Raw genomic sequence first — 109,193 nt, 5'->3', positions numbered from 1 at the left:
CGCTCCCTCGTGTCCTGCACCAGGACGCTCCCTCGTGTCCTGCACCAGGACGCTCCCTCGTGTCCTGCACCAGGACGCTCCCTCGTGTCCTGCACCAGGACGCTCCCTCGTGTCCTGCACCAGGACGCTCCCTCGTGTCCTGCACCAGGACGCTCCCTCGTGTCCTGCACCAGGACGCTCCCTCGTGTCCTGCACCAGTACGCTCCCTCGTGTCCTGCACCAGTACGCTCCCTCGTGTCCTGCACCAGTACGCTCCCTCGTGTTCTGCACCAGTACGCTCCCTCGTATTCTGCACCAGTACGCTCCCTCGTATTCTACACCAGTACACTCCCTCGTATTCTACACCAGTATATTCCCTTGTATTCTACACCAGTACACTCCCTTGTATTCTACACCAGTATATTCCCTTGTATTCTACACCAGTACACTCCCTTGTATTCTACACCAGTACATTCCCTTGTATTCTACACCAGTACACTCCCTTGTATTCTACACCAGTACATTCCCTTGTATTCTACACCAGTACACTCCCTTGTATTCTACACCAGTACACTCCCTTGTATTCTACACCAGTACACTCCCTTGTATTCTACACCAGTATATTCCCTTGTATTCTACACCAGTACACTCCCTTGTATTCTACACCAGTACATTCCCTTGTATTCTACACCAGTACACTCCCTTGTATTCTACACCAGTATATTCCCTTGTATTCTACACCAGTACACTCCCTTGTATTCTACACCAGTACACTCCCTTGTATTCTACACCAGTACACTCCCTTGTATTCTACACCAGTATATTCCCTTGTATTCTACACCAGTACGCTCCCTTGTGTTCTACACCAGTATATTCCCTTGTATTCTACACCAGTATATTCCCTTGTATTCTACACCAGTACACTCCCTTGTATTCTACACCAGTATATTCCCTTGTATTCTACACCAGTACACTCCCTTGTATTCTACACCAGTATATTCCCTTGTATTCTACACCAGTACATTCCCTTGTATTCTACACCAGTACACTCCCTTGTATTCTACACCAGTATATTCCCTTGTATTCTACACCAGTACACTCCCTTGTATTCTACACCAGTATATTCCCTTGTATTCTACACCAGTACACTCCCTTGTATTCTACACCAGTATATTCCCTTGTATTCTACACCAGTACACTCCCTCGTATTCTACACCAGTATATTCCCTTGTATTCTACACCAGTACACTCCCTCGTGTTCTACACCAGTATATTCCCTTGTATTCTACACCAGTACGCTCCCTCGTGTTCTACACCAGTATATTCCCTTGTGTTCTACACCAGTACACTCCCTCGTGTTCTACACCAGTATATTCCCTTGTGTTCTACACCAGTACACTCCCTTGTATTCTACACCAGTATATTCCCTTGTATTCTACACCAGTACGCTCCCTCGTGTTCTACACCAGTATATTCCCTTGTGTTCTACACCAGTACACTCCCTTGTATTCTACACCAGTATATTCCCTTGTATTCTACACCAGTACACTCCCTTGTGTTCTACACCAGTATATTCCCTTGTATTCTACACCAGTACACTCCCTTGTATTCTACACCAGTATATTCCCTTGTATTCTACACCAGTACACTCCCTTGTATTCTACACCAGTATATTCCCTTGTATTCTATATATCCCACGTGAACCAAGAGCCAAGCACTGTAACAATTACTAACAAATGGTCATCACAGCAGCAATTACATTTTTGCCTTTGAATCAGCCCGGTTAATTAAAACCACCTCTGAGTGTCCAAAGGAACCCGTCTGCTACCAAAAGGTAAGGAGTCCGGTGGCTCAGTGATTAAGCACTCGGCTGCTAACTGTAAGGTTGACAGTCTGAATCGACCCAGCAGCTCTGGGAGAGAAAGACCTGGCGATCCTCTTCCGTACAGCCTAAGAAACCGTGTGGGGCAGTCTACTCTGTCCCAGGGGGTTGCTATGAGTCTGAATTGACTCCGCGGCACCCAACAAGAACATACTGGGCATGTTAACAAACAAACAAACTAGAACAGTGCCCCTAGCCCACTATCCAGGCCTAACTCGGGTTATCTGAATAGCTTACGATCAACTTAAACCTGTTTATTCAGTTAAAAAGATCTTGTTGATGGTTTAATGTGGACACAGGTGGTGAGAAGGGTTCACTGAGGAGAGTAACAAGAGGAAGAAACGTTTCTATTGCGTTTGGCTTTGGAAAGCTCCTTTTAATACAGCTAATATTTTGACCCAATGAGCAACATCATGCTAAACACAAAAGACTGAACTTGTCAAGGATTTCATTTTACACCAACCCATGATAAATGCCCATGGAAGCAGCAATCGAGAAATCAAAAGACAGACTGCATTGGGCAAATCTGCTGCAAAACACTTCTTTAAAGTATTGAAAAGCAAAGACGTCACCTTGAAGACTAGGGTACGCCTGGCCCAAGCCATAGTGTTTTCAATCACCTCATAGCATTCGAAAGCTGGACAATGAATAAGGAAGACCAAAGAAGAATTGACACCTTTGAATTGTGGTGCTGGTGAAAATATTGAATATACCACAGACTACCAGGAGAATGAACAAATCTGTCTTGGAGGAAGTACAACCATCCTCCTTAGAAGCAACAATGGACATGCTGTCAGGAGGGATCAGTCCCTGGAGAATATCATGCTTGATAAAGTAGAGGGTCATCGAAAAGAGAAGAAGACCCTCAACGACACGGACTGACACAATGGGCTGCAACAATGGGCTCAAGCATAGCAACAACTGTGAGGATGGCACAGGATGGGACAGCGTTCTGTTCTGTTGTGCACGGGGTCGCTGTGAGTCGCAATCGGCTCCAAGGCACCTAACAACAACAACACTTTCACCTGCGGGCACTACACTTTGAACTGATGCATATTCATTTGACAGAAATTTTTTTCCTATTTGAATTGCTTGCTACAATTTTTTTTTTAAAAAAAAAGCAATATATATTCACTGGAAAAGATTAGAAAACACAAAAAATCGAAAGAGAAAATAAAAAGCATCCTTAATTCCGCGACTCAAGGATAACCACTTTTAACACCACGGCTTACACACTTCAAATGTGGGCAGTTTCAGAAGGCAACATCACCCTCATCAACGCTACTTACGCTCTCTGACGTCTGTGATCAGAGCAGCACGCGGGGCCCTCTGGTCTCTGTGATTCTTCAAACACCGGATTCTCATTTGCAATCTGGGGAAGGCTAAACCCTTAATTAGGAACAGCAGGTGCTGAGGTCCTTGCGGCAATCACTCGGTGTTCAGTGCGTTACTTAAGTCACTCTTATCAGCAGGAGCAGAGCTGAGGATCAACGACAGCTGCGTGGCTGATGCTCAGAGGGCAATCACTGGCCCCCCATTTCCCCTGGAGTCAGGGGATTTAAACAGCTCTAGCTGGAGAAACTGAACAAGCTGCGCCCCCCACCCCATGCAAATAAAAGGTCCGTGTGGGGCTTCAGACTTTCTTATGGGTGAAACCAAACCAAATCCGTGTCTTCCAGTCGAAGCCAACTCACAGCGACCCTGCAGGACAGGGCAGAACCGCCCCAGAGGGTTTTGTCATCTATGGAAGCAGACTGCCAGGTCCTGCTCTCCGGAGTGGCTGGTGGGTTCCAACAGCCCACCTTCCTGTTAACAGCGAGTGCTTAACCGCTGCACCACCAGGGCTAGGAAACCACAATTACGTACATACGCCTAGATAATAAGATATTTTATTCCAAATTCCACTTTGTGCAGCTTTGCCTAATCCTGCACAATGATTTTTTTTCCTTTTTGTTTTAATAAGTTCCTTCATTTTTAAAAGAAAGAAGAAAACCTGTTAAACTGGTCCACTTCAGAATAGCGTTACGTTTCAGAAAGGTGTTCCTGGTTCAGAGTTGAGTTTTAGCCGCAGAACATTCTAGGGGGTAACGCTAATACTTCAGCGCACAAAAGGTTTCCCTATTGTCTATGGAGATTAATGGAATTCTCAATTAAAAAAAAAAGCCACCACCAGCTTGCGTTCCTCTCTGGAAAGGTGAGGTTCTGTTTGCGGTTTCTTCCTGGTGGGGTCACCTGCGTTCTCCTCTAAGCCCCGAGGGTGACGGGTCTGGCCAGGCGGGTGCCCTCTGTGTTCAGCCCTTCCCAGCGGCCGGGGGCTCTGGGTGGAGGGTCTGGGGGCGGGTGACGAGCGCCATTGGTGTGGCTGGGCCCCCGCACATAAACGGGGGTGTCAGCTTGAGGAAGGCGGGGCCGGGACACTTGGGGACGCCATGCTAGGAACCGAAAAAGCCAAGTGTTGCAGAGAGGAAAGCAGAAGATAGGCTTTTCTGTATTAAAACTGAAACAGTCGTCGTTCACCTTCCGTCGGGTCAACAGCCCCGAACACCTACTACACCTTATTCCTGGAAAAACACAAACGGTCTATTCAAACAAACAAACGAACAAAAGTTTGAAAACCGGCAGGCATCAGGAGCTGGAGCGTTTTCTTTGTAAACCCCTCAGCCCACTCTCTCGGGCCTCCTCTCCAAGGGCCGTCCAGCCCGTTTCCAGCCTCCGGCGGGGGAAGGGCCCTGGGTGGGGCCCCAAAGCCGGGGCGTCCCGGCGGCACCCACAGGCCGGCGGGCGGGTCTCCCCCTCCAGGCCCGGTCCCTCCCGGCCGCCCCCTGGTACCTGGGCGGACGTCGACGTCGGGCCGGGGTCCTGGCCGCGGAGCGAGGCCGCCATGGTCCGCGCGCCCGTGCGCAATGGCCGCACCTGCGCGCCTGCAGCCTTAAAGCGGCCCCGCCGGCTGGGGACCCCAGCGGGGCGCAGACGGACTCTGCGCCTTCCGGGGGGCGCCCTGCCCGCCCCAACCTACGCCACCCCGCCCCGCGCCACGCCAGGCCACCCCGCGCCACGCCACGCCACCCCGCGCCACGCCACGCCACCCCGCGCCACGCCAGGCCACCCCGCGCCACCCCACCCCCGCCCCGCGCCACGCCAGGCCACCCCGCGCCACGCCACCCCGCCCCCGCCCCACCCTACGCGACCCCACCCCACCCCACGCCACCCCGCGGACGCCACCCCGCCCCCGCCCCACCCTACGCCACCCCACCCCACGCCACGCCACCCCGCGCCACCGCACCCCACGCCACGCCACCCCACGCCACCCCACCCCGCGCCACGCCAGGCCACCCCGCGCCACCCCACCCCACGCCACGCCACCCCACGCCACGCCACGCCAGGCCACCCCGCGCCACCCCACCCCACCCCACGCCACCCCACGCCACCCCACCCCCACCCCACGCCACCCCACGCCACCCCACCCCACCCCACGCCACCCCACGCCACCCCACCCCGCCCCCGCCCCACCCTACGCCACCCCACCCCCACCCCACGCCACCCCACGCCACCCCACCCCCACCCCACGCCACCCCACGCCACCCCACCCCACGCCACGCCAGGCCACCCCGCGCCACCCCACCCCAGCCCACCCCACCGCACGCCACAACCCTCCTCCGGGGCTGCAGGGCCAGGCCGGGTCCCACCTCCCACCGGCTGCCGCGGCCCTCTGCAAACCCTAGGGCTCCGTGCAGCAGTCTTACAAGTTTGGGTATTAGGAATTGGCCAACACTGGTGGGTTTTTCTCTTCTCTAGACAACCAGACAGTTAGGGGAGAGGGACTCAAGTGCCGCCACGCGGTGTTTTCTTCTCAAGCCACTAAGAAAATTACATTTTTACTGGCACTTCATTTTGTCCCCACTTGACAAATAGTGGAAACACTGGTGGATTGGTGGTTAAGTGCTACGACTGCTAACCAAAAGCTTGGCAGTTGAGATCCACCAGGTGCTCCTTGGAAAGTCTGTGGGGCAGTTCTACTCTGCTCTGTAGGGTCGCTGTGAGTCGGAATGGACTAGACCGCAAGGGGTTTGGTTTCAGTGACAAATAGTGCCCGTATTTCCCCAACTGGGAAAAGCGAGGCAATAGGAAGTGGTCCGGTGGCTGCGACCTTTGTTAGCCATTTAACAGCGATCAAGTGCCAGGCCTGCAAAGGAACCGTCCGCCTGTCGTGTTGGCTACACAGTGTGACTTTTCCATTGCTGGGAGTGTGGGGAGGAGCCCGGTGTTGAGACCTGTAAGGCCTCAGCTGCTAACCCAGAGGTTGGTGGTCGTCACGCACCCAGCGGCCCTGCAGAAGAAAGACCGTGATCTCCTCAGTAGATTACAGTCTGGGAAACCCTACGGGGCAGCTGTGCTCTGTCACGTGGGGTCGCTGAGTTGGAACCGACTCCTCGGTGCACAACCACAAGAGCAGGGTGGCAGTGGGGAGTGGTAGCTAAGTTTGTCACTTTGGGTTTACCTGGACCCTTGCTCTCACTTGAACATAGAATGCAGAAGCACTCTAGTTGAGCCAACGCTCAGGTGGTCTCTGGGAAAGACCCCCGTTTCCTGAGCAGGTCGGTACCGTCCTGTGTCGTGGTTGCTAGGTGCTGTCCAGTCGATTTCGACTCCGAGCGACCCTGTGTACAACTGAAGGAAACGTTGCCTGGTCCTGCCCATTCCAGTGGCGTCAGGGGGTGGGTGGTGGGGGGGTGCGGACTATTCCCAGCGAAGCTGTCACAGGGGATGGTACCAACATGACTGTCTCTGAAATTTTTGTGCAGATCAGCGGCAATTTATTATGTTTGTAAAAAATCCCTGAGTTAGCTGTAACGACAACACTTCTAAGCCCAGCTTACATGTATCAATATACCTATGAGGCTAAAACTCTGTGCCGATTTACTTTTCGAACCTTTTAATGTGCTCTGGTCAGAGCTGGCATTACTCAGTTACAGTGATGTTTCAGGTCATACGGTTTTTCTGCACGCACTACACGCACGTGCTGGTGTTTTCCTTGCCGCTGGCTTTATAGTTGCTGATTTTGTCAAATTTTCTGGTGTTTTAGCTACCATATTGTGGTAATTAGTATTTGTGAACCCGTATCAATAACTTTTTTTGAGAATAAAGTAGTAATTACAGGAAAAGGAGTGATATGCAGGGGTTATGACGTACAAGTAACATGAGTACATAAAAGATTACTAAGGGTTCTGTATGGCCTGGTACTGGAGAAGGTCCATGGGGAGGGTGACGCCATGAGTTACCACACTGGTAACACCAGCCAGTGACACCACTGCGCCATCCTCACAGTCGTTGCTGTTTGAGCCCGTTGTTGCAGCCACTGTGTCAATCCCTCTTGTTGAGGGTCTCCCTCTTTTTCCATGGCCCTCTGCTTTACCGAGCATGATGTCCTCCAGGGACTGGTCCCTCCTGGTCACATGGCCACAGTACGGGAGACGATGTCTCACCATCTTGCCTTCTGTTCCAGGGGCCTGAATTACACCATGACAGCATGCAGAAGTACTGCTGGGTTTGCTGTGATTGTGGTGGGAGAAAAAGTGCAAATAAATTTCCAAAGGGATCATTCTCCATTATTTTATTCAGAAAATGTACACATTTTAATAAATTTGCATTTCAGCTTTTTATTGTTTCTCTAATTAGTCAGGAAGGGAGATTATCTAGATATGTGTCTGTAAGGTAGTTAGTTTGTGTACTAATACAGGACAAAGGTCAAGCTGTGCCCAGACACTGGGGTGGATGTGAACTGAGCAGCTCTGACCGCTTCCCTCTCTGTGGGGACCAGGAGTGCTGCTTTGTCCCAGAGGTCTAGATTAGCAAGTCTGATGCTGATAATGACAGAGGCGTTGTTGAAACTCACACAGACTCAGTGCTGTTAAACGTAAGCAGACAATACCCCTAAGATTATGTGAGCAGAAATAATCACTCCTGTGTTGAGAGGAAGGAAAGAAACAAAAGATACCTTCTATATCTAGAATCCAAGATTTCAAGCTTCATAAGAATCAACTTAGGTATTTTAATAGTTCCCAATACCCTACAAGAAAGAGGAAAGCTTACTTTGTAAATAAGTAGGCCATAAATGAGTAGGCCCATCAAGTCGATTCAACCCACAAGGACCCTATGTGACAGAGTTGAACTGCCCCATAGGGTTTTCTAGGCTGTCATCTTTATGGGAGCAGATCGCCAGGTCTTTCTCCCATGGAGGCACTGGGTGGGTTTGAACTGCCAACCTTTCAGTTAGCAGCCAAGCGCTTAACCACTTTGCCTCCAGAGCTCCTTAAACAAGACAGCGTTTACTAATCAATCGGAAATTCTTAGCTGGCTGCGATTTTCGCTGTGCAGGGGCCACTCGTCAGGAGACACTTCTGGTTATCACCAGTGGGAGATGCATTTGGTGGGTACAGGCTGGGGATGCCGCTGAATATTCTGCAATGCTGAACACCTTGGGTGCCCCCTGACTCCCCCAGAAACCGAGGTGCTTGGCATGACCAAGATGGCTAACCCAAGATCTAAAATAACTCCATTTTGAATTAAACTGCAACTTGGCCTAAAAATCTCTGCTTCTGCTACTCTAGAAAGACAATTTGGCTTTGTAAAAGTTTAACTGCTTGTAACACAGAAAGAGCAAGGGTTGAGGACTGAGATTATAGTTTGAGTAAGGTTGATCCAGGAAGAGTGGCTTGGTCAACACGATCCAGGATGTCAGGAAACAGAGTTGATGTTCGGAAGGGTTATAGTTTAGGACCCCCTTGGGGTCCCCCCTCGTCCTGCGAGCACGTAGCCCTTTGTCTACTCCACCTGATAGAAACCTCTCTTCTTGCAGTCAGGAACACTACTGTACCCTGCCTGGGGTGCGCTGGTGTGTCCCCATTTGTGAGCCTTACTCTTCAATAAAACTTACTGCTTTCACGTCTAACAGAGTGTAAGACTGGTGCTTTGCTACGCCGGCTGTCTTTGATAAGGCAGAAGACAAAGATGAGCGTGGCATAGATTAGAGAGTGCGCAAGCAGGAACAACGGAACATAGAGAAAGCCTAAAGACAGTCTAGGAATGTCGGGCATCAAAGGGTTGAAGAGGCCGTCTGCTTCTACACCGAAGCCAAACCCACTGCCGTCAAGTCAGTTCTGACTCAGTGACCCTGTAGGACAGAGTAAACCCGGCCCATAGCGTTTCCAAGGCTGAAATCTTTGAGGATAAAGACCTCAACATCTTTCTCCCACAGAACAAATGGTGGGTTCGAACCACCAACCATCCGGTTAGCACCCAAGTGCCTTAACTGCTTGACCACAAGGGTTCCCTCATCTATTTCTAGCCTCCAAAAAAATCGAGTTAAGACTGAGTAGTGTTTGAGCAACAAGGGATCACAAAGACTCAGTATTGTGGCAGAGATCAGATTAGGGGTGTTAACTTCATACCCTGATTCATTATTTCAAATAGTGGCAAAGGAGCTGCTGTTAAGTGGAGAGGTACAAACAAACAAAGCAGGCTCTGGAATTATTATTATTATTTTATGAAGGTACCTACTAGTTTTGATGAAATTGGGTTATTTCAAACTCCAGACCGAAAAGCCTTTGTTTGAACTATAAACCCACCTTTGGGCACCCAAGTTGGTTCAACTAGAAAATAAACTATACTTCCCAAAGAAGGCCATAATCCCAAATGACCACTTCACCTGTGAGCAAGGAGACCTACAAGGAAGAAACCCCTAGAGAGTGGAGCGAAAGGCCACTAACAAAAAAGACTGGGAACTTTCCTCCCAGAAAGCGGAATCTGAGCCACCTGGAGGAACTTACCCCCTTCCCAAGGAGGAGGGCCTTCACCATTGTTGTTCTCCACGGATCAGCGGCAGGAGTGGCTCCAAGGGGCACAGGTCAGATTCCGAAAAAAGAGGCAAAGAAAGCCAGATTGATCAGATGTAGCTCTATCAGGAAACTTAGATACAGTGGCCAGCACAGCTCTCTCACGTGTCAACATCACCCAGATACTTCCCGAGTCCTGTGCGGGTAGGACCCGACAACCACATTGCCCAATGGGATTCCATAAATGCTGTGGGCAGTGATGCCATGTACTCTCCCTTTGCTGAGTGGGAATTACTGCAGCTACCCTGTCGCATGGTTGTATGGGCCAGGATTTAAGGCACTTGTATCAAGGCTTAAGAGAGCAGTGTCTCAGAAAAACATTGATGGAAAAGCGAGGAGACTGCTTAGCCAGAAAAAAGAAAATCATTCTAGTTATGTTCAGCAGACTGGAAAATGCAGTGCAATAGAATTAATTTAAAAACATCCACTGATATTCTAGAACCTGGCTCTGTGATGCAGGCAGGCCAGGGGCCATCACTATAAATGAATAGCTCAATTTATCTCTATGTAGTTTCAAGGCAAGATATCATTATCTACTGAAAAACTACCCAAATACCTGAAAGGCTTACTAAAAAATATTGTTCGATACTACGTTTGTAAGCACAGGCTAACTGCTTCAAAGAGTAAACCCCAAATCTCAGCAGGTTAACTAACATGTACAAGCACCCACGTGAAAGGAATAGCTATGCTATACGCAGTAACCCAGGGACCCAAGTTGTTCCATCTTCCAGCTTTGCCATCGCCTCGGGCCTTGGGAGTCTGTTTCTACACCGTGAACACTCACCCATCTAACAAGACAAGAAAAGAGCACTGCGAGGACCACCTGGGAGGGTATCCTGGGCCAGCCCTAAAAATATAACATGTTACTTCTGCCCGCATTATACTGGCCTGAAGTCAGTCACAGGGCCACACCTAGGTGTACACAGTGTTTCAAACCTATATATCACTAAATAAGTAGCACACACACTAACCCAAACCCAAACCCATTGCCATTGAGTTGATGGTGACCCTAAAGGACAGAGTAGAAATGCCCCATAGGTTTTCAAGGCTGTAAATCTTTATGAAAGCGGACTGCCACATCTTTCTACCACACAGCGGCTAGTGGATTCGAACCCAAGACCTTTCGGTTACCAGCCGAGAGCTTGAACCACTGCACCACCAGGGCTCCTTAGTATACACACTATGTAAGGTAAAATGTTTCATACATGAGAAATATAATCTAGTTCTGTGTCCAATAGAAAATGAAACAGTGTGGTGAGCACACAGCAGTCCCTGCCACAGTCCATCAGTTTCATCAGCTAATAGCCTCTGGCTCCTTTCTTCCCGGAATCCACTCATCCCATCATCAAAAAAGACAACACGAAGCCACATACCACCACTGCACCCATATCGAATTTTAGTAATTAAGACAAGACAAATATATTTAGGTGACAACATAAAGAAGATGTCACATATTCAAAGAAAAGTGTGATTTTTAGATTGAAAATGGTTTTCTTTGGTTTTTGTTTTGTTTTTGTTTTTTGTTGTTGTTGCTTTAAGCGAATGGATCCTTAACTTCTGGCCTTGGTGGAGCACCAGGGGAGATTTGCCTTCTTGATGTGAACGAACAGAAAACTGGACAAAAATACATGAAACAATTGTTTCCAGACACTGAGCAACATGCATCATATGTCTGTGATTCCTGAGAAAGGACACAAATTAAGTGAGCTCTACCATCACCGCTAGGACCCCAGGTGGTGCAACAACTAAACCCTCTGCTACCAACCAAAAGTTGACAGTCCAAACCCAGCCAGTGGCTCCGTAGGAGAAAGAGCTGGTGATCCGCTCCTGTAAAGATTACAGCCCGGGAAACCCTGCGGGGCAGTTCTTCTCTGTCATGTGGAGCCACAGTGAGTTGGAATCGACTTGACAGCACCCAACACCACCACTACCATCACCCCAGATTTCAGCTGGTAGTGCGTTCTGGAGACACCTTCCAGACCTCAGAGAAGGGAGAGGGGCTGTGAATCCAGTATGGCCATTTGATCAAGCTGAGGAGACAGACACCGGGGTTCGGGGAGGCTGAGGTGGCTGAGAAAGGAGCTACACGGAAACAGAACTCCAGAAATCTCCGTAGGGATTCCCTAGAGTTTTTGCTGAATGTCAAGACACACCAGCTTAGGGTAACACTCTACAAGGTCAGGTGGGTGCCCTGGGAACACTGACCAATGGGTCCCACAGTCACATGCCGCCGGTCAGCACGCCAGGGCAGAGTGTCCTCAATGACCGCTTACAGGGTTCAGTAGAGACCCCACAGCAGCCACACCTTAGTATTGGGGCTGAACCATGTCCAGAGTAAAGGTTACTGTAGACTGGCCCTGACAAAGCCTTGTAAAGGTGAAGCTGAGCCACAAGTAACTGCCTTTAAGAACAAACAATAAAATCCAGACCCAACAATGTAAAACCTCCAAACTCCAGCTTCTAACACTGATATGAGAAGCAGCATAAAATGTGATCCAAAACCAGAAGAAAAAATAGTCACTAAAAACAGACAGAGATGTGAAGGAATTAGCCAATGAGGATGTTAAAACAGCCGTTATGAATATGTTTCAATATTTAAAGGAATAAACACAATGAGAAGAGATATGGAAGATATAAAAAAGGAAGAATCAAGTGGACCTTCTAGAGATGAAAACTACAGTATTTGAAATGAAAAATTCACTAGATGAGATTAACAACAGATTATATACTGCAGAAGATCAGTGAATGTGAGGACTTATTAATAACTACAGCCAAAATAAATCAAAGAAGTAAAAGGCTCTAAAAAAATGAACAGAGAATCAGTAACTCATGGAAAAATATCAAGTTGTCTGTCTCAGTTTGTAATTAAAGTCACAGAAGGAGAGAGTAAGGGACAGAAAAAGATTTGGGAGAAAAAAGGCCCAAAATTTTCCAAATATAGTGAAAACTCACACCCACAGAAGCTCAGGGAAAACAGAGCAGAATAAACATAAATAAAACCATGCTGAGGCTCATTATAATCAATTCCTGAAAGCCAATTATGGGAAGAAAATCTTAAAAGTAGCCAGTAACAAAAGCCACACGATGTAAAAGGAACAAAGAAAAGAAAATCACAGAGTTCTCATCAGAAAATATGCAAGCTGTTACAGATTGAACTGTGTCCCCCAAAATATATGTTGCAAATTCTCCTATACCCAAACGGCTATAATCTCATTTGGGAATAGGGTTTTCTTCGTTATGTTAATGAGGCACCATTAGTGTAGGGTCTTGAGTCAATCTCTCTGGAGATATAAAAGGAGCAGAATAAGCAAGCAGAGATGGAGGAAGACAGAGGCCAGGCCACATGAAGATCTCCAAGGAGACAAAGACTAGAAGCTGAAAAGAGAGAAGTCCTTCCTTCCTCCAGAGCTGACAGAGAAAGAGAGCCTTCCCCCTGGAGCCGGTTCCCTGAATTTGGACTTTTAGCCTCCCAAGCTGTGAGAGAATAAGTTTCTGTTTGTTAAAGCCATCCACTTGTGGTATTTCTGTCATAGCAGCACCAGATGACTAAGACACAAGTCAGAAGACAGTGGAGTTGAATCTTCAATGTGCTGGAAGAATAAAATTGTCAACCTAGGGTGTTCCCTTGTAGTCCAAAAGCATTCCTTCTCTCTCTCCTTCCAAATGATGGGCCATCAAATCATACATGCCAGCAAAAATCACCCAGAAATGATGGTGAAATAAAGGCTTTTTCAGACAAACACAAGAGAAAATTCACGCCAGCAAACCTGAACTTCCAGAAATGTTAGAGGAAGTCCCTCCAGTGGGAGGAGAATATGCCAAAGAAAGTTTGGCTTTACACAAAGGAATAACTAGTGCCAGGAATGGTAAATATGTGCGTAAATATAAACTTTAAATGCATGGATTTCATTAGACTAGTGGAGTCAGAGCTGATCAAAAAGTGAGGGCAGTACCTCAGGGTGGAACAGAGCCAGGAAGACACGGAAAGACCAGCACTGCATGATCTCAGGGAAATGAAACAAGCAATTATACAGAAACCATAAGTAATCAGTGGTTTCCAGGGGAGAAGGAAGGAAAACAAGGAGTTTTTGCTTTGGGTGCACTGAAGACATGTTAATTGGTGGCAGGGTAATTTGAAAAAAAAAGCAAAAATGGCTGTAGAACTTGACGAATGTGATCAATGCCACCGAAGTGTACCTGTAGAAACCGGTGAACTAGCGTATGTGTTATGTGTGTGCCTCAATAATAAAAATTAAATAGTTTATCTTACTGAAATAAGTAGCTGTAACATAGACACAGAAAAGGCTACTAAAAAGAAAATTGTGTTATTGTTGAGCTTATGTTGCAACAGTAATCCTTAATCCAAAATAAAAAATTCTCGTCTGGTAGAATATGAACATCATTTAGTACTAAAATTGATATAAGTAACTCTGAGTGATGAAAAACTAGAAATAAAGTCTGAAACAAAAACCATATCTCTCCATAAATTAAAAATTATGCAGTTCCAGATAAAGTCAAAAGGTGCTTTATAAACATCTCCTCAAAATTATCAAGCAACAGATAGATGGACTTAAAGAAGCCAAAGGAAGCTATTTGGAATTAGCTTCTAACTATCCCCTCATTATTCTTCTGGCTCGGAGAGCTTCTGGAAGTTTCTTAGCTGGAAAATCCCACTCAAAAATATGCTCTTAACAATGGCACTACCAACACATTTTATTTTTTAAGATCACATTTTCTGAGAAGATCAAATAATACTTAATTTAAATTTACCTGAAAATTCATATTACATTTTTAATGTATTCTTAAAATTTGTTTTGGATAACGTCTTTATTGAGATATAATGCATGTAATATACAATTGACTGACTAAAAGTGTACAGTTCAATGGGTTTTAGAACACTCACGAAACTCTACAACCAGACGGTCTGCAGCTATTACCAATCAATTTGAGAATATTTTCATCACTCCAAGAGGAAACCCTGTACCAGTCAGCAGTCCCTCCTCATTCCCCTCCAGCCCTAGCAGTGACAAACCTACTTCCCGTCTCTATGGATTTGCCTATTCTGGACATTTGATATAAACGGAGTCATACAATACGTGGTCTTTTGGGCCTTCTTTCACTTAGCATAATGTTCTCAAAGTTTACACATGTGGGAGCATGTATCAGTACTTCATTTCTTTTTCGTGGCTGGGTAATATTCCAGTGTATGTATATACCACATTTCAGTTCTCCATTTATCAGTTGGTGGACATGTGCCTTGTTTTCACCTTTAGGCTATTCTGAAAAACGCTAGTATAAACATTCGTGCACAAGCTTTTGTGTGGGCATGTTTTCATTTCTCTTGGGTACATACCCAGGAGTGGAACTGCTGCTCCATACGGTAACTCTGTGTTTATTTAACCGTTTGAAGAGCTGCCAGGCTATTTCCCAAAGTGACTGCACCATCTTCACACGCCCACCAGCAGTGCGTGAGGGTTCCAGTTTCTCTAAGTCCTGTGAACACTTGTTATTATCGACTTTTTATTACAGCAGCATTTTTATAAATAGGTACACTTGATATTTTGTAATACATTTAGACATTTTAAATTTTGAAATATATTAAATATTGTTTTACTGATTTTTGTTTTATGAATTCCAAATTTTTCAAAAAATAAATACTGATATCAATATGTATCTCAGCATTAAACAAAATAAAGACCCAAAGTGGTCATTTTTCCTCTGGTTACTGCAGTAATAATTGCATTTTCTTATAATACCTTACATGACAGATTACCCTCAGAGTTTAGAATAAGGAGAATTTTCTCTGTCCTTGTGTATTTCCTTCTTCAAAAAAAAAAAAAAACAGAACCCTGTAACTCATTCCTTCTTTGCACTGGCCACTGGAAAGCTCTAAGCTGGTGCTTTCTTACTTGGGAATTCTTGTAAGATTGTTTAGCTTTACATTTCTTACTTGACTGTTCACCTTTTACCTTGTGGGTGTTGTTGTTATACCTCTCTATTTGTTAAAAGCTAACTCACATCCCTTTCAGAGGCAAGGGGGATATTAAGAAGTAAATAAACATATATGGAGTAAGGGTCCTTCACATGCACAGCAATCCCAAGGCAATAGTTAGGGTAAACATTCCCAACTCTATAAATGAGGAAATGGTGGCAATGAAAAGTGATTTGCCCCAAGTCACAAGCTTGTAAGTGGCAAACTGATATTAGCACACAGATCTTAGAGCACTCCACTGTAGTTCTGCATACCGTTCTGGTAACATCCTATCACTCTGCTTGAGACAGCACTTTTCTGACATCAGGGGAGCTTATCCCAAAGTAGCTCCTGAGGATCCCTCACTCCAGTATGACAAGGGTCCGAGCGATCAGAGCTTCAGCTAGTACACCACCCCAGTGACAGGGTGAGTTCAAACCTCATCAGTTAATGATCAGAGCTTCAGCTAGGACGGGGTGACTTCACACCTCGTCAGTTAGTGATCAGAGCTTCAGCTAGTACACCACCCCACTGATGGGATGACTTCAAACTTTGTCAGTTAGTGGCCTGAGCTTCAGCTAGTACACCAACCCAGTGACGGGTTGATTTCAGACTTTGTCAGTTCAATACCCACAACAGCTTAGCTCCGTCTGAGAGAAACAAACATGTTTTATTTTTCAGTAATTCTGTGATTAACATTATTACTAATTTACATATTATTACTAATATGTAAATGATCAGTTTTCTGCTCATGCTAAGAAAGATGGTACAGAACATAAAAAAAATTAATATTTGATTATGTGGGTCATGGTACCTGATGTCTACCCATAGTCGATTGAATTGAGGGAAAATACTTTTAAATAGTTCCAATGTAGAATACTTTAGAGGAGTTACTTTATTTATTTTGAATTAATTTTTATTGTGCTTTAAGTGAAAGTTTATAAATCAGGTCAGTCTCTCATATAAAAATTTACATATACCTTGCTATACACTCCTGATTGCTCTCTCCCTAATGAGATAGCACAGTCTTTCCCTCCACTCTCTCTCCTCATGTCCATTTGGGCAGCTCCTGGCCCCCTCTGTCCTCTCATCTCCCCTCCAGACAGGAGATGCCAACACAGTCTCATGTGTCTACTTGATTGAAGGAAGCTCATTCTTCACCGGTATGTTCTATCCCATAGTCCAATCCAAACCCTGTCTGAAGAGTTGGCTTTGGGAATGGTTCCTGCCTTGGGCTAACAGAAGGTCTGGGGACCATGGCCTCCGGGGTCCTTCTATCCCCAGTCTGACCATTAAGTCTGGTCTTTTGACGAGAATTTGGGGTCTGCATCCCACTGCTCTCCTGCTCCCTCGGGGGCTCTCTGTTGTGTTCCCTGTCAGGGCAGTCATCGGTTGTGGCTGGGCACCATCTAGCTCTTCTGGTCTCAGGCTGATGTAGTCTCTGGTTTATGTGGTCCTTTCTGTCTCTTAGGCTCATAATTACCTTGTGTCTTTGGTGTTCTTCATTCTTCCTTGCTCCAGGTAGGTTGAGACCAACTGATGGATCTTAAATGGCTGCTTGCTAGCATTTAAGACCCCAGACACCACTCTCCAAAGTGGGATGCAGAATGTTTTCTTAATAGATTTTATTATGCTAATTGGCTTAGATGTTCCTTGAAACCATGGTCCACAAACCCCTGCCCCTGCTACTCTGGCCTATGAAGTGTTCAGTTTATTCAGGAAACTTCTTTGCTTTTGGTTTAGTCCAGTTGTGTTGACCACTCCTATATTGTGTGTTGTCTCTCCCCTCACATAAAATAAAACTTATCTACTATCTAATTAGTGAAAACCCCTTTCCCTCCCTCCCTCGCTCGCTCCCTCTTCTTGTAACCATCAAAGAATATTTTCTTCTTTGTTTAAACTATTTCTCCAGTTCTTATAATAGTGGTCTTATACAGTATTTGTCCTCTTGCAACTGACTAATTTTACTCAGCATAATGTCTTCCAGATTTCAGTGAGTTACTTTATATTTCTCTGCATTACATTTTAAAGTCACATGAAAGAACTGCTAATTTGGCTCTATGAAATTTATGCATTCTTCCTTAAAGAAAGTGATCATCTACACAAGTAGTTGCAGAAATACATTTCGTATTCATTACTGGTTGTACTGAACAGAGTTCAAGTTTTAGTACCAGATGTATACTGAGAACACTACTGGCTGGAAACCATACTTAACTGAGGGTGATTTATGGAAACTGAAACTCCAAGAGTAACTCCACTTTTCAAGCTGGGCGAATAATTACATATATGTTTCAGATCTACATGATATTTTTAAAAACAGTCGAAACATGATTAGGAGAATTCAATAAATTCTACAAATACCTTAGAGGAACCCTTCTTCTAGACCCATCCTACCACCACTTGTAAGTATTTTGAACACTCGCAAAGCTTGGGCTGAAGAACTAGGCCATCAGTATGAGTTCAAAAACAGGACAAAATGCCTTAAACCATCATAAGCTAAATGGCAGGATCCTATAATTGAGTAACTCTTGAATTTCTAGAATGATAAGACACCTCAGAAGCTGAATAGTTTGCCTCGGCATCTTACAAGCATGGAGTGAGGTAAGGGCACCTGGCCAGGATCTCAGAGGCTCACGGCAGAGTGGACAGTACCTGAGATGATTCCCGATTCAAAGCTGTTCGGCTATACTATGATATTTCAAGTCTAAATGTTTAAAATGCTTTTGATTTGCAGCTTTGTTTAAACTTGAATTTAAGAACCAAACATAGTAGAGCCTAAATTAGCAAAATAATTTGATGGCCTCATATTTTTAGCTAATGGCCAACTAGAAACCAGATATAAAGCAGTGCGACTATCAGAGCAGATCATGGGTAGGTGTGGGTATACATATATGGGTGTATTATCAAAGGCAAACGAGCTGAGGTCAACCTTCAGCTTTCTTAGTATTTCTTAACAGTCACAAACACTGCTAGGTATCTTAGAGTTGTGAGAAAATTGCTTTCATGCAAAGAAAGGAATGAACTTCTGGAAGAGAAGCTAAAGTGAGGTTTGGGAGCTCTTATCTATTTCATTCCCTGAAAAAAGTGTGTTGAACATTCACTTTGCAAACTGAGTATCAGAGGTGAAAAAAGAAGAATTACAAGTCCGCACAGTTGTGGAATCACGGGTTGAGTTTTGGAAGGTAGCTGGTTCTTGTCATCTTCTTCACTGGTCCCTTCTTGGCACTCATTGTCTTCTGATTAACTGAATAAGATTTCCCCCTGGAATGTAATAAGTGTGAATCACGATTTTTCAGTCACCATTTTGTATGACAAAAGTGAATATCACCCATTTCTTCCAGCCCACAGTCCTTTGCTGGGAAACCTTCCCCTGCAGAGTTTCTGCTTTCAGGCCAATTGTGGGCACCAACATGTGATATCTTACCACAGCTGGAGAGCAACCAGCTCAAGGACAGCCAACTCGAAGGCTGGGAAGCCACCCATGAGGTGGCCAAATGTGCAGGGCTTTGTCTAAAGAAGGATGAGACATTGTTGGGTATCTTCTCACCCTTGGGAATTTGAATTAAAGCTAAGAGAAACATATACACACACATACATATATATAGTAAAACCTGTGAAAGCCAGAAGCTGTGTAAGGTAGGAACCCATCAGAGAAGGTAACCTCAAATATTTTCCACTAAAACTAGCAATAGAAGAGTGGTAAGATTGCACCCTGTCAAAGGCAGAATACTTGCAATACCCGGAAAAATAAGGTAGTCTGTCAAGTTCCAGCTGTCACAGGTTTCACTGTATGTATATGTGTGTGTGTGTATTCACACACATATATTCATACACAGAGAGAGAGAGAATGGCAATGATGAAGTAGAGCAGGAACAGTAAAGCAAAGTAAGGATTCACGAGTAAGCCAAAGATATAAATCACCTAAAATTGTAAGAAAATAGAAACCATGATAGAGAAGAAATATAGAAAGTGAAGATGGCAGTAAAGAGAAGACAAGAGAGCAGAGATGGAACAAGTGGATCCTTATGCTACAAATAAGAACAGCATGCCAGCTGTAGCAGGGACTGTCCTAAGTGCTTTACATCCACTAACTTGTGTAAACCTCACACTGTCCCTGTGCTGTAGCTGCTATTATTCGCCCTACTGTACAGATCAAAGAAAAAAAAGTTAGTAGTGATGGATCTGGAGTGTGAATCCAGGCAGGCTGGGTCCAAAGTCTTTATTTGTAATCACTGTTTTATGTAGCAGACCACTAGGTGAAGATCCATGGACCCCTAGTGCTGGGTCCTTCCAGCTGCCTTGAATTCTAATCTCTCAGGACAAGTTATGCTGGAATTCCTGTTCTCGGATTTCCATTGGACCCCTTTTCCTTTTTTGGCCCTCTGTATCTTTATGAAGCCGACCTCCCCACACTCTTATTTGACCCAGGAAGAGTCGCTTCAACGTCCTGCAATGTGACTTAGAAAATGTTTTAGTTAGGGAGTGACATCAGCAAAAACAGTTGAGTAAACCAAACCAAACCAAACCAAACCCACTGCCGTGGAATCAGTTCTGACCCATAGCAACCACATAGAGGACATTCAAAAATTCTTTCCTCAATATAAGCAATGAGATCTCTGAAACTTTACCAAATACCTGCAGCAATCTGGGGAGCATTTATTCAAGAAAAATAGCTGAAATTCAGGGCAGTGAGCTTTGTCACATGTTTAACTCATCCTATTTCTATCTTTCCTCTCTCCAGCTCCACAAATCTCCAAAGCCAAGAGCCCACAATCTTGGTGAAAACTGGCAGCCTGTCAGCCACCAGAGAAGGCAGAAAGGCTCCTTCAAAGTCTCATTCCCACAGCAATATCTTCATTTGAACAGTCTGGTGGTTACTACCTGTAAGTCATTTCTTTTGCTGTGTTGTTGAGTTATTTTCTTAGTGGCTTCTCTGGGGGGTTACAGTTAACATCTTAAACAGTCCAGATTAACACCAACTGAATTTCAATAGTATGTTGTCTTAGGCTGGGTTCTCTACAGAAGCAAAACCAGTAAAGCCTATAAATATATAGAGAGATTTATATCAAAGAAATGGCTCACATGATTGTAGAGGCTAGAATGTCCCAAGTCCATGGATTAAGATGAGGCTTCTCCCAATTCATGCAGCCACAGGGGCTGCCGAACCCAAGATTGACAGGTCGGAGAGCAGGGCTCCACTCGCAGGCTGTCAAGATCAACTAATCCCAAAATCGGCAGATAAGCTGACAGCTCAAGTGCCAAGAACCAGAGGTCACACGAACAGGAGCCAGCCGCAGGATCCAGTGTGAGCAAAAAGCCAGCACATCTGCTTATATTTGGATGCAGGCCACACCCCCAAGGAAACTCCCTTTCAACTGATTGGCTACTCAAGACGATCCCATCATGGGAATAATCACATATAAACACTGAGAATCATGGCCCAGCCAAGCTGACACACAATCTTAACCATCACATGTATCAACAGTTTAACAATAATAGTTGGAGACTTCAATATGCCACTTTCAGTAATGGGTAGAACAACTAGACAGACTACAGCAAGGGAATAGAAGACTTAAACAACACTACAAGCCAACTAGACCCACAGACATCTGCAGAACACTCCACCCAACAAAAGCAAAATTCACATTCTTCTCACATGTGCATGGAACATTCTCCAGGATAACCAGATGCTAGGCCATAAAACAAGGATACAAATCACATGAAGTATATTCTTTGATCACAATGGATTAAAATTACAAATCGGTGATAGAGAAATTTGGGATATTCACAAATATTTGGAAATGAAACAAACACAATCCTAAATAACCCATCATTCAAAGAAGCAATCAAAGGGGAAATTAGAAAATACTTTGAGATGAATGAAAATGCAACATACCAAAACTCATAGGATACAGCTAAACCAGTGCTTAGCGGGAAATTCATAGGTGTAAATGCCTAATTTAAAAGGAAAAATCTCAAATCAATAGCCCACTTGTCTACTTTAAAATATAGAAAAAGAACAAAAGAGCAAACTAAACCCAAAGCAAGCAGAAGGAAATAATAAAGATTAGAGCAGAAATCATTGAAAGGCCAGCATAAACAGAAAAACAATAGACAAAAGGCACAAGCCCAAAATTTAGTTCTTTGAAATGATCAAATTACTGACAAACCTTTAGATAGACTGACCAAGAAAAAAAAGAAAGAAGACCCAAACTAACAAACACAGGGATATTACTTACAGAAATAAAAAGAATTATAGATGAATGCTATGAGCAATTAAATTTCTAGAAAGACAAAAACTACTGAATTTGACTCAAGTAGAAATAAGTAATCTGAACAGACCCATAACAAGTAAAAAGATGAATTAGTAATCAAAAAACTTTTCACAAAGAAAAGCCAGGACCACATGACTTCACTAGTCAATTCCACCAAACATTTAAAAAAGTATTAACACCATTCCTTCAAAAACTCTTCATCAAAAAAAAAAAAAGTTTTTAAAAGAAGGATAGAACACTTTGCAATTCATTCTATGAGGCCAGTAGTACACTTACATCAAAACAAGACAAAAATATAACAAGAGAATAAACCTACAAACCAATATCCTTTATGAATATAAAGAAAAAAAAATATAGAAGCAAAAATTCTCAACAGCATATTAAAAGGATTACACACCACGACCAAGTGGTATTTATCCCAGAATTACAAGATTGGTTCAATGCATGAAAATTAATCAATATAATACACCATATTAATTTGTCCTTTAGGACAAAAACCAGATAACCATCTCAATAAATGAAGAAAAAGCATTTGACAAACTCTAACACCGTTTCATGATAAAAACATTCGACAAACTAGGAATAGAAGGAAACTTTCTCATCCTGATAAAAGGCATTTATGAAAAGTCCACAACCAACATTACACCTAACACTGCAAATTAATACCAGGAATAAGACAAGGATGTTCACTGTTACCAGTTATGTTCAACAGTTTACTGGGGGGTTTAGCCAGGTCTATTAGACAAGAAAAGGGGGTCATATGAATACAGATTGGAAAAGAAACATAAACCTTTGCAGACGATATAATCTAGTATGAAGAAAACCTAAGCAATCCACAAAAATAAACTACTAGTGTTCATAAATAAGTCCCTCAAGGTAGCAGGGTACAAGAGCAATACGCATAAATCAATTACATTTCTATACACTAACACTGAACAGCCAAAAAATGACATTACCATAATTCCATTTAAAATAGCATGAGAAAAAAGAACATACTACAAAAAAAATTCAACCAAAAAGGGCAAGACTTGTACATTGAAAACTTCAAAATATTGCTGAAAGAAATTAAGGGCCTAAATAAGTGGAAAAACATCCTGTGGTCCTGAATTAAAAGACTTAATATTGTTACAACAGTAATATTTCTCAAATTCATGTACAGATTCAACAAAATCCCAGCTGCCTCTTTTCAGAAATTGACCAGCTGATCATAAAATTCATATGGAAATGCAGGGACCCAGAATAGCCAACAAAAACAATTTTGTAAAAAAAGGAATATAGTCAGCAAACTCATATTGCCTGATTTCAGACCTTACTACAAACCTATAGTAATCGAGACAGCATGGTGCTGGCCTAAGGATAAATACAAAGATTAATGGAATAGAATTGAAAGTCCAAAAATAGATGTATATATTTAGGAGCAATGGGTTTTTGACAAAGATGCCAAGACAATTCAATGGGGGTAAGAAAAGTCTTTTCTAGTTATTCTGGGATAACTACAAAACCACATGCGAAAGACTGAAATTAGACCCCTACCCTCACATCATATACAAAAATTCACTCTGAATGGATCAAAGACCTAAACGTAAAAGCTAAAACTATATGACCCCCAGAGGAAACAATGGGTTTAAAACCGTGAACTTGGATTAGGCAATGGTTTCTTAGTTGTGATACCTAAAGTAAAAGCAACCATAGAAAATAGATCAATTGGATTTCAAGAGTATTAAAAAATTATATGCTTCAAAGTACACTGTAAGGAAAGACAACCCACAGAATGGGAGAAAATATCTGCAATAATATAACTGATGAAAGGTTTGTATCCAGAATACATAAAGAACTCTTACAACTCAACAATAAAAGACAAATAATCTAATTAAAAATGTGAAAGGAATTTGAAGAGACATTTCTCCAAATAACATATACAAATGGTGACAATAAGCACATGAAAAGAATTTTAACACCATTAATCACTAGAGAAATGCAAATCAAAACCACAATGAGATACCACTTCATGATCACTGTTGTTGTTGTTAGGTGCTATCAAGTCAGTTCCGACTCATAGCGACCTTATGTACAGCAGAATGAAACACTGCCTGGTCCCGTGACACTATCGCAATTTTGATGCCTGAGCCCACTGTTGCAGCCACTGTGTCAATCCATCTCGTTGAGGGTCTTCCTCTTTTTTGCTGGTTCTCTACTTTACCAAGCATGATATCCTTCTCCAGGTACTGGTCCCTCCTGATAATGTGTCCAAAATATGTGAGACAAAGTCTTGCCATCTTGCTTCTAAGGAGCACTCTGGCTGTACTTCTTCCAAGACAGATTTGTTCATTCTTCTGGCAGCCCATGGTATAATTCAATATTCTTCACCAACACCATAATTTAAAGGTGTCGATTCTTCTTCAGCCTTCCCTATTTATTGTCCAGCTTCCACAGGCATATGAGGCCATTGAGAAAACCATGGCTTAGATCAGGTGTGCCTTATTCCTCAAAGTGACATGTTTGCTTTTTAACGGTTTATAGAGGTCTTTTGCAGCAGATTTGCCCAACGCAGTACCTTGTCTGATTCCTTGGCTGCTGCTTCCATGGGTGTTGATTGTGAAACCAAGTAAAATGAAATCCTTGACAACTCAGTATTTCCTCCATTTATCATGATGTTACTTACTGGTCCAGTTGTGAGGATTTTTGTTTTCTTACGATGAGATGCAATCTATACTGAAGGCTGTGGTCTTTGATCTTCATCAGTAAGTGCTTCAAGTTCTCTTCACTTTCAGGAAGCAAGGTTGTGTCATCTGCATAACACAGGTTGTTAATAAATCTTCCTCCAATCCTGATGTCCCATTCTTCATATAGTCCAGCTTCACAGATTACTTGCTCAGCATACAGACTGAATAATTAGGTGAAAGGATGCAACTCTGATGCACACATTTCCTGATTTTAAACCATGCAGCATCTCCTTGTTCTGTTAAATGACTGCCTCTTGGTCTATGTATAGATTCCTCATGAGCACAATTAAGTGTTCTGGAATTCCCATTCTTTGCAATGTTATCCATAATTTGTTATGATCCACACAGTCGAATGCATAGTTAATAAAACACAGGTAAACATCCTTCTGGTATTCTTTGCTTTCAGCCAGAATCCATCTGATATCAGCAACGATATCCCTGGTTCCACATCCTCCCCTGAATAACCATCCTGGCAGGGGTAACTGACCCTCATCATCAGGACGACATATGGCTGCTGCTAAGTGATGGGGCACGGATGAACAGGTTTCACACCTAGGTGATCTACTTGGGTGCCTTTAGTACCACCTTTCCTAACTTTAAGGAGTCCTGGTAATGCAGTGATTAATGCTCTCTGAAAGGTCTCTCGTTCAAACTCACCAGGTACTCTGCCGAAGGTGTGGCAGTCTGCTTGCTTAAAGATCTCAGCTTTGGAAACCCTATGGGACAGTTCTACTCTGTCCTATAGGGTCCCTATGAGTTGGAACCAACTTGATGTCAATGGTTTTTTTTTTTTTTTGTAACCTGCCTCTTAAAGTTTCCCCCAGGAAAAGAGGCCCACCAGGGTCCTGAAGGAGCTGCTCCCAGAACTCATATGAAACCAGTAACGAAGTAGCACAGGGTGGACTGGGTGTTGCGCCACCTGGCTCTCCCTTCAGGACAGATTTCGTTCCCCGTCTGCTGGACCATGTGTCTGCTGATGGCTCTCAGGAGTCAGAATCCTTTGAGAATTTCCTCAGCTGAAGACAGCCACCTGCCCAGATAACACTCTTCTCCCAGGACAGCCCAACTCATGGTCGATGAGGGGCTATAAAAGCCCAGCCCTTCATCCCAACTCAGGAAAAGTCTGACGGGCCAGCCCAGCTTCAAAGCTCCGTGTGGGTCAACTGAAGCCTTGTTGCAACTACAGGCAATCCAAATTCTCCCTCTACCCAAACTTGCTTCCTTCCTTGCTCCCATGGGTGTTGATCCTAAAATAAAAACCAAACTTGTTGCTGTTGAGTCAATTTCGACTCATAGAGACCCTACAGGACAGAGCAGAACTGCCACATATGGTTTCCAAGGCACTAATCTTTACAGAAGTGGACTGTCACATGTCTCTCCTGTGGAGCGGCTTGTGGGTTTGAACTGCCAACCTTTCAGTTAGCAGCTGAGTGCTTAACCACCATGCCACCAGGCCTCCTTCATAGGGCTATAACCTAGTGACATTTGTCTGTATGTGTCTGTGTCTGTGTGTGTGCTTGCACACATATGGTTGATATATGATTAGGATGATGTTTTACTTTTATTTTCCAAAATATTTCCCCCTTGGAAGCAGGGAGTGGCAGGGCCAAGGTGCAGAGTAGTCAGATGCTTCCAGTGATCCCTCTTACAACAAAAACCCAAAGAAACAAGTGAAACAATTATATTTATGACAACCTGGGAGCTCTAAACATCAAAGTTAGAAAAAAGACTGAGTGGCAGGGGGAGGGAGAGATGGTTCAGAAGCGGAGTGGTGTTGCCGGACCTGAATCGCCGGGAACTCTCAGGCACCATTCCCAGAAGCGACTGCGGCGGGTTGGCAGTAGTGTTTGGCCACAGTTTCCTCAGGGAGAAACAGCCAGCCACACAGCCTACTCAGAGAAGAATGGCGCTCTCGGCAAATGCTAAGTACTAACGTATATTTCACTGTGCCCCCCACTCCAAGCCAGCTTTAGTGGCTGTTGATTTCCCTGGGCCTGAGATAGGTCCTGCTGAGCATTTTGAGCCATTCTCTTCTCTTGGAGAAGGAATAAATTCACAATTGGGGGAAAAGATAATCCACCAGCTCTACTAGCCTGGGGAGCTCAGGACAGGAGCAGCTCCTGTCCAGGCATAAACTGTCCATGGACTTTGAATACCTTGCCCCCCTGCATGGGCTTGTGTGGGCCTATTTCAGGAGAATAGGCCCTTGTTGGCAGAAAGCAACTGTTTCAGCTGTGTGGTGGAGAGGTGGGTGTTTGATGTTTGACACAGCTTTGCCTATTAAACAGGGTCCTCACCTACCCACAGCAGGGGCCTAAGGACTGGTAGCTCCACTCAGGTCACCCAGCCACCTGCAACAGGGGTCCAAGGATAACTGGTACTTCCCAGTCCTTAAAACCAAGAGCATTGGGTGCCCATGGTCTGTCTGTAGAACCCACCCACCTGTGCACTCTAGGGAACAGGGACGTGCTTTCCTCATAGACACTCGGGGGACAGTTGTCAGTTCCCTGCCTTGTTCAGAGCATGACCCCCCTCCTGCAACTAGATACCAGTACCTACACCAATCACCCCACCCCCTAAGACTGTAGGACAAAGCCTATACCACACACTTGATGACCAACTACCTGGACACCTGAGCTGAATCCATACAAGAAAAGTGAATGGACTCCTAGGCTCTTATACCTGATAACAGCTCTAGCCATCTGGTGACAGGATGTTAAGAGCTTCAAAGGTGAAAATAATCAAGCTAGCTCACTCGAGCAACCTATTTGTGCATATCAAAACAAAACAAAGAAGCTATGATATAGTAACCAAACATAAAATAAACTAATACAATAACTTATAGATTGCTCGGAGACAGCAGTCAATATCAAATCACAGAAAGAAACAGACCATGATCACGTCAACAAGCTCTCAGGACAAAAAATCAAGGCATCTTTTGGATGAAGGTGCCTTCCTGGGATTATTAGACGCAGAATTCAAAAGACTCGTAGACAGTACTCTTCCAGACATCAGGAACAAGATAAGGAACGAGATCAGGCAATACCGGAACAAGCCAAGGAACGCGTAGATAAAGCAGTTGAAGAAATTAAAAAGGTTATTCAAGAACATAATGAAAAATTTAATAAGCTGCAAGAATCCATAGAGAGGCAGCAATCAGAAATTCAGAAGATATATAATAAAATTACAGAATTAGACAACTCAATAGACAGTCAGAGGAGCAGAACTGAGCAAGCGGAAGGCAGAATTGGTGAGATTGAAGATAAACACTTGGCACCAATATATTTGAAGAAAAACCACATAACAGAATTAAAAAAAATGAAGAAACCTTAAGAATCATGTGGGACTCTATTAAGAGAAATAACCTACGAGTGATTGGGGTACCAGAACAGGGAGGGATAATAGAAAATACAGAAAGAATTGTTGAGGATTTGTTGGCAGAAAACTTCCCTGATATCGTGAAAGATGAGAAGATATCTATCCAAGATGCTCATCGAACTCTACGTAAGGTAGATCTTAAAGTCACCAAGACATATTATAATCAAACTTGCCAAAACCAAAGATAAAGAGAGAATTTTAAGAGCAGCTAGGAATAAACAAAAAGTCACCTACAAAGGATAGTCAATAAGAATAAGCTCAGACTACTTGGCAGAAACCAAGAAACCATGCAGGCGAGAAGGCAATGGGATGGCTTATACAAAAAATTGCCAGCCAAGAATCAAATATCCACCAAAACTGTCTCTCAAATATGAATGTGAAATTAGGACATTTCCAGATCAACAGAAGTTTAGGGAATTCGTAAAATACAAACCAAAACTACAAGAAATACTAACAGGAGTTCTCTGGTTAGAAAATCAATAATATCAGATACCAACCCAAGACTAGAGCACGGGACAGAGCAATCAGATGTCAACCCAGACAGGGAAATCACAAAAATAAATCCAGATAAAAAAACACTCAAAACAAAATAATTCCCCCTTAACTATTTAAGCAAATTTGAATATGAGAGGTGGTATCTTTTTTAAAAAATCTGAACAGGAAACAAACGTAATAATAATAATAAAAAAATTATTTAGGGTGGTTGTGCAGAAAAGAAATGCAGCAGGCCTGAGTCTGCTCTCCTTAAAAAGGACAACTTGCAGGGTTGGCCCCTGGCTGGCGTCTGGGAACCTGACTGGTCAACGGTTCCCTGCATAGATACAGAACTTCCTCTCAGTGAAAGAGAGGGTCACTGTGCCTACACTTTCACACAAACAGTACAGTTTTTGCCAAATGCCTGCTTTCCATCTTGTTGTTGTCGTTAGGTACCTTCTAGTAGCTTCCAACTCATAGAGGCCCTATCTACGTACAACAGAATGAAACACTGCCCATTCCTGTGCCATCCTCACAATCCTTGTTGTTTGAGCCCATTGTTGCATCCACTGTGTCAGTCCATCTTGTTAAGGGTCTTCCTCTTTTTCGTTGACTCTCTACTTTACCAAGCATGATGTCCTTCTCTGGGGACTGGTCCCTCCTCATAACATACCCAAAGTATGTGACAGATGCGTGGGGGCTTTCCATCTGGGAGTATGGAATTCTAGGAAATGCTAGGAGAGGGTGCCTAAGTGACCAGCCCCCAATAAAAACTTTGCGTGCTGATTCTCCAATGTGCTTCCCTAATAGATGACACATCACGTGTTCTCTCATGTGTTGTCACAACTTATCGTACATCGGGTGTGACTCTCGGAAGCTCATAGCTGGTTTCCTCTGGTTTTCACTCCAGGTGACTTGTCCCTTTGCTGATTCTGCTCTGTGCACTTCCGCTGTGATAAGTCTGAGCCACGAGGACAACTAATACTTAGTCCTGTGGGCCATTCTAGGACCACTGAGCACACAGTGGCTGTAGGGACGCCTGACACGCTGGCACAATGGTCCTTAGACAGAGGGCTTTTCCAACATTACTTTAATGTTTTAGTTATATTTCCAATAATGAAAAAGTACTAAGGTAATTAATTATAATTGAAAGCATTCGTGACTGTTTAGGGAAGAACACACTTTTTTTTTTCATTTTATTATTATTATTACACATTATTGTTTTTTCGGTGAAGGTTTAGACAGCCGTTTACATTTCCATCCAACAATTTCTACGCAAGTTGTTCAGTGACACTGGTCACATTCTTCACAATGTGTGAATATTCTTTTTTTTTTTGGTGCCTTGGGGACATGTGCCTAGTTTTTTTTTTTTTTTTTAATTGTGCTTTAGGTGAAAGTTTACAGCTCTAGTTAATTTCTCATACAATAATTTATGCACATTGTTATGTGACATTAGTTGCAATCCCTATAATATGACAGCACACACCCACTTTCCATCCCAGGTTTTCCATGTCCATACAATCAGTTTCTGTCATTTCCTGTCTTCTCGTCCCGCCTCCGGACAGGAGCTGCCCATTTGGTCTCGTGTATCTGTTTGACCTAAGAAGCACACTCTTGTGCGTGAACATTTTTATTATTTGTTCTGATTGTTCGATTTCCATTAATCTAGTTTCCCTATCCCCATACATTCTCATCTTTGTTTTAAAGTAATTGTTGACTGTTTGGTCTCATATAGGTGATTTTTAAAAGGAGCACCATACTTACAGGTGATACTCTTTATTTTTTGAGCCAACTTGTTATTTAGCTACAAGGTGAGCTCAGGAATTAGTTTTGGTTCAAGGTTTGAAGAGTATCTCAACACAATAGTCTAAGGGAGCCCTCCAGCCTCAACCAGCCCAGTAAGTCTGTTTTTATTTGTTTGTTTTTTCAGGAAATTGGAGTTCTGTTCCTCAGGAAAGAATACACTTTTATTCCTCCAGTTAAATAGCCAAACGTTGCTACTTCATAAACCCCCACCAGAGAAACTTGCCATATTGCATGCACGGTGAGCGCCACTTGCCTCGGCCTGAATTTGAAAAGGAATCTCACAGTTAACGCGTGTCTTGGTGAAACTTTTTATAGCGTTAAGTTATACCCAAGTGTACTCATGCTGCGTAGCCTATGGAGGTAAGGTTTCATAAGACAAGGATGGCCTGAGTGTTTGTCTTAGTCACCTAGTGCTGCTATAACAGAAGTACCACAAATGGATGGCTTTAACAAAGAGAAATTCATTTTCTCACAGTCTAGTAGGCTAGAAGTCTAAATTCAGGGCTTCAGATCCAGGGGAAGCCTTTCTCTCTCTGTCGGCTCTGGAGGAAGGTCCTTGTGATGCATCAGTCTTTCTTCGGTCTGGGAGCATCTCAGTGCAGGAGCCTCGGGTCCAAAGGGCGCGCTCTGCTCCTGACACTGCCTTCTTGGTCGTATGAGGTCCTCCTGTCTCCCTGCTCGGTCCCCTCTTTTATATCTCAAAAGAGATTGACTTAAGACACAACCTAATTGTGTAGATTGAGTCCTGCCTCATTAACATAACTGTCTCTAATCCTGCCTCATTAACATCACAGAGGTAGGTAGGATTTACAACACGCAGGAAAATCACATCAGATGACAAAATGTGGACAATCACTCAACACAGGGAATCACAGCCTGGCCTAGCTAAGCTGACAGACACTTTTGGGGAACACAATTCAATCCATGACGGCGTTCTGTACTTAGTCCAGGGCCAGGAAAAATTATGTGCGGAAACGACCTCATAAACCCATGAACTATTTCTCTGACTTTTTTTTTTGTCCATCCTAAGTTGTTTTGTTTACACAGGAAAACATGGTTTCAACTGTACTGTCATCTACATTTATTTCAGTGACGCTGAAACAAGCATATTTCATGACTAAAAATGTTAAGGCCGACAGTTTAATTGTACTTATATAGCCGTTGATGTTGTGGTTTAACTCCTCCTTGGACAGAATTGTTTTAGCTTCCAAAATAAGACCTTACCGTGTCTGAGGACCAGGAACATTTCTGGGCTCTAGGAAAACGTGTATGAACGGTGTGAGTGGCGAGCACAGTTTCCTCACACCATCTTAGCATCGGGTATTTCATACTGTGCTACAGAGTCTAGTTCAAGTGTCCCCGCGAAACAAATGCCTGCCTTCTCAGCGCCTTGCCTGCAAACAGAATTCCTGAGAAAGGGAAGACACAGCTGGACTCACGTTTTCATTAGATTCTCTTTCATTCTAGGCAGTTGGTCCATCTGCTGCCTTTTAGAAACTTGATGTGAGCCAGCTACCTGAAAAACAACAATTTGAGTTTATGCTCTTAAGTTATGATTGATTTCAGGGATAGAGGAATGGTCACTTCTCAACGAACTCCCACAACCAGCTCTTTTAGCAGCATGAATATGAGAAGTGGAGGATAACAGGAAATTCTGGTCCTTTCTGGAAAGCTCTATCTCAGCCCCACAATCGCTGCCGTTTTATAAATAACCACAAGGTGACTGTGAAGACAAACTGTCCATGGGATACAGATCATAAAAGTTTGTTGTTACAGTTCGAATCCACCAGCTGCTCCTTAGAAACTCTATGGGGCAGTTCTACTCTGTCCTATAGGGTCGCTGAGTCAGATTTGATTTGACAACGGCAAAGATCTTGTTGTTCTCGGTGGCTGTTGAATCGGCTCTGACTCATGGCGACCCCGTATGTGTCGGAGCAGAGCTGCTCCACAGGGTTTTCAAGGCTGTGACCTTTCAGAAGCCTCTGGGTGGGTTTGAACCACTACCTTTACTCTAGTAGTTGGTGCTTAGCCACTCGCCCCAATATAAATAACACACGCACCCTGCCGTGAGGGTAGATAAGACAACGGAAACGGTAGGTATGTTGAGGAATACATGCAAAGATGAGACAGTATGTTTATATTTGTCTATTTTAAGATTCCTCCAGGACATAAAGGTAGAGGCTTCTTGTAGGTGGCGTGAATATAATCTAGAACTCAGGAAACAGTGAGGCTGTTGACCTTAGAGATGGCAACTGGAACCATGAGGAAATGAGATCACGAAGAGCACACAGAGATGCAGACAGCCCATGGTGTCACCTGGGGATGGGACAAAGGAATCCACTGGAGCTAGACAGAGCTGTCATTTAAACAACAGAAAAATCCGGGAGAAAAGTGTCATGGGAGTCAAGTGGGGGCGGGATTTTCAAAAAGGGGATCAGAGCCAGCAGCCTAAATTGTCTCAGAGACAGCAAACACAGAAAACTTGAAAAGGAGTCGTACTTGACTAGTAAAGGGTAAAAGGAGCCCTGGTGGTGCAGTGGTTAAGTGCTCAGCTGCTAACTGAAATGTTGGCAGTTCAAACCCACCAGCCGCTCCACAGCAGAAAACCTAGTGATCTGCTTTCACAAAGATTATGGCTGAGCAAACCCTATGGGGCAGTCCTTCTCTGTCACATGGGGTCACCATGAGTCAGAATCGGCTTGACGGCACCCAATGACAACAACCTTAACACACTGCACCATTTCCAGAAATAAAAAGTTAGTAGTGACTACTGTGGTGTGGAAACCCTGGTGGCATAGTGGTTAAGTGTTACAGTTGCTAACCAAAAGGTCAGCAGTTCGAAACCACCAGGCGCTCCTTGGAAACTCTATGGAGCAGTTCTACCCTGTCCTATAGGGTCATTATGAGTTGGAATAGACTCAACGGCAACAGGTGGTAGGTGGCAGTGTGGTGCAGTGGTTAAAAGCTCAGCTGCTAACCAAGGGGCCGGCAATTCAAATCCACCAGCCACTCTTTGGAAATTCTATGGGGCAGTTCTACTCTGTCCTATATGGTAGCTATGAGTCAGAATCAACTGGGAACTGACTGGACCGCAATGGGTTTCTTTCTTTCTTTATTTATTTTGGAGTGGGGCCTTCTAGGAGCCCTGGTGGCACAGTGATTAAGCTCTCTGCTGCTAACTGAAAGGTCAGCAGTTCAAACCCACAGTTGCTCTTCAGGGGAAAATGTGGCAGTCTTGGAAACCCTATGAGGCAGTTCTACCCTGTTCTATAGGGTTGCTAGGAGTGAGAATTGACTTGACAACAATAGGCTGAGTAAGGGGTAACTGTGCCAGGGCACAGTGGTAGTGTCAGAAGCAAGACGAAAAGGCTGATGAGTGGGAGGGAAGGCAGTGAGCACATCCAGGCTTTCACCGAGCTGGCAAAGAGAAGGAAAGGTGTGAGAACAACACAAAAAGCAAACGCACTTTTTTTTCTTTCTCTGCAGGTCCTGCCTTCAAACGCAAATCTCCTGTTTTCTTTTTTTTGTGGGTGGTTCTGCACATCTTTTCAAATGCAAATCTGGGTGGGGCTCAGATTTCTTCCTACGACTCTAGACACAGGGCTACTGCATTCAAACAGCCTGTGTTTCCCTCCAAATCCTAGTTACCCTTTTAGCATATCCAGTAAACTACTGGCTGAAGGGGGAGTTACACTTAACCACCGTGCCACCAGGGCTCCCTGTTATGAGAACCAAAAAAAAAAAAAAAAAACAAAAACCAAACCCGTTCCCATAGACTCATAGCGACCCTATAGGACAGAGTAGGATTGCCCCATAGGGTTTCCAAGGAGCGGCTAGTGGATTCAGACTGCCAACTTTTTGGTTAGCACCCATATCTCTTAGCCACTACGCCACCAGGGTTTCCAACAGTCTGGGTCAAAGAAAAGTTTTGTTTTGTTTTAGGGGAAAAGACAAGCATGCTGTAAAAGATAAGCCACAGTCAGCAAGACATGAAAAATATAAGGGGAAACCATTACTGCATTTTACGCAAATAATGGGCACCTTCTACGTTTGTTTGCCAGACTCACCCTCCCCCTGCCCCGTGAGGTATTTTCAAAAGTGCTGCTATGCCAATTTTTTTTTACATGTTGCCGTAAAAAAAAAAAAAAAAAAAATTAAGTCCTAGGGGCAGCAGGAGCCCTTGTGGCACAATGGTTAAGTGCTCAGCAGTAACTGAAAGGTCAGCAGTAACTGAAAGGTCAGCAGTTTGAACCCACCAGCTGCTCCACAGAAGAAAGACATGGCAATGCTTTCTTAAAGATGACAGCCCTGGAAACCCTATGGGGCAGTTCTACTCTGTCCTATAGGCCACAATGAGTCAGAATCAATTTGGCGGCAACAGGTTTTGGAGGGTGGCAGACAGCTTTGGAGAGAAGTTTGGGATCCTTTTTAATTAAGACAGAAAGATAGGGAGTTGGGGAAGGATGAGGGTGAGCTTTGATGTAAGAAGGACACCTGATGAACACCCTCTTCTTTGTGAAGCGAGATGTCAGATCATTTAAGAGTGACAGGTCTAGGTGCCTTGGAACAGAGGGGGATTCATTAGTTCATTTACCCATTCATTCAGCAAATGTCACCAATCATGTACTACGTGCCACCAACGCATTAAACACTGGAGGACAAAGACGCACAGTGACGGTTCTTACAATCAACTGGGGGAAACAGCAAAGTAAACAGACGTTTAAGATTAAGCGCCTCGACAGAGGTCTGCTCACGTGCTTTGGAAGCACACGGGAGCTGAAACCAATTCAGGCTACAGGGACTCGGCATGGAAGATGAGCCAGTTAAGACCCAGGAAAAGGAAATTCTGGGCGGAGGGGGCAGCAAGGACCTGCAGGTCAAAGGCCACATGGGCTCTGCAGGATTGAGGTGCTGTCTGGTCAGGCTGCAGTCCAGGGCGTTAGCAGGATGAGGCTGGGCCAGCATCACTGATGGCCTTGCAGACCACACCAAGGAGCTTTGCTGTGATCCCATGGGGCAGAGTCCAGGAAGGTATTTACACAGGGAAAAATACCCTAGAATCTGCATTTCACACAGGAACACTCAGACAAGAGAGAATAAAACTAGATACGGTGGGGACAAGACGTTAATAGCTATGCTGTGGGGATCACACCTCAAGCAGTAGATTCAAATCTGGGGTGCTCCGTGTCAGGTGAACAATAACAAGTTAGTTGTCCAGAAAGGGCAACGGAACGAGGAATGGCTAACGTAACTTAAGATTTCAGGTCGGGGTGGGGGTGAAAGCCATGGAAAGACTGACAGCTGTTTTTTGATCCTTGGAAAGATGTCATGTAGAAGAAGGGGTGTAGACTTGGTCGACTTGTTCTTTATTCTCCAAAGGATGGGACTAAAGCCAATGGGAACAGCTTTCAAGGACAGACAGCATGGATGAGCACAGCCGCTTTAACTACTGGGACGATTCAAACTGGCTGACAGTGAAACAGAACAGCCTCAGTGCCTTGCTGTAAACCAAGAGGGTCATAGTTAATGTCTCTCGGACCCATTGCTAAAGGGCCACCTCTAGGGGAAGAGAAGCTAAAACCTCAGTTAATGAAGTGCTGTCACAAGCTCCAGCCTATCTTTTTGCCCAGCTTTTAAGCTGTGTACCTGTCTATTCCTAAAAATAAGAGCCTGGTGGCACAGTGGTTAAGCACTTGGCTCCTAACTGAAAGGTCAGTGGTTCGAACCCACCAGCTGCGCCACAGGAGAAAGATGTGGCAGTCTGCTTCTGTAAAGATTACAGCCTTGGAAATCCTATGGGGCGGCTCTACTCTGTCCTACAGGGTCACTATGAGTCGGAATTGACTGGATGTCGACAGGTTTGGTTTTGGTTTCTATATTCCTGAGAAGCAACGCCCCTGCTGTAGACACACTGTGTGAAGAAGACTCTTGAGACAGGAAACACAGTTTCAGTCAAGACAGTGATTGACAGTGAAGCAAAGCCACTGAGACAGCAGCAGAAGTATAAACAGCAGACTCAGCGAAGAGCTCCAGTTACCCACCAAAGAATAAGTGACTCATGCGTGCAGCAGGAAAGGCCTGCAGGCCAACCATTAGCCTCCCAGTGGCTGTACAATTCGCACTAGAGTGGAGATCCTTATTAACATTAGTGCTGGGGGGTGGGGGGCAGGATTAGCACCTTCCTGGGCAGCGTTAACCCATTTATGAAGAGCAGAACACACAGGGCCCACCTACATTTTCTGCCTCTCTGGTTTCCTGTAAGGTACTGAACCACGGACAGGGCTTGCTGCTAGCAGGCGGGGACCTGTACAACTGTTAGAAACAGAAGAAATGGGTGCATGCCACAAATGACTGTTTTTACAGGGTGTTGTGTGAGGTGGTCCTGAATCGATTATTTTTTTTAGATTCAGATTTCAAAATATGGATTTTGAAAAACTTTTATGTGGGATATGTGTGTCCCTCTGGACTCTGGGGGTAGAATTTTTGAGATGAGGCTAGAAAAAAATCTGTATTACCTACCAAAAATCCAGACACGCACAATGATTTATCATGCATTCTATTAATAAAAAAACAAAAAAATTCAAGAGAAAAATTAATTCACTCATGAATTAAAATAGATTTTCATTGTATGTTCAATAATTCCTTATAATTAGGGTAGGAACTAAAACTCTTAAACCAAACTCACTGCCGTCGAGATGACTCTGACTCACAGTGAATGCCGTCGGGATGACTCTGACTCACAGTGACCCTAAAGGACAAAGTAAAACTGCCCCACAAGGTTTCCAAGGCTGTAATCTTAATGGAAGCAGACAGCCACATCTTTCTCGTGGGAAGCGGCTGGTGGGTTTGGACTACCAACCTCTGAGTTAGCAGCCGAGTGCTTAACCACTGCGCCACCAGGGCTCATATTCCCTTCTTACAGGTGAGAAAAGAAATTAAGGTGCAGAGATGTCGCAGGGCGGTAAGCACAGAGCTGGAATCCAAATCCCAGTGTGCGAAGACTCCAGAGTCTGTGGTCCACTCCTCCCACTGCAACCTCATCAAGGAGGCAGCATTTTGCAAACCTTGGAGGAGCTGGATCACGTGTAAGAAGACGACATTCCAGGTGACAAGGGGCCTGAGGGCACCTGTACTGCCAGAGGAAACCATGCTTCCAAGCAGGTATCCAGTTTGAAGGGATTATGGACCAGGCTCGATGAGGACTAATCCTCCCACCTCCGTTTCCTGCTTACCTCAGTCACCACCAGAAGCCAAGCCCCCCAGTTACACACTACCACCCTGACTTCCATCCTCGGTTTTCTGTCCATCTCCTTATCTGTGCCAATCTGCAAAATGAACCCCTTCCTCTCAGCCCTTTCACGGAGCTCGCTCTGATTCTCCAGCTCAGTGACTAGCAGATGACACTTGATTGTTGACCCCACCTCTCACGGTCATTCACCCCCTTTCCTACCCGAGCTATGTCCTGAAGACTCAGACTCCGTCACAGCCTTTAGGTTTGGCCCTGTGCCCTTGACCAACACAGCTGCAGCTCTTCAGAGCTCAGTCCCAGACTCTCTTCTTTTTCACCCTGTATATCATCTTTGACTCATTTCACTTATTCATTTGGCTTCACTTACTATCTATATGCTGATAATTCCCAAATGTGTATCTCCAATTCTCATTTTTTTCCTGAGATTTATATATCTAGCTGCTCACTGGACACTTCCACTTGGATAACATACATTGAAAACTGAATTCACACTCTGATCTTTAGGGGCCCTGGTGAAGCAAGTTGAGCAATCGGCTGCTAACTGAAAGGTTCCTGTTTCTGTGGAGAAAGTGCTGGCCATCTGCTTCCATAAAGATTGTGGTCGTTCTGCTGCGTCGATTCCGACCCATAATGACCCTATAGGACAGAGCAGAACTGCCCTATAGGGTTTCCTAGGCTGTAATCTTTACAGGAACAGATCACCAGGTCTTTCCCCTGCGGAGCAGTTGGTGGGTTCGAACCAGCAACCTCTTGGTTAGCAGCTGAGTGCTTAACCACTGCACCACTGGAGCTCCTTTCTATAAAGGTTACAGCCTAGAAAATCCTATGGGGCAGTTCTACTCTGTCACACGGGGTCATTATGAGTCAGAATCAACTCAATGGCACCTGACAACAACAATTCTAATCTTAAAACATATACAAATATAAAGTTAATAGGGATTCAATGTTAAAGTCAGATATAAAGCCATATAAACACTGAAGAGGATGTGAACACTATGTACTGAGATGAACACAGTCTTTTAAACTATGACACCAGAAACCATAAATAAATGATAGCTGACAAAACCAAAACAATAAAAGCTGTAATAGGAGCAGCAACATAAATAAAACTGAAAGGCAAATGAGATACTGGGGAGAACGCGTGTACCACCATGTCACGACTGGCAGGTCGCCTTCCTGTCCTGTCATTTGTAAGTAACACTTCCTAACAACAGCCATGTTGATGTATCTAAGAGCTAACCACCAACTAGAAGTGACTGGTCTTGAGTTTCATGGATACACGGGTAACTGCTTATCTGTTTGAATTTAAACAGTTACAAATCGATGTAAAATGGTGACTAATGAAGCAAATATGGGAAATATTCTCTTAATTTGGCAAAATGTTTTAACTCCATTTTTTAACCCTTTATAAAAATTTATATTTTTCTTTCCACCCTGTGTATTTAGAAACGTCGTGCCTTTTTCCCCATAATTTCAATACCTGTTTCTCTACCAAGCCAAACCAAGAAACCTAGAAAAGTGAAATATACAACATACAATATGGGGAAACCATTAAAGATTGACAGTAAGAAGAAAACAATACCTGAGACATTTCAGCCAGGTATGTGCGGCGCTCACTGTTGGTCTTATGGTAAGCCTGAAGGACAGATACAAAAGCAGAGAACCCGACATGAGGTAAAATTAGCAATTCTAGCCAGGTAATCACTCAGTTAAGGTTTCTGATTCTGTCTTGTTTTATTTAAATAGTCTAGTAAATAGTTTTTATAAGCATTTTGTGGTGATAAATATATGTACAGTAGTAGGTTTGTTGACAGCATACTAAAAATACTGGCAATTTTAGAGGAATGGCTCAGTATGGGGCAAAAACAAACCTTTGATTCTTGTTCCAATCTAAGTGCATAGTCTTTCACTTGATTTTCAAGACTCCTTTTTTCTTTTTCTAGCTGTTTAAGTAATGTATTTAAGGATTCCTGAAAGTATAAAAAGTAAATTTTTACATGTATCCATGTTCTAACAACCGTAAAAGACCATCAATTTCTTCACTAGTCAGATGCCTGTGGCTCTGCCATGCGCACTTCCACCTGAAACGCTGCAGTCCATTTTCCATGCAACAGCCAGAATGAGCCTTTCGAGGGTAAATTAGGTCACCACATTCCTTTGTTCAAAACTCTTCAGTGGTTTCCTATCTCATTCAGCAAAGGCAAAGTTCTCAGCATGCTGGCCAGGCTCATGGCCTGGCCTTCTTACTTCCCTTTACTCAGCCGCACTTGTGTCCCTGCTGCTCCCTTTGTCTGGAGAGGTCCTCACCCAGACATTGGTATGGCACAGGCCCTCACTTCCCTCAGGCTTATGTTCAAACGTGTTCTCACCAGTTTCCTTCTCTGACTCCCCTTACACCCAATACCCCACACACCCTTTTAATTTTTCTCTGTAACTTTTAGCATCCTCTGACATACCATAAATCTACTTTAGTTTCTGTTTTCCATCACTTAAACACAAGCTCCAAGAGGGCAAAGACTTGGTCTTTTTGTTTCCTGCTATATCCCCAGTACCTAGAAGAGTCACTGAATAGCAACTGAGCACATACTGATATTCAGCAATATTTATTGAATGAATGAGTCTTTGTAATGCTAGACTTTGGGGAGGTATGTGATCTCATCCTTAACCAAAAAGGAGATGAGTGAAATAATCTTCTAAGTCCAGCCCAACCAGCTTGAGTCACATGATGCTGTTTGAGCCCTGTACCACGCTGACTGTACCAGCACCTAATGAGACACAAACTCCTCATCTCCATCCAGGCGTGGAGAAGACATGGTGCACAGATTTACTGCTGGTCTCATCTCCCACTAGTCCTCATCCAGACAACCCTAGATCCCTAAAGTGCGCCCTAGGGTTAGGGCTAGGATAAGGCTAGGGATAAAGTTAGGTTTATGTTCAGTGTTCCAAAACCACTTTAAATGAATGAAAGTGTTGCCAGCCTTGAACTGTACCTAGAAACTCAAGTCTGACCTCAAAACCCATTGCCATTGAGTCGACTTCGACTCATAGCAACCCTATAGGACAGAGTAGAACTTCTCCATAGAGTTTCCAAGGAGCGCCTGGTGGATTCGAACTGCTGACCCTGTGGTTAGCAGCCATAGCACTTAACCACTATGGCACCAGGGTTTCCATCTCACCTCAAACATGCTCTAAATGGTGGCTTGAGCCTTTAATCAGGACCACCTGAAGGTTCCCTGCTCCAAATACAAGAACAGGTGCCTGGAGGTTGGGAGCTGGATCAAGCCGGTGAGCCCAAAAGAGAGCCTTTTAGGAGGTAGGGTCCGCATTTTGGGTTCTGCACATAAGGACCGCTTCATCGTATGTCCAGTTAGTGGGCTTGGTTTCCTGAACCACCCTACCTCTCAAATTTCGTATGCCAGTCTTCACTTCTTTTCTTTTTATTCGCCTGGTTAGTAACCTCGCTACTTATTCAGCCTGTGTAATCTTCACCTCTTGCCTGTAATTCATCTTGTCTCTCTGCGTAATAATGGTAAACATTTTGTCCTTGGTTTCTGCAAAGTAATCCTGGTAGTAATTGAAGTGTCTTTATCTGAAACCTCCAGACCACACCTGAGGATTTGAGCTAACAAGTGGGGGCTGGCCAGACCAGAAAAGACTGACCTAGTAGGCCAACATCAACTAACCTCTGGAAGCACGATTTAGCTCAATCTTGACTGGCTGATAAAACCCTGGACACTGAGGCTCCCAGAGCTTCCTGGTTGGTGAGGGGAGGGTGACATGCCCACTTTGCGATATGGAAGCTTTGTGTTGGGAACTCTCCTAGACCTCACCCATGCATCTCTTGCTTATGGCAATCCTGATCTGTATCCCTCTGCTGTAATAAATCTGTAATCACAAGTATAGGACTTTCTGTGGATTCTGAGTCATTCCACCAAATTATCAAACCCAAAGGAGCAGAGAGAGCTAGCAGGTGAAAGTGATAGAGTGCTGGGGAAGCCCCTAAGCTTGCAGCTGGCGTTCTGAAGGAAAACCCAGAATCTGTAGCCAGCAGGTCAGAAGTCTGGGGTGTCGTGTGAACTCCCCAAACTTGGAGCTAGCATCTGCCTATGTGGCAATTGGAAGAATGGTGTCCTCCTTTTCACTTGTGAGATCTACCCTAGCTCTGGATGGCTAGGGTTGGAAAGAGAAGGTGCCACGTGGGCAGCTGGTGTCATAGATCTTGGAGAAGTGGGAAAAAGGGATTTGTTTACTCCTCACATTCTGGGAATCAGATTGATGCTGCTTCTTATCCACAAACTTTCACAGCTCACAACCTGAGTGTTCATCCTGACTGCATCATTATCTCTGTTTTTGCTCACTATTGCCTTTGAGTAATGTAACACCCCTTATAGCTCAGCTCAGCTCCTGGGCCCTCGTTTCTGTATTTAACCTAAGGTTTCAGTTATGAAGACGAAATCTGGACAGCGTGCTTACTGCTCCTGCCCCATGTGAGGGAGTACTATTCTGCATTGTAGCTGCAATTGGAGTGCAATTTCAAAATATCTTTCCATAAAAAATGGTCTTACTCACAGGAAGCATGGACAAGCAGGGAAAACCGTTCTTTAGTACCATTGTTTTAAATACAATATAAAGAGAAAACATAAATAACACGCAGGTTACTCTCTCTCATAAAATAAATATCTTATAATAAATGCATGAAGATTTTATAAAAATAACAATTCAAATCAGCATTGAAAGCAATAAATAGTAAATTTAAATAGTGGAAAATTAAATCAGTAAAACAAAAGATAAGGAAATAAAAAAATAAAAATAATGAAGAGATGAAAATGAAGGAGAGAAGATTACAAATGTGGAAGACAGACTATGAAAATCCAACTTCTGAATAGTGGTGCCTGGAGGAGAAGACAAACCAACAGCGTCAATAATCAATGTTTAATTACAGAATACTTCTAAATGCAGAATTATAATGAATTTGACAACCGATAGGGTGCTCCCAGATAAAGTTACCAAAAGACAACAAAACCTAAACACAGCTCAACTGAATGAATGCTTACATTTCTAAGAACAAAACATTCTTCAAGCTCACAATAAGAAAAAATAAATTTAAAGGAATTGAAACCAAGATAAGTTTGTTCCTGTGAACCAAAAAATGTTAGGTGTCAGTAAAGTGGTAACTTCAGAATCCTGAAAGAACAGTCAGCTAAAAATAGCCAAGCTTCTGATGGACTGGCAATCAGAAAATCATTTTCCTATCTAAAAACTTCCAAGAATGAACTGCCCAAGTGTTTCTTTCTGCATGAGTCACTGCAGAGTGCCTTCCAGGTCTACTCTGTCATGAGGGAAAAGAGAGGGAGAGAAAGGACACTCCTGAGTAGGAAGACTACCATGGAGAAATAATTCTAACTTCTGGAAAACCAACTAAAAACACCATTTAGAGACAAGTAGGAGGTACCACGATGGGTTATGTGTTCCAGATAGAAGAAAAGGAATGAGGACACCGAAAAGATGGGGGAGAAAGAGGCAGAGGTCATTGTCAGAAGACAGAAAAAAAGGGCAAAATATGAAGGAGGGAAGAAGGGAAGAAGGAAGACAGAGAAGATCCTGATTAAGTTAACAGTTAGGAAGAGGGGAGAAGGGTTAGAGAGTTGGTCCAGGAAGGAACCAAGTACTTGTCTCTAAAAGAAAGCCCAGGCACAGACAGGGTGGTTTATGCTGCAGGGCAATCCCACGACGGCTCTCTAGCTGCCTGCTGACCATGACATTCAGAGACAACATCGTTCTCCTGCGGAGTGCCTGGTGGATTCAAACTGTCGACCCTTCAGTTAAGGGCCGAGCACTTAACCACTGCACTACCAGCGCACCTTTCCATAAAGAATGCAGCCTTAAAAACCCTATGGGGCAGTTCTACTCTGTCTATAGGGTCCCTATGAGTCGGAACTGACTCAACAGCAATGAGGATAATGAACTACTACTCTCTTCAAACAGTTACTATATCATTAAAACAAAACAAAACAAGCCAACCCCATCGCTGTCGAGTCTATTCCAACTTAAAGCAATCCTATAGGACAGAGGAGAACTGCCCTACAGGGTTTCTAAGGAGTGGCTGGTAGATTCTAACTGTCGACATTTTGGTTAGCAGCTGAGCTCTCAACCAGGGCTCCGTATCATTTTAGACAGCTATTATTATTCATAAATACAAGGCCATTTATATATTTTTACACCATAAATGCACAAGCTGTAATATCTGGGAGATTATGACGTATAACGATGCAGAGGAAGTGATCTGTTTACTTATGAGCAAGGGGATGTACATATCAATTCCGTGGATGGAACAAGCAGGAATCATTTTTATGTTCTACTAGCTGAAACCAAGATCACAGGTACCTGGAGAAACAGAATTACAGGCTACAAAAGCAAATCCCGTTCCTCCCATGGAACCTGGCGTACCCACGGTGGTGTGCAGAGGCCAGTACCAGCTCACGAAGAGTGAGTCATGCACGTCTCATCCCAACTCCATGTTGAGGGACATTATGATGGTACCTTGATTTCAGCCACGCAGGGGATACCTACACCATGAACACTGGCAAATGACCCAAATCAGGGCTCTGTTTTTCCTCAGAGAGACCATGTTATACATTCACCAGCACTCAGCTGCATGTGGGCCTGCTTCAGTCTTCAGAATCGGGGGCTGACACATGACACTCGTTCCCCCAGTCTTGGATATGGCCCCAGAATTCATCTCAACATAGCACTATCAGCAGCAACAATCAGTAGAGAACCGAGGCTAAATTTTAAAGATAGAGACAAGCAGTGGGGTCTTTATTCCCTTCAAATGAGCCTTTGTTCTTTCTACATGTAGATGTCAAAGCTAATTTCAAAATATTCTGGGAAATAGCAACAGGGAATTCAGGATACTCCTTCTAGACAGGCTTTGCAGCCAGCACTTTGTTCTAAAAGTAAGGAGTGGTACCAACTCTTAGCTAGTGAAAAGGCCCACAGCAGCCTCACAAAGGATGCAATGTACAAAGGGGTCTATCTAAAAAAGATTTCAGTGCAGCTTTTGATTCTCTATAATGCAGTCTGCAAGAAGGCCATGAAGTTTTAAAAATAATCCAGTTTGTCCTGAAAGGGACAAAGAGAGTACAAAACAAAGAGGTCTTTGGAATGTACCCCCCCACCCCCCACCCCCCTCCACCCCCCGCCAAGCATGAAGCAGGCTGAGTAAATCTTCAGCTGCCACCATGGAAATGGAAGAATGGTACAAAGGAAAGAATCAAGAAACCAAAGGATGGAGTCAAAATGGTCAGAGATGAACTCCAGATAGTAGAACTTGGCCTTCATCTAGAAAATGGAGGCATGTGCGCACCCAGGTTTCAGAACTGCTGTGGACCAGTAACTGCTCTGCTTTTCCCCTGTTCGAGTGTCTCTCCACTGTCTTTTCATATCTCACACTCTAAGTTGGCTGTGGGGGGGGACCTGTCTGTCTCTTTTGGTCCAAATGTCTCCAGATGGAAGGGAAGCTGAACTTGAAGAGCCCCACCCAAGTAGCCACATCACATCTGTACCTGGTTTACAAGGTGAGATCCTGGACCTCAGGTCTGAACCTGATGTAGTAATGGGATAAGAATTAGAGGTGTTTGGAAGATGTGAGGGTATTTTGTGTGTAGGAGGAAAATAAATAATTCGTGGCCAAGGGGCAGCCCAGGACAGATTAAAGATGACCACAAACACTTTGACTCTAGAGGGGGGTGTCTATGTGCACTGAATCTGAACAGCCTTTGTGACTGCCCTGGCTAGCAGAATTCGGCAGAATTCCCATTGTAAGTTCCCAGCTCGGGCCTTAAGACATTAGAAGCTTCCAGCTTTCTTCATTTGAATACTCTCTCTGAGAGCTCTAAGCCACATCATGTAAGAAGCTAAAGTATCCTGGGAACACCATGGCAGAGAGGCCATTTGTAGGTGCTCTGGTTGACAGTCCAAGCTGAGTCTAGCCTTACAGACATCCTCGCCAATATGCCAGCTATGTAAGTGAAGCCATTTTGGACCCCACAGACTTGCCCACTTACCAGCTGAAAACCACCAAGGGACTTCAGTAAACACCATGCAGGGTACAAGAATTTCCCCAGCTGGACCCGGTCCAAATTCCTGACCCACAAAAGAGTGAGACATAATAAAATGGTTGCTATTTTAAGCCACTAAGTTTTGGGTTAACTTGTTATCCAGCAATATAACGGGAAGAGGTTTGGAAAGGAGGCTAAAGACGTTGGTCTCAACCATGAACATATATGTCTTGCTCATGCACCTTATGGGGAATGAAGTCATGTATGATCTGAAATAACTTGGAATATGCTCTTTGCTTTATACGTTTTGTTACAGGATTTGCTAAGGTTAAGGAAAACTCAAACATACAGGACTCTAAGAACGCACTTGACACTGTAACCTGTTTTAAAGGATATAAAATATAAGGAAATATTCTGTTTTATCAGAAAATGAGTACTAGATTATGTTTAGGCCAACAGATGTTACAATGATGCTTTAAATGGGTGGCGGGGGGGACTCCAAGAACCAATGATTTTTTACTGTAAAGATTTGAAATCATTGTATATTTTTATAACAGACCTTCTCTTTTCCTAACATTTTCCCTCTCTTTTTAATTTTACAGGTTTTTTTCCCCCTCTGGTGAAAATATACACAGCAGAACAGACACCCATTCAACAATTTCCACACGTACAGTTCAACGACGCTGGTCACACTGTTCACGCTGTATCACTGTTGCTGTCTCTACCCGTATCGTTACACCTCCGTTGGCTTAGATTGACCACACCCCAAAGTTCCCACCTATGCTTTAGGGTTGCTGTTGTCAATTTCATCTCATATAGATGATTCTTTAATAGAGTGCAGTGCTCAAGGCGAAAATTACTATTTTTTTTATTGTGCTTTAAGTGGAAGTTTACAAATCAAGTCAGTCTCTCATACAAAAATTTATATACACCTTGCTATGTACTCCTACTTTCTCTCCCCCAATGAGACAGCACACTCCTTCTCTCCACCCTCTATTTTCATGTCCATTCAGCCAGCTTCTGACCCCTTCTGCCTTCTCATCTCCCCTTTAGATAGGAGCTGCCCACATAGTCTCATGTGTCTACTTTAGCCAAGAAGCTCACTCCTCACCAGTATCATTTTCTGTCTTATAGTCCAGTCCAATCCCTGTCTGAAGAGTTGGCTTTGGGAATGGTTCCTGTCTTGTGCTAAGAGAAGGTCTGGGGACCAAGACCTCAGGGGTCCTTCGAGCCTCAGTCATACCATTAAGTCTGGTCTTTTTACAAAAATTGAAGCCTGCATTCCACTGCTCTCCTGCTCCATCAGGGATTCTCTGTTGTGTTCCCTGTCAGGGCAGTCATCGGTTGAAGCTGGGCACCATCTAGTTCTTCTGGTCTCAGGCTGATGTAGTCTCCAATTTATGTAGCCCTTTCTGTCTCTTGGGCTCATACTTACCTTCTGTCTTTGGTGTTCTTCAATTCTTCAATGCGAATATTCTTTACTAACTTAGCTTAACTACTGTTTTTTTTTTCTTTTACTGTTTAGTTGGAAACCCTAATGGCGTAGCGGTTAAGTGCTACGGCTGCTAACCAAAGGGTCAGCAGTTCGAATCCACCACATACTCCTTAGAAACTCTATGGGGCACTTCTACTCTGTCCTATAGGGTTGCTATGAGTCGGAATCGACTCTATGGCACTGGGGGTTACTGTTTAGTTTAAAGATGGCTTTAGGGGATAGTTGCAATTCAAGGTTTAAACATTTATTTTTCAGGGGAAGAGATTCAGGGGTTCCTCCAATCTCAATGGGTCCAGTAAGTCTAGATTCTGTAAGAATTTGAAATTTTGTTCCACATTTTACCCCCTTTTGGTCAGGATTCATCTGTTGCATACTTGCTCAAAATGTTCAGTAATGGTAGCCAGGCACCATCCAGTTCTTCTGGTCTCATGGTAAAGGATTCTGTAGCTTATGTAGGTGGTTAGACCTGTAGTCCAGTTCCTTCTTCGATTCCTGCATAGTCTTCTTCCTCTGGTGCTCCAGGTAAATCGAATCCAATTGTTGTATCTTGGATGGCTGCTGGCAAGCTTTTAAGACCCCAGGCACTACTCATCAAATGAGGGCATAGAACAGAAACTTCAGAAACAATTTTAGGCCAACTGACTGGTCGGTCCCACAAAGCCATGACCCTAAACCTTCAAACCAAGAGTGCTAACCCCATGAAGTACTTGATTGTACCTAAGCAGTATCAATAATTGCAAGCGCTATTCTTTTTTTTTGCTTGCTGTTGTTGCTATAAAATCATATATAACACAACGTTTGTCATTTCGCCCTTTTTCTGTTATACAACTTAGTGATACCAGTTACATCAATCAGATTGTGTACCACTACCCTTAATTAATGACAACTTTCTCAACATCATTGTAAAAACCACTTGAGGGCAGTGTTTGACCCCCTACAGCCCCACAAGGGGGAAGAAGAATCAAGATCAACAGCTCAGGGCTGATTTCTATGAGGCAGGAGTCAGACATGCCTCCTTTCTCTGCCATCTTTAACAATCTGACACCAGCTGTCCCTCCTGCAGCACTCTCTACTTTTCTGCTGCTGTTGTTGTTAGGTGCCATCGAGTCAGTTCCAACTTATAGTGACCCTATGTGCAGCAGAACAAAACACTGCCCGGTCCTATGCCATCCTCACAATTGCTGTTATGCTTGAGCCCATTGTTGCAGCCACTGTGTCAATCCATATCCTGAAGGGTCTTTCTCTTCTTCACTGACCCTCTACCAACAATGATGTCCTTTTCCAGGGACTGGTCCCTTCTGATAACACGTCCAAAGTATGTGAGACAAAGTCTCGACATCCTTGCTTCTAAGGAGCATTCTGGCTGTACTTCTTCCAAGACATTCCAAGATGCCTGATGAGCAAAATAAAGTGTTCTGGAATTCCCATTCTTTGTAATGTTATCCATAATTTGTTATGATCCACACAGCTGAATGTCTTTGCATAGTCAATAAAACACAGGTAAACATCTTTCTGGCATTCTCTGCTTTCAGCCAGGATCTCTCTGACATCAGCAATGATATCCCTTGTTCCATATCCTCTTCTGAATCTGATTTGAATTTCTGGCAGTGTCCTATAGATGTACAGCTGCAACCACTTTTGAATGATCTTCAGCAAAATTTTACTTGTGTGTGATATTAATGATAGTGTTTGATAATTTCTGCATTTGGATGGATCACCTTTCTTTAGAATGGGTACAGATATGGGTCTCTTCCAGTCAATTGTCCAGGTAGCTGTCTTCCAAATTTCTTGGCATAGATGAGTCAGCACTTCCAGTGCTGCATCCATTTGTTGAAACATCTCAATTGGTATTCCGTCAATTCCTGGAGCCTTGTTTTTCACCAATGCCTTCAGTGCAGCTTGGACTTCTTCCTTCAGTACCATGGGTTCCTGATCATACGTTACCTCCTGAAATGGCTGAATGTGGAACAATTCTTTTTGGTACAGTGACTCTGTGTATTCCTTCTATCTTCTTTTGATGCTTTCTGCGTCATTCAATATTTTCCCCATAGAATCCTTCAGTATTGCAACTCGAGGCTTGAATTTTTTTTTTAGTTCTTTCAGTTTGAAAAATGCCAAGCATGTTCTTCCCTTTTGGTTTTCTATCTCCAGGTCTTTGGGCATTTCATTATAATACTTCACTTTGTCTTCTGGAGCTGCCCTTTGAAATCTTTCCTTCACTTCTTTTACCTCATCATTTCTTCCTTTCTCTTTAGCTACTCTATGTTCAAGCACAACTTTCAGAGTATAACAGCCATTTTGGTCTTTACTTTTTGTTGTCATTTAGTGCTGCTGTAACAGAAATATCACAACTGGGTGGCTTTAACAAGCAGAAGTTTAATTTCTCACAGTCTCGTAGGCTGGAAGTCCAAATTCAAGGAGTCAGCTCCAGCGGAAGCCTTTCTTTCTGCAGGCTCTGGAGGAAGGTCCCTGTCAACAACCAACCACCAATACTGGTGGTTGTCACTGTTGCTGGCAGGTGTTGAGTCGAGGCTGACTCAAGGCGATCGGATGTGATAGGGCAGAACTGCCCCATAGGGTTTTCTAGGCTGTAGACTTTACGGAAGCAGTTCACCAGGCCTATCTTCTGTGGTACAAGGCCAGGGGCCAACTGCAGAAAAGACAATCAATTGCTCATAAGCAACATCATAATAAATGGGGAAAATATTGAAATTGTCAAAGATTTCATTCTATTTGGATCAACAATCAATGTATATGAAAGTTAACACTTAAGAAATCAAACAACATTGCATTAGGCAAACCTGCTGCAAAGGACCTATTTAAAATGTTAAAAAGCAAAGATGTCACTTTGAGGACTAAGGTGCACCTGACCCAAGCCATGGTATTTTCAGTTACTTCATACGCATTTGAAAGCTGGACAATAAATAAGGAAGACCAAAAAAGAATTGATGCCTTTGAATCATGATGTTGGTGAAGAATATTGAATATATCATGGACTGCTAGAAGAACGAACAAACAAATCTGTCTTGGAAGAAGTACTGCCAGAATGCTCCTTAGAAGTGAGGATGGTGAGACTTGGTCTCACACACTGTGATGGTTAAGATTGTGTGTCAACTTGGCCGGGCCATGGTTCTCAGTATCTATGTGATCACTCCCATGATGGATCTGCTGTGAGTAATCAGTTGAAAGGGTGTTTCTTTGGGCATGTGGCATCTGAACATAAGCAGATGTTCTGGCTTTTTTGCTCGTTCTGGATCTTGCAGCTGGCTTCTGTTCGCCTGACCTCCAGCTCATCTGCCGATGTTGGGATTTGTCCATCTTCACAGCCTGTGAGTAAGAGCCCTGCTCTCCAACCTACCAATCTTGGGTTCACCAGCCCCCGAAGCAACATGAATCAGGAGAAGCCTTGTGATTTTGCCTGCCAATCTTGGGATTCATCAGTCTACACAGCCTGCGAGCAAGAGCCCTGCTCTCTGACCTGCTGATTTTGGGTTCACCGGTCCCTGTAGCTACGTGAGTCAGCTTCTATCCTGATCCACAGACTTGGGACGTTCCAGCCTCATGAACCATGTGAGCCATTTCCTTGACATAAATCTCTTTTTATATATTTATATGCTTTACTGGTTTTGATTCTCTAGAGAACCCAGCCTAAGACATATACTTTGGACATTGGTAGAGTAGAGGGTCAGCAAAAAAAAAAAAAAAAAAGGAAGACCCTCAACGAGATGGACTGACACTGTGGCTACAACAATGGGCTCAAACATAGCAGTGATTGTGAGGACGGTGCCAGACCAGGCTATGTTCCGTTCTGTTGTACATAGGGTTGCTATGAGCCAGCACAGACTGAGTGGCATCTAACAAAAACGAGAATCACCTGTGGTGCTGTAGTAGTAATGATAGAGGTGAAGCAGAGTACTTGAGCGATGAATAGATAAGTAGGAAAGGGCCTGGTTGGACAGACAAGGCTTAGGATGCTGGGCTCAGGAGTCTAAGCATGAGACAGCTTCTGGGAGTTACTGATTAAAGAAGTGATGCAAGGAAGAAGGGACTGCAGAATATCAATTATACATCAATATTAATCAGGAACTGAGGAATACTAATTTTATATCAATACTATAATATTAATGTTAAAAAAGGACTGAGGAATATTAGGAAACCCTGGTGGTGTAGTGGTTAAGTGCTACCGCTGCGAACCAAAGGGTCGGCAGTTCGAATCCGCCAGGCGCTTCTTGGAAACTCTATGGGGCAGTTCTGCTCTGTCCTGTAGGGTTGCTATGAGTCAGAATCGACTCGACGGCAGTGGGTTTGGTTTTTTTGGTTTTAAGGAATATTAATTACATATCAATATTATACTATATCAATATTATAAAAAATTTTCTTTTTATAATATTGATATAGTATAATATTAATCAGGGACTGAGGAATACTAATTATATATCAATACTATAATATTAATATTAAGCAGGGACTGAGGAATATTGATATATTAATATTAAGCCTGGAGTGCAGAATATTGATTATATATCAATATTATAACATTATATTAACACTGAGCAGGGACGAGGATATCAACTGAGCGGCGGTCTCCGCGACAGCGGGCTGTTTTTGTCTGTCGGTGTGGCCTGAAGCTCTAACCGTCCAGGAGTAAAGTTTTTAGGTGTTTCTTCTGTGGCTAGACTTGACCTTGCTGCCACTCCCGTGCTGACTAGATTCCCTATCTTGCAGCTCGTTCCTTCACCCACTGAGAAAACATTCACTGACCAGCTTCTGTGTGCCAGGCACGGTGTAGGACCCACAGTGAGGACGGCAAACCAGGCCCTGGAAGCTGACGGCTGACGGGGAAGAGGCACAGACCAGCGAGTGCCTGGCGTGTGACACGCGCCGTAGACGCACACAGGCGGGTGGCTCACACACCTCGGCGGTGGGCCCACTACAGGTGTTTTCCCAACAGTGATACTTAAAATATAGGCAAATAAAGAGGAGAAAGAGGGATTGCTGGGGAGGCTGACAGGATCTTTTGAGGCAAAAACAAAAAAACCACGTGCACAGGCATAGAGGCAAGAGAAAGCACAGAGGCAAAATTACTGGGAAGAAAGTCGCTGAGGGAGAAAGGAGGAGATGGTGAAGGCGGAGGCTGTGGAGTCAGGCCAGCGTGCAGCGGTTCACAAGCACCAGATGTTACCACGAGGACGTGGAAAGCCATGGAAAGTAATTCCTAACAGACGAGTGACAAGATGAGGTGCGTTTTTCAGAAAGAGGCCTCTGCTGCACTGTGAAGAGTGTGCTCAGAGGGCAAGGCTGAACCCAAAACAGATTCAGGAAACAAAGTAGCCAACAAGACAACAGACCAGGGACTGGGGTGCTGCCAGGAGGGCCAAAGAGGGCAGATGTGGACGTTTTATAAGGTAGAATCAACAGACCTTGGAGAAGGAAACACAGAGGGACAGTTCAAAGGTGGTCCAGGTTTCTGGATGGAGCAACAAACTCATCCATTCCGCAATTCATTCATTCAACAAATATTTATTGAGAGTTTATTTTGGTGAAGCGTATGTGATAGGCATTGTGAGAGAAATAAAGGGGAACAAGTCATAGGAACACAGGCAGCCCTGGCTGTGCATGGTGAAAGTGTTCAGATGCTAACCAAAAGGTCGGCAGTTCAAACCCAGCAGCCACTGTGTGGGAGAACGATGTGGCAGTTTGCTTCCGTAAATATTACAGCCTTGGAAACCCTATGGGGTCGTTCTACTCCGTCCTATAGGGTTACTATGAGTCGAAATTGACACAATGCCAATGAGTTTTATAGGAACACATAAGAAAGGGACCTAACCAACTGAGTTGTGCTGCCATTCACTAAGATAAGGAACAGGGGCAGAGGGAGGCTGGTAGGAAACAGAGGGTTGAATTTTTCTAACACATTGACCTTCGTTGCCAGTGAGATATTCAAACCAAGATGTCAAACAGGAAGCTGAGGAAGTGGGTCTAGAGGTCTGAGAGGAGCTGGGCTCATCCCTCACTGCGTACTCCGATCCTATCCTGTATTATTCCCAGCACTAATGTGTACCTGTTTCCCCTGTAAAGACCGTAAGATGCATGAGAACAGGGACCACGTCCGATGTCCACTGCGCAACACCACCATCCAGCATAATTTTCATCACATAGACACTCAAAACACATTTGCTGAATGGAAAACACGTGAGTGGGACGTGGATGGATGAGTCATCGGCAAACAGGTGGACCCTGAGGCCATGAGACAGATCCAACTGGCCTGCCTCAAACTCAACAAATTTACACTGAGTTCCCCTTGGGTCTCTGGGCGGGGCAGTTTGCACTTGACTACTAACCCGAAGGTTGGCAGTTTGAACCCACTGGGTGGCACTGTGAAAGAAAGGCCCGGCGATCTGCTTCCATAAAGATTCCACCCCCACTGTCTTTAGTACCTGGTGCTGCCAAGTTCTTCTTCTTTTTTTTTTTATCGTCAGTTTCTTTAATTTCTTAGCGTAGCTATTTTATACAAATACAAGAGAATACACGTACATTCTCCCTATGCACACTCTTGTCCATAGTGGCAGAAGACAGCCACACGGTTGCATTCCTTTTCCTACATAACAACAGATCTTAAACTTAATTCTGTATCTGCACGTAAAGAATGTCTTCATTCCTACTTACAATTGCACAGTGCTCCACGGCGTGGAGGTGTCGTGACTTATTCAACCAATCTCCTACTAGTGGTCATTTGTATAATTTCCAACTTTTGCTATTGTTTTAGTTTCCCGTTCAATACTTTGTACATTAAGTATCCTTTACATTGGTTTCATCCCCCGCAACATGTCTGCACTCTCCCCTTTTCTACCCTGGGCTCCCCGTTTCATTTCATCCTGATTTTCTACCCCTGCCTGCCTTCTTATCTTTGCTTTTGGACAAATGTTGCTCTTTTGATCTGGGATAATTGATTGTTCTAAGGAGCATGTTCCTCTCGGGTTACTGTTGATTTTTTGGGCCCGTCTATGGTTTGCCTGAAATGTGGTCTCCACGAATGGCTTCATTTCCAGTTTAGGAGGGTGTCGTAGGGCCATAGTCTCAGGGGTTCCTTCAGTCTCTGTCAGACCAGTAAGTCTGGCCATTTTTGTGAATTTGATTTTTGTTCTACAATTTTTCTCCCTCCCTTTCTGGGACCCTCTGTTGTGATTCCGGTCAGGGCAGTTGGTAGTGGTAGTGGGCACCACCTAGTTCTTCTGGTCTTGGGGTTGTCTAGGCTGTGGTTCATGTGGTCCGTTAGCCCTCTGGACTAATTGCTCCCTTGAATCTTCGGTTTTTTTCACTCTCTTTTGCTATGGATGGTAAGAGCCCAGTAGTTGTATTTGAGATGGCCGCTTGCAAGCTTTTATGCCAAGTTCTAAAGCATCGAGCCGTCTGGAGAGTGACTAACTCCCTTTCATTGATCTCTCTCTGCAGGCACCTTGTTGTTGCTGCCTCAACTCTGCAAGCCAATTACTATCCCTCCAGCTATTTGATTTTCCAAAAATTTGTTAAAGTCTCTTACCTGCTGACATCCGCTTCTCTATTCTTCTAACCCATTCCGTTCAACTATCATTTCCACGCTAATGAACATCCTGTCCGAATCTAAAAACATAGCTCTGGTGCCTACTCTTAACATTTGCTTGGTGCTGCAGACTCAACTTCCCTGACACACATTGTGATTTTACACAAATCGGCTGCCCCCTAATAAACTCAGTTTTATAATGGGGTCAAGAGTGGCTTTGCAGTTTTACATGGGATGCTTGCATTTGCTTAGGTAGAGTGTTCTGAGAATTTTTTACACGGGAAGGAGAGTGTGGGGGTGCGTGTGTGAGACAGACAGCCTGTAAGAGCGAACACACCAAAGGATGAGCTGTGGTTGTCATCTTTTTCTTTTTTATTCTTAATTTTCTTAACAAAGCCTAGGCCCCAGAGCCCAGGCCCTTTATTAGCTTCACAACCAAAAGAGTTTTGACTAAACTAGGAACCATTTCCACTAAGTGCCTTTTTTAAATTTGAAGCACAAAAATAACCAGAAAAAACCCGTTTTGGTCAAGCTGACTGCAGGTCACGGTGCCCCACGTGTATCAGAGTAGAACTGTGCTCCCCAGGGTCTTCAGGGGCTGCTTTTTCAGAAGTGGATTGCCAGCCCTTTCTTCCAGGTACCTCTGGATGCCCTTTCAGTTAGCAGGCGAGTGTGTTAACCGTTTGCACTATCCAGGGACCCGACAATAGTGACACCGCTTCAGTCATATGTCTTGGATAATTCTACGCTCATCACTTGGGTTTCTAAATCGATCACAACTGTGGCTGTTGGCAATCTGTCCCGGTACTTGGCTTAGGAATTCCACCACATCTTTGTATTTTAAAAATTTTGGTGATACACTTATTTCATAATCTTTTTAGACAACTCATGGAAACACATCAAGCAGCAACTTCGTACCAACTGTATCCCTTGTCTAGTCCTGACTTTCTTCACTGCCGCCTGCAGCTTTAACACCTTGGTTTCATTTTCTTCCAGCTTCTAACACCCACTGTGTCCCCCAGCTCAGTGCCTGTTTTTCCCTGTGGGCTCAACACAGAGAGACTGTGAAGCAGTTTCACTTCTCTGATTACCCTCCAGACTGACCCCCCACCGAGCAGCTCTAGTTGGTGGGGCCCAGAATTCTTGGGTCTCTCTCTCTTTCCCCACCTCTGCTTCCCAAGAGGTAAAGTCTAGGCACACTATACATTTGAATTATGGTGTTGCCAGAGAATACCGAATATACCAAGAACTGCCAGAAGAACAAATCTGTCTGGAAGAAGTACAGCCAGAATGCTCCTTAGAAGTGTGGATGGCAAGTCTTTGTCTGATATACTTTGGACATGTTATCAGGTGGGACCAGTCCCTGGAGAAGGACATCATGCTTAAAGTGGAGGGTCAGCAAAAAAGAGGAAGACCTTCGACAAGATGGATCAACACAGTGGCTGGAACAATGGGTTCAAACATAACAATGACTACGAGGACAGCACAGGACCAGGCAGTGTTAAGTTCTGTTGTACACAGGGTCACTATGAGTCAAAACAGACTCAATGGCACCTGAAAGCAACAACAATTGTTTGAAATTATGCTATAACTTAGGAAATTAGAATGGTTCATGTAGTAATCTCATGATGATAAGGCAAGTAAACTGTCCTGGAAAGAAAAAGAGAACACACTCTACATTTTGAGAAAACAACATCAGTCATTAAATATTGAAGACCACTCTCAGTGAGTTATTAGTAAAGTTAATATACACACCAGAAAGCCTAAGAAAAATTACCCAATTGTACTACAAAAACTTTCTGGTTTATTCTAGATGTTGATTCTTTAATTTTATTGTTGTTGTATGCCATTGAGTTGATTTCTACTCATAGTGACCCCATGTGATAGAGCAGAACTGCCCCATAGGGTTTCCTAGGCTGTAATCTTTACAGGAGCAGATCGTCAGGTCTTTCTCCCAAGGAGACAGTGGGTGGGTTTGAACCGCCGACCTTTCAGTTAACAGCTAAGCCCTTAACCGCAGTGCCACCAGGGATCCTCCAAAATGAGGTAGATCTTATTTTCAAGATTATTTCATCAGTAGCACAGACTCACTCATCCCACCACTTCTAGCTCACTGGAGACCCATAACCTAACACTCTCCGCCTTTCCAAGGAGCCGCTAATATGTGTTCCTTTATCTGGTTACGTAATCCATGGTCACACACTAGAAAACTGTAGCCTGGAAAGGCAGACTTAAACCTATAGCTAAATTGAAAGCTCTAACAGGAATTAACCAAAAATTTAAAAACTACACTCAAAAATTTAACTGTTCTACTATAAAGGAACAACTGTTTTGGGGCATTAATGAATTCTTAACTGTCTAAGAGCCATCATACTTCATCTGTTCTTGTTTTTATTTGCTTTCTAAGAGATGTTGTAACAAGAGGTAAGGATAAGACATTTCACGATACTATACGCCTGAAATAAAATATACCTGTTGCTGTCGAATCAATTCCGACTCATGGCGACCCCACGTGACAGTGGAAGTGCCCCGTAGGGGCTCCTGGGCTGTAATCCTTAGGGGAGCAGATCAGCCGGTCCTTCCCTGGAGGAGCCAGTGGTGGGTTCCAACTGCTGACCTTTCATTTAGCAGCCGGGCACTTAACCATGGCACCCTAGGGCTCCTTGAAATAAAATACACTTAGGGTCTCTGTGAGTTGGAATTGACTTGATGGCAGTGGGTTTTTAGGCTTTAGAAACAAAAGTAGTCCCTTTATCAGCCACCTATTTATTTTTCAAACAACGGTAATTGCTATACTGAAGAACATATAAAAGCTACCAGAGAAATCCACTGCACGCTCACAGGATGAAAACATAAGCATATAATTAATCAAACCCACTGTCATCCAGTCAACTCCAACTCATAGTGACCCTACAGGACAGGGTAGAACAGCCCACAGGGTTTCCAAGGAGCGGCTGGTGGATTTGAACTGCCTACCTTTCGGTTATTAGCTGAGCTCTTAACCACTGCACCACCGGGGCTCCATAATTAATCACAGCTCGTAGATAAGCAGCAATCTTCAAAGAAGGAAAAAGCAACAATGGAAAAACAGCATCACACGCGTAAGTGCCTAGTGCCCCCTGGTGGAAAACGCTGGTATTAGATTTCTATACAAAATCTCTTTAAGCCAACTCAACCCTCTGCGATCCCAAGGCTATACCTGGCTCCAAACTGACCATCCTGACCTCTGGAAGAACCCAGCCTGGTGATGTCTGGGACAGAAATCCTCAGGACGCAGGCCCTCCCAAATGGAGGCTACAGGTGGGCCGCCAGCCACGTGGCTGCTGGGAATTCCACTTCTTGCTTTGTTTATACCACACTCTTGAATCCGAATCCCTTACCTAATCCTTTCCCTATATGGCTGATAAAAAAAAATCACTTCAATCACAAATACACTTACAGATGGCAGCAGTGCTCTGCTGTTGCTGGGTGCCATCGAGTTGATTCCGACTCGCAGCGACCCCATGTGACAGAGCAGAACTGCCCCATGGGGTTTGCTAGGCTGTAATCTTTACCGGAGCGCAGATCACCAGGTCTTTCTCCCGCAGAACCGCTGGGTGGGTTAAACTGCCAATCTTTAGGCTGGCAGCCGAGGGCTTAACCTTTGCACCACCAGGGCTCTTTAACAGTGCTCTAGGACCACTCATTGTAATGCCAGATTATCAGGTTCTAAATATACATACTCTTGACATTAAAATCTCTGATGTGTTCCGTAGGTGAAAACGACCAGAGCGAGCCCAGCAGGACCACAGCTGAGCGAGCGCTGCTATGAGACGCTGGGTCCCAGGAAGGTCCAAACAGGGCTGGGTGTGTGTAGGGCCACCTGAGACAGCCTAACTAAAAGTGGAGCCTGGATCACAATAAAGGAGGGAAATGAATGTCACAGCCAGGAAAATGGTCTGGAGCCTCAGCACAAAGAAAAGGCAAGACTAGGACAAGGAGTAACAAGGCTGGAAGTCAGGACAGGGAACAAACAGTGGACCAAGGCAGAGGAGCTATAGGGAGTCTTGCTTCTGTGAAGGACCAGGTGTGTGTGTGAAGAGAACTGCCCTGGAGCTTAAAAGGATGTTGAGACTCAAACCAGCCCTTCCCTCAAGCCTCTTCCGCCAAACAGGGCAATGTCCTACAGAAAAGTGCAATGTGTTTAAGAAGAAACAGACAAATAACCAAAAATCAGTGTTTCAAAAAGTCAATTTACTGAAGGACTAATTTGCAGAATGATCAATTTACCTAGGATTCCAAACCTGCCCATGTATCAAAAACTTGTTTTACCCTCATCCTAAATCTAACTTGAAGCTAGGGCTAACACTAAATCTAAACCAAACCCTAACCATAAACCAAACTTAGCCCTAACTCTAACCCTAAACTAACCCTAACTTTAACCCTAACCCCAACCTTCACCATAACCAAACACCTAACCCTAATCTAGCTCTTAACCTGACACTAGCACGATAATTTTAACCCTAACCCTTAAAAAAAAAGTACAAATGGCCTTATTTTTATTTTTAAAAATAATTTTTATTATGCTTTAAGTGAAAGTTTACAAATCAAGTCAGTCTCTCACACAAAAACCCATATACACCTTGCTACACACTCCCAATTACTCTCTTCCTAATGAGACAGCCCGCTCTCTCCCTCCATTCTCTCTTTTCGTGTCCTTTTCGCCACCTTCTAACACCCTCCACCCTCTCATCTCCCCTCCAGGCAGGAGATGCCAACATAGTCTCAACTGTCCACCTGATCCAAGAAGCTCACTCCTCACCAGCATCCCTCTCCAACCCATTGTCCAGTCCAATCCATGTCTGAAGAGTTGGCTTTGGGAATGGTTCCTGTCCTGGGGCAACAAAAGGCCTGGGGGCCATGACCACCGGGGTCCTTCCAGTCTCAGTCAGACCATTAAGTCTGGTCTTATGAGAATTTGGGATCTGCATCCCACTGCTCTCCTGCTCCCTCAGGGGTTCTCTGTTGTGTTCCCTGTCAGGGCAGTCATCGGTTGTAGCCGGGCACCATCTAGTTCTTCTGGTCTCAGGATGATGTAGTCACTGGTTCATGTGGCCCTTTCTGTCTCTTGGGCTCGTAATCGCCTTGTGTCCTTGGTGTTCTTCATTCTCCTTTGATCCAGGTGGGTTGGGACCAATTGATGCATCTTAGATGGCTGCTTGCTAGCATTTAAGACCCCAGACGCCACTCTTCAAAGTGGGATGCAGAATGTTTTCTTAAAAGATTTTATTATGCCAATTGACTTAGATGTCCCCTGAAACCATGGTCCCCAGATGCCTGCCCCTGCTACGCTGGCCTTTGAAGCATTCGGTTTATTCAGGGAACTTCTTTGCTTTTGGTTTAGTCCAATTGTGCTGACCTCCCCTGTACTGTGTGTTGTCTTTCCCTTCACCTAAAGTAGTTCTTATCTACTATCTAATTAGTGAATATCCCTCTCCCACTCTCCCTCCCTCCCACCTCTTGTAACCACAAAAGAATGTTTTCTTCTCAGTTTAAACTATTTCTCAAGTTCTTATAATAGTGGTCTTATACAATATTTGTCCTTTTGCAACTGACTAATTTCACTCAGCGTCATGCCTTCCAGGTTCCTCCATGTTATGAAATGTTTCACAGATTCCTCACTGTTCTTTATCGATGCATAGTATTACATTGTGTGAATATACCATAATTTATTTAGCCATTCATCCATTGATGGGCACCTTGGTTGCTTCCATCTTTTTGCTATTGTAAACAGTGCTGCAATAAACACGGGTGTGCATATATCTGTTCGTGTAAAGGCTCTTATTTCTCTAGGATATATTCCAAGGAGTGGGATTGCTGGATGGTAGTTCTATTTCTAGCTTTTTAAGGAAGAGCCAAATCGATTTCCAAAGTGGTTGTACCATTTTACATTCCCACCAGCAGAGTAGAAGTGTTCCAATCTCTCTACAGCCTCTCCAACATTTAGTATTTTGTGTTTTTTGGATTAATGCCAGCCTTGTTGGAGTGAGATGAAATCTCATTGTAGTTTTGATCTGCATTTCTCTAATGGCTAATGATCGTGAACATTTCCTCATGTATCTGTTAGCTACCTGAATGTCTTCTTTAGTGAAGTGTCTGTTCATATCTTTTGCCCATTTTTTAATTGGGTTATTTGTCTTTTTGCAGTTGAGTTTTTGCAGTATCATGTAGATTTTAGAGATCAGGCGCTGATCAGAAATGTCATAGCTAAAAACTTTTTCCCAGTCTGTACGTAATCTTTTTACTCTTTTGGTGAAGTCTTTGGATGAGCATAAGTGTTTGATTTTTAGGTGCTCCCAGTTATCTAGTTTTTCTTCTGCATTCTTAATAACGTTTTGTATACTGTTTATGCCATGTATTAGGGCTCCTAACGTTGTCCCTATTTTTTCTTCCATGATCTTTATCGTTTTAGATTTTATATTTAGGTCTTTGATCCATTTTTAGTTAGATTTTGTGCATGGAGTGAGGTATGGGTCTTGTTTCTTTTTTTTTGCAGATGGATATCCAGTTAACCCAGCACCATTTGTTAAAAAGACTGTCTCTTCCCCATTTAACTGTTTTAGGGCCTTTGTCAAATGCCAGCTGCTCATATGTGGATGGATTTATGTCTGGATTCTCAGTTCTTTTCCATTGGTCCATGTATCTGTTGTTGTACCAGTACCAGGCTGTTTTGACGACTGTGGCGGTATAATAGGTTCTAAAATCAGGTGAAGTAAGGCCTTTGTTCTTCTTTTTCGGTGATGCCTTATTTATCCAGGGCCTCTTTCCCTTCCAAATGAAATTGGTGATTTGTTTCTCCATCTCATTAGACAATGTCATTGGAATTTGGATCAGAATTGCATTAAATGTATAGATCATTTTTGGTAGAATAGACATTTTTATAATGTTAAGTGTTCCTGTCCATGAGCAAGTTATGTTCTTCCACTTATCTAAGTCTCTTTTGGTTTCTTGCAGAAGTGTACTGTAGTTTTCTTTGTATAAGTCTTTTACGTCTCTGGTAAGATTTATTCCTAAGTATTTTATCTTCTTGGGGGCTACTGTAAATGGCATTGATTTGGTGATTTCCTCTTCGATGTTCTTTTTGTTGGTGTAGAGGAATCCCACTGATTTTTGTATATTTATCTTGTATCCCCATGCTGAACTCTATGCTGAACTCTTCTATTAGTTTCAGTAGTTTTCTGGAGGATTCCTTAGGGTTTTCTGTGTATAAGGTCATGTCATCTGCAAATAGAGATACTTTTACTTTTTCCTTGCCAATCTGGATGCCCTTTATTTCTTTATCTAGCCTAATTGCTCTGGCTAGGACTTCGAGTACAATGTTGAATAAGAATGGTGATAAAGGGCATCCTTGTCTGGTTCCCGATCTCAGTGGGAAAGTTTTCAGGCTCTCTCCATTTAGGGTGATGTTGGCTGTTGGCTTTGTACAAATGCCCTTTATTGTGTTGAGGAATTTTCCTTCTATTCCTATTTTGCTGAGAGTTTTTATCGTGAACGAGTGTTGAACTTTGTCAAATGCCTTTTCTGCATCAATTGATAAAATCATGTGATTCTTGTCTTTTATTTATGTGGTGGATTACATTAATTGTTTTTCTAATGTTGAACCATCCCTGCATACCTGGTATGAATCCCACTTGGTCATGGTGAATTATTTTTTGGATATGTTGTTGAATTCTATTGGCCAGAATTTTGTTGAGGATTTTTGCATCTACATTCATGAGGGATATAGGTCTATAATTTTCTTTTCTTGTGGTGTCTTTCCCTGGTTTTGGCATCAGGGATATGGTGGCTTCATAGAATAAATTTGGTAGTATTCCATCCTTTCTATGCTCTGAAATACCTTCGTAGTAGTAGTGTTAACTCTTCTCTGAAAGTTTGGTAGAACTCTGCAGTGAAGCCATCTGGACCAGGGCTTTTTTTTGTTGGGAGTTTTTTGATTACCTTTTCAATCTCTTCTTTTGGTATGCGTCTATTTAGTTGTTCTACCTCTGTTTTTTACCTCTGTTTGTGTTAGTTTAGGTAGGTAGTGTGTTTCTAGGAATTCATCCATTTCTTCTAGGTTTTCAAAGTTGTTTGAGTATAGTTTTTCATAGTAACCTGATATGATTCTTTTAATTTCAGTTGGGTCTGTTGTAATGTCACCCATCTCATTTCTTATTCAGGTTTTTTGCTTCCTCTCCTGTTTTTCTTTTGTCAGTTTGGCCAATGGTTTATCAATTTTGTTGACTTTTTCAAAGAACCAGCTTTGGGTCTTGTTAATTCTTTCAGTTGTTTTTCTGTTTTCTATTTCATTTAGTTCAGCTCTAATTTTTATTATTTGTTTTCTTCTGGTACCTGAGGGTTTCTTTTGTTGCTCTCTTTCTATTTGTTCAAGTCGTAGGGATAGTTCTTTGATTTTGGCCTTTTCTTCTTTTTGGATGTGTGCATTTATTGATATAAATTGGCCTCTGAGCACCGCTTTTGCTGTGTCCCAAAGGTTCTGATAGGAAGTGTTTTCATTCTCATTGGATTCTCTGAATTTCTTTATTCCATCCTTAATGTCTTCTATAATCCAGCCTTTTTTGAGCTGGGTATTGTTCAGTTTCCTAGTGTTTGATTTCTTTTCCCTGCTTTTCCTGTTATTGATTTCAATTTTTATGGCCTTATGGTCAGAGAAGATGCTTTGTAATATTTCAATGTTTTGGATTCTGCTAAGGCTTGCTTTATGACCTAATATGTGGTCTATTCTAGAGAATGTTCCATGTGCACTAGAAAAGAAATTATACTTGGTTGCTGTTGGGTGGAGTGTTCCGTATATGTCTATGAGGTCAAGTTGGTTGATTGTGGCATTTAGATCTTCTGTGTCTTTATTGAGCTTCTTTCTGGATGTCCTGTCCTTCACCGAAAGTGGTGTATTGAAGTCTCCTGCTATTATTGTGGAGCTGTCTATCTCACTTTTCAATGCCGATAGTGTTTGTTTTATGTATCTTGCAGCCCTGTCATTGGGTGCATAAATATTTAACATAGTTATATCTTCTTGGTGTATTGTCCCTTTAATCATTATATAGTGTCCTTCCTTATCCTTTATGATGGATTCAACTTTAAAGTCTATTTTGTCAGAAATTAATATTGCCACTCCTGCTCTTTTTTGATTGTTGTTTGCTTGATATATATTTTTTTCCATCCTTTGAGCTTTAGTTTGTGTCTCTAAGTCTAAAGTGTGTCTCTTGTAGCCAGCATATCGACAGATTGTGTTTTTTAATCCATTCTGCCACTCTCTGTCTCTTTATTGGTGCATTTAGTCCATTTACATTCAGGGTAATTATGGATAGGTATGAATTTAGTGCTATCATTTTGACGTCTTTATTTGTGTGTTGACAGCTCCTTTTTCCCACTTGATTTTATGTGCTGAGTAGATTTTCTTTATATATCGTTTTTTCCTCGTATTTGTTGTTGTTGATTTTGTTTCTGCTGAGTCTGTATTTTTCCCTTGTATTTTATTTTGATGAGTAGGATAGTTTGTCTCCTTTGTGGCTACCTTATTATTTACCCTTATTTTTCTAAATTTATAACTAACTTTTATTTCTTTGTATCGCCGTATCTTCATCTCCATATGGAAGGTGTATGATTACATTTCTTAGTCCTTCTTTATTATCTTAATGTTGTCTTCTTTTATATAATAACATTGCCGTTACCCTCTGTTGGTTTTTTTTTTTTTTTTTTTTTAATATTGCTTTGTGTTTTTTTGGGGATTTCCCTGTCTGGGTTGACTTCTGGTTGCTCTGCCCAGTGTTCTAGTCTTGGGTCGATACCTGATATTATTGATTTTCTAACCAAAGAACTTCCTTTAGTATTTCTTGTAGTTTAGGTTTGGTTTTTACGAATTCCCTCAACTTGTGTTTATCTGGAAATGTCTTAATTTCACCTTCGTATTTAAGAGACAGTTTTGATAGATATATGATTCTTGGCAGGCAATTTTTTCTCCTTCAGTTTTTTTAAATTTGTCATCCCATTGCCTTCTTGCCTGCATGGTTTCTGCCAAGTAGTCCGAGCTTATTCCTATTGGCTCTCCCTTGTAGGTGACTTTTCTTTTATCCCTCGCTGCTCTTATAATTGTCTCCTTATCTTTGGTTTTGGCAAGCTTGATTATAATATGTCTTGGTGACTTTCTTTTAAGATCTACCTTATGTGGAGTTCAATCAACATCTTGGATAGATATCTTCTCATCTTTCACAATATCAGGGAAGTTTTCTGCCAACAAATCCTCAACAATTTTCTCTGTATTTTCTGTTATGCGTCTCTGTTCTGGTACTCCAATCACTCGTAGGTTATTTCTCTTGATAGAGTCCCATGTGATTCTTAAGGTTTCTTCATTTTTTTAAATTCTTTTATCTGATTTTTCTTCAAATATATTAGTGCCAAGTGATTTATCTTTGAGTTCAGAAATTCTAGCTTCTACTTGCTCAATTCTGCTCCTCTGACTTTCTACTGAGTTATCTAATTCTGTAATTTTATTGTTAATCTTCTGAATTTCTGATTGCTGTCTGTCTGTGGATTTTTCCAGCTTACTAAACTTTTCATTATGTTCCTGAATAATCTTTCTGAGTTGTTCAGTTGCTTTATCTGTGTGTTCCTTGGCTTGTTCTGCATATTGCCTCATTTCCTTCCTGATGTCTTGAAGAGTTCTGTATATTAAACTTTTGTATTCTGCATCTGGTAATTCCAGGAATGCACTTTCATCTAGAAGATCCCTGGATTCTTTGTTTTGAGAGCCTGTTGAGGTGATCATGGCCTGTTTCCTTATGTGACTTGATATTGACTGTTGTCTCCAAGCCATCTGTATTAGTTTAAGCTTGCTTACTGTGTCATAGCTGCTTGCTTTGTTTTGTTTTGGTATACCCCTATGGGTTGCTTGAGTGAGCTAGCTTGATTATTTTCACCTTTGGAGCTCTGGTGTCCTGTCCCCAGCTGGCTAGAGCTGTTATCAGGTATATCAGTCTAGGAGTCCATTCAGTTTTCTTGTATGAATTCAGCTCAGGTTTCTAGGCAGCTGATCATCCAGTGTGTGGTACAGACTCTGTCCTACAGTCTTAGAGGGGCGGGGTGATTGGCATATATACCCATATCTGATTGCAGCAGGGGGTCATGCTCTGAACAAGGCAGGGGGCTGAGAACCGACTCCCAAGTTTCTCTAAGGAAAATGCGTCTCTGTTCCCTAGACTGTGCTGGTGTATGGGTTCTGCAGAGGGACCATGGGCACCCAAAGTTTTTGGTTGTAAGGACTGGAGGTACCAGTTATCTTTAGACCCCTATCACGGGTGGCTGGGTGACCTGAGTGGAGCTACCAGTCCTTAGGTCCCTGATGTGGGTAGGTGAGGACCTTGTTTAATAGGCAAAGCAATGTCAAACGTCAAACACCCACCTCTCCACCACACCGCTGAAATGTTTGGAGTTTACCAACAAGGGCCTATTCCCCCAAAATTGGCCCACACAGGTCCATGCAGAAGGGAAAGGTGCTCAAGGTCCATGGACAGTTTATGCCTGGACAGGAGCTGCTTCTGTCCTGAGATCCCCCAGTTAATGGAGCTAGCAAATTATCTTTTCTCCCCAGTTGCAAATTTTTTCCTTCCCCAAGGCTGGGAGGATGGCTCCAGGTGCTCACCAGGGTCTATCTCAGGCCCAGGGGTTCAGCCGCTGAAGCCGACTTGGCGGGGGAGGGGGGGACACGGTAAAATATACGCAGGTACTTAGCTTTTGCAGAGAGCGCCCTTCTGCTCAGGTCCCGGAGGTGTGAGTGGGCTGGGTGGCTGCTGCTTCTCCCTGAGGAAACTGCGGCGGGAGGCTAAGACCAGCCCGCTGCCACCGCTGCCATCGCTCCGGGAATGGTGCCTGAGGGCTCCTTGTGATTCAGGCCCGGTAACTCCTCTCCGCTTCTGAATGGTCTCTTCCTCCCCCTGCCCCTCAGTTCATTGTCTAAGCTTGCCTTTGATGCTCAGGGCGCCCAGCTTGTCACAAATATACTTGTTTCACTTGTTTTTTGGGTCTAGGTTGTAACGAGGGCTCGACAGAAGCGTCTGTCTATCCTGCCGTCATGGCTCCGCCTCCTCATTTTTATTTTTAATTTGTGAGTTTATAAAGCATCTTAAGATCATATAAAAACATGCAAATAAAGTCGTACTTTTTTGCTCAAAAAACTCACTTTAAGGAAAATTCTTCAGGAGTTTCTACCTTTAATATACTTTCTCTGATTACATTTTTCAGTGATGATACTAAATGTCCATCTGTTTCCAGGAGTCTTGGCTCGAAGCGAATTGAGCATCTCAGTAAAGAACTTCCTGTCATAAGAACATATTAACAAAGTTGAATTGAGCATCTCAGTAAAGAACTTCCTGTCATAAGAACATATTAACAAAGTTGAATTGAACATTGCTCAGTAAAGAACTTCCTGTCATAAGAACATATTAACAAAGTTGAATTGAACATTGCTCAGTAAAGAACTTCCTGTCACAAGAACATATTAACAAAGTTGAATTGAGCATCTCAGTAAAGAACTTCCTATCACAAGAACATATTAACAAAGTTGAATTGAGCATCTCAGTAAAGAACTTCCTGTCATAAGAACATATTAACAAAGTTGAATTGAGCATCTCAGTAAAGAACTTCCTATCATAAGAACATATTAACAAAGTTGAATAGAGCATCTCAGTAAAGAACTTCTGTCATAAGAACATATTAACAAAGTTGAATAGAGCATCTCAGTAAAGAACTTCTGTCATAAGAACATATTAACAAAGTTGAATTGAGCATTGCTCAGTAAAGAACTTCCTGTCATAAGAACATAGTAACAAAGTTGAATTGAACATCTCAGTAAAGAACTTCCTGTCATAAGAACATATTAACAAAGTTGAATTGAGCATCTCAGTAAAGAACTTCCTGTCATAAGAACATATTAACAAAGTTGAATTGAACATCTCAGTAAAGAACTTCCTGTCATAAGAACATATTAACAAAGTTGAATTGAGCATCTCAGTAAAGAAGTTCCTGTCATAAGAACATATTAACAAAGTTGAATTGAGCATCTCAGTAAAGAACTTCCTGTCATAAGAACATATTAACAAAGTTGAATTGAGCATCTCAGTAAAGAACTTCCTGTCATAAGAACATATTAACAAAGTTGAATTGAGCATCTCAGTAAAGAAGTTCCTGTCATAAGAACATATTAACAAAGTTGAATTGAGCATCTCAGTAAAGAACTTCCTGTCATAAGAACATATTAACAAAGTTGAATTGAGCATCTCAGTAAGAACTTCCTGTCATAAGAACATATTAACAAAGTTGAATTGAGCATCTCAGTAAAGAACTTCCTGTCATAAGAACATATTAACAAAGTTGAATTGAGCATTGCTCAGTAAAGAACTTCCTGTCATAAGAACATATTAACAAAGTTGAATAGAGCATCTCAGTAAAGAACTTCCTGTCATAAGAACATATTAACAAAGTTGAATTGAGCATCTCAGTAAAGAACTTCCTGTCATAAGAACATATTAACAAAGTTGAATTGAACATCTCAGTAAAGAAGTTCCTGTCATAAGAACATATTAACAAAGTTGAATTGAGCATCTCAGTAAAGAAGTTCCTGTCATAAGAACATATTAACAAAGTTGAATTGAGCATCTCAGTAAAGAACTTCCTGTCATAAGAACATATTAACAAAGTTGAATTGAGCATCTCAGTAAAGAACTTCCTGTCATAAGAACATATTAACAAAGTTGAATTGAGCATCTCAGTAAAGAAGTTCCTGTCATAAGAACATATTAACAAAGTTGAATTGAGCATCTCAGTAAAGAACTTCCTGTCATAAGAACATATTAACAAAGTTGAATTGAGCATCTCAGTAAGAACTTCCTGTCATAAGAACATATTAACAAAGTTGAATTGAGCATCTCAGTAAAGAACTTCCTGTCATAAGAACATATTAACAAAGTTGAATTGAGCATTGCTCAGTAAAGAACTTCCTGTCATAAGAACATATTAACAAAGTTGAATTGAGCATTGCTCAGTAAAGAACTTCCTGTCATAAGAACATATTAACAAAGTTGAATTGAGCATCTCAGTAAAGAACTTCCTATCACAAGAACATATTAACAAAGTTGAATTGAGCATCTCAGTAAAGAACTTCCTGTCATAAGAACATATTAACAAAGTTGAATTGAGCATCTCAGTAAAGAACTTCCTATCATAAGAACATATTAACAAAGTTGAATAGAGCATCTCAGTAAAGAACTTCTGTCATAAGAACATATTAACAAAGTTGAATAGAGCATCTCAGTAAAGAACTTCTGTCATAAGAACATATTAACAAAGTTGAATTGAGCATTGCTCAGTAAAGAACTTCCTGTCATAAGAACATAGTAACAAAGTTGAATTGAACATCTCAGTAAAGAACTTCCTGTCATAAGAACATATTAACAAAGTTGAATTGAACATCTCAGTAAAGAACTTCCTGTCATAAGAACATATTAACAAAGTTGAATTGAACATCTCAGTAAAGAACTTCCTGTCATAAGAACATATTAACAAAGTTGAATTGAGCATCTCAGTAAAGAACTTCCTGTCATAAGAACATATTAACAAAGTTGAATTGAGCATCTCAGTAAAGAACTTCCTGTCATAAGAACATATTAACAAAGTTGAATTGAACATTGCTCAGTAAAGAACTTCCTGTCATAAGAACATATTAACAAAGTTGAATTGAACATTGCTCAGTAAAGAACTTCCTGTCACAAGAACATATTAACAAAGTTGAATTGAGCATCTCAGTAAAGAACTTCCTATCACAAGAACATATTAACAAAGTTGAATTGAGCATCTCAGTAAAGAACTTCCTGTCATAAGAACATATTAACAAAGTTGAATTGAGCATCTCAGTAAAGAACTTCCTGTTCATAAGAACATATTAACAAAGTTGAATTGAACATTGCTCAGTAAAGAACTTCCTGTCATAAGAACATATTAACAAAGTTGAATCGAACATTGCTCAGTAAAGAACTTCCTGTCACAAGAACATATTAACAAAGTTGAATTTCAGCAAATTGTTTCTTCTTGTGAATGAATTTTCTGCAAACTGACCAAGAGTCCTCCAGAGAATGTTCGGGGTGAGACCAACATTTCCCTAAACAAGGCTTCTGTGTGTTGATACCTTCCCGCCCGTGCCTTCGCCATCCTGTTGGCCTCAGATGCAAGCTTGCCTGTGTCTTATCCATCTGCTTGACAGAGGAGAGTCTGCTGGAGCCGCTGGGTGGGTTAGAACCACTGATCTTTGGGTTAGCAGCCGAGCACTTAACCACTGCTCCACCAGGGCTCCTTTCTGAGGGGTATAGGTCCCCTAAATCTGTTTTTCTCAAACTATACTCGGCAATCGAAACTACTGGTATGCCTGATAAAAAAATACACATGTCCAGGTCTCACCTCAGACCTAGTAATAAGTATCACTAGGGGGAAGCCTCAGAATACTCACAGTAAATGCTCCAGGTGGGTCTTACACAGTTTGAGAATTAAAGAGCCACAAGTATATGTACGGACCAGCAAGCAGCTAAGGACCTGGTGGTGCTGGATGGTACAGGGAAGTAGAGACACACATGGGCCAATCATCTTGCCTGTGGGGGACTCAAACGTACAACAATGGTGAGGGTGGTATAGGACCACAGGACACAGCTTGAGTGTGCGGAACCAGGCTGACCTGAAAGAAGACACGCAGCACAAAAGGCCAGTAGTGGCAGAATGCACTGAAGTATTACCCTCGATACTGTCGGGGGTCAGCTGCGGGGCTGTACCCCGGAGCCACCAAGTTCTGACAAGGAGCTCAGCTGAGTCCTTAGCGTCCCATCCTGACTTGAGAGTCATGGAGAAGCCTGGGGTGCCCAGACAGACCCGAGAGTCATGGAGAAGCCTGGGGTGCCCAGCCAGACCCGAGAGTCATGGAGAAGCCTGGGGCGCCCAGACAGACCCGAGAGTCATGGAGAAACCTGGGGCGCCCAGCCAGACCCGAGAGTCATGGAGAAGCCTGGGGCGCCCAGCCAGACCCGAGAGTCATGGAGAAGCCTGGGGCGCCCAGCCAGACCCGAGAGTCATGGAGAAGCCTGGGGCGCCCAGACAGACCCGAGAGTCATGGAGAAGCCTGGGGCGCCCAGACAGACCCGAGAGTCATGGAGAAACCTGGGGCGCCCAGACAGACCCGAGAGTCATGGAGAAGCCTGGGGCGCCCAGCCAGACCCGAGAGTCATGGAGAAGCCTGGGGCGCCCAGCCAGACCCGAGAGTCATGGAGAAACCTGGGGCGCCCAGCCAGACCCGAGAGTCATGGAGAAGCCTGGGGCGCCCAGACAGACCCGAGAGTCATGGAGAAGCCTGGGGCGCCCAGACAGACCCGAAATTCATGGAGAAACCTGGGGCGCCCAGACAGACCCGAGAGTCATGGAGAAACCTGGGGCGCCCAGCCAGACCCGAGAGTCATGGAGAAGCCTGGGGCGCCCAGCCAGACCCGAGATTCATGGAGAAGCCTGGGGCGCCCAGACAGACCCGAGATTCATGGAGAAGCCTGGGGCGCCCAGACAGACCCGAGAGTCATGGAGAAACCTGGGGCGCCCAGCCAGACCCGAGAGTCATGGAGAAGCCTGGGGCGCCCAGCCAGACCCGAGAGTCATGGAGAAGCCTGGGGCGCCCAGCCAGACCCGAGAGTCATGGAGAAGCCTGGGGCGCCCAGACAGACCCGAGAGTCATGGAGAAGCCTGGGGCGCCCAGCCAGACCCGAGAGTCATGGAGAAGCCTGGGGCGCCCAGCCAGACCCGAGAGTCATGGAGAAGCCTGGGGCGCCCAGCCAGACCCGAGAGTCATGGAGAAGCCTGGGGCGCCCAGACAGACCCGAGAGTCATGGAGAAGCCTGGGGCGCCCAGACAGACCCGAGAGTCATGGAGAAACCTGGGGCGCCCAGCCAGACCCGAGAACAGCTACTGCTCATCAGAGACAATGGTCTAGCCACCCTCACCTGTTAAAGTTATTTGGCTTGCTTAAAACAGAGGTTCGTCTTCCAGTGAATGGCTGCAGGTCTTTGCTGGATGCACCTGGACGTTCTAAGACGGAAAACTCTTAGAGTTTCCCTTCTTCTGGTAGATGTAGACAGAGCTGACAGAGCTAGAAAATATATACCCAGCTAGCTCAAGGGAAGAGAGGTTAAATCCCTGCTGAAGCCCCTGCTTTCTCAAAAGGAACTAACAACCCTGGAGCCCTGGTAGTGCTTCGCTGCTACCTGAAAGGTTGGCAGTTCGAGCCCACCAGCCAGCTAGGCAGAAGAAAGATGTAGCAGACTGCTTCCATAAAGATTACAGCCTTGAAAACCCTACAGGGCAGCTCTAATCTGTCCTATAGGGTCACTATGACTGGGAATCGACTCAATGGCAACGGGAAAGATTACAGCCTTGAAAACCCTACAGGGCAGCTCTAATCTGTCCTATAGGGTCACTATGACTGGGAATCGACTCGATGGCAACGGGTGACTAGCAACCCCAAAATTCTACCACTAGTTTTAAGAAGGTACCAGAAAATTTGCAACTTATATAACAGCACATATGAATGAGTAAAAACAAATCTCACGACTCTGGGCTTTGGTCTTGCCCTTTTTCCTTCCAGCTGGATTGAGGTTAATTTTACAACAGACTAGTTTTAATGACATTTTACTTCTCCTTTATTAAGGGAAGCAGAAAAGGGAACTAAAGGTGTTTACAATGCCAGGCACTATGCTATTTGCTTTATGTATCTCTACTGATCTTCACAATAACCTTGCAAGACAGCTTAATTAACCCCATTTTACAGATGAGGACAGTAGGCCTCAAAGAGATGAAGTCATTCCCTCAGTGTCCCACAGTCTGAATCTGAACAAGGACAGTCTCATTCCAAAAGTCCCATTTCTAGATAGAGAGGGACAACAGCCAGCACGCTCCTTAGCAGTGAGGATGCTGACTTTGGACCCATCATCAGGAAGGATCAATCCTAGAAAAGGACATCATGGTTGGTAAAGCAGAGCGTCAGTGAAAAATAGGGAGATCCTCAATGAACTGGGGTTTCCCATGTGATTCTGCCACAACTAAAGTTTGAGGTCCACTGCCCTAAAGCAGGGGTCAACAAACTACAGCCCCAGGGCCAAATACAGCCGCTTTCCTGTTTTTATAAACCACGTTTCATGAGAATACAGCCACACCTCCTTACTAGGTGCTGTGCATGGCTGCTTCCAAGCAAGCTACAGCAGCAGACCTGAGTAGCAGCAATGGAAAGTAATGGCTCATAAAGCCAAAAAGAGTTATTATCTAGCCCAGCACAGAAAAGTCTGCCAAACCTGTACAACACTTTGAGTTTGTAGCAGAGGCTGTGTGAATACGCTCACCCTGGCCATGCCTGCAGTAGTGAAGGTTTTGAAAAGTCCACAATGTACATAAATAGGGGAACAGATAAATTAGGATATACAGGCAGTCCCCAACCTAGGACATATTGGAGTCACGAGGAGCTGCACTAAACGACTGTCTGCTGTCGAGTTTTTCTGATACACCTCATTGTCAGTAATACGTACTACATACAGTGCGGTAGCACACAGTTTGCCGATGTGCTCATTCTCAGATGTTCACAAATTGCCTCTATAATGATACTGATAATAAAGGCAGTAATAATGAAAATTTTAAAAAAAGAGGCATCCAACTTATATCAGAACCAACTTATGATGGAGCTGACAGAACAGAACCCCATTGTAAATCAGGGACTACCTGTATACATACAGAAATATTACACAGCAGATAAAATTTACATATTAAAAAATATGGATAGATTTTTAAATGTTGAAATGAATTATATGTACAGTATGATATTTTATATGCATTTTAGACACAAAAAAAATGTGTAGAAAGATATTAAGAAATAAACTGGAATGACAGACACCAAATCTACAATAGTACTTGCCTATGAAGGCACAAAGGGAAGGGGGAGAAAAGGTAACCTTGATTCCATCTATAAATTATTTTTTTTTGTAAAAAATTGAATTAAAAAATTGACAAAAACATGAAGATTTATTAATAGTAGAGTATACAGTTGTTTGCCACATTATCCTCTATGGATTAAACTAGAAATAACTTATAATATCACCCTGAAGATAAAATTAATTGGACATCGCATATCCAGTAAGTGGAATATAACACAGCCCTGAAAATGCATACGCCCATCAAGGGATGAGTGGGCACACCATGAGTGGTGCATACACACAAGGGCGTATTACTCTGCCGTAAGGACATGGCGAACCTCGAAACACTGTGCTTAGTGAAAGAAGCCGACACAAAGCCGACACAATGTAAGATTCCATGTATATGAAATGTCTGGAACAGATAAATCCACAGAGACTGGATGCAGCCTGGTGGCTGCCGGGGCAGGGAGGAAGAGGAAATCAGGGACAAGAGCTAGCATGTGCCAGGTTTCCTTCCGGGGTGAAGAACATGGTTTGGGACCAGATAAAGTTGGTGGCTGCGCCACACGGGGAACTGGGAATGCACTAAATGCCACCTTAAAGTGGTTAGACTTTATGTTGTGTGAACTTCACCTCAATAAAAGTTTGAAAGATGTGTATGAAGGAAACATAATAATTATGATTTAATTGTCCATGATCAGTACACCCCCACTGCCATCGAGTCGATTCCGACTCATCAACCCTCCAGGACAGAGTAGGACCGATCCACAGGGTTTCCAAGGAGCGACTGGTAGATTTGAACCGCCGACCTTTCAGTTAGCAGCCGTAGCTTGCTATGGCTCTTACCCACTGCACCACCAGGGCTCCTTTTCCACATAACTAGTGACACTCAATTTCCTGAGCTACCAATGAGGGTAGTCACCAAGAAGCATGTATGCAAAACATTTTATATTCTGCAGGTATTATCTTGTACTTTATGTTCTGTAGGTAGTTTAAAAATCCTACCTACAGATAAGAAAAAGCATTAAGCTTAAAACAGACCTAACTGTAATTTCTAAATGACACAAGAGGGGGATTTGACTCCATGAAAGAGGGAAAGAAAAAAAATCGTTCCAGTTTTTCTAATTAAAAAAAAAAAAAAAAGCAATGTTATTTTCCTGACTTTCCAGTTAGAGAATTAAGGATGTTTCTGAGCTGAAAATAAGAGAGAGAGAGGTGTACAGAAAGGCTTATTTCTCCCCAGTTCATTTCTTAGCAAAAATGTAAGATTTCCCTGTATTTTCATTAAAGGTTTGCAGTTATTCAAAGGGCAATATCCGTACACCCTCTGGGTCTCAGTACCTCTGTGAGTACAGCGGTTAGCTTAGCTATTTCTCGTCAGGAGCGTAGAGGGGTTGACGGTGTAGCATGGCAGTTAAATGGGCGCAGGCAACTCAGAAGGTGAGAATCGGGTCCACACCTCCAGGCTCCGTGATTTTGAGGAGATGACTTCATCTCTTTAGCGTCATGTGTATTAAAAGGAATCATATTAAATTTTTTCTCACGAATTTGTTGCAAGACTGAGATAACACACATGAAATTAATTTGCAGGCTATATATATATTCATTTAAAGACAAGTTATTACTGTTTTTATAAAACAGACTTACATAGTATATAAACTCTACTCAGCTAAGTACTGTGTTTTTGTTTCCCTAAAAAGAAGCCTTGATTTATTTTCTTTTTCTTTTTATAAGATTTCCAAGACTTTCAGTATTCTTGAAATAAACACCGGAGAGAGGCTGGAGAGAGAGCCATGCTCCGGGCCCAGTGTAAGTTGTACTCTGGACCTTCTCTACATTGAAAACATAAGTATTTCAGTGAATGACAAGTAAGTAAATGTGCTTTGTAAAATCTAAGACGTCATATGAGGTTAAGTTGTTTATCAGGGTTTACTTTCAAAGGGGCACGCGTCACCCAGGGCAACCAGAGGGAATGGTAGGTGGGTCAGCACGAGGCTTCGTACTGAAGGTAGTTTATGGGTTCTCTGATGTCGGGTTTTATAGAGACATGTCAACATGTACACACTGGATACATATAGATACGTGCATACAGTAAAACCTGTGAAAGCTGGAACCTGTATAAGGCAAAACCTGTCAGAGGAGGAACACTCAGGTATTTTCCACTAAAACGAGCAACAGAAAAATGGTCAGACCGCACCTGTCAGAGGTGGAAAACTGTGGTACCCGGAAAAACAACGCAGGCCCATGAGTTCTGCTGTCACAGGTTCACTGTATTTACATGTCTGTCTACACACATATACATGCACATATACCGATTACATGTGCATGCGTGTGTGTGTATGTGTAAGTACACACATATATTCCAGAGAAGCTAGAATGAAAACGTATTTTTCCTGTGTATTAGAATGCATTTCTGTGTTAAACAGGCTCTTTCACGTCGCAAGCGATTGACAATTTCCAGCCTATTGAGATTTTCGCTCTTGCACTGTGTTTTGTTTGTGCCACGTATTCCTGCATCACATCCCAGCCCAGGTTTACGGGGGAGGTCAAGCTGAAGGCCTGGCCACAGAATTCCTCACATCCTAGGAAAAGCTCTGCATGAACTGTCTTCAACTGCTGCTTACAGTCTACCTGGAAAACGAAAAAGTACCCCATTTCCTTCAATTACCGTTTTTCTAGCCATCTCTTACTTACCACTGGCATTCGTTCATAGACACGGATAGAAGACAGTCTGTCTACAACAAAGGAAACAGGAGCGAGTGATGTCTTGGCAGCTTTAACTCAACTGGTAAAACATAAATAGATTGCTTTTGAACCTGAAGGGTTTCCACGAATTTTTTCCATTTTCTCTTCAAGAGAAACAATTTGCTTTTCTAGCTGATTGTTCAGTTCAAGTTGTGTCTCATAACGGGTTTTCCATTCACCACCTGAGTGAAAAGGGGGAAAAATCAAGATCACCACATCAACTCTCATTTATTCAATAAACTAGTATCAGTCAGCTCAGCCTGGCCCTGTTACTTGACTTTACCAGCACTACAGAACAAGGAGAAGGGAAAGTTTTCTCCGTTAGATAGGTTTCAGACTGAAGGGCAAAGACACCCACTGGATCACCACACAGCCGGGCCTCACGCCGACCACCGTGATCCCTGTTCTTCCTCACTCCCCTCACTCTCCGGTACTTCCTCAAGTATCTTTATAGTAAACCCCACAGAGGCAAGATCAGGAACATGTTTCTTTCCTTGCACCCTGAAGTACCCATATATACAGTGAAACTCTGAGTGCAGAAGTCGACAGGACTGCTTCATTTTTCTGGGTCTCATGAGTTTTCCACCTCTCACGGGGCACAGTCTTGCCACTTTTCTATTGCTTGTTTTAGTGGAAACATTTGTGTTTTCCATCTCTGACAGGTTTCCACCTAACACATGTTCCAGCTTTCACAGGTTTTACTGTCACAACAACAAAGAACTAGCCTCACAGCCTACTTCCTGTCCACTTTTACGTCTTTTGCCCGTGAACTCTGAAGTCTGTTTAATAACTTCCACTTATCAAGTGTTTACTACGTGTGCAGCACATTACACTTGACATATACTAATTTCGTTCTTATTAAAACAATTAACTAGTTAGCTCTTTTATGGACGGGGGAACCTAGGCTCAGAGTTACTGTGTAACACTCCTTAGATGAATCTGAGCCCAGTGTACCCGACTTGAGGCTTGGATGCTCACTGCCCTGCTGCTGGGACACTAAGGAGCCTGGTCCTGCAGTGGTGAAGTGCTCGGCTGCTAACCAGGAGGCTGGTGGTTTGAACCCACCCAGCTGCTCTGTAGGAGAAAGACCTGCGATCTGCTTCCATAAGATGACGGCCCAGGAAACCCTACAAGGCAGTTCTCCTCTGTCACATGGGGGCGCTATGAGTCAGAATCGACAACACCCAACCACAACAATGGGGTAACGGTTCACATGTAACTGCCTACGCACGCATCTTCTCTGGTCCCTAAGCACGTCTCTTTAACTAAACCCCTCTGGTTACTAAGGCCCAAGCCCTAGTCTCATTGCTCTAGGAAAGAGAAGGAGAAAACAGCCTAGAATCTCAGTCTTTGGTCAGCTTCAAGGCCCAAAGGGAACTTTGAGTCTTGACAGTAAAACTTTGCTGACAAAAAAAATACAGTTTGTCTTTAAATTTCAAATGCTCTGTACAATAGAAAGTAACTTGTGCCCACACTGCTCGGGGCAGAAAGAGATAACCAGCACGTGCCACTGTCAACCTCCAACCCTTTCCCCCTGGTCTCTATGCAGAGGTGGTCTGCCCAGAAAGAGCAGGAGCATCCTCCGGACTGATGCTGACAGTCACTAATCCAAATGCTTTAGGGAACAAGAAGAAAGGAGACACCCTGAAAGACTGAAAATCTGTCCAGCTGCAGCCTCTCTTTACAGTCTTACTCCCTTCTCCACTTTCTCCACCATGGGAATAGAAGATTCGGCGCAAGACTATGGTGACCAAAAAACAAAGACTGCAGCTAATTTCTGTCATAAGTGGGTGTAGTTTCTAAACATTTTACCCCAGATCACCAAGTGTGATAATCCCAGTAGTCTGCTATGATGTATCAACGTCAACGAGTGCCAAACCTCAGAGGTGATGCCAGCAGTGAACTGGCCTCCAGTGCCCACACGTGTCAAACAAAACACATATCCAGGTTTATTTTTTAATTTTATTGTGCTTTTTTTTTTAGGTGAAAGTTTATAGCACAAATTAGTTTCTCATTTAAAAGCTTATGTACAATTTGTTTTGTGACACTGGTTGCAATCCCAACGATGTGTCAGCACTTTCTACCTTGGGTTCCCCATGTCCATTCATGCAGTTTTCCTGTCCCTTCCTGCCTTTTCATCATTACTTTTGGGTAGGTGTTGCCTATTTCGTCTCGTATACTTGATTGAACTAAGAAGCACGTTCCTCACATGTGTTACTGTTTGTTTTATAGGCTGTCTAATCTTTGGCTGAAAGGTGGACTCTGGGAGTAGCTTCAGTTCTGAGTTAGCTGGGTGTCCGGGGGCCACAGTCTCAGGAGTTCCTCCAGTCTCTGTCAAACCAGTAAGTCTGTTTTTTTTCTTTTTCATGAATTCGAACTGTGTTCTACGTTTTTCTGTCATTCTATCTAGGACCCTCTATTGTGATCCCTATCAGAGCCGTTGGTGGTGGTAGCCGGGCACCATCCAGTTCTTTTGGGCTCAGGCTGGTGGAGGCTGTGGTTCATGTGTTCCGTTAGCCCTTTAGATTAGTATTTTCCTTGTGTCTTTGGTTTTCTTCATTCTCCTTGGCTCCAGACAGGATGAGACCAATGGATATAGCTTAGACAGCTGCTCACAAGCTTTTAAGACCCCAGACGCTACTCACCAAAGTAGGATGTAGAATATTTTCTTTATGAACTATGTTATGCTAATTAAGCTAGATGTCCCCCGAGACCATGGTCCCCGGCCCTCAACCCCAATAACTCGGGTTCCTCTAGGTGTTTGGGTGTGTCTAGGAAACCTCCATGACAAGTTGTGCTGACTTCCCCTATACTTTGTGTTTTCTTTCACTTCACCAAAGTTAACACTTGTCTATCTAGTTTGTGATTTCCTCACCCCCATCTCTCCCCATATTCATAACCATCAAACATTTTGTTTTTTTCTGTGTGTAAACCTTTTCATAAGTTTTTATAATAGTGGTCTCATACAGTATTTGTCCTTTTGTGATTGACTTATTTCATTCAGCATAATGCCCTCCAGGTTCATCCATGTTGAGAAATGTTTCACGGATTCATCATTGTTCTTTATCATTGCGTGGTATCCCACTGTGTGTATGTACCATAGTTTGTTTACCCACTCATCTGTTGATGGGCACTTAGGTTGTTTCCATCTTTTTGCTGTTGTGAACAGTGCTGCAATGAACATGGGTGTGCATATGTCTATTCGTGTGACAGCTCTTATTTCTCTAGGGTATATTCCTAGGAGTGGGATTGCAGGATCACATGGTACTTCTATTTCTAGCCTTTTAAGGAGGCACCACACCATTTTCCACAGTGGTTGTACATTTTGCACTCCTACCAGCAGTGCATAAGAGTTCCAATCTCCCCGCAACCTCTCCAACGTTTGTTATTTTCTGGGTTTTTTGATTCGTGCCACAGTAATGTTGGGGTGAGATGGTGTCCTATTGTAGTTTTGATTTGCATTTCTCTAAAGGCTAATGGTCACGAGCATTTCCTCATGTGCCTGTTAGCCACCCGAATGCCTTCTTTGGTAAAGTGTCTGTTCACATCCTTTCCCCTTTTTTCAATTGGATTATTTGTCTTTTTGTTGTTGAGTTGTTGAAGTATTCTATAGATTAAATTTAGAGATTGGATCCTTGTCAGATGTGTCATGGCCAAAATTTTTTTCCCAGTCTCCAGGGTCTCCTTTTACTGTTTTGGTGAAGTCTTTCGATAAGCTTAAGTGTTAATTTTTAGGCGCTCCCATTTATCTAGTCTGTCTTCTGGTGTTTGTGCATTGTTAGTTACGGTTTGCATTCTCTTTATGCCATATATTAGGGCCCCTAGTGTTGTCTCTATTTTTTCTTCCATGCCCTTCATCTTTTTAGGTTTTATATTTAGACAAATCCAGATTTTGATAAGGATAAATGTTCTTCAGAGAGAAAAGGGGAAAAGGAAAAGGACTATTACAGTAAAACCTGTGTAAGGCAGAAACCTGTCAGAGAAGGAATGCTCAAATGTTTTCCGCTAAAATGAGCCATAGAAAAGCGAGGCTGCACCCTGTCACAGGCAGGGAACTTGTGAGATCCGGAAAAACAAGGCAGAACTGCCGAGTTCTGGCTCTTCTGGGTTTCACCACATAATAATGGGGACAGGGACTACAATTGGGAGAATACCCTGACCGCAGATCTGCAAGCATCTCAGTTAGGGGGAAAAAAAGGCATGTTTCTTTTACAGTGACTGGGAGTAAACAACGGAGCTCTGGTGGTGCAATGGTTAAGCACTTAGCTGCTAAGGAAAAGGTTGGATGTTCGAACCTACCAATAATTCCATGGGAGAAAGACCTGGTGATCTCCTCCTGTAAAGATTAAGCCTAGAAAATGCTATAGGAAGTTCTGCTCTGTCACATGGGGTCACTATGAGTCAAAATGGACTTAAGTGAAAAGAGTTTGGTTTCTGGGGGGCTTAAGAGTAGAAAAAACCCAGGTGTGGGCAAGTGGGATGAGCAGGTGATGTCATCAGATAGAAAATCAGAACGGTTTGCGCTGAAGCCAACCTGTTCTCCGTGAGGGGCTCCCAGAAAGGGGTGGTGTGTTGGCTGAGGTTGAGGGAGGACAAAGTGCAGGCACTTCCAAGAAGGAAAGAAGCTTCACCAAAGTTTAATGAGCACGCATTTTGTCTCTGAGTGCTAAGTGGGGACAAGCAGTTCAGTTATGCACTTATGAGGCAAGATATGGAATTTGGAGGGACTGGTGGAGCAGTGGCTAAAGTGCTCGACTGCTAACCAAAAGGTCAGCAGGTCAAACCCACCAGCCACTCCTCAGGAGAAATATGTCGCAATTGGCTTCCATAAATATTACAGTCTTGGAAACCCTATGGAGCAGTTCTGCTCTGTCCTACAGGGTAACTATGAGTTGGAATAAACTCAGTGGCGGTGGGTTTCTTTGTCTGTTTGTTTTTGGTGTGGCCTTGTCACAGGTAACAAGGAGGCATCCCTAAGTCTTATCTAAGTCACATGGGAAGGGTGGTTTTTGGCAGTGAGCTGTTTTCCTGAACACAAAGGTGGGGGGATTCCTTTAACCATTGCTGTTTTCCAGGATCACAGGGTCCATGTAAAAATCAACAGCTCTGGATGGTAGAGGACATCAGCATACTTATATGTACAATCCCCCAGTACCCACAGCTCTGGATGGTAGGGGATGTGTGCAATCCCCCAGTGCCCATGGCTCCGTGTGGTGGAGGACGTGTACAGCCCCCCCAGTGCCCACGGCTCCATGTGGCTGAGGACATGTGCAGTCCCCCAGTGCCCACGGCTCCATGTGGCTGAGGACGTGTGCGGTCCCCCAGTGCCCATGGCTCCGTGTGGCAGAGGACGTGTGCGGCCCCCCAGTGCCCACGGCTCCGTGTAGGGGAGGACGTGTGCAGCCCCCCAGTGCCCACGGCTCCGTGTGACGGAGGACGTGTGCAGCCCACCAGTGCCCACGGCTCCACGTGGCTGAGGACGTGTGTGGTCCCCCAGTACACACAGCTCTGTGTGGTGGAAGACAAGGAGAAAGACATATAAACTGTTGAATTAAAGGAGGAGATTTCACAACAACTGTATACAGAAAAAATGGAGGAAAAAAACACTTCTCACATACTATCGGGCTGCATTGTGACTTTGGTGGGTCCTAGGCATTTTTGCCATCACACGTCTGTCAGTTTGTCGTGCTGTGGTGGCTTGTGTGTTGCTGTGACGCTGGAAGCTCTGCCCCTGGTATTTCAAATACCAGCAGGGTCACCCTTGGTGGGCAGGTTTCAGTGGAGCTTCCAGACTAAGACAGACTAGGAAGAAGGGCCTGGCAGGCTACTTCTGAAAAAATCAGCCAGTGAAAACCTTATGAGTAGCAGCGGAACACTGTCTGATGTGGTGCCAGAAGATGAGCCCCTCAGGTTGGAAAACACTCAGAATACAACTGGGAAGAGCTGCCTCCTCAAAGTCGACCCTAATGACATGGGTGGAGTCAAGCTTTCGGGACCTTCATTTGCTGATGTAGCACGACTCGAAATGAGAAGAAACAGCTGCAAATGTCCATAAATAATCAGAACATGGAATGTACGAAGCATGAATCTAGGAAAACTGGAAGTGGTCAAAATGAAATGGAAAACATAAACATTGATATCCTAGACATTAGTAAGCTGAAAAGGACTGGTACTGACCATTCTCAGACAATTGTGTGGTTTACTATGTCGGGAATGATATATTGAAGAGGAATGGCATTGTATTCACTATCAAAAAGAACATTTCAAGATCTATCCTGAAGCACAACACTGTCAGTGACAGAATAATACCCATATGCCTGCAAGGAAGACCAGTTAATATGACTATTCAAATTTATGCAGCAACCACTAATGCCAAAGATAAAGAAACTGGAGCTTTTTACCAACTTCTGCAGTCTGAAACTGATCAAACATTCAATCAAGATGCACTGATAATTACTGGTGATTAGAATGCAAAAGTTGGAAACAAAGAAGAAGGATCTATAGTGGGAAAATATGGGCTTGGTGACAAAGATGACGTGGGAGATTGCATGATAGAACTTTGCAAGACCAATGACTTCTTCATTGCAAATACCTTTTTCCACCAACATAAACAGCGACTGTACACACGGACCTCACCAGATGGAACACACAGGAATCAAATTGACTACATCTGTAGAAAGAGACAATAGAAAAGATCAATATCATCAGTTAGAACAAGGCCGGGGGCCCCTGTGGAACAGACCATCAATTGCTCATATGCAAGTTGAAGAAAATTAAAACAAGTCCACAAGAACAAAAATATTACCTTAAGTATACTCCACCTGAATTTAGAGACCATCTCAAGAACAAATTCGATGCATTGAATACTAATGATCAAAGACAAGGCGAGCTGTGGAATGACATCAAGGACACCATACATGAAGAAAGCAAGATGTCATTAAAAAGACAGGAAAAAAGGAGACGACCAAGGTGGATGTCAGAAGAGACTCTGAAACTTGTTCTTGAACACAGAGTAGCTAAAGTGAATGGAAGAAATGAAGTAAAAGAGCTGAAGAGATTTCAAAGGGTGGCTCAAGAAGACAAAGTGTTATAATGAAATGTGCAAAGACCTGAAGTTAGAAAACCAAAAGGGAAAAACATGCTCGGCATTTCTCAAACTGAAAGAATTGAAGAAAAAATTCAAGCCTTGAGTTGCAGTTTTGAAGGATTCTACGGGCAAAATACTGAATGATGCAGGAAGCATCAAAAAAAGATGAAAGGAATACACAGAGTCACTATACCAGAGAGAAGGGGTTGACGTTCGGCCGTTTCAGGAGGCGGCACGGGGCAGTGAGTTTACGATAATGAGGGAGGAAGGATTTGGTACAGGCGGGCGAGGATGACTGCACAACTGGAAAAATGTCACCAGTGTCACTGGAGCGTATATGTAGAAACTGTCGAATTGGTGTATGTTTTGCTGTGTATTTTCTCAACAACAACAACATCAAAAAATATTTAAAAAAAAAAGCCTACTGCTCAAAGGAGAGGTTCACGGTTGAGATGTAAATTCATGTTAACACTGTATTAACACCTTAAGACCCCAGGAGATCACCTAAGCAGTAGGTGCACTTATCAAAGAAAAGCCAGGAACAACTGAGACCTGGGACACTTCATGTTTTTAGAAATCAGGACGATGACTAGGAAACAGCAAAGAGTAATCAGAAGAAATGCCCGATGGGTAGGAAGAAAACAAGAGTGCGGTATCTTAGAAGTCAAATGAACAAGTAGTTTAAAGGAAGAAGTTATAGGGGACCTCATACCACCAAGAAAGCAGCTCTGGGAACAGAGCGTTTCCTTTGGACCTGAGGTTCCTGTGCTGAGATGCTCCTAGACCAAGGGAAGACTGATAACAAGGACCTTCCTCCAGAGTTGACAGAGAGAGAAAGCCTTCCCCTGGAGCTAGTGCCCTGAATTCGGACTTCTAGCCTACTAGACTGTGAGAGAATGAGCTTCTCTTTGTTAAAGCCAAAAAATAAAGGAAGCAGTTATGATCAACTGTGATGATGACGCTGACAGGTCAAGTAAGACAAGGGTGACCCCGTGTCATGGATCGAATTGTGTCCTCCCAAAAATACATGTCAACTTGGTTAGGCCATGATTCCCAGTATTGTGTGGCTGTCCTCCATTTTGTGATTGTAATTTTATGTTGAGAGGATTAGGGTGGGATTGTAACACCACCTTTACTCAGGTCACCTCCCTGATCCAAGGTAAAGGGAGTTTCCCTGGGGCGTGGCCTGTACCACCTTTTATCTCTGAAGAGATAAAAGGAAAGGGAAGCAAGCAGAGAGTTGGGGACTTCATGCCACCAAGAAAGCAGCACCAGGAGCAGAGCACGTCCTTTGGACATGGGGTCCCTGTGCCTGAGAAGCTTCTCAACCAGGGGAAGATTGAGGACAAGGACCTTCCTCCAGAGCTGACAGAGAGAGAAAGCCTTCTCCTGGAGCCAGCACCCCAAATTTGGACTTGTTGCCCCAAATTTGGACTTGTAAAATCTACTTGTCATATTTCTGTTATGGTAGCACTAGATGGCTAACCTGACAGAAGGAGGTTCAATGAAGTGGAGGGAAGGCTTCTGACTGGGATGAGTTAGAGAACTACTAAAAATATTAGTCTTGAGTGGCTGCCTCTACCTCCATTTTCACATGGACATGCTACCATTTCCTGTGTCAAGGACCTATTGAGACCCTGCCGAGTAACATTCTAGCATTTCCACAAGTGTCCTGATGAGGCTTCATCTCCAGCCGTGTAGCAACTGGGGCCTTTCTCCTCAGGCTCTTCAGTGGGCTAAAATTAATCAAAACTCAAAGAAATTGAAACATCAGGTTTATTCTGAGCAGTTATTCTATGTGCATATAGGGAGACCATTTTGATTCCAAGAAAAAGCAAATGGCTCAAAGTAAGCTAGATACAATGAGGCTTATAAAGAGAAGATGAGGAAGAAGAATAGAATGTCAACCGTTAGTTAATCTTAACATGATTGACTGAAGCCAGCCCTCCCCCTTTACTGAGATCAACTGATATCAGGTCATAAGATGGTCTCTGCTTCTCCACACAGCTGTATCTTTTGAAATTCAAATTCAGCAAGACAGACTCCCAACAGGCAAGAAAGGATTTGTGAGATTGGGTAAGAGAAAAACCTTTGGCAGGATTAATTTTGGTCAAGAATTTCTTTAAAGTAAATATTTGGTTTCATGGGTAAGAAAACCCCAAAATCAAAGCAAAATATCTGCTATCAATTTCTCTCTTTGACACTGGTTTCAGGTAAAAATTAATCCTATTAGAAGCCAGATCAAGTTAAAAAAAATAAACAGGCACAGTCAATAGACATACAGAATATGCAATGAGAAAGTGGAAGTAGAAAAGTGTTTTAAAGAGTTTTGCTGCACATGGGTAGAGAAAGGGGCTCACAGGGGAAGGAGAAATAGGTCAACAGAAGTTTTTTTGCTTGTGTTTTTAGATAAAATAGATTCAGCATGTTTGTACACTGTCGGGAATGACCCAGTGGAGCAGGGAAACTGACAGTGTAGGGAGAGGAGCCAATCCCTGGAGCGGCATCCTGGAGTAGCTGAGACACTGGGGCCCATGCCCAAGGGGTTAACCTTAGATGAGAATGAAGACCGCAGCCCACAGGAAGACTACATGCAGATGTGACTTTGTTGGTGGAAGCAGGTGGAAATTCTCTTCTCATTACTTTTCGTACTCAAAGAGGAAGATGTGGTCATTAGCTGAGAGTGAGGATGGGGAAAGACGGGGGTCTGAGGAGACTGGAAAGTGTGAAAGAATCATCTAAACAGTGAGTGCACCCACTGCTGTCACTTTATTTCTTTTATAATGTTACGAAAACTAAACCAAACCCATTGCTACCCAGCTGATTCCGACTCATAGCGACCCTACAGGACAGAGCAGAACTACCCCATAGGGTTTCCAAGGCTGTAAATCTTTACAGAAGCAGGCCGCCGCATCTTTCTCTAGTAGAACAGCTACTGGGTTCGAACCACCGACCTCCAGGTTAGCAGCCGAGCACTTAACCACTGTGCCACCAGGGATCCTTTTATAATGTTGAAATAATAATAAATTAAAATAATTCCTTCCCATTGCCTTTACAATAAATAAAATTCATTAGCTCTATATTAAAGACTTCTTGATTTTTCTCCTTCATAAAGCTTCATTTTATGTCCTGTCATGTTCTCATTACAATCTATATTCCATCTTTATCAATTACTCAAGGTTCTCTCGAAATAGAATTATGCTAATACTGCCTGAAAAAGGGTTAACCTAACCGCAGCAGGCACAAAGACCAACTTGTTTGTCACAATCTATAGAACCTCCAACAATAAACAATTACAGCAGAGGGAAGAACGGGGTGCTCTAACAGGTTCAATGGACTCTAGAGGTGAGTACCAAAAAATAAGTAACACTTTTTGCCCCAGGAAGTGAGTTAAAGATCTACCCACTATCACATGTAGCCCACATAACAAAAAACCATCATATGACAGACCTAGGACCTCTGAGCCAAGAGACCAAGTGTTGGAAAACAAAAAACAAGTCACCCAGCCGTGATCTGAGTTGCCTTTAACCAATCAGAGCATGTAAGGAACTTACTCTTAGGTACCGTTGGTACCAACGACTGTAAAGGGCACACTGAAAGACCTTTACTCACAATGAATCATCACCTGTCAAAGCTGTATGAAAAGCACCTGAAAATCGTACTTCTTTGGATTTTGGTCTGTTTACAGCCTGAGTGCTTGCAGCCAATTGCCGTTTTTTGTTTTCTGATATGTCACAATAAAGGTCTCTGCTGCAGAAAGTTTGGTGAAAGTTGTTACTCTACGACACCTCTTGGCAGATTGTATTTTGCAAAGATGACCACAGTAACATCTTCCATGCTACGTGCTCTTCTGTAACGTGACCCTGCCACTCTTCCTCAAAAAGTAGAGCCTATTTCTCCAGCCCTTTGAAACTATGACTGCTTAGGTCAACAGAAGACAGTGGAAATGATACCAGGCCAGTTCTAGAAGTAGCCTTGACTGGCCTGGCAGCTTCTCCTTGTGCTCTTTGGAATACTATTTCTGGGACACTTCCTCTCGGAACTCAGCCACCACACTGAGAAGCACAGACCACAGGAAGAGGCCATGTGTAGACCTTTCTGGTAGGAAGTCCAAGCTGGGCTCACAGCCAACAGGCAGGATCAAATGCTAGCCATGTGAGAGAACCCTCTCGGAACGTCCAGTCAAGCCTTCAGAAGACTGAGTCCCACACAATGTCTTAATTGCAACCACTTGAGAGACTCCAGTCAAGAATCCCCAGATGAACCCAAGAAAGCCACAGAACTGTGAGAGACCATGTGCTGTTTTAAGCCCCTAAATTATAGGGAGGGGCATTTGCTACACAGCAGTTGATAACCAGAGCTGTTTTCAGTGCTGATGTGGTAGGAAGTAATTGCAGTAATAATAGAAGTGGCCGAGAGTACTGGTGGCGCAATGGTTAAGCACTTACCTGCTAACCAAAAGATTGGCGATTCGAACCCAACATCTGCTCCTTGGGAGAAAGACCTGGCAATCTGCTCCTCGAGAGAAAGACCTGGCAATCTGCTCCTGTGAAGATGACAGCCTTGGAAACCCTGTGGGGCAGTCTACTGTGTCCTATAGGGTCGCTATGAGCTGGAACTGACTTGATGGCACACAACAACAGATCTGATCCTTAGCTCTGCCACTGCCTGGCTATATGAACTCAGCAAGTTATTTAAGTTCCTGGACTTCATTTTTCCGTAAGTGGAGAATAGTAACCACCTCACCGGCACAGTTCCTGACCTTAGTTAATGCTAAGGAAGAGGTACGTGTTCCTGCCTTTGCTTTAAGGCTTAAGCTTTGGCCCACTGAGGACAGCACTTTCTCTTCTACATTCTCACTTTTTCTCTTTATAACTCCATATTAGCTCCTCCCAGTGCCAAGAGTTGTTGATGATGTGACTCGTTGGGCTGCGTTTTACTAGTGGGCACAGTCATTGCATTGAGAGACTAACTGTATCTGTGAGCATTCCTTCTGTTTTGTCTGTAACTAGGTACATCAGGAAATTCCAGAAAACCTTGCCAATGCAACCACTTGGTCAGTGTACTCAGAGTCTGCCCCCACAGACCAGGTTCTAATCTAAGACAAAGATGTGGAGATACAGGAAGCTACTTCAGCCTTGGGACAAAGCAGTGTTCTCCAGCTGAGCTTTACTTTAACGTAGCACTGGCTACTTAAGAAAAGTGGCATTTTATTTTTCATATTGCTACGAATTCTTTTGTTCATGGCTCCCCCAGTAAAGGAGGAGAGAAGTATAAACGGGTTTAAGCACCCAAGTCCACGCCCACAGCCCTAATAAACGCCTCCTGTTCTGCAGCATTCAGTTCCAGCATTGCCTCTGGTGGAAGGCTGTCTTGATGCCCTCAGCCCGCAGTCTCCATTTCTCCTAAGGCTAAATTCATTTATATTCCTTCTCGTGTTCATGTTTTAGTTTACTTGACACTTTCTCCCTGCAGTCTGTGAACCTCTGTGAAAGGTCTTCCATCTCTATATTCAAAGTGTTGACATATGACAGGCTCTCAGCCAGTATCTGTGGAGTGAATTATCTTTAATTGTTGTTGTTAGGTGCCGTCTAGTTGGTTTCGACTCATAACGACCCTGTGTGCAACACAGTGAAACGCTGCCTGGTCCTGCTCCACCCTCACAGTCGTTGCTGTGCTTGAGCCCATTGTTGCAGCCACTGTGTCAACCCATCTCGTTGAGGGTCTCCGGCTTTTGCACTGACCCTCTACTTCACCAAGCATGGTGTCCTTCTCCAGGGATTTGTCCCTCGTGGTAACATGTCCAAAGTATGTGAGATGAAGTCTCACCATCCTCTCTTCTAATGATCATTCTGGCTGTACTTCTTGCAAGGCAGATTTGTTCATTCCTCTGGAAGCCCATGGTATATTCAGTGTTCTTTACCAATATCATAATTCAAAGGCATCGATTCTTCTTCGGTCTTCCTTACTCACTGTCCAGCTTTCACATGCATATGAGGCAACTGAAAACACCATGGCTTGGGTCATGTGCACCTTAGTCCTTAAAATGATATCTTTGCTTTTCAACACTTTAAAGAGATCTTTTGCAGCAGATTTCCCCAATGCAATACCTCTTTTGATTTCTTCACTACTTCCATGGGCATTGACTGTGGATCCAAGTAAAATGAAATCTTTGACAACTTCAATCTTTTCTCCATTTATCATAATGTTGCTTATTGGTCCAGTTGTGAGGATTTTTGTGTTCTTTATGTTGAGGTGTAATCCATACTGAAGGCTGTGATCTTGGGTCTTCATCAGTAAGTGCTTCAAGTCCTCTTCACTCTGAGCAAGCAAGGTTGTGTCATCTGCATAATGCAGGTTTAAAGGACACAGAGGTGTGTGGGGTGTATTCAACCTCTCTGTGCATATTCTTCTAAGACAAACAAGTAGCCAAAACCCAAATCCATAAGTAAAGATATGAAGTGTATGACTTGAGTTTAATAGAAAACTTGTGGTATTCTTGCATTCAGTAAGGAAATAATGTATTGATGTTATGTAACAAAGGTTTTGCCAATTTTTGAAAATTCTGAACTTGTAAGGTAAAAGAATAATTACACAGAAATAGGTTTGACATCCTGAAATATCAGTTTTGAAGCTTCTGTAATAAATTGTTATTGATGTCATCAAAAAGCAATACAGAAATCTTGGTATTACCACTCAATGGTACGTATTTTAATGCATTACAGGTGGCTTAGTAAGATGGAAAAGGATTATACGATACTCACATATATAATTTGTTACTTACGTACCTTCATTGTCAGCACAGAGTTTGGCCTCCAGTTCCGTTATTTTGTGTTTTATTTCAAGCATGGAGAGTTGTACTACCTCCCTGTTATTAAAAATATTTCTTATTAATTATGATTCAACTAAAAATAACATGAGAAAAATAATATATAGTAAATGGTAACGACTACCCCAGAAACAGTTTATTCTGAAACATCACTTACTGAAGGCATGGTTGAGAATCAGGAATCAGGCAAATGCAGGCTCATGATTAGCCAGTGCCTGACTGGTCACAAATAGGGACTAAATATCAAGGAAAGAGAGAAATCCCACAGGCAAAACTAGAAAGGCTTTACTCTTAATTTAAATATGGCCTCAAAGAATTTGGTTATCTGGTTTCTCATCCCCCAGCAAAGTTTTTGTTCTTATGTGCAGTGGGGAAGTTGATTTCACTCATAGCGACCCTACATGACACAGTAGGACTGTCCCACATGGAAGCACCAGAAGAAGGTAGGAAGAACACACAGCTGCTATGCCAAAAAGAATTGGTAGTCGTTCAACCATTTCAGGAGGTAGCATATGATCAAGAACTGATGGTACTGAAGGAAGGAAGAGATCCAAGCCACACTGAAGGCATTGGCAAAAAACAAGGCTCCAGGAATAGACGGAGTATCAATTGAGATGTTTCAACAAATGGATGCAGCTCTGTGCTCACTCGTCTATGCCAAGAAATCTGGCCAGCCAACTGGAAGAGATCCATATTTATGCCTATTGCCAAGAAATGTGATCCAACTGCATGTGGAAATTATCGAACAATATCGTTAATATCACATGCAAGTAAAATTTTGCTGAAGATCATTCAAAAGCGGCTGCAGTAGTATGTCGACAGGGAACTGCCAGAAATTCAAGTCAGATTTAGAAGAGGACGTGGAACCAAGGATATCATTGCTGATGTCAGATGGATCCTGGCTGAAAGCAGAAAATACCAGAAAGGTGTTTACCTGTGTTTTATTGACTATGCAAAGACATTTGACTGTGTGGATCATAACAAATTATAGATAACATTGAGAAGAATGGGGATTCCAGAACACTTAATTGTGCTCAAGAGGAACCTGTACACAGATCAGGAGGCAGTTGTTTGAACAGAACAAGGGGTGTTGCACGGTTTAAAGTCAGGAAAGGTGTGCGTTGGGGTTGTATCCTTTCATCATGAGTATTCAGTCTGGATGCTGAGCAAATGAAGAATAACGGGCCATCAGGACTGGGGGAAGACTCATTAACAACCTGCGATATGTAGATGACACAACGTTGCTTGCTGAAAGTGAAGAGGACTTGAAGCACTTACTGATGAAGATCAAAGACCACAGGCTTCAATATGGATTACATTTCAACATAAAGAAAACAAAAATCCTCACAACTGGACCAGCAGTCAACATCATGACAAATGGAGAAAAGATTGAAGTTGTGAAGGATTTTATTTTACTTGGATCCACAATCAACGTCCATGGAGAAAGCAGTCAAGAAATCAAAAGATACATTACATTGGGCAAATCTGCTACAAAAGACCTCTTTACAGTGTTGAAAAGCAAAGATGTCACCTTGAAGATGAAGGTGCGCCTGACCCAAGCCATGGTGTTTTCAATTGCCTCATATGCACGAGAAAGCTGGATGATGAATAAGGAAGACTGAAGAAGAACTGATGTCTTTGAATTGTGGTGTTAGCAAATAATACTGAATATACCATGGACTGCCAAAAGAACGAAAAAATCTGTCTTGGAAGAAGTACAACCCAAATGCTCCTTAGAAGCAAGGATGGCGAGACTACAACTCACATACTTTGAACATGTTAGTAGGGATCCGTTCCTGAAGAAGGATGTCATGCTGGTGGAGTAGAGGGTCAGTGAAAAAGAGGAAGACCCTCAGGGAGATAGATTGGCACAGTGGTTCCAACAATGGGCTCATGCATAACAAAGATTGTGGGGATGGTGCAGGCCTGGGCAGGGATTCGTTCTGTTGTTCACAGGGTCGCTATGAGTTGGAACTGACTGGACAGCACACAACAACAAGAACGTGTTCAAGGCACTGAGCTAAGTATGACGATATTACAGCAAAGTAACAACAGCAGAGCTTGTCTTTATACACATCTCATTCAATCCTGGTGTCATAAATTAAATTGCATTCCCCCAGAATCATGGGTAGGTCATGATTCCCAGTGCTGTATGATTGTCTATCATTTTGTCATCTGATGTGATTTCCCTCTGTGCTGTAAATCCTATCACTATGATGTAATGCGATGGATTAGTGGCAGTTATATTGATGAGATCTACAAGATTAGATAGTGTCTCAAGCCAATCTCTTTTGAGATATAAAAGAGAGAAGTGAGCAGAGAGACATGGGGGACCTCATACTACCAAGAAAGCAGCTCCAGGAGCAGAGCGTGTCTTTTGCCCCTGAGGTTCCTGCGCTGAGATCCTCCCAGACCAAGGAAAGACTGATGACAAGGACCTTCCTCCAGAGCTGACAGAGAGAGAAAGCCTTCCCCTGGAGCTGACCCTCTGAATTCGGACTTCTAGCCTACTAGACTGTGAAAGAATAAACTTCTTTGTCAAAGCAAACCACTTGTGATACTTCTGTTACAGCAGCACTAGATGGCCAAGACACCTGGTGCAGTAACTATTTGTATACCCAACTTAGCGTAGCATGTGAATTTAGGCAGTTAGCGTTTCATTTTGTTGTACCCCCCAGGAAAAACCCTGTTGCTACCCAGTCAATTCCAACTCCTAGCAACCGTGCACGAAAGAGAACTACCCCGTCGGGTTTCCAAGGCTGTAATCTTTACGAAAGCAGACTGCCATATATTTCTCCCACAGAGTGGCTGGTGGGTTCAAACTGCCAACCTTTCAGTTAGCAGCTGAGTGCTTTATAAAATGTCACTATTTCTGAAGTTCATCCAAAGGATGAAAGAAAAGCATAACTAAGTAAAACCTTCGGTATTTTAAACAGAAAACCTGACTTTAGTGGAACATCAAAATCAAACGCGTGTTTTACCAGTATAATATACATACATGACTTAACACACTCCATTCTATTTGATCCTAAAGGCAGAACATCCTACTTCAAAGCCTTAGTATTTTTAATACCAAATGCATGATTAAAAAAGGGAGTCCCAGGGTGGTACAAACAGTTAACGCACTTCGCTGCTAACTGAAAGGCTGGAGGTTTGCGTCTACCCAAAGGCACCTCAGGAGAAAGGCCTAGGATCTAAATCTAAACCACCAGCCACTGAAAACCCTCTGGAGCACAGCTCTAGTCTGACACACATAAGTCTCCATGAGTCGGGGCTGACTGGCAGCAACTGATTAATTATCAAAGAAGCGAGAGAGCCTTCTGCACTGCTTTTAGAGGTGGCCCCATCTTTGCCTGGGTGGTACTTTTGGTGCAGTGGCCTTGAATGGGGGCCACTCAGCTCTGCACCAAGAGAAGCCCAGGGAATGCCCTCAGAGGTGGACCCGAACTCAAGGTGTGGAATGAACTTGGGGTATGTGGACTGAATTCAGGGTATGGATATGAACTCAGGGTATAGACTGAAGTCCAGTGTGACCTGATATCAAGGGGTGTGGACCTAAATTCAGCGGGTGGACTGACTCAGGGTGTGGACTGAATTCAGGGTGTGGTCCTGAACTTGGGGTGTGGACTGAATTCAGGGTGTGGATATGAACTCCGTGTAGACTGAAGTCCACGTGGATCTGAACTAGGGGGGTGTGGACCTAAACTCGGGGTGGACTGATACGAGGTGTGGACTGAACTCGGGGTATGGACTGAACTTGGGGAGTGGGCTGAATGTGAGGTATGGACCTGAACTTGAGGTGTGGACCTGAACTTGGGGTGTGTGGACCTGAACTTGGGGTGTGTGGACCTGAACTTGGGGTATGTGGACCTGAACTGAGCTCTGGATCTGAACCTGGGGTGTGGACCTAAACTTGGGGTGTGGATATGAACTTGGGGTGTGTAGACCTGAACTCAGGCTGTGGATGTGAACTCAGGGTGTGTAGACCGGAACTCGGGCTGTGGATATGAACTCAGGGTGTGTAGACCTGAACTCGGGCTGTGGATATGAACCTGGGGTGTGTAGACCTGAACTCAGGCTGTGGATATGAACTCAGGCTGTGGATATGAACTTGGGGTGTGTGGACCTGAACTTGGGCTGTGGATATGAACTCGGGGTGTATGGACCTGAACTCAGAGCGTGTAGACCTGAGCTCGGGCTGTGGATATGAACTCAGGGTGTGTGGACATGAACCCGGGATGTGTAGTCCTGAACTCGGGCTGTGGATATGAACTCGGGGTATGTGGATATGAACTCAGGGTGTCTGGACCTGAAGTCGGGGTGTGTAGACCTGAACTCGGGCTATGGATATGAACTCGGGTGTGTGGACCTGACCTTGGGGAGTGTAGACCTGAACTCGAGCTGTGGATATGAACTTGGGGTGTGTGGATATGAACTCGGGCTGTGGATATGAACTCGGGGCATGTGGACCTGAACTGAGCTGTGGATATGAACTCGGGCTGTGGATATGAACTCAGGTGTGTACACCTGAACTTGGGGTGTGTGGACCTGAACTCGGGGTGTGCGGACCTGAGCTCAGGCTGTGGACCTGAACTCGGGGCATGTGGATCTGAACTCGGGGTGTGTGGACCTGAACTGAGCTGTGGATCTGAACCTGGGGTGTAGACCTGAACTCGGGCTGTGGACCTGAGCTCAGGACGTGAATGTCAACGCGGGGTGTGGACGCGACCCGGTGGACCTCAGCCCACGCGCCCTGACGCTCACTTCCTGTGGATTTCCTCCAGCAGCTCCAGCTTGAGGCGGTCAGTGCTCACGCCCTCGAAGCTGTCGCCTCTCCGTCCGCCCATCTCGGGTCAGCGACCCCACGCCTTCCCCTCAGCGCAGCTCAGACGCCAACCGACCGCCAGAGCACAGCCCAGAGCGCTGACCGCGCCGTCGCCATGGAGAACCGACGTGGAGGCAGGGGCGGAGCCACCACCGCCCAGTGCCCCAGTGACGTCAGGGCTGAGTGACGTCAGAGACGCGCCGGGGCGGGGGGAGGGCGGGGGCGGGGCCGCTGAGTGGGGGGAGGGTGTGTGGGCGGGGCCGCTGGACGGAGGGGTGGGCGGGGCAGGGGGCGGGGTCACTGAGCGGGGGGAGGGTGTGTGGGCGGGGCCGCTGGGCGGTGTGGTGGGCGGGGCGGGGCGGGGCCGCCACCGCCCAGCGCCGCAGTGACGTCAGGGCTGAGTGACGTCAGAGACGTGCGGGACGGGGGCGGGGCTGCTGGCTGGTGGGGAGGGCTGTGGGCGGGGCCGCTGAGCGGGGGGAGGGTGTGTGGGCGGGGCCGCTGAGCGGGGGGAGGGTGTGTGGGCGGGGCCGCTGAGCGAAGGAGAAAACCCAGTGCTGTGGAGTGGGGGGGGGGGGCGGCGAATATTAAAGGACACAGGAAACACCAAACGAAGATGGAAGGAATACCCAAAGTTACTGTACCACAGAACAGGTTAGCGTTCAAATATTTCAGGAGGTATCATATGATCAAAACCAATTGTACTGAAGGAAGACGTCCAAGCTGCACCGAAGGCATTGGCAAAAAACAAGGCTCCAGGAATTGACGGGATACCAATTGAGATGTTTCGACCCGTGCACAATGCCGGGAAGCATTGACTCATTCCAAGAAATTTGGAAGACAGCTACCTGGCCAACCGACTGGAAGAGATCTATATATGTGCCCATCCCAAAGAAAGGTGATCCAACTGAATGCGGAAATATCGAACAATATCATTAATATCACACACAAGCAAAATTTCGCTGAAGATAATTTAAAAACACAGTAGTATCTCAACAGGGAACTGCCAGAAATTCAAGCTGGAGTTAGAGAAGGATGTGGAAAAGAGGGATATCATTGCTGATATCAGATGGATCTTGGCTGAAAGCAGAGAATACCAGAAAGATTTTTACCTGTGTTTTATTGACTATGCAAAGTCATTCGACTGTGTGGATATAACAAATTATGGATAACATTGCCAAGAACGGGAATTCCAGAACATTTAATTGTGCTCATGAGGAACCTGTACATAGATCAAGAGGCAGTCATTCAAACAGAACAAGGGGATACTGCATGGTTTAAAGTCAGGATAGGTGTGCATCAGGGTTGTATCCTTTCACTATACCTATTCAATCTGTATCCTGAGCAAATAATCCAAGAAGCTGGACTATATGAAGAACGAGACATCGGGATTGGAGGAATACTCAATAACAACCTGCAATATGCAGATGACACAACCTTGCTTGCTGAAAGTGAAGAGGACTTGAAGCACTTACTAATGAAGATCAAAGACCACAGCCTTCAGTAGGGATTATACCTCAACATAAAGAAAACAAAAATCCTCCCAACTGGACCAATAAGCAACATAATGATAAACGGAGAAAAGATTGAAGGTGTGGAGGATTTCATTTTACTTGGATCCACAATCAACACCCATGGAAGCAGCAGTCAAAAAATCAAAAGATGCATTGCACTGCGCAAATTTGCTGTGAAAGACCTCTTTAAAGTGTTGAAAGGCAAAGATGTCACCTTGAACACTAAGGTGTGCCTGGCCCAAGCCATGGCGTTTTCAGTCACTTCATATGCATGTGAAAGCTGGATGATGAGTTAGACAGAACAGTTGACGTCTTTGAATTGTGGTGTTGGAGAATAATATTGAATATACCATGGACTGCCAAAAGAAGGAACTAATAACGCTTGGAAGAAGTACAACCAGTATGGTCCTTAGCAAGGATGGTGAGTCTTCCTCTCATATACTTTGGACACGTTATCAGAGTTATCAGTCCCTGGAAGACATCATGCTTGGTAGAGGGTCAGTGAAAAAGAGAAAGAACCTCCATGAGATGCAGTCACACAGTGGCTGCAACAGTGGGCTCAAGCGTAAGGATTTTGAGGATGGTACAGGACCAGGCAGTGTTTATTTCTGTTGTATATGTGGTCGCTATGAGTTGAAATGGACCTAACAACAACATATAGATCAATAAAGACAATATTTTTCTTCTTTTCCTTACTCCACTCCACTACTTATTATAAAATAGAAGATGTAAATAGGGTGTTTTCAGTTGTACACATGCTAGTCATATCATGTTAGGTGCCAAGTATGACTTTATAGTCTTAATTTAGGGATTATCTATGGTTTAAGGAGATGTGTATAGTTGCCAAGTTGGCCAAGGGATGGACTATTATGGTTAAAGTTAGGTGTCAGCTTGGCTAGTCCATGATTCTCAGTGGTTTTGCAGGTATCATGCCATCACCCTCCACTTCGTGGTCTAGTGTGAGCTGCCAATCAGTTGAAAGGGGAGTTTCTTTGGGGGTGTGGCCTGCATCCAGTATATATGGATGTTCTGGCAAAACTCACTCGATCCTGCATCTGACCCATCATCCTCTAAGCTCTGGCTCTTGGGATATGAGCCAGCAGCCTGCCACCTGACCTGCAGATTTTCGGATTCACTAGCTTTTGCAACCCCAATAGCCAGCAGCTTGCTGCCTGACAGGCAGAGTTTGGGTTTGTAAGCCCCTGCAAACACGTGAGTCAGGAGAAGCCTCCAGCCTCATGTCTGACCCACAGATTTGGGACTTGGCAGCCTCCACAACCATGTCAAGCATTTCCTTGAAATAAATGTCCACATTTATATATATGCCTCACTGGTTTTGCACCTCTTGAGAACCCAGTCTAAGAAACTGAATTTCTTTAATCAGCCAAAATATTCCTGAAGAATAAAGTGGAGGGAATTGGCCGTCTTTCCCTAATAGATTGCAGGACTGTAGTGAAGCTATTAGTAATTATAAGTGTGGTACTAGTACAGAAACAAAGAAAATGATTGATGGGACAGAATGTAAAGCCTAGATACAGACCCACGCACATACAGAAGTTTGATACAGAGAGAAAGTTTGTACAGTAGATTACTGCAGGAAAGAATTCAATGAACAGAGCCTGGATAACTAATTATCCGTAGCAGGAAAAACTAGACTCCTATCTTACATCTTATGTGGGTGTAAAATAAAATTATTTTACACATGTGTAAAAATAAATTCTCAACAAATTAAACACAAATGTGAGAAACAAAACTGTCTGCAGTCACAGGCATTTCACAACATAAGAAAATGAATAACGAATAAACATGAAAAATGGTGGACCTCATTAGAGTTCAGGAAAATCCAAGTTAAGACAACAAGATACCATTTCATATACGCTAGATTGGAAAACAAAAGAAAACAAAACCTTAAAATAGCAAGGGTTGATGAGGACACTGTCAAGGGACATAGTGCACCAGAGAATAGCATCATTTTGGGAAAGAATTTGGCATTATCTTGCAAAGCTAAACACTGATAAATGCTATGGCCCAACAAGTCCAATCCTACGTATATAATCTCTCACACGTGTCTGTGTGCTGTGTACCAGGGGACATAGTCAAGGAAGTTCATGGTAGTGCTGTTTGTATCAACAAAAGTTATAGACCAAATGTCCATGAATACGAAAATGGATACATGAAACGTGGTATACTCACAGTGGAGTGATACATAGCAATTAAATAAACTTACATGCAAACATGAGAATGAATTTTAAAAATAAACTTGAAAAAAAGCTGAGTAAGAGCTTATATTAAGATACTATAATTATAACGTGAACCAGAGACCTACATCATCCTGAGACCAGAAGAACTAGCTGGTGCCCGGCCACAATCGATGACTGCCCTGACAGGGAGCACAACAGAGAACTCCTGAGGGAACAGGAGATCAGTGGGATGCAGACCCCAAATTCTCATAAAAAGACCATACTTAATGGTCTGACTGAGACTAGAGGAATCCCGGTGGCCACGGTCCCCAAACCTTCTGTTGGCACAGGATGGGAACCATCCCCGAAGACAATTCATCAGACATGAAAGGGACTGGACAGTGGGTGGGAGAGAGATGCTGATGAAGAGTGAGCTAATTATATCAGGTGGACACTTGAGATTGTGTTGGCAACTCTTGTCTGGAGGGGGGATGGGAGGATAGAGAGAGAGGGAAGGCGGCAAAATTGTCACGAAAGGAGAGACTGGAAGGGCTGACTCATTAGGGGGAGAGCAAGTGGGAGTACGGAGTAAGATGTATGTAAACTTATATGTGACAGACTGACTTGAATTGTAAACGTTCACTTGAAGCTCAATAAAATTAATAAAAAAAAGATACTATAAACTTTAAAATGACAAAGATTACAATGCTATTTAGAGACATGCGTGTAAGATTTTAGAGAGCAAAGAGCAGTGGGAGAGTAGGTAAGGAGATATGAGGAAAGAGACACATGCTGTTGGTAACTTTTTAGGACTTTAGTTGGGTGGTGAATTGATAAGTGTTAAATTTTATTATGCTTCACATCTTATATGCTATATATAATTTTTCATTTGTAGCAATTATTACATAGTATTAAAAAAATTCTTCAGAACAGGCTTATAGTGACTCTGGAATTGTGTGAAAACCCATTTTCTTTATGGCAGCGGTCAACAAATGTTTTCTGGAAAGGCTGCAGACCAAATATCTTAGGCTTATGGGCCAGACAGTCTCTTACAAGTCCCAGCTCTAACGCTATACTGGAGAACAGCCACAGCCAAGACAGAAGAGTGGACACAGCTGTGTGCCAATTAACATTTTGTCCACAAAAGCAAGCAGCAGCTGGTTGTGGCCCGTGGGGTGTAGTTTGCTGACCCCTGGTTTTAAATTTTAGGCTTTACTATTTGCCATTCCATTTCTTAAACTTCTAACATGGCAGTGGACTAACTGGAAGCTATTAACCAACTCAATTTTATTTCCATTTTAACAATTAGTACATTTTCCTTGGCCTTAGGAAAAGGCTCTACCAATTCTATGTGTTCCCAGAATACAAGACCATGAATACAATTTGAGGCCGTGTAATTCAGAGACAGTGTTTATTCACAGAGTGGACTCTTTAGACAGTCTCGAATAAAGTCTAATCAACTAGATGTTCAGAAATGGTCAGGATAGACCACAGCTGTGAAAACCAGGACTGATGTTTCAGAACCAGTGAACAAGAACACAGCGCCTCTAGGTGCTTACTTCCCTCACTGTAGTTTCCAGGTCTATGCCCTGTCTTCTGCACAGGAGAACTACTATGTCCATATACCACAGACTAAGCCTGTAGTTCCTTCACACTCTTAACCTTGATTATAAATACAACCTTTCCGTTTGAATAATTTCTGGGCTTTTTAATATAATTCCAGTGACTGAATCCCAAAATAAAAATATATTTAGCCATCAGTAAACTCAATTCAGTTTACATTTTAGGGTTTACAAAGTTCTAGACTTCTGGAAAAAACTACAGAAGTGGATAGGATAAAATGATTTCTTATAATACTTCTTTTTTGTTCAATTAAGCTAATAATAATCACTTTCAAGTTTTATATAATACCAATCACATCCCTAAAATTTCCTGGACTCCTGATAGATCAATACCAGTTTAAAACCAAGTCTTAAATATCATCTGTATTCATTTTAAATCAAAGACTATCCCATTTACTCACAAAGAGGTACGCTGCCAAATAATGTCACAGAGCCCCAATTTACTTTTCATGATCAGTCTACTCCATTATGAAAAAGTCTTTTAAATAAATGCTACACACTGAAAATTCTAACAAGCAAGCACCTAAAAAAAGAAAAGAAAATTACTGCAAAAGAGGAGACCCTATTCTAAGTCATTCCTTTCCAGTATAAATAGGAGACGTGCCAAATTTTACGGAAATAACGTTAAGTTCCTACTTTGCTTTCTGAAAGACAGCAGGTACAAAATTAGTTCAACATTAGGTTTAATGAGGTTCACAGCATGTGTATTATTAGTCTTCTTTTAACTGCAAAAATATTCAGGAGAAAAACTGAGAATACAACTGTATATATCGAAAGGCCAGATGCAGGTACACACATTCTTTTCCTTGTAAGTAGAACAGAGGCCACAAAACTTATGACACAGTCACTCTGGAGGCATGAATATATTACAAAAATACTGGTTCCTTTGTGAAGATCCACATTTGCCTATTTAACAAAACCGCATTCATCCATCAGGCTTTGGTACAGGTGCTCATGGCTGCCCGTCATTTATCTTTCTTCTTTGCCTTCTCGTCTAGCTGCTCCTTCTGCTTCTCCACCTCCAGCTGTCCTTCCTTCTGTCCTGCTACGTTCACACCAGCCCCTCCTTCTGGATCTCTCCCCCGAGAACTGTCAACTATCTTATAGTCCTCAAGGATTGTGTGTCCTGTCTGTTTTGCAGTTTTCTTCACCATGGCTTTGATGCCAATGTGGTCAATATTATAGGCAGTCACACCGACGTTGACGGCAGAATCCACGGCGTAGTTTGTAGCTTCTCCTGCTTTATGCCCATACCTTTAGAAGAGAGAGAAAGGATGCTGGAATGGTAAATATGAATTAAGCTCTTCTAAATTAGAAATAAGTCACAGGATTAGTGTAAAGTTATCCCGGAAATCAAAACCAGAACTTAGCTTTCAATTGGATTAAATGACTTAAAACAAAATGAAATCACACTGTGCCAAGCTTTCTTTTCTCCCTTAGCAGAAACAATATATGAAAATAAACTCAGGTTAGCTGAGATCAATGTAATAAAGACTGTTGAGTAAAGATAAACCATAAATTATAATAAACGTTCATCAGTCATTATTTCCTTTTTTATCCTCCCCTTCTGGAAAGATAAGCGATAACCCGTTGCCGCTGGGTCGATTCTGAGCCCCATAGAGTTTACAAGGCTGTAATCTTTACGGAAGCCAACTGCCACATCTTTCTCCTGAGGAACAACTCATAGGTTGAACCTCCGACCTTCTGGTTAGCAGCTGGGTGCTTAACCACGTCGCAACCAGAGAGCCTTATAGAAGACACACCTGCTGCGTCGAGTGGGTTATGGTTCCTAGTGACCCTACATGACAGAACAGAACTGCCCCATAGGATTACCAACGAGCAGCTGGTGAATTGGACCTGTCAACCTTTTGGTTAGCAGCCACCAGGTTTCATTCAGGCAAATGCAGGACACACAGAATCTAGGGTCACTGAATGGTTTAGGATTCTATCTTCAACTGCTTCCTAGAGAAGACTGTGGTTCTGTCTTTAATCAGATTCTACAACCCTCTCACCAACACTCACTGCACTCCAGACTACGGGCCTTCCTGGTGCTCCTTGAGCCAACCAAGCACTCACATGTTTCAGGACCCTTACCCTGGCTGGTCTCTCCTGGACGGTGCTGACCCCAGGTATTCATGTGGCTAACCACCTCGCCTCCTTCACATATGCTCAACCAGTATCTGCTCGTGCCCACCCCACTGCCAATCCACCTTAAAACTCTTCCTTCTTCTGCTATAACACACATCACCTTCCACGTACTTCTGTTGTTGTTGGGATACTGACCCCATGTGACAGAGTAAAACTGCCCACAGGGTTTCCTAGGCTGTAATCTTTAGCGAAGCAGATCGCCAGCTCTTTTTCCTGCAGAACCGCTGCGCAGGTTCAAACTGCCAAACTTTGGTTAGCAGCCAAGCATTTAACCACGTTGCACCCCCAGGGCTCCTTTTTTCTACATACTATAGAATTTATTTACACTTTGTTATTATTTGTCTATGTCTTGCCTATTGTTTGTCTCGCTAGAATACAGGCCCCATTTGCTTTATTCATTAATGCATCCTAAGCACTTACAGAGGAGCCTTGGTAGTGCAGTGGTTAAGCGCTCGGATGCTAACCAGAAGGTCAGCAGTTCGAACCTACCAGCCGCTCTGCAGGAGAAAGCTGTGGCAGTCTGTTTCTGTAAAGATTTCAGCCTTGGAAACCTTATGGGGCAGTTCTACTCTGTCCTATAGAGTCACTATGAGTCGGAATCAACTCGACGGGAATGGGTTTGGCTTTTTCATTTAAGTGCTCATGACAGTGCCCTGCACTGAATAAATATTTGTTTAATGAATGAAATTAGTAATTCCTGCCCTTTCTACCTCCTTGTTTCAAAAGCATCAAATGTGTACCAAAGTGCTTGGGAATTTATAAAGCACAGGGTTGCTATAGGTCAGAATTGACTCCATGGCAATGGGTTTGGTTTTTTTTTAAAAAAACAAAGGCAGTTACTAACTTTAGTAATCTGAGATCCTACTGAAAGATACTAAAACATCTTCTACTGTTTTACTCTTTACCCCTCTTCTCATGCCAGGCTATTTAAACTTTTCTTGCCCATAGGTTTCCCCAAGGGCATTGCTTAAATAACAAACAAAAGATAAAGTTTTATAATATTCTCCAGGACACACAAAAATTTCCTAGATGCTTTGTGACCTGTATCTGGACATTTCATACTGAGGCTGGATCTGCCCTCTGAATTAACAAATTCTCTATTACTAGGAGGCCTTGTGGCACAATGGATAAGTGCTCAGCTGCTAACCAAAAGGTTGCTATAAGCTGGAATCGACTCGACAGCAATAGTTTTTTAATTTTTGAAAAAAGTTAATTATTAAGTTAGATTTTATATACTGAGTAACACCACCAACTGAAGAACAATTAAAACAGAACATGAAACATACCCTAAATAAGTGAATGGAATTCAGTTTACAGATGGAGAGAAACTTCAGACATTTCCCCAGTGCATTCAGTGATTTGCAGCAAACTGGCATAGACTTCAGGTTTCACTCATTCTAGCAATTTTTCAGTCATAACAACTTTCAAATAAATCTGCCTGTAATTCAATTTAAATGCAACCTTCAAAACTATTCTCAGAAATACTAAACTTACGTATTCACAGTAAAAAAATAGCTTTTTATGAGTCTATCCATCAAAGGCAAGTGGGCTGTGGCCAGTTTATGAAAAGCCTTGTAGGTGACACTGACTAGGTTGAACTTTACCTTGAAATCAATGGGAAGTTAAGAAAAACATTTAAGCAGGGGAATGGCACGCCCAAATGTGTCTTAGAAAGAGGCCTTTAGCTCTGGTTGCACCATGAGTTATAAGGGTGTGGGGCTGAACGCAGGGCAACCACTTAAGGAACAATTACAGGAGCTGAACGAGAAACCACGAGACTGGAGAGAAAGGGATGGATTCAGGAGATACTTAAAAAAACAAAAACCAAATCTTTGGCCGGCAAGTTGATTCCGACTCATAGGGACCCTATAGGATAGAGCAGAACTGCCCCACAGGATTTCCAAGGAGCGCCTGGTGGATTTGAACTGCTAACCTTTGGGTTAGCAGCTGTAGCCCCTAACCACTGCGCCACCAGCGTTTCCAGGAGATATTTAGGAGATAAAAATCAGCATGATTGATGACTGGATGGCTGTAGAGGAAGGTTGTTGGGATAATGGACCCTCAAGCTAATAGAACAGTTAACAGAAAACACACGTATGAGAGTCGCTGGTACACAGGAGGTAACTGCAGCCACAGGTGTAGAAGAGGTTACCCAGGAACAGCGCACAACAGATCCTTAGGTAGAACCTTACTTAGTGGATGGGTGCGGAAGCCGACAACCTGTCTGATCAGACAAAATGGCAAGGTGAGCCAAATGAGAGTACTGCTGAACACCTGTAGACGGCTGAACCAGGAATCTACATGAGGGTCAACTCCTGGAGCAGGAGCGGTCAGCTACCGTGAGCATGTCAGAGCCTCAGCCACAGTACTGGAGCAGGAGCGGTCAGCTACCGTGAGCATGTCAGAGCCTCAGCCACAGTACTGGAGCAGGAGCGGTCAGCTACCGTGAGCATGTCAGAGCCTCAGCCACAATACTGGAGCAGGAGCGGTCAGCTACCGTGAGCATGTCAGAGCCTCAGCCACAATACTGGCGCAGGAGCGGTCAGCTACCGTGAGCATGTCAGAGCCTCAGCCACAATACTGGAGCAGGAGCGGTCAGCTACCGTGAGCACGTCAGAGCCTCAGCCACAGTACTGGAGCAGGAGCGGTCAGCTACCGTGAGCACGTCAGAGCCTCAGCCACAATACTGGCGCAGGAGCGGTCAGCTACCGTGAGCATGTCAGAGCCTCAGCCACAGTACTGGCGCAGGAGCGGTCAGCTACCGTGAGCATGTCAGAGCCTCAGCCACAGTACTGGAGCAGGAGCGGTCAGCTACCGTGAGCATGTCAGAGCCTCAGCCACAGTACTGGCACAGGAGCGGTCAGCTACCGTGAGCATGTCAGAGGCCTCAGCCACAGTACTGGAGCAGGAGCGGTCAGCTACCGTGAGCATGTCAGAGCCTCAGCCACAATACTGGAGCAGGAGCGGTCAGCTACCGTGAGCATATCAGAGCCTCAGCCACAGTACTGGAGCAGGAGCGGTCAGCTACCGTGAGCATGTCAGAGCCTCAGCCACAGTACTGGAGCAGGAGCGGTCAGCTACCGTGAGCATGTCAGAGCCTCAGCCACAGTACTGGTGCAGGAGCGGTCAGCTACCGTGAGCATGTCAGAGCCTCAGCCACAGTACTGGAGCAGGAGCGGTCAGCTACCGTGAGCATGTCAGAGCCTCAGCCACAGTACTGGAGCAGGAGCGGTCAGCTACCGCGAGTATGTCAGAGCCTCAGCCACAGTACTGGAGCAGGAGCGGTCAGCTACCGTGAGCACGTCAGAGCCTCAGCCACAGTACTGGAGCAGGAGCGGTCAGCTACCGTGAGCACGTCAGAGCCTCAGCCACAGTACTGGCGCAGGAGCGGTCAGCTACCGTGAGCACGTCAGAGCCTCAGCCACAGTACTGGCGCAGGAGCGGTCAGCTACCGTGAGCACGTCAGAGCCTCAGCCACAGTACTGGAGCAGGAGCGGTCAGCTACCGTGAGCACGTCAGAGCCTCAGCCACAGTACTGGAGCAGGAGCGGTCAGCTACCGTGAGTATGTCAGAGCCTCAGCCACAGTACTGGCGCAGGAGCGGTCAGCTACCGTGAGCACGTCAGAGCCTCAGCCACAGTACTGGAGCAGGAGCGGTCAGCTACCGTGAGCACGTCAGAGCCTCAGCCACAGTACTGGAGCAGGAGCGGTCAGCTACCGTGAGTATGTCAGAGCCTCAGCCACAGTACTGGAGCAGGAGCGGTCAGCTACCGTGAGCACGTCAGAGCCTCAGCCACAGTACTGGAGCAGGAGCGGTCAGCTACCGTGAGCACGTCAGAGCCTCAGCCACAGTACTGGAGCAGGAGCGGTCAGCTACCGTGAGCACGTCAGAGCCTCAGCCACAGTACTGGAGCAGGAGCGGTCAGCTACCGTGAGCATGTCAGAGCCTCAGCCACAGTACTGGAGCAGGAGCGGTCAGCTACCCTGAGTATGTCAGAGCCTCAGCCACAGTACTGGCGCAGGAGCGGTCAGCTACCGTGAGCACGTCAGAGCCTCAGCCACAGTACTGGAGCAGGAGCGGTCAGCTACCGTGAGCACGTCAGAGCCTCAGCCACAGTACTGGAGCAGGAGCGGTCAGCTACCGTGAGCACGTCAGAGCCTCAGCCACAGTACTGGAGCAGGAGCGGTCAGCTACCGTGAGCATGTCAGAGCCTCAGCCACAGTACTGGAGCAGGAGCGGTCAGCTACCGTGAGCATGTCAGAGCCTCAGCCACAGTACTGGAGCAGGAGCGGTCAGCTACCGCGAGTATGTCAGAGCCTCAGCCACAGTACTGGAGCAGGAGCGGTCAGCTACCGTGAGCACGTCAGAGCCTCAGCCACAGTACTGGAGCAGGAGCGGTCAGCTACCGTGAGCACGGCAGAGCCTCAGCCACAGTACTGGCGCAGGAGCGGTCAGCTACCGTGAGCACGTCAGAGCCTCAGCCACAGTACTGGAGCAGGAGCGGTCAGCTACCGTGAGTATGTCAGAGCCTCAGCCACAGTACTGGCGCAGGAGCGGTCAGCTACCGTGAGCACGTCAGAGCCTCAGCCACAGTACTGGAGCAGGAGCGGTCAGCTACCGTGAGTATGTCAGAGCCTCAGCCACAGTACTGGAGCAGGAGCGGTCAGCTACCGTGAGCACGTCAGAGCCTCAGCCACAGTACTGGAGCAGGAGCGGTCAGCTACCGTGAGCACGTCAGAGCCTCAGCCACAGTACTGGAGCAGGAGCGGTCAGCTACCGTGAGCACGTCCGAGCCTCAGCCACAGTACTGGAGCAGGAGCGGTCAGCTACCGTGAGCACGTCAGAGCCTCAGCCACAGTACTGGAGCAGGAGCGGTCAGCTACCGTGAGTATGTCAGAGCCTCAGCCACAGTACTGGCGCAGGAGCGGTCAGCTACCGTGAGCACGTCAGAGCCTCAGCCACAGTACTGGAGCAGGAGCGGTCAGCTACCGTGAGCACGTCAGAGCCTCAGCCACAGTACTGGAGCAGGAGCGGTCAGCTACCGTGAGTATGTCAGAGCCTCAGCCACAGTACTGGTGCAGGAGCGGTCAGCTACCGTGAGCACATCAGAGCCTCAGCCACAGTACTGGAGCAGGAGCGGTCAGCTACCGTGAGCACGTCAGAGCCTCAGCCACAGTACTGGAGCAGGAGCGGTCAGCTACCGTGAGCACGTCAGAGCCTCAGCCACAGTACTGGAGCAGGAGCGGTCAGCTACCGTGAGTATGTCAGAGCCTCAGCCACAGTACTGGAGCAGGAGCGGTCAGCTACCGTGAGCATGTCAGAGCCTCAGCCACAGTACTGGAGCAGGAGCGGTCAGCTACCGTGAGTATGTCAGAGCCTCAGCCACAGTACTGGCGCAGGAGCGGTCAGCTACCGTGAGCACGTCAGAGCCTCAGCCACAGTACTGGAGCAGGAGCGGTCAGCTACCGTGAGCACGTCAGAGCCTCAGCCACAGTACTGGAGCAGGAGCGGTCAGCTACCGTGAGTATGTCAGAGCCTCAGCCACAGTACTGGCGCAGGAGCGGTCAGCTACCGTGAGCACGTCAGAGCCTCAGCCACAGTACTGGAGCAGGAGCGGTCAGCTACCGTGAGCACGTCAGAGCCTCAGCCACAGTACTGGAGCAGGAGCGGTCAGCTACCGTGAGTATGTCAGAGCCTCAGCCACAGTACTGGCGCAGGAGCGGTCAGCTACCGTGAGCACGTCAGAGCCTCAGCCACAGTACTGGAGCAGGAGCGGTCAGCTACCGTGAGCACGTCAGAGCCTCAGCCACAGTACTGGAGCAGGAGCGGTCAGCTACCGTGAGCATGTCAGAGCCTCAGCCACAGTACTGGAGCAGGAGCGGTCAGCTACCGTGAGCATGTCAGAGCCTCAGCCACAGTACTGGAGCAGGAGCGGTCAGCTACCCTGAGTATGTCAGAGCCTCAGCCACAGTACTGGCGCAGGAGCGGTCAGCTACCGTGAGCACGTCAGAGCCTCAGCCACAGTACTGGAGCAGGAGCGGTCAGCTACCGTGAGCACGTCAGAGCCTCAGCCACAGTACTGGAGCAGGAGCGGTCAGCTACCGTGAGCACGTCAGAGCCTCAGCCACAGTACTGGAGCAGGAGCGGTCAGCTACCGTGAGCATGTCAGAGTCTCAGCCACAATACTGGAGCAGGAGCGGTCAGCTACCGTGAGCATGTCAGAGCCTCAGCCACAATACTGGAGCAGGCGCGGTCAGCTACCGTGAGCATGTCAGAGCCTCAGCCACAGTACTGGCGCAGGAGCGGTCAGCTACCGTGAGTATGTCAGAGCCTCAGCCACAGTACTGGCGCAGGAGCGGTCAGCTACCGTGAGCACGTCAGAGCCTCAGCCACAGTACTGGAGCAGGAGCGGTCAGCTACCGTGAGCACGTCAGAGCCTCAGCCACAGTACTGGAGCAGGAGCGGTCAGCTACCGTGAGTATGTCAGAGCCTCAGCCACAGTACTG

General features: G+C 44.2%; 2 protein-coding genes across 5 annotated transcripts in view; both read right to left on the bottom strand.

Annotated features, from left to right (window-relative positions):
• Positions 1-18,393: 18,393 nt before the first annotated feature.
• Positions 18,394-95,245, bottom strand: CCDC169 (coiled-coil domain containing 169). Its single transcript, XM_064269915.1, has 8 exons — positions 95,163-95,245; positions 90,358-90,437; positions 76,554-76,664; positions 76,432-76,472; positions 39,501-39,599; positions 39,212-39,265; positions 31,820-31,896; positions 18,394-18,985 (listed from the first exon to the last, which is right to left on the bottom strand). Exons 1-8 carry the CDS (start codon positions 95,243-95,245, stop codon positions 18,886-18,888), a joined length of 645 nt encoding a protein of 214 aa, XP_064125985.1. The 3' UTR covers positions 18,394-18,885.
• Positions 95,246-98,079: 2,834 nt separating this feature from the next.
• The window catches only part of SPART (spartin), a 69,562-nt gene continuing 58,448 nt past the window's right edge, over positions 98,080-109,193 (bottom strand). For all 4 annotated transcript variants that reach the window (XM_003409629.4, XM_023547221.2, XM_064269914.1 and 1 more), the window contains one exon: positions 98,080-101,793. In XM_003409629.4, coding sequence (XP_003409677.1) covers positions 101,505-101,793 — 289 coding nt within the window. In that variant the 3' untranslated portion in view covers positions 98,080-101,504. The remainder of the gene's footprint in view (positions 101,794-109,193) is intronic.

The sequence above is a fragment of the Loxodonta africana genome, chromosome 17 (genome assembly GCF_030014295.1).
Source record: "Loxodonta africana isolate mLoxAfr1 chromosome 17, mLoxAfr1.hap2, whole genome shotgun sequence".
Classification (NCBI taxonomy): Eukaryota; Metazoa; Chordata; class Mammalia; order Proboscidea; family Elephantidae; genus Loxodonta; species Loxodonta africana.
This window is presented reverse-complemented; position numbering and strand designations above follow the sequence as displayed.

Bases quoted from the DNA above. Each gene is read 5' to 3' on its own strand.
- CCDC169 (XM_064269915.1), bottom strand. From the start codon at position 95,245: ATGGGCGGACGGAGAGGCGACAGCTTCGAGGGCGTGAGCACTGACCGC. The intron at 76,473-76,553 runs GTTCAAAAGCAA...CCTTTGTTGTAG, and splicing joins AATTCGTGGAAACCCTTCAG to ACAGACTGTCTTCTATCCGT. The intron at 18,986-31,819 runs GTGAGTCCAGCT...ATTACATTCCAG, and splicing joins AAAGAGAATCTAATGAAAAC to GGGGAAATCTTATTCAGTTA.